This window comes from Schistocerca americana, chromosome X (genome assembly GCF_021461395.2).
Source record: "Schistocerca americana isolate TAMUIC-IGC-003095 chromosome X, iqSchAmer2.1, whole genome shotgun sequence".
NCBI classification, from domain to species: Eukaryota; Metazoa; Arthropoda; class Insecta; order Orthoptera; family Acrididae; genus Schistocerca; species Schistocerca americana.
In genome coordinates this window covers 110,305,410-110,449,588 of record NC_060130.1, presented here as the reverse complement: position 1 = coordinate 110,449,588, position 144,179 = coordinate 110,305,410, and the positions used below count along the sequence as shown (strand labels likewise).

Here is a 144,179-nt window from a genome sequence, read left to right as displayed (position 1 = left end):
TTATCTCGAAATTTCACCTGGAATCGAACCCTGCAGCATGTGTAATTAAGGAACAGGACAAATTATTTCGTACTTACCACAACCGATATCACTATAGTTGGGATTTGTTCTTACAAGAAATTCAAGATATGGTTAATGAGATGCCATATGGAGCTACTGGTATGAGCCTTATAGCACTGCTGAAGAATCGAGCACCACCTGATAGAATGAGAGAACTAGTAGACTTTCCACCAAATGGTGAACAGCGACATTCAGAAGTAGTCAGCATGGCAATAAAACAAATTAAAAAAGAAGCATTAATTAAGCAGAGAACATACAAGGGACGGGTATGTCATCTGACGTTACAGGAAGAAAACGAGATTTTGATCAAGGGCTGTAGGCCATGAAAGAAACATCAATTTTTGGCCAGTAAATTCTTTAACGTATATGTATAACTTTTCCGTGTACAAAGAGTGGCTCTCAGTAGATGTTGAAATTCTCAGAGGTAAGAAATCGCTTGGATCGCATCACATCTCGAATGTGAAACCACGCAGTGAACAAAGGTAATTAGAAGAAGGGTGAGACGTTCTGTTTGTTCTCAATGTTTTGGAAATATGAAATGTGCAATTCCGGTAAAATTGTGTTCAGTTTGGTGTCAATGAATACAGATGTGTGTATTGGATGGATTTTAAGAAATACTTATATACTGGTGTACATGAGAATATTTGGCATGTGGTTTAAAAAGTAGTCTGTTAAAGGGAACAATGATTTAGTAAAGCCAAGGGAGTGTAGGGATTTTATGTGCTTTTTAGCACATACAGACATGCCCATGGAGGAATGGTGCCCATGGAGGTCGTTTTGTAGCACCAAAGCAGTGCTGGAGTCGGCTCAAGGAACCCTGAGAAGAGAGACGGAATAGATGGAGAATAGAGAGATGAAAGTGATTCAGGTCAAGGGAACCCTGTGGATACAGGATGCTATAGATGTTTTGTTTTAAAGAAGGTAGAGTGCATTGCAACCATTATACGAGGTGCATTCAAGTTCTAAGGCCTCCGATTTTTTTTCTAATTAACTACTCACCCGAAATCGATGAAACTGGCGTTACTTCTCGACGTAATCGCCTGCAGACGTACACATTTTTCACAACGCTGACGCCATGATTCCATGGCAGCGGTGAAGGCTTCTTTAGGAGTCTGTTTTGACCACTGGAAAATCGCTGAGGCAATAGCAGCACGGCTGGTGAATGTGCGGCCATGGAGAGTGTCTTTCATTGTTGGAAAAAGCCAAAAGTCACTAGGAGCCAGGTAAGGTGAGTAGGGTGCATGAGGAATCACTTCAAAGTTGTTATCACGAGGAAACTGTTGCGTAACGTTAGCTCGATGTGCGGGTGCGTTGTCTTGGTGAAACAGCACACGCGCAGCTCTTCCCGGACGTTTTTGTTGCAGTGCAGGAAGGAATTTGTTCTTCAAAACATTTTCGTAGGATGCACCTGTTACCGTAGTGCCCTTTGGAACGCAATGGGTAAGGATTACGCCCTCGCTGTCCCAGAACATGGACACCATCATTTTTTCAGCACTGGCGGTTACCCGAAATTTTTTTGGTGGCGGTGAATCTGTGTGCTTCCATTGAGCTGACTGGTGCTTTGTTTCTGAATTGAAAAATGGCATCCACGTCTCATCCATTGTCACAACCGACGAAAAGAAAGTCCCATTCATGCTGTCGTTGGGCGCCAACATTGCTTGGCAACATGCCACACGGGCAGCCATGTGGTCATCCGTCAGCATTCATGGCACCCACCTGGATGACACTTTTCGCATTTTCAGGTCGTCATGCAGGATTGTGTCTACAGAACCCACAGAAATGTCAACTCTGGAGGCGATCTGTTCAACAGTCATTCGGCGATCCCCCAAAACAATTCTCTCCACTTTCTCGATCATGTCGTCAGACCGGCTTGTGCGAGCCTGAGGTTGTTTCAGTTTGTTGGCACACGATGTTCTGCCTTCATTAAACTGTCGCACACACGAACGCACTTTCGACACATCCATAACTCCATCACCACATGTCTCCTTCAACTGTCGATGAATTTCAATTGATTTCACACCACGCAAATTCAGAAAACGAATGATTGCATGTTGTTCAAGTAAGTAAAAAGTCGCCATTTTAAGTATTTAAAACAGTTCTCATTCTCGCCGCTGGCGGTAAAATTCCATCTGCCGTACGGTGCTGCCATCTCTGGGACGTATCGACAATGAACGCGGCCTTATTTTAAAACAATGCGCATGTTTCTATCTCTTTCCAGTCCGGAGAAAAAAAATCGGAGGCCTTAGAACTTGAATGCACCTCGTAGATGCAAGGAATGGATGGTCAAAGGAAGGAGAGACGATGACTAAACAGCTGTTTACAGGAATAAGGCAGGTGTGGAGCGACCAAAACATCGAACAGTGGGTTTATAAACATGTGAAAGTAAATTAAGTGTAGGAATTAATAAGGAAACCCTGTAGCTATGATTTAATTTTAGAAGATCCGTAAAGTAGTGATCGTCTTATCTTGGTGTACTTTGGAATGGTGTGTTAAGATTAATAATGCGGTTTTTGTTGTTGTTGTTGTTGTTGTTGTTGTTGTGGTCTTCAGTCCTGAGACTGGTTTGATGCAGCTCTCCATGCTACTCTATCCTGTGCATGCTGCTTCATCTCCCAGTACCTACTGCAGCCTACATCCTTCTGAATCTGCTTAGTGTATTCATCTCTTGGTCTCCCTCTACGATTTTTACCCTCCACGCTGCCTTCTAGTACTAAATTGGTGATCCCTTGATGCCGCAGAACATGTCCTACCAACCGATTCCTTCTTCTAGTCAAGTTGTGCCACAAACTCCTCTTCTCCCCAATTCTGTTCAATACCTCATCATTAGTTATGTGATCTACCCATCTAATATTCAGCATTCTTCTGTAGCACCACATTTCGAAAGGCTTCTATTCTCTTCTTGTCTAAACTATTTATTACCCACGTTTCACTTCCATACATGGCTACACTCTACGTAAATACTTTCAGAAACGACTCCCTGACATTTAAATCCATATTCGATGATAACACATTTCTCGTCTTCGGAAACGCTTTCCTTGCCATTGCCAGTCTACATTTTATATCCTCTCTACTTCGACCATCATCAGTTATTTTTCTCCCCAAATAGCAAAACTCGTTTACTACTTTAAGTGTCTCATTTCCTAATCTAATTCCCTCAGCATCACTCGACTTAATTCGACTACATTCCATTATCCTCGTTTTGCTTTTGTTGATGTTCATCTTATACCCTCCTTTCAAGACACTGTCCATTCTGTTCAACTGCTCTTCCAAGTCCTTTGCTGTCTCTGACAGAATTACAATGTCATCGGCGAACCTCAAAGTTTTTATTTCTTCTCCATGGATTTTAATACCTACTCCGAACTATTCTTTTGTTTCCTTTACTCCTTGCTCAATATACAGATTGAATAGCATCGGGGAGAGGCTACAACCCTGTCTTACTCCCTTCCCAACCACTGCTTCCCTTTCGTGTCCCTTGACTCTTATAACTGCCATCTGATTTCTGTACAAATTGTAAATAGCCTTTCGCTCCCTGTATTTTACCCCTGCCAACTTCAGAATTTGAAAGAGAGTATTCCAGTGTACATTGTCAAAAGCTTTCTCTAAGTCTACAAATGATAGAAACGTAGGTTTGCCTTTACTTAATCTTTCTTCTAAGATAAGTCGTAGTGTCAGTATTGCCTCACATGTTCCAATATTTCTACGGAATCCAAACTGATCTTCCCCGAGGTCGGCTTCTACCAGTTTTTCCATTCGTCTGTAAAGAATTCGCGTTAGTATTTTGCAGCTGTGACTTATTAAACTGATAGTTCGGTAATTTTCACATCTGTCAACACCTGCTTTCTTTGGGATTGGAATTATTATATTCTTCTTGAAGTCTGAGGGAATTTCGCCTGTCTTATCATCTTGCTCACCAGATGGTAGAGTTTTGTCAGGACTGGCTCTCCCAAGGCTGTCAGTAGTTCTAATGGAATGTTGTCTACTCCCGGGGCCTTGTTTCGACTTAGGTCTTTCAGTGCTCTGTCAAACTCTTCACGCAGTATCATATCTCCCATTTCATCTTCAGCTCCCTCCTCTTCCATTTCCATAATATTGACCTCAAGAACATCGCCCCTGCATAGACCTTCTATATACTCCTTCCACATTTCTGCTTTCCCTTCTTTGCTTAGAACTGGATTTCCATCTGAGCTCTTGATATTTATGCAAGTGGCTCTATTTTCTCCAAAGGTCTCTTTAATTTTCCTGTAGGCAGTATCTATCTTACCCCTAGTGAGATAAGCCTTTACATCCTTACATTTGTCCTCTAGCCATCCCTGCTTAGCTATTTTGCACTTCCTGTCGATCTCATTTTTGAGACGTTTGTATTCCTTTTCGCCTGCTTCAATTACTGCATTTTTGTATTTCTTCCTCTCATCAGTTAAATTCAGTATATCTTCTGTTACCCAAGGATTTCTACTAGCCCTCGTCTTTTTACCTACTTGATCCTCTGCTGCCTTCACTATTTCATTCCTCAAAGCTACCCATTCTTCTTCTACTGTATTTCTTTCCCCCATTCCTGTCAATTGTTCCCTTATGCTGTCCCTGAAACTCTGTACAACCTCTGGTTTAGACAGTTTATCCAGGGCCCACCTCCTTAAATTCCCACCTTTTTGCAGTTTCTTCAGTTTTAATCTACAGTTCATAACCAATAGATTGTGGTCAGAGCCCACATCTGCCCTGGGAAATGTCTTACAATTTAAAATCTGGTTCCTAAATCTCTGTCTTACCATTATATAATCTATCTGAAACCTTTTAGTATCTCCAGGGTACTTCCATGTATACAACCATCTTTCATGATTCTTGAACCTAGTGTTAGGTATGATTAAGTTGTGCTCTGTGCAAAATTCTACCAGGCGGCTTCCTCTTTCATTTCTTAGCTCCAATCCATATTCAGCTACTACGTTTCCTTCTCTTCCTTTTCCTACTGTCGAATTCCAGTCACCCATGACTATTAAATTTTCGTCTCCCTTCACTACCTGAATAATTTCTTTTATCTCATCATACATTTCATCAATTTCTTCGTCATCTGCAAAGCTATTTGGCATATAAACTTGTACTACTGTAGTAGGTTTGGGCTTCGTGTCTATCTTGGCCACAATAATGCGTTCACTATGCTGTTTGTGGTAGCTTACCCGCACTACTATTTTTTATTCATTATTAAACCTACTCCTGCATTACCCCTATTTGATTTTGTATTTATAACCCTATGTTCACCTGGCCAAAAGTCTTGTTCCTCCTCCCACCGAACTTCACTAATTCCTACTATATCTAACATTAACCTATCCATTTCCCTTTTTAAGTTTTCTAACCTACCTGCCCGATTAATGGATCTGACATTCCACGCTCCGACCCGTAGAACGCGTTTTCTTTCTCCCGATAACGACAGGCTCTTGAGTAGTCCCCGCCCGGAGATGCGAATGGGGGACTATTTTACCTCCGGAATATTTTACCCAAGAGGACGCCATCATCATTTAATCATACAGTAAATCTGCATGTCCTCGGGAAAAAATTACGGCTGCAGTTTCCCCTTGCTTTCAGCCGTTCGCAGTACCACAACAGCAAGGCCGCTTTGGTTAGTGTTACAGGGCCAGATCAGTCAATCATCCAGACTGTTGCTCCTGCAACTACTGAAAAGGCTGCTGCCCCTCTTTACGAACCACACGTTTGTCTAGTCTCTCAACAGATACCCCTCCGTTGTGGTTGCACCTACGGTACGGCTATCTGTATCGTTGAGGCACGCAAGCCTCCCCACCAACGGCAAGGTCCATGGTTCATGGTTTTTTTTTTGTTATCAGTAGGTAATCCTAAGTCAAACGGCATGTGTAACATGTGGTGTATGCATAGATGTGGAAGTGTGACGTGGGACCCAGTAGCACAGTGAAAATTGAGGGATGTATGAATTCTGGGCGCCGGTGCTTGCTCTTAGCAACTGTATTCCATAGAAGATGAATTCAGAATGGATATGAGGGTACTAAACGATGAGGTGAAGTATTTTTAATGTACTGTTGCCAAAGGTTGGTTGGTTGGTTTATAATAAAGTGAGTACAGGGGAACAAATACGAGGTGTTTTGTCTTACTGATGTGTTGTATGATGCTCACGCGGGATTCTGAGTGGATATGACCATATGGGGCAGTCGAACGGGTTCGTCCACGTTTCTGGACTATTTCTTTATGTTTTGAAGTAGCCTTCATGGCCCCAGTGGTAATGCTTTGATAACTTGTGTTCTATTTAGGAGTTTAGCCATATATTCTTGCTTTTTATTGTGATACATAAGAACAAATAATCTCTAATGTTTCAATCGAGCTAACTTAAAATTACTTTACGCAATTGAAAGACAAAATTATTTCAATAACATGAGTAGATTTTGTTGTGCATAACCTCTTAGACAGTGATGTGCTGTTAGTAATCTTTGTCCATTCTATATCCAACATCAACAAAAAACAATTAGAGACAGACAGACAGAGAGAGAGAGAGGGAGGGAGGGAGGGAGGGAGGGAGAGAGAGATCACAAAATCTTTCCCTTTCTGGGATGGGGATATTAATGAGACTGTATTTCTAAATAAGTAATAGTAAATAAGTAAGATGTGAACTTTCCTGCACTTGCTGTGGTAGAACTTAAGTAGTTTATAAGTAATTAAAATGGACCACCTTTTGTGAAAGTTTTGATTTCGGAGAATAGTCATGCCAGTGTGGTACATTTAGGTTATACTGTCATATTTATTGTATGTGATTAAGGAGACCTCCGCTTTATAAAGTAACCAAGGGAATCACTTTGTATGTGCACTCCACTTACTGTAATGTAGTTTTCTCAAGTACAATGATTAATATGAATTGTAAATACATATGTTAGCGTTGTTGGGTGGCGACAGTAATTTATTATTTGCACGTGTTGTATATGTTAAGGAGCTTGTCGGTCATGATCTAGTTTTGTCAGATTAATGTAAAGTAATGCAGTGACTATCAAACAAGTAATTTCGAAGTGTTTTCTACTACGCAGAGCGCAGCAAACTGAAGGGAGAGGAGGAGGTAACTGTGTGAGAGGGGAGTTACTGATATGATGCTAATCCCCAGGGATATCAATGTTGCAAGTGATGCACTCTCATCGGAGGTAAACGCAGAGGGACGAATCCTGCAACCTTCAACAGCTCCGTTCACACTCGCAGACCTGCTCGGGGACTCGCCGACAGATTTCCCGGTACCCCTTCCCTTGGGAGCAGTGTACACGCAGCTGATCGCCGGCCGGGGCTATCTTTCAAGTCGCCCGGCTGATGTGAGGTACGCAGCCGTCAATCCACAGACGGCATTCTGCAGGCCCACACCTCCAAACGGAAGGCGAGCGAGAACTCATGTCCAGGACGGCATGCGATCACACTTATTCTACAAAAACTCTGTACCCCCGTGATTTGTGCCATGAGATGAACATGGAACACTCGCAGCAAGTAGGAGCAGCAAAATATAGAGGCGATAACTCTCCTGATAAATGTGTTTGAGACGGGGCTGGAACAGAGACAGTACTGTAGGTTATCATTTTCAGTGATGAATCAATTCATAGTTGTCAGAACTAATGAAATTTTGAGTAGGTGCACAACGTTATTTTTGAATAGAAATGTATTGAGTCTTGTGTTGTGTTGACTTCCACGAAGTATGAGAATGCGGAACTGTAGAACATGGGGCGTCTGTGGCTTTGGTGAGTATTGTTACTTTGTCGGTATAGTATGATGAGGGAGCAGGAAATGTGAGGACAACTTCGATTCGAAGGCGGCAGGATCTAAGAGAGGAAATCGAGACTGAATTGTGTTTAACCCCTTTCCATTGTATTGCGAACATACCATCAAGTGGTCCCTGCTAGCCAGTCCTCGAAGTAAGTTTGAAGCAAGTCCTTATCTATGATAACCCTGGTTACCCCTATGTTTGTGTGAGGTGCTTAATACGTCTTATTCGCAAACGAAAAGTTATGCTATGTTTTTAAATTCTTTGAAGTGAAATATTAAAGTGATGATTAGGTAATGTTCTGTACTCTGGCCAAACAGTTATTCAGTTGTATAAATCACTTGTATTTTTTGTGTTAACATAAACTGAGCGACAGCCTTATTGTTCTTCTGATGTAAGCTCTTGTCTCTGTCCATGTTAAGTAAATGTTTTAAGAGTTTCGTTTGAGTTATGCTTATAGTCATGACATTGTTTACTTGTTATGGGTCTAGAGCTTTGTGTGTTCGTGAATTTCATCTCTTTATCAGACGCAGTACTATCTACGTGGAACACCACGGGTTATTCTTGTTATGTAATTATTACCGACGAAACAGAGTTGTGTGTGTATGTGTGAAATCTTATGGGACTTAACTGCTAAGGTCATTAGTCCCTAAGCTTACACACTACTTAACCTAAACTATCCTAAGGACAAACACACACACCCATGCCGGAGGGAGGACTCGAACCTCCGCCGGGACCAGCCGCACAGTCCACGACTGCAGCGCCTGAGACCGCTCGGCCAATCCCGCGCGGCGAAACAGAGTTCTTCTGGACTTAGTTTTCATTCATTGGATGATATGAATATATTTTAATGGATATGACTGCCGCAGAGGTGGTTATCGTGTGTTTCAGACAGATGTGTACAGATCAGATGCTATTACGCTTATTATGATGTGCTATGGAACTACTGCCTTCAGCAATTAGACACATTCCGTTTGCAATTTCTTCACATTCTGTGTTGCTCACATATGATCATAAACTTCATTATATTTTACCTTGTGATAGTATTTTAATCTTAGGAAACTGCACTGATGTGAATGCAGCTTAGCTTGTAAGGTAGTCGTGATATTTTGAGATGTTGATACAGTGCCTGGCTTTGATAGAGTGAGCGAATTGGTCTTATGGTGTACTAGTGTAATGAATTGTTGACTACGTGAGCGGTGATTAGGAAAATATCACACTTCTAATTTTGTGGTCGAAGACCTCATGGGAGTGCCATATGGTTAGTTGCTCTCTTGTAATTTGAATAAATGATCATGAATAGGTTTTCGGTGCAGCTGAGGTGAGGTACATGCCACGAGCATTTAATAAAAATAAGTATTAGAAAACAATTCCTTTTCATATTATGTAATATTAATAAGTTTTAGTGATTTGTTAAGTAGCTATGTTTCATGATGTTTTTTGGAACAATAATTGACCAGACTGGGTCATAATTCATGTGTAATAACTCTTCGTTTCATTTACTTGAATTTCTTAAGATGTTATTGATTTGATATTGCCATGAACTGACTTGAATCTAAGGTCTACACCTTGTCGTGGTATCAAAGAAAAATATCATCCGACTTTGCCCTTCTATTTTAAGGACAGACTCAATCCAGTTTCTTGCGTAGAGGAAGATGTGATGAGACGGAACTGGTTGTTCCGCCCCATTACTTCGCCTCAACGTATCCAGTGTTCTTTACCATTACCACATTGGTCACCTTCACATTTTTATTCGAGTACCGAGAGTCTCTGGTGAGGGGATCGACATCACTGTGCTTAACTTATTTCATATTGCACATCCTTTCCCACCCCTACTATGCTGCTCTGAGTTACGATATGACGGAGTATTTTGAATGTTGTTTCGTGAGTTGAGCAGCTATGGTGCAAAGACAGATGTTTTACTTAAATTTTGGTGCCAAACTAATACTTGGGTTAAACAGTCAAAAATGCACCTGTGGTGGTGGAATCATTAAAGTTGGTAGGACCCTTGTTCTCTCCACATCAGAGACGAGTAGAGTGACCGTTAGTTGGCACTCCTCAATTTTTGGACATTCAGTTCTAGGTGGCATAGAGGATGGACCAACTCTGCAGAACCTACTGAGGGGCTGTTTCGTAGAGCTCGTAATATGAAGTATATCCCAATCTTTAAAAAATTCCTGTTTCTTAGCACCATCTTAGTCAGGGTTATGTAGCGAACACCTTTTATAATTATATTCCAAGTAAATTCAGTGGTTAGGACTAAGATTTCTAACGAACACATGGCGCTAGCTTCAAATCCAGTCGTATGAAATTAACCATGTGGTGCCTTCAGCACACCTAATGTTTGTTGCATTCATTTTTCGCTCCACGTACATTAATTTACTATCATTAACATTTTTGTTGAATATTTAACGTTTTTTCTTAGTGATACTTGTCTCATCTAATGTGCATTAGTCAACCATGTTGTCGCAATAGTTATAACAAAGAGTAGGCAGTCTCGACAATTGTTTTCACGTTAGGATCATAATCGAGTGAATAGTGTTAAGTATTTAAGTATTCGAGCGTGTGAAATTATTTGATTTGTTTTTCTCTGTTGGTCATTGTCCCCAAGCTCCCACGTAAGTAGAACTGCAAGGAGAAAGGACCTTTCGCTTCCTGAGTTAGTTAAGGACTGGATTCACGTGTGATGTACGTGAATTTTTGCTATTAATCCCAGGACATTCAACATGGCGAGTACATATTTGTGCCTTTAATTTCCTAGTACCCCTATGATGTTGGCTGAACAGTCAATGAGCGACGGACATCATTGTGTAGCTTTGGTAATATGTTTAGCGTATACTGCATGTGAAATTTTGTTATTAATCAAAGATCGATCCAACATGGTGAGTACGTATTTCTGGCATTGATTTCCAGTCACCCATGTGGTATTGGCTCAACTGCCAGTGCAGATTGAACCATCTTGTAAAGTTTCATGTTAGGCTAAACGTGTTATCGTGTTAAGGATTTGTTAGAATGTAGTTTCGAGTTATATGTATTTTATCACGTTTATTTTGTACGCTTGACCACTAATTGCCTGTTGTTTAAAAATGGTTCAAATGGCTCTGAGCACTATGGGACTTAACATCTATGGTCATTAGTCCCCTAGAACTTAAAACTACTTAAACCTAACTAACCTAAGGACGTCACACAACACCCAGTCATCACGAGGCAGAGAAAATCCCTGAGCTCGCCGGGAATCGAACCCGGGAACCCGGGCGCGGGAAGTGAGAACGCTACCGCACGAACACGAGCTGCGGACCCAGTTGTTTAAGATATCCTGTAGTTACACATTGATAGTTCTCACTACATCTGTTAACGACGGAGCTGCAACCTCATCTCCGCTTGCACCACATCATCGGATGAAAATCGAGTGAGGCCTTGTCGGGACTGTATGGAGGATGATTGATGACAGCGAATTCAAGGCGTCGTGTTGTCGCGAATGTCGCGCCGCTCGTGCTGTTGTCTGGCATTGTCATGCTCCATGTGTGGACGAACTCTACTGCAGTTAGAAACAGGACTACACCACACTGTTTCTCACGTACTGACATAGTTACATCACTCACCGGTATGTTACATACTGCAATTCGAATCCCTATAGCGGCAGAGGGATGCAACTTGCATAAGCGAAGCGGGAAAGTCCACGGAGTAATATGCATGATATGTAATACCTCAACCGATATTAAGAACAAAATACAAATTTCGTTGTCATTAGTTTTCAGCATGCCCTCCTGTTTCCCTGTGTCATGACATCCATTACCATGTTTTGTCCTTTATGGGATATGAAACATCCCAGAATTTCGTTCTCGGAACTAGTATGGAAGACTTAAACGGTTTCGTCGTCATGTGACGTCTTGTGCTATTTATATCCAGCACCAATCGACTAAACCGGCTAGGGTACACCCTAGTACTGGTTCACTTGTTGCTGTTTTCCTTGTCGCATAGACTGCTAGAGGTACTTCCCTCGTACGTGTTTAGTGTGTGTAGTTCGCTTATGACTTCGAGACATTCTTCTGTACGTGTTTGTTTACTGCTCTGCATAGATTTGTAGGGATACTCCCCTATGCATCTCACAAGTACTTGTTCGTGTGTGTAGCTTAATTGCGTCATCGAGACTCCTACTCTGTGTGTGCTTGTGTGTTTAACGTCACTGCACCCATCTCCGGCTCTCCGCAGGTGCTGCCACGCCGCCGCTGTCGTCTACGTCGACGTCACCAATACATCACCCATTAATCGCACTTACGCCGCTGCCGTCGACACCGCAGCTGCCGCCGCCACCACCTCCAACTGTTTGTCGTCACCACCACATAAACGCGGACATCGCTGCTGCCATCCCTGTCAAAGCAGAGACATTATCATAGTTTCACAGCTCCATCGCAGCTCGTCACCGTCGTCCTAGCGCTGATTTGGCGGCTACTCACCCCAGTCAACGTGACTCACCACTGTCCGCCATCATGGATCATCTCACAACATCTATCATTTATACCTCTTCCTCTTCTGCTCCCCCTGTTACCAAATTGAGAACGTCCTCTAACCAATCGCCTTACATCTATCCACTTTTATCTACAGTACCCATCCGAATTTCAGGCAGTAACACATACACCTCTGTCCCCGGCTACCCCCTCCTCACCTGTTGCAGCCACCACTTACCCGCCACCACATCCACCACTTCCTCACACGTAACAGCCCGCTGAGCAACAGTTGCCACAAGCATCACACCCTCAAGCCTCGTCAGCAAGCAATACAAGCTGTGCTGAAGGGCCTGCACAACTTCCAACAACGTCACATCGTGCCACCCCTTATCCCACAACAGTCCTCCCCTTCAACAGCCGTTAAAAACCAACCGAACGTCAAAAACCCACATCTGAACACAGTACGCTCTCCTCCAACATCTTCCCCTACCATACACACACTTTCATCCTCTCCTACCCAGACCTAAAATTCCTCAAACCCAAATTTCTCACCTTCGAGATAAAAAAATACCTACCAAGGCTCTATATCCAACAAATGATCCCAAGAAAGATTCCCTATTACTAAAGTCCATGAACTGACTCTGAAATCCTCCCCAAAATTTCTCTCGATACTTTTCTTCCTCCTTAACACTTCTCACCACAATATTCCATGCCAAGCATTCCCAACCTCCTCACCATCATACTACCCTCACCGCCTAAGTCTGTATTGAAATCATAAACGACTAAATGGAACCTGAAATGAACAACAATCCAAATTTACAAGTTCGAATAGCCCTTCAGATCAATAATGACATTGGTCCCAGTCACCTTGTCGAAGACTTTACTGAATTTGCCTCCATCGCAGATCTTCCCCTTAAAAAGGGAGCCTGATATACCACCACAGCCACTTCGCCAAACCTCCCAAATCCCATACTCAGTCCTACCATTATCTAAAATGTCTCTGCTATAATGATAACTCAACTGTAAAAGCCCACTCATCTGTGCACACTGCAAGGCCTCCAGTTTTTCTTAAGCAGTGTCCTAGCCTTGCTTCCTCTCCAACCTGCAACACGTGCTATGACTCCTACTCCACCTATTACACGAAATGCAAAGCAAAGAATCAACCAACCACACCTACACTCACTGTCCCAGTTCATCCCATTGATATCCTTGTTCACCCCAACAATTTCCTCCACCCAACCTCCACTGCTGCAGACTACATAAAATTCACGACACTCGACCTCCAAAACATTCAACTGTTCCAACGTCCACACACCCTCCAACAGACCACACTTTCTGCACTCTCCACCTTCCATCCCAACGCGCAAGCCACGAATTTCCACAAACAAGTTTACTTTGTCTTCATCCATCTCAACACACTAGTCTAAACCCACTCTAGTCCTCACCCACTCACACCACTCTTATCCCTCAAATGGCGCAACAGCACTCCAATATCCTGTACCACAACATCCCTACTCAACAACAAGCATCTTTTAATGCATACCCTGTCCCAACAAAACGTCGACATCTTCACCCCTGATGAAAATTCCAGCAAGCCTATAGCCCAATCCAAAGTTCTACCTGTATTTTCCCCATCTCCTGGCCAGGAGTGGAAGTGCTACCTGTTAATGCAAATAGGGCATAACCCTTTCACACTATTCCCACAAAATACCTTATCTTTTTCTAGTCTTCAAAGCCATATCTATTACCTGTGTCACTATCTAGATCTGAGCTTAATCACCCCATCCCCTACGATTTCCTCACCCATACTGACTATACGTTTTCCACCCATATTATTTCCACTGACCTAAACATCCATAGTAGATCCCTTGCACATCTCCAGCAGTGGAGTAAGTTTACAGATTCTCTGCAGTGTGACATGGCCCCCAAACCACACCACTCCTGCCTTGAAAGCAACACCATCCCAGCCATCATCTAGCATTTCCCAATCACCTTGCATGGCTTACTACAGAAGTCCTCGATCCAATCGCAAGTGATCACCTACCAGTTCTTCTCACTATCTCTTACACATTACCTCATCACCATTACCCCATCCTGATCTCTATCAAGAGTTCTCCAACACTGCTCCTGCACCAGCTGGAATGCCTACTGGGAATCCATAGACACCCAGACTGAAAGCCACCCCCTGACTTACAGCAATGTGACGATATCCCTCACCCCATGTCCTTCCTGCAACAGACCATGTCAGACACTGTGTCCACCGACATTACTCCCAAGAACATATATATCCTCGTCATGCAACCCTCACTCCCCTCACCCCCCCACAATCCGCTCTACTTCTCTGTGAATCATGTCTGTTCTACCGCTCCCTCTTGTGGAGTCGTGGTCCTGACTAGGATACACTCACATGCCACTGGTAAATACAGAGACAGATAAGGAATTTATTAAATGCAAAAATAATATTTTGACTGGCATCAGACATGCACCAGACTCAGAGCTACACTCCCCATTAACTCTTCCAGGTATTGGAAAGCGTTCCACTGGCTCTCTCTCAATAAGTCTGTCTTTCACTACCTGCTCCTCCAAAATAACCATCGTTTACCTGACAACGAGGGCAAAGTTGACCACTTTGGATCTTATCTGTCTGAAATATTCTGCATCCATGACGACCTCCATTTGGACTACTCTCTGTTCCCTACCGTCCATGAAAGCACAAACAACGCTGTATCACCCATGGCTCCTAACTTCCAGTGCTTGGACAACACACCACATACAGAATTAAATGGAGCTTTCACAGAGTATGACATAAATCAACTACTCCACGGAAAACGAAACTCACCTCAATGTTAATCAAGTTCTTCAAATCCATCCTCTCCCACCACATCCATCAACACATGAACCAAACCGCATCCTTCCCATTAACAAGTGTGGCTTCCATCCCAGTTTCTCCACTGATGACCAGCTCCTATGCCTCACTGTTCTCCTATCCCACCAGCTCAGTTCCCATAAATCCGCTATTTTTCTGTCCCTCGACCTAGAGAAGGCCTACGACTGTATGTGGCATTCTGGCCTCCTTTCCAAACTCCACACATATACACTTCCATTTAAATATGTCTGATTTATCGTATCCTTTCTCTCTAATAAACTATCCTTCCTCACTGTTGCAATACCAATCCCCATATCTTCCATCTCAAGTCAGGAGTGCCTCAAGGCTCTACTCTGTGACCTCTCCTTTACCTCTACTACACTGCTGATTTGCTCAAACCACAACCACCACATCATGTCCTTCAGTATACTTATGACGCCGCTTTTCTTACCCTCTTCCCTACACTCCAAAAAACCCAAACATCTCTCCAAATCCACATCATTCAGTTTACCTCATGATGTAACTAATGGCTCCTCAAGATCAACCCCTCCAAGACCTAGGCAACAATTATGGGATGAACCACCTACACCTTCCATATCCACTACTTTTACTTTTGCATTAACGACTACCCTATTCAGTTAACTTCGCTCACTACTCATCGAACAAAGAGCCCAGAATAGACAAAAACCGCCAACAGGCCGAACTTGAGGATTACACTCCACACCTACAAGCTCCTGATATGACCCATCCTCTGCTGTGCAGATGTTGCATGATCTCCATCCCTTCAAATTTCTTAAGTGCCTCGAAATCCTCGAACGTCATGAACTCCGTCTCGCTTTCCGCACCTGTTTTCTTACTCCCACATGTATCCTCTACCATCTCATCAAAGTCCCACACCTGCTCACCTATATCGAAACTTTTCGCAATTCCTATGCCATCCGCAAACTAGATTCCAATAACCGCAGTGCCTCCCCTCTGCCCCACCAATCCTGGTATGCTGCTATGTCTTCTCAAACAAGTCCCATCATCCCACACTCCATATTCCATCTCAATCCAAATTCAAAGAATTTACTCTCAAAGACCATGAGATCCACATCAATGTTTATCCCTCCTATCAACTTCCCCACGTATCCCACTCCATATCAGAGCTCGTTTTCCTTTCCTTACCCATCCATACCTATCCTCTTGTTACCACTACCCTACCCACACACTAAACTCCATATCACCCTCTGTCTTTCCCATCCCAAACACTTACCTTAATCTCCATAGTTTTTTTCATCTAATAGGCCCCTATCTTTTCTACTCACACTCGTCAACACAATGGAAAATATTCTCTCTTCCCGAAAATACTTCTCTCCCAGTGGAGGTCCTTTACATTTTCAGTGCAAGTGTCAGTACCCTTCTACTGGGGTGGAGGTGATAACATGAAGATGAAAGAAGGGAGAAGTACATGAACAACACGGAGAGGAAGGAGGAGATGGATACATGAAGGACGAGAAGGAAATGGACAGATGTGGAGGAGGAAATGGACAGAGAAAGGAAAGATGAGCAGATGAGTAGAAATTCACGTTTCAGCGATGTGTTTTTAAAGGGTATATATTTTCTGTTATATACGACAATCACATTCGCATATATGAATGTTGTTAAACTTCGGCTCCACTATGCATTGGTGACAATGAAATATTGTGCACAGGCCGTGACTCAAACCTGGATCTTCCAATTAACGCGAGTAGTAGCCTTGACCGCTTCGGAACTCTCCCGAGACTGATGCAAACTTGCATATGTCACCGACATCTTCTAAATCCTAAACTCGCACAGGTACTGTGAGTTCCATACAGGAAGAGACGTATGATTAAGATCGAAGCCCAGATATTTGGTGCGATATACTGTATTTCAGTGCCTGTCTTGGTTCTAATGTACTTTACAATGTCTCTCACACATGCAAGCAGTTTACCACATTTTTTTCCAGCGAATCTCAACTGTTTGCACTATGTCGGCGATTGCAGCGCAAACACTGTCTCCACGTACGTGTACACCATAATCATTAGCAAATGCCACAATTCCTAACAATTCCTGATTGTTTTGTAATCTACCCAGAAGTGGTTCTAGGCTAACGTCCTAGAATTTTGGACCACTAAAAGAGCTCTGAGGGCCATCCTATCATAACAGCAATCTTCGACAGCCCACTTCCCTTAGAATTCTAAAGAATGGATGGTACCACAAGTTATCACACGCCCCAGATATGTCTATCATTGTACCTATTACATTTATACATGATGTCACCCCCCTCCCCCACTCCCATCCGGCCTCTTTGTCCAACTTCTCCTGCCCCTCTCTCCGTTCATCTGTTCCCATCTCCTGCTCCTTTCTTTCATCTTCACGTTATCACGTCCACCCCAATAGAAGGTTGCTGCTTCTTGCCCTTACAGTACTTTTATCCAAATGGTAAGTAATGTTTGTACCAAGTTTGGCTGAAATCCATTCATGACTTTAGTAGGAGCTTTTTACACGCAGCTTTGCCCACCTTTGCACATTCACAGATTCTGAACATATATCACGCATATTGATACACATATTTCACTTGTATATCTAGCAAATTTTCCCCTGCAGTTTCGTTATCACGCAGTTGAATGGCAGTTCAATGTTTATGACGTCATATATCCTGAATAATGTGCCGTAAAATGATATAATTTTGCAGATAAATTCAGTGTTGTATGTAGATACTGTCTTCGAAAAGTGTTACGAATAGAACTGGTAGTAAAAAAATGTCTGTGAGCACTATGCGACTTAACTGCTGAGGTCATCAGTCGCCTAGAACTTAGAACTAATTAAACCTAACTAACCTAAGGACATCACACACATCCATGCCCAAGGCAGGATTCGAACCTGCGACCGTAGCGGTCACGCGGTTCCAGACTGAAGCGCCTTTAACCGCACGGCCACACCGGCCGGCTGGTAGTAAAGAAGTGATGAATTAAGGAGTCATGCATGATGTGTTAGTTTTTCTGGCAACTGTTTATGACGTAATATCTCCTGAAATGTGTATCGCACAATGATATGTTTTTGCACGAACGTTTAGTGGTATATGTGAATACTGTCAGCAAAATATGTTGCGAATAGATTTCGTAGTAAAGAATTAATAAATTTTAAGGTCATACCGCATGCACCACTTTTGGTACATTAACAGCGACAATTTAGTACGCGATAAACCTTTTTTTGGGAGTGTCAGCAAGGAAAAAACTCATAAACGTTTGAAATTATGTGTTAAGTTGGTTGCAAGTCACTGTGTGCTCTCAGTCTCTAATAATGGCTGAATATAATCTGTACAGTAAGGTGCTCCACTTTGAGAGCTAAATAATCCTTACCCACACCGCAGTTCTTTCCAGACAGTAAGTGATACGCGCACTAAGTTTAGTTGGAATCGATTCTGAGGTTTAAGAGGGGATGAGAAACATACGTATACACTTACACTTATACAGCGTGTTCAAAAAGGTGACGAAATCTTTACTCATCGAAACATGAAAAATAAGTCCAACAAACATGGATCCGGAAACGCATACTTCCCGAGATAACTACATGTTTACAGGAAGGGCCGTTCGACGCTTGGTTGCGGATGTTAGCACAGCCGTTGCAATAGCACTCTGCCAAATGTGTCGGCACGGTGTTATGATGTCTTACGCACAGTACTCGATCTACCATTAGGCGGTCTGCAGTCAGCTATCTGTTTCGAGTCGTGTTGTAGGCTATGTTAGTATTCGTCGTGTTTGTGGGCCTTGTTGTACATTAATGTCAACTCTGGGCACGTATCGTGGTGTTCAGAATGGTTCAAATGGCTCTGAGCACTATGGGACTCAACTGCTCAGGTCATTAGTCCCCTAGAACTTAGAACTAGTTAAACCTAACTAACCTAAGGACATCACAAACATCCATGCCCGAGGCAGGATTCGAACCTGCGACCGTAGTGGTCTTGCGGTTCCAGACTGCAGCACCTTTAACCGCACGGCCTCGTGGTGTTCTACCTTCTTCCAAACGCAGATGCACTTATGTGTTTACTGTTACTGGGGCCCGCCCGGCTAGCCGCGCGGTCTAACGCATTGCTTCCAGAGCGAGAAGGTGTGCCGGTCCGCGGCACGAATCCACCCGGTCGTTTAGTGTCGAGGTCTGGTGTGCCGGTCAGAATGTGGATGGTTTTTAAGGCGGTTTTCCATCTGCCTCGGCGAATGAAACCTGGTTTCCCTTATTCCGCCTCAGTTGCACTATGTCGGCAACTGCAGCGCAAACACTGTCTCCACGTACGTGTACACCATAATTACTCAACCACGCAAACATTGGGGTTACACTCGTCTGGTATGAGAAGTTCCCGGGAGCCACAATAATCCTGGGTTCGGTGTGGGGTGGCGGTGGGGTGGGTGGACTGCTGTGGTCTGTTGTGGGATTGTGAACCACTGAGGGCTACGGCGGGACGAAGCCTCTAGGTTCCGAGGTCAGTACACAATACACATACACACACTGTCATTGCGCTGTTTGTAAGTACAAAGAGTGTAATCATTTACATTTTCTCTCTTCCACCACTTGTTAGCAATGGAAGCCTACTACTCCACAAGTGAAATGGCGGATATGATATTCTGTTTTGGTCTAGCAAATGGACATAGCCTGTAAGCCCCTAGAACTTAGAACTACTTAAACCTAACTAACCTAAGGACATCACACACATCCATGCCTGAGGCAGGATTCGAACCTGCGACCGTAGCGATCGCGCGGTTCCAGACTGTAGCGCCTAGAACCGCTCGGCCACCCCGGCCGCCTACAGTTTCACGCGGACGTCAAACCAACGTGAAGTGTTCCACATTAACAAATGCACACAGAGGTGGAGAAAGTCATAAGTTACAGATGAGAATCCTAGGACTGACTCGGAATCGAACCCGTGACATTTGGAGCTTCAGAATGAGAGTTTACCACTTTTTTGTCTTGTTTACTAGCTTATTTTATTTATTGTTTTTAAATTATAAAAGAAATGCTGAAGAGTCGAGTGGTCAGTTTTAAGCCGGTGGAGACAGGGTGGGCAGGGGTCGAAACCCAAGACCTGGCCACGATGCCTCCCCCTCCCCTCCCCTGAACCGCTCCTCTCTAGTTTTTTTCTTTTTTTGTCGTAAACAGGGTAAGTAAAAGTATCTATATTTGTAAAACCATAAATACAACAGTAAGGTCATCCTTCCGGCGGAATCAACACGAGAGATTACATTTAAACAAAAAAGTGGTAAACTCTCATACTGAAGCTCCAAATGTCACGGGTTCGATTCCGACTCACTCCTAGGATTCTCATCTGTAACTTATGACTTTCTCCACCTCTGTGCGCGTGTGTTAATGTGGAACACTTCACGTTGGTTTAGCGTCCGCGTGAAACTGTAGGCGGCCGGGGTGGCCGAGCGCTTCTAGGCGCTACAGTCTGGAACCGCGCGACCGCTACGGTCACAGGTTCGAATCCTGCCTCAGGCATGGATGTGTGTGATGTCCTTAGGTTAGTTAGGTTTAAGTAGTTCTAAGTTCTAGGGGCTTGCAGGCTATGTCCATTTGCTAGATCAAAACAGAATATCATATCCTCCATTTCACTTGTGGAGTAGTAGGCTTCCATTGATAACAAGTGGTGGAAGAGAGAAAATGTAAATGATTACACTGTGTGTACTTACAAACAGCGCAATGACAGTGTGTGTATGTGTATTGTGTACTGACCTCGGAACCTAGAGGCTTCGTCCCGCCGTAGCCCTCAGGCTACCTTCATTAACAAGGTGTGGGAAAAAAATAATAACAATAATACTGAAGCAAGCTGAGAGGTGTGAGGCCGCAGACAAAAAGGGATGAAGGTGCGGGGGTTTGATAAGACTTGCAGGCATCTGCTCGGCAGATGGAGCGTGGAAGCAGAGTGGGCAGGGGTCAGCACGCGAGGCCCGGCCATGGTATCCCCGGCTCCACCGCCGGGAAGAAGCACCCGAAAGGAGAACAGAAGCCAAGGAGGGGGCAGTAGAGTTGGGAGAGTGACCAGCGTGCTCTGGTATAGTGCATAAAGGACAGGGGGCGCGTGTCCATGGGGCTACTCCACTGTGGGCTACGATATAGAAAACAGCGCGGAGAGTCTCAGATGTCAGCAGGGGGGCGGGAGTGTCGTCCGCGTGTGGCGCCACCCAGCTGAGCGGGGGTGACGTAAGGATGGCGTGTAGGTAATTGGCGAAGAAGGCGCGGTAGCGCGGTCGGTGCTCGACTTCACTGTGGGCGGTTTGTAAGTACTGCCAGAAGTCAAGGCGTGGTTTGTCGCCATCATTATACATGTAAGTGACCTTTGACCCATAAGATCGCACGATTTTTGGTGACGGGGAAATAAGCATCCTCAGGATGGATAAAAGTCCACGGGACAGTCGATTCCGGCGGAACGCGGAGGTAGCAGGCAACGAACTGTCGACCAAGTTTCCCGACGTCACTGGTGGCAGCACAAGTCAGTTGGTGGGCATTGTCATCCATGAGGTGGCAAATTGAACAAAGCGGAGTATCCTTTAGTCCGATGGCGTGATGATGTTGATTTGTGGCCAGTTTTCCACATGCGACGTTCTACCATGTTGCCCTGACGTTGGAGGGAAGGAACCGCTGGTGGATATGACGCCAAACCGTGGATCACCGCGTCGGTGGATGTTGAGTTCGATGTTGTTGCTGGATGTGTAACGAGGCAGTGGGGTGTAAAAATGTTCAGTTCGAGGAAGACGCGTGCTCGGTAAGTGAGTGTGAGCATAAATGATGTCGATGATGAAATCCGAAATGTGCGTCAGATGGCGCTTAATGTGTCCGAATGGTACTGGTGGCGTTATGGTCGCGGGCATAAGAATTTCTACCAAGCTGCGCGTAAGGATACGTTGATATCAAATCAAGAACCATTTGTGTTTCATTCCGTGAGCGGACCAAGAGGAGGAGGTTGTCCGCATACGCACGACACCGAAAAGTGTGCTGTCGCAAAATGAGACCAGAGAGGTGGCTCATCAGACTCCCGATGAGTGGCTCCAGGTTTATGGCATAGAGAAATGTAGAAAGCGGGCAGCCTTCCTTTATGGAACGCCGAACCGTTACTGCCTCCCCCACCCCCACTCCCCACCCCACATGGCCATTGATCTGAATCAGCGATTCGGAGCTGCCGTATAGGCGCCGGATGACATCGATAAACGCGAGTGTAAAACCATCTGGCTCATTACTGAGAACAGTAAACGATGCCGCTCCTTCTCGGATACGCTGTCTAAAACAGTGCCAACCACTGTGGCGTGGAGTCTGCACGCTGCTGCAAGTGAAATTAAATCACGACATTCTCCTGTGGCCGTTTGTATAACTGAGCCACCCGGAGTTGTTTGTTCTGGAGATACAGTAGAATGCTAGGCAGGATCTTACGGCATCGCGTCACCAGGTGTCGTGCAAAAATGCTATATTCTGTGTTAAGGACAGTCAGGGGAGGGTAATGGGCTGTCGTCAGTCCCGGTGTCGGTTTGTGGATGGGTATGATAATTCCCGTCAAAAAGGACGGCGGTAGGGCGTCCCCCATCGTCAACAGTTCATGAAACAATGTCGTCTACCGTGACGCCATTAGCGCAAGGAAAATGCGATAAAATTTTGTCGGCAGTCCGTCGACGCAAGGTGACTTATTCAGAGCACATTTGTTGAATGCGTAGTGGATTTCGCACGTAACCGGCTCCATCAGCTCGTCTGCCTCGTCACCGGCGAGGGTGCGAGTTACGTGTGATAACACGAACTCCTAAGCGGGGTTGTTGGTAGTCTCCTCCTGGTACGTTGTGCGGTAGTGGCCTACAAAGGCGTTGACGATTTCGGTCTGGCAAGTGACTTGCTGGGCGCGGCAGGTGTAGATCTCGATGACGAGTCGTTGTCGGCGGTGTTGCCTATCGCAGGTGATGTGATGCGTGGTGGGATGTTCCTGTTCCGCCGAATCTTGACGTTGGGTCCGTACTATCGTCCCCTGCAGTCCATGGCGTATAAACGTTACAATTTGTGTCTTAACGCTGCTGCGTTCGCTTTTGGTTTCAGGGGTGGGCGGCTGGGCGTCCAGGCCGTGGAGAACGGCGTGGAAATAGTCTATAGTGTGCGGCGCAACGCAGCTACCTGCTTGCCATACTGAGACAAGGTACGTCGAATGGCAGATCTGGCACATTCCAGCCACAAACTCAGGGCTGTGCAGTACTTGGGAGAACCGCGAGACTGCTACGGTCGCAGGTTCGAATCCTGCCTCGGGCATGGATGTGTGTGATGTCCTTAGGTTAGTTAGGTTTAAGTAGTTCTAAGTTCTAGGGGACTGATGACCACAGCTGTTAAGTCCCATAGTGCTCAGAGCCATTTGAACCATTTTGAGTACTTAGGAAAGCGACGTTCACAGGTGTCCCATTTATCGGCAACCTGTTGAAGGGATGAGGGATCGTGAAGACGGGAGGTGTTTAGCTTCCACGGTGCACGACTGCACCAGACGACTTGTTGCGGGAGGAGAATGTTGCAGACGTAGGCACAGTGGTCGAAAAGGCCAAGGGTGAAAGCTCTATACCTTGGACTGCAGGTGTGAGTTCCAGAGAGACATAAATCCTATCAAGGCTGCTCGTAAGTATGTCCAGGTGAGTCGCCGTGCCGAACTTCCCAAGTGTCGCGGAGCAACAGATCACGGACGACAAGGCGCAGTTCTTGACAGGTGTTGTAGTGGGGCATTTGGTCTTTAGGGTGCAAGACACAATTAAGATCACCCCCAAGCAAGTAATGGTGACAGCGTCTAAGAAACAAAGGGACGATTTTTTCTGAATAGAAGTGTGGCCTGTCGCGTCTGCAGGTGGAGCCTGACGGAGCGTAAAAGTTGGCAATACTCATCCCCATGGCGGTGACGGCCATGCCTCTGGCGGATGGAAGGCATGTGATATTAGCCACCGCCATGCCTCCTCGGGTGTAGATAGCTACGTCACGTCCCAGGTGTTCACCAGGAGAAGGATAAGTATTATATCCTGCGACGTCTGGAAGTGTGGACAAGTGAGCTTTCTGTAGTAGTGCGATGTCGACGTCCGATGCCCATATCATCTCTCGCAGCAGTTGAATTTTCACACGGAAGGTAATGGTGTTAGTGTTGATCGTCGCTACTCGGTAGGTTTGGAGTCGCGCCCCTCCGTGGACGGGAATTCCATCAATGGAGGGTGAAGAGGGTCGAAGCAACGGCGAGTCGTGCCGTACGCCACCTGACGGCGTTATTGGCGGCATAACTAGGTGTCCGTCTAAGGTAATTCCGTCCCTAGCGTTAGGCTCGGCCCATCGTCGACGTCGTCGCTCCACGCCAACGAGGGCACTGTCGTTGTGGTGATCTTATGCTCCACCTCGTCCGTAGGGGCAGTCGCAACGGTGGAGTCCATTGGTTTACGTGCACGTGGGCGAGCCAGCAGAGTAGGCACCGGCACAGCCAGAGTCGTTATTCGTGTCGTCGTGTAGGTTGTCCGAGGCCTCTGGAACCTCAGGTGGAGGTGATTTGCCTCGTTCCGAGACCGTACGGCGCCTTCTCTTGCGCCTTTTGGGTGAACGTTGTTTGCGTGTTCGTGCCACCGTGTCGGAAAACGGCAGGGAGTTGCGGCGGTCAGGGAGAAAGGCCGTTGCGGAGACGATAAGTTAAGGGGCGTCCATATCATCGGCCGGGAGGATATCGAAAGTCGTTGCTGTCGGTAGTGGCCCCAGAGTAGCGGTATCCATAGCAGAGGGAAGGGTCACCGTTACATGTCCGACGGACGGCGGCCAGGGGGAGGAGAAGAGAGCGCCGATGCGTAGGTGAGCGCTAAAACCGTCGTCGGAGTTGGGGGGGGGGGGGGGGCACGGTAGCGGCTGGCAGTTGAGTGATTCGTTGCTGAAGACACTCAGACTTGACGTGGCCTTCTTTGCCGCACCCGGAACAGGCCTTGGGCTAGCCGTCGTATATGAGCACCGCGCGGCGCCCGCTGATGTGAAAGTAAGACGGCACGTGGCGATGGAGGTCGAAGGTGAGCTGCCGTACACCGTTAAGAACGGGGAACGTTTGGAACTGCGCCCAGCGTTCGGCAGTGTGGCCATGTACAGTACCATAGGGGCGGAAAGCCGCGATAACGTCTTCTGCAGGTAGCACGAAAGGGAGCTCGAAAACTCATAGGTGCGCATTCTCAGGCCTGCGTGGTCGACGGTGAGCGCACCGACATTTCCGTAGGGGTGGCAACAGCGTAGTCCACGTCTGGTGTCACGAAGTATTCTTTCGTACGCCACGTCATTGACGACTTTGACGAACACCGTACTGCTTAATGGACAAATGGATGCCGAAGATCTCGGAAGTTGGGATCTTAGCAACGTCGCGAAAGAAATGTTCCACTTCCAAGGCCTTTGGTTGGGTGTAGTCGTTGCAGAAGCGTCGCGGTCTTCAACAATGAAAGCAGATTCTTCGTGCACGCAGGTGACTGTCGTTCGTGTGTAAGGCGTGGACTTGGTGAGCGCTGTCTCACAGAGTGCATTCATCCAAGACGCACGGCCCAGTCCCAGGCCTTATGATCTGGGGTGCGATAAGTTCACCTCTGGTGTTTCTGGAGGGAACACTAAGCAGCTCTCGGTACGTGCAAAATGTTGTTAGACCTGTTCTTTTGTCGTTCTTCCAACAGGAAAGTGATGTGTGGTTCCAATAGGCTAATGCTCACCCACACATTGCCTGTGAAACTCAATGTGCTCTGCAGGACTTGCACAATTTCCTGAAGCACGATCTCCGGACTCGTCTCCATTCCTCTCTGTGGACGTCAAGTGACTTGTGTGACTCGTCAACCAACAACTTTTACAGATATGCGTTAACAGGTCGAGTATGCAGAGCATGACGTATCCCACGATAGTATTCGCCATATGTACTACGATCGACTGGATGCTAGAGTGAGCTCCTGCATTGCCACCCATGTAGGCTACACAGGGGTTTCAGCATAGGTCGATAGCTGATACCTCAGAAACTGATCTGTTGATGTAATCATTTAATGTACTCCATATGGACTGTTGCTGCAACGATATATCTTGAGTGAATCGGAAACCACTAAGACAGTGTACCAGTTTTTTTTCCCAGCAGTGTATGTAATGGTCTGTCGCACCTGTGAACCAAGCCAAGGCTTTCTTCCTATGGTGCGTAAAATAAGTTTCCTCTGGAAAATACCCCATGTTGTAAGAGATTCCTGTATGTATACTGTGCCACATGAGGGTTTGATCTTCCAAGCCTGAGTACAAACCTCCAATGTCACCCCAAATACCAACCAGTGGTCGTCCATGTCAAGCATGGCGCGTTGTTGATATGTCGGTCAGTCCACCAAATGAATAATCTACTTTTTCTCGTTTTTCCTGCACTTCCGGTTCACGATTGCGTACCGCGTCGACCTCATCCATGTAGGTAAGTGAGGTTGGTGAACTCTGGGCCACACGACTTTCCAGTTAGTTGGAGGATGTTCCCGTTCCATCTTGTTTCGGGTGATCTTTCGATGAAGTAGGCTGGTGGGACGTTGGTGAACTCGCTCGAACGTAACTGTGTTCAACGATGAGTGTCCGAACATATGTTACATGTGGTATATATGTTTGACATTGTCAGGTAGAAGATGCAATGTCAATACTAGTTCTTCGATGATCGCCACTGTAAGGGAGTGATTCCTGTTGAGCCACCGTTTGTGCATGATAATAATATAAGCGTCCCTCGCCTTCTCGTGGACGTTGACTAAATCAACACCCCATTCTCGCGCTGGGAAGATAAATGTGTTGTGCTGTACCTTAAAGAGCTGTCCCAAGCTTACATAGTACCCAAAAGCCGCCTGCATCCTTATAGTAATCGTATGCGCGATAGGGAAAGATGTGTCAGCTTGCACATCTTTGGAGTGAGATAAAGGTTAACGAGTGACACTAGCTGCAGCATATTTATCGACGGCGGGGCGTTTAATCGTATCGGCGTGTGTGCTATGCTCAACAACGGTCAACAGTTGCCTGCAGCAATTCCCGTCGCAGCCGCATCACTGCAGTGGCTCGTAAAGAAGGATGCACATCCTGTTCATCACCGTCGTGAGGTATGCATGATCCACATGAACAAAGACATGCCCCCCAGAGTTGACATGCCACCACAAGGGCAACGACGACACGATAGTCTCCCAAGGCTGTGTGGATATTAATTGTTCCGTCAAAGACATGTCTGTTCTGCATGTATACAATCTGCCAACAACGTTTTGATGTGTCTGTCTAGTATGTGACTGAAGGTCTTACAGTAACTATTAAGGAAGGTCAAGGGGCGATAATCACATGGCAGTTTGCTGCCACATGGCTCGGGCATCGGGAGCACGAGTTAGTCCTCTGCCATCGAGAAGCCTCCTTCACATAACCTATTAACGTCCTCTTAAAGATGGCTTCACGCACTCGATCCACCACTGTAGGACGGAGTCATAAGCATTTCTATGGCGGACGCAACATGTCTTTGTATTCTCCACCACGTGGCGGCAATCCATAGCACACAGATCGGGAACATTCATCATCCAATTATCCTTCTGTCTCAATTCCTGATATCTGGCAAGCGTAACCATAAAGATACATCCCTCATGGTCTGTAAGCGCCGTCGGCCAAATTTCTGCATCCACCGTCGATTCCCTTGAAACACAAACCTGAGCCAAGTGGCTCGCGGAGTGGCTGATACAAAATACGTATCTTTGTTGGTTGTGATGCTTCAAATCCCATGTACAGATTAATTCCATCCTGAGGACCAGCTCCGGAAGTTCTTGGTTGGGGGTGTAGTTAGAATGTTGGTTCTTCCAGTCGATCACACGATTAAAAACTCCGGCAATTATACAAGCATCGTATCGTCCCCGGAACAACGATGTAACCTCGCGAGTGTAAAACTGTGCACGTACCCGTCTCTTATCAGAGCCAGATCGCGGGTAAATATCGATCAAACGCACGCAGCCTAAGGCGCAGCCGAAGGCAAATACATACATCGTTTGCACGTATCCCTTTCTTCACTAGCACAGCTGTGTCAAAGCCTCTTCCGTCACACAGGGAACAATAAATATCATAACCGTAAAAATCCGAGGGCAAAAGTACCCGAACTTAACGTAACAAAGCTATTTCTATATCTGAGCCCTTAACATATACTATGCGATCAAAAGTATCCGGACACCTGGCTGAAAATGACTTACAAGTTCGTGGCGCCCCCCATCAGTAATGCTGGAATTCAGTATGGTGTTGGCTCATCCTTAGTCTTGATGGCAGCTTTCACTCTCGCAGGCATACGTTCAACCAGGTGCTCGATGGTTTATTGGGGAATGATAGCCCATTATTCACAGAGTGCTGCAATGAGGAGAGGTATCGATGTCGATTGGTGAGGCCAGGCAAGAAGTCGACGTTCCAAAACATCCCAAAGGTGTAACCACTCCGTCACAGGCCGTGCATTATAAACAGGTGCTCGATCGTGTTGAAAGATGCAATCGCTATCCCCGAATTGCTCTTCAACAGTGGGAAGCAAGAAGGTGCTTAAAACATCAATGTAGGCCTCTTCTGTGATAGCGCCACGCAAAACTACAAGGGGTGCGAGACCCCTCCACGAAAAACAGGACCACCCGGTAAAACCACCGCCTCCGAATTTTACTGTTGGCACTGCATACACTGGCAGATGACATTCACCGGGCAATCGGCATACCCACACCCTGCCATCGGATCGCCACATTCCTTACCGTGATTCGTCACTCCACAAAACGTCTTTCCACTGTTCAATCATCCAATGTTTACGCTCCTTATACCAAGCTAGGCGTCGTTTGGCATTTACTGGCGTGATGTGTAGCTAATGAGCAGCCTCTCGACAATGAAATCTACATTTTCTCATCTCCCGCCTAACTGTCATAGTACTTGCAGTGGATCCTGATGCAGGCCGGCCGGTGTGGCCGTGCGGTTAAAGGCGCTTCAGTCTGGAACCGCGTGACCGCGACGGTCGCAGGTTCGAATCCTGCCTCGGGCATGGATGTGTGTGATGTCCTTAGGTTAGTTAGGTTTAAGTAGTTCTAAGTTCTAGGCGACTGATGACCTCAGAAGTTAAGTCGCATAGTGCTCAGAGCCATTTGATCCTGATGCAGTTTCGAGTTCCTGTGTGATGGTCTGCAGAGGTGTCTGCCTATTACACATTACGACCCTCTTCAACAGTCGGCGATCTCTGTCAGTCAACAGTCAGGGTCGGCCTGTACGCTTTTTTGCTGTACGTGTCCCTTCACGTTTCCACTTTACTATCACATCGGAAACAGAGGACCTAGGGATGTTTAGGAGTGTGGAGATCTCGCGTACAGACGTATGACACAAGTGACACCCAATCATCTGACCACGTTCGAAGTGCGTGAGTTTCGCGGAGAGCACCATTCAGCTCTCTCACGACGTCTAATTACTACTGAGGTCGCTGATATGGAGTACCTGGCAGTAGATGGAAGCACAATGCATTTAATATGAAAAACGTATGTTTTTCGGGGTGTCCGTATACTTTTGATCACATAGTGTACCAGTTAGCATCTTTATCTTCAGAGACATCGCAATGATATTGATGTTAGTGGACACTATGAGGTATGCTTGTCAACATAGACAGGCATCTTCTGGTAGCTAATACATGCATACACAGGCTGGGCTCTTTCTACCGCCCCCTGCCATCAGCTCATGTGGTCTGCCTTTACTCCATGCACTCTTCCCGTCTTATAGTGGGAGAGTGTGTGGGCACAGCTCCTCTAGCTTCATCTGGGCCGGTCTCGTGATCAGTCTGCCAACCTCCCATCATTGTCGTGAGTAACAGGCACCATAGCCTCCCCAGTATCTTGGTGCCATCCATACTCCTCCGCTGCCTCTTGGGCGTAGGAAATTCTTCTGTAGCCATGGGTAGCTAATATGTACACGGAAATGTTTCAGCATATCCGTCTGGATCTTGTTGATTGTCTCCAACGTGGGGTGGCACTTCATCTGCCGATTCGGTGATCGCTTTGTCAGTTGCCAAGCCTCTGAATCAGTGGTCATTATGGCTTTTTCATGGGGGACTTCAGAATCATGCTCTGTCGAATAGTCAACATCCATAACTGTCGCATCCTAATTGGCCACGATTGGAACCACTGTTAGCGTTTTGGCGCAATGTCATCCTTATATGGTTCGCGTGCTCTGTCATTTTCTGTATGTTCCAGTATGTTTCTGTCACGTGTCCAGCTTCATCACGTAATGAAACGACATAGGTCGTGAGGAGCACAGTCGAATGCTGAGTGACTGGGGGGTCACTGCCTGGCACCTGTAACAAGCTTTTCTGACTACACTCGGAAAGTACATGTCCCTCCTTTCCACACCCATAGCACGTTCGTGGTTGTCCGTCATAGACAATATTCCTACAACCAGCGATGTACAGGTAAGACGTAACATATTTTAGTAGCTCGGTCCATATCTGTCTGATGCTATTGAGGACAGGATATTTATCGAAACTCACCCATTTTTCAGCCACATGGGTTAGAATTTTTCTGGGACTTCGAACAGGAGCTCAGAGACTCGGATCGCCGATCGTTCGAAGCCCCATGCCGATGTATTCACCTGTAACTGTTACAACATTCCCATTCAAATGACAGAAACTAAGTACTTGTCGGTGCTGGAGTAGTATTTCGTCACATGCTGCCTCATCACTGAGCTTGACATAGATCACGCTACTGACTATGGGTAGGTGTATTCTCACTAAGACGTCAGGATCAATTTTTACCTCATCCCATATAAATGGTTGTGTTTCTTTAGCCTTTAGACGAGCATATTCGTTAGAAAAACTAAATTTCAGAGTCGATTTATGATACTACTACGCACTAGTGCAGTCCACCACTACACACTAAGTGTAAATACCTCCGTGCAACACGTACATCAGTGGCGTAAGCACCATCCAAACCGCTGCTCTGCCAAAGGTAGACTTCGTCGGCCGCCCGAGCACGTCTGCTGGCTAGCCTAAATTCTCACATGCGGCACAATACATGTTTAGTGTCCTCCACCCATCATCTCCTACTTTCTCACAGCTATTCAGCTGAACCTGAGTCCGTCAAGTGAGTGCAGCTGCACAGAAGATAACATTTCACCGCCACAACACGTATAAGTCGATTTTTACATGTGTGGTGTCAGTTCTGTCGGATCTACCTGAAAGAGTCTGGAAGAACAGATACCATGCATATAAAAATATATTTACTATAAAGTATCTGCCAAGTATGCTTTAATTTTTCAATGTGTACAGATGTTTCATCGCTGTACCGGAAGTGCAATTTCTGATCAAAATTTGCCAGACACCCCCATGCAATGCATAATTGACCACTAGATGTCAGGAGGAGTACCCGGCAGTATTAAAGAAGGCGGCGAGTATTCTGTTATGAGTAGAGAAACAATAACAACAAATGGGTTTATCAGCAGAGTTCATCGACTTCGAACGCGGACTACTCATTTGATGCCACCTGAGTAATAAAGCCATCAAAGACACTTCAACCTTTCTAAGGCTTCCCAGTTCGAATGTTACTGACTTAATTGTGAAGTAGAAATACGAAGGAACAGCTACAACTAAACCAAGATCCGACAGACCTCACGTACTGACAGACGGGAATGAACAGCCATTGCAGAAGGTGTTGTACTGTGTATTGTGTATTAAACCGGGGACTTAGAAACGACGGAGAGTCATCAACCCGCCATAGCCCTCAGTGGTTCTCAACCCCACAGCAGGCCACAGCAGTCCCCCCACCCCACCGCCGCCCCACACCACACCGAACAATTCTAATATTCTAGTATCAGCGATCCATATCAGCTTGGTGTGCCAGAAGGGGCTGAAGGAATTCAGAGGCATAAAAGGTTGGAGTGTTGTTCGTGTAGTGGTCTTCAGTCCGAATTCGGATTCGATATAGATCACCAACTCGAGACTGTTTCGTGGACTCCTCTTCCTTTCTTCATCATTAACGGAACGTATCTGTTGTAGCTCGGTTTCCTTCTATGGTTTCTACTTCATACGAAAATATAACAGACATCGTGTGGACGTGTTCTGATTCTCTGACAGGAGAGATATGTTATTTGATAAGTGTTTAAAAACAACAGTCGAGGAAAATTATGCAATGATCCCAGTGCGTTCATAATACATTTTGTTTGGAGGTCACGATGACAAGGTAAGAGCTGATGAAATCAGAGCTGGACGCTCGAGAGATTTTATCGTTATAGAGGCTGATTTTTCCCACCGTGTGAAAATTCTAAGGACTGATCGATGAGAGGATACAGAGGAAAAAGGCTAACGAAATTATGTCCGAAAATGCAAGGTTTCCATGCTAGGGACCATTTATTCAGTCATTCACTGTTACAGAGACTGCGGCCTAATATGCGCTGCACCATGTGGCCATAGTTACAGTATGTATTTGAAATGGATTCCATGTGCCTCAACACATGTGTGTATGCCCGTAACATGTTCTGTCTCACACGTTCACATCGACCAGGCTGCATCCGAACAGAGTCAAAAGCATCATGAATTTGCTACTCCAACGTTCCACAACTGGAAAGGGCTACACATTCACGATACTTTTGAGATAGCTACATAGACATAAATCGCCTAACTGTCTTTGTTGTTTGTTTAATGTGAAAAAATAGGACATTTCTTTGATGATATAGTATTAAGTGAAATATTCTCTATATGGTATAGCAAAATAGATAAATGAATGTATCAGCTAAAGTGTGTTATAACGTGTAAATAATTTCCCTCTTCCGAATACATGAATGTAAAGAGTTGAATTCAGAGACTTCAGTTTTACAAGTTATATCCAATATTACCATCAATCGTTGTCAGTCTAATATGAGATTTTTTCTTTCAATTGTGATGGAAGTAACTACTGTCTCATTAAGTAATTCTTAAACTTACTGAAATATTTATAGTTGTATACAGAACATAATAAAACTGCCACATCTGGTCCCCAACAAATTTGTTCATTGGTCATTTCCATTGTAATGTGCAATTACAAGTGAAGAGCATCTTGGTTAACCTGGAACACATAACTTTCTCAATAAAATATTAAAAATCATTAATCGTTATAATTATATCAAATGCTGAACTACTTTTATTTTTGTATTTCTAACTTATTACCTGACTACGGGGATAAGCAGGAAGCAAATTCCATAGGCGAAGTAATGGTGCTAAACTGTTCGCTTTGACCCTGTGCCTATAGTCATGTAGTACAAATGGAGATGTCTTAATTATTGACGACGCCTTTGGAACAATTGTTTTATTAATCTCCATTGCATGATGCAATTTTAGATTTTTTACTTCTGATGAAGGTATATTTATATGTACCAAAACCTTGGTCAACAATTTTAATAAATTTTTATCCTGCAACTGTTTTTGGCTGTCATCCTTTATTGTGAAGAATTTCAACAGTTGCTGTTGCAGCCATGTTTAAAATCTTGAAATTCCAGTGAACTACACCGTGCACTTAACTCCACAAAGTCACATTCTCAAAGACAATAATTTCAATTATTTTTACCATTAAATTTGTATCTGATTTTCTACTTTCCTCCTCCAATCAAGAAATCAGCCTTCAGTAGAATACTTGAAGATTATTTTCTACATGTTCAGATTTTTACATGTTAAATACAAACATACGAAATCAATGAGCTTTTCATGATAACAGTCTTCTTGACACTTTTGTTTTCTTCTCTTTGGGTATTTGTAATTTATTTAATTTTTTGGTATCAGGAAAGGCTGCCAATCTCAAACGTTCAACCTCTGTCGCTGGTCCCAGCAGTGGACAGTGCAAGTTTGAGAACATCATTCGTTTATGAAGCCACAATGTCTGAAAAACAATCATTAGCTAGCCATCTTCATTAATCAATGGTAAATGCCAGTAAGTGCTATTATTTTAACTTTATTTTTAAGTAATAGTGTCATATCATCTTTGTTTCCTTACTGTTTTCCATTCTGAATATTTCTTCGTTATTAGGTGGGATGCTGCCACAAAAATTTATTTCCTTTTTGTCTTTAAAGACCAACCATCTTGTAGTCCCTTTCAACTGCTAATAACATTGGGGCCAATGTTGAGTGAACTGCAAGCAGTGTTACAAAGTATATTTGTATGTAGTTTTGCATGGACTGTATCGAGACTATATAGCCTTAGGTTGGATTAAGTTTGGAATCTACATGTAGATCTATATGATTACTCTTCAGTTCACAATTAGGCGCTCAGCAGAAGGTTCAGTGGCCTACCTTCAAACTATTTCTCAACCATTCCGCTCTCAAAAGGTGCAAGGGGAAAACGAGCACTAAGTCTTTCTGTGCTAGTTCTGATTTCTCTTATTTCACTATGATGGTCATTTCTCCCTGGGTAGGTAGCACCAAGAAAATATATACACAACAAGAGGACAAAGCTGGTGCAGAAATCTCATGAGAAAATGCGCCACAGTGAAAAACTCCTTTGTGTTAATGATTGCCACTCCTATTCGTGTATCGTGTCTGTGGCACTCTCTCCCCTATTTCGCGATAATACAAAAGAAGCTGTCCTTCTTTGAACCTGTTCGATGTCCTTTGTCAATTCGATCTGATGTGGATCCCACACTACACAGTAGTACTCCAGGAAAGGGCAGACAAGTATAGTGAGCCTAATGGAACTAAATGTAATCAGTAGCTTTTGAAGAATGTCATGGCACTCAAAAAAAGTTTTCTCAAGAAAATAATGAAATGAGAAACTAGAAAATCTTATGGGAAAACTTCAGTTACTATTGACATTAAAGACTTTCCGATGTAGGAAGAGAACTACATAAAAACTACAGTATAATCAACAAACTGGAAATGGTTCAAAATGATGAACAGAATGGCAAAATACTACGAAATTTGTTTAAAAATTCCAAGATAGTGTACCCCTTGCTGGAAACTGATATCTCAGGCACTAAAATAAAACTCAATAAGAATATTGTTAAAACAGAGATAGATAAAGCAGCTGTAGATAATTCTATGATAATGAGCCAAATTTTCAACTGATCAGAAATGACTGAAATATTTTCAGAAGTATTCTTCTGATGGTTTTAAGAATATTGTTCAAGACCTTTACAGAAAAAAATCAAAGAAGTATAGAGAATATAGTGAAATAGTTTCTCAGGACTTCTTGTCAAATACCAGAAACAATGCAATATGCCAATTTAAAGAGAAGTATAGAAATGTGTATGTTTTGATATTATTTTCAGAACACATTAACAGCTTATAGCCCATTAACACATAATTTTACTATCACAAGTAATTCTATGGAATCTTTGCTAGCCAGATTGAATTATGTTGTTGCTAGCCCTTAATATGAGAAGTGTGATTCTAGTGTTATCACTAACTATGATACCAAGCACTCCACTTACACTATTTTCCCGTCAGCTAATTTACGGAAATTTGTCACACACAACTTATCATTTACCTTTCTGGGGAAGGGATTTACTGATATATTTGTTTATAGAGTACTGTTCACGTAATAAAAGTGTTAAATGCTGAAACTTACTCAGCTGATATTGCAGGTCACTTTATTGTGTTATCAAATATAGAAACCTGTCTAAGAGATCTTATAGAGAATTCAACACTTGAGTGTGTTAGTTCTTATTTAAGAAAATGAATGGCAAAATTGCGTGGTAAAAACTTCAAGTAATTCAAATTGTGTCATAATATGACCACTGTGGGAAAAATGACAAAAAGCCTCCTGCATGTCTTAAGCATATAATCCTTTTGCACTTCTTATTATATGCACTTAATATCAAACATTGTTTTCGAATAAAAAAAAGTACATAAAAAAGAAAACAACACACATAGTTTCTCTCATACACTTAGATCTGTCGAAATGTGTATGCTCTAAATTTATAAACTAAGTGATTCTTCCACATATGTTTTTTAAATGTTTAATGTTTTCAGAAGGACAGTAATGAACACAACAAAGTAAACAGGATAGAATGTTGTGAGTTTTAGTGTACATACTGAAAATAAATTAGACTAAGTTATTCGAAATTTGGATATTCTAATGTTATTTTTGTTTGAGGCTTTTACTGTGAGAATTATTGGCTCTTAAGACATAAGATTAGATGTATTAATGTATTTCTCCTTATATTGTAAAAAAGTATCCTGCAATCAACAGAAAATTAGGAGCATTTCTTGGAGGTGCACACTCATATTCCTGTAGAGATGTATATAATTATATTGATACCTACAACAGTGTCATTGAATATTTCTCCAGTGATGAATTTGCTGTGAACTATCCAAGTTGGGAATAATATCATACAGCCCAAATATTACACCAAAAGGAATAATCATCCATGCTATTCTCTAATGAAACTAGTTTTGAAGTAGGATAAATGAAGTACAACCTACAGAATTATACTTAAATTTGTTCTTCATTGAAAGTTTGTAAGACAGAGGTAATAAACTGTCCATTTTTTTACTGCTGACACCTAAGCAATAACATGATTACCCCGTACAAGTATCAAAATAGTGTTCACCTTTATGACACTAAAATTTTCAAATGATTAAAGTGAAATACATCTTATTAATGTCATTTATGTTCTGGTCTTTGCAATATGACAGTGATTTTTATGAGTATGAAGTGATTACGGATGGAAGTGGTAACAGTTTTTATTTAGTTCTTTAATAACTTTTATGGTATTTGGTATAAAACATTCTTAACATACGTACAAGAAAACAATACATTTATGTACCAAGCCACTTCACTAAAGCTGTGAATAATGCCAGATACGTTTATTAGGTACACTAAAGAGCATATTAATGATAGTCACAAACAATGGTCATATACATATTACACAAATAGTATGGAATATCAATGCCTAATTTAAGTATTGCTTACCTGTGAACACTATTTGCTTTCCCTCTTGCAGAAATTATATTACATTGCCTAATGCAGAGAGAAATGTAAAATACAATGATTGTTTGACATTGCATGAAAAAAACTTTTACACATTGTATCTCTGAAAGCATGATACAGATAAAAGAAACAGATATTTAAGCATAGTTATGTATGAGTGTAAGGCTTCTTGTGTTGTTTATTTCAGATATGTAATGTATGACTTTTACTTTGTTACTGCAGTAGAAATGATGACAGTAGATTACCGTGCCTGTTACACAAAATGAAAAAATAACTAAATAAGTGCCATGAATTTATTTACCTTGCACAGCAAATATCAGCTTCTGATAACTTAACTGTCTAATATTTTCTCCATCACTTTGCTACTTTAATTATTGTTGACCCAGAGAGAAATATTAGTACTAAATTCCTGAGTACATGAGCTGTACACAGTCACCCTGGGGAAAAGAAGAACCTCTAGACTGAGATTGCTTTCGACAATTATTTTAAATAAAAACAATATCCGTTTTTTAAATCAAATATAACAAATACCATACTACTTTTTATGGCCTGTTAGACAATCTGTGGGATTGCAGTTTGTTATTAGCAGTCTATACATTGTCTTTCATGTATTACATTTAATGAATACATGTTATGGGTATGCATAAAACTGGAAAGAGAGTAACATATTTTCAGTTACTACCTTTGTGAATACTGTTACTGGAATAGTAACTGTCCAGAGAAAATAGCTTCGTAATTATTACTTCAGTACCTAAAAATAAAAACCTACTTTAAAAATAGAAGGTTGGATTATTCTCATGGTATCTCCAATGATACAATGCACGAAACTTTGGTAGTGGATCAGAAAGTGGTTTCACATAAAATCGAAGAAAACTGAGATTTCTTTTTTAATTTCTATATTTAATTTAGTAGTTATACTTCTCATTGTTAGTGTGGCTGTATTATAATATGGTTTGTGTTCTTGTTGTCTTTAGCAAAGTATAAATGTTGAATTATTTCATATGTTGTCTGAGAGAATTTTTATCTTGTTAAAAAATGTTGTCATTAACCCATTTTGCATGGAAGGTTCATAAGTCATCTGTATTTGATACCCGTAAGGTTATATTATACATACAAATATTATAAGAATGTCCTTTTTATTTATTTTAGCTTCTTTGATTTTTTAAGAAACAAAGTTTTATTAACATCATTTTACAAATTTATTATTCTTTTTTTGTTTTCCTTTAATATAATAATATGGAGTAAATATTACAAAAAGTTGTACCTAATGTGCGTCGTTCATGTATTTTTTATTCTATTTCTTTGAATACACACTGAACTATCATATAAATGGTTCCCAAGTTTTGCTTCAAAACCCAGGACTTGTAAAACAGTACAGCAAACTCTAAATACCACAGTGAAATTGATTTTACACGTTTTCCAGGAAGAACATTCACACACTATTCACTTTTTTTCTTATTTTGTCTCCCTATCACTCTCTCATACAAACATAATCTGCATTCAGGCGATTTCACAAACACACCTTATTCAACATCCTTTTGAAAAGTAATATAGCTTATATTGTTAAAACAGGTAACAGCCACACAAGTTACACCTGCTGAGGAACTGATATTTGGTTGAATAGTCATGACTTCATATAGAAAAGGGAACTGTGAACAAAATGTAAATGGCAAACAACAAAATGTAATTAGTACCTTAGCCATCTTTGACTTACAGAATGGGTGTTAATAGTGATAGCACACCATCGTTTCCCTGTGTGCATGCAAACGTTTTTACATACTTCACAATTCAAAGATGGCTATTCAGTGTTACAATGTATTTGACAGTGAATCAAAATGCAAATGTCTTACTTGCTAATAACACAAAAAGTCAACTTGCAGAATTTTAGTATATTCACATATGCAAAATAATTAATGTAGAATAATTTTGTCAAAGTGCTTTCCATATGCTTTATAGTAGTGGAAGAACATCGGTTTTAAAACTAAAATGAAATAAGTTTATCTCTCAGACAACAGGGGAAACATAATTATTTAATTTTTGAACAACAGGCACTCCAGGTTGGAATATCAACAATATTAGGAAAGCAAAAGATCACTAAACACTGTGTTGCAGATAGGCATCAAAAACACAGTTACACATTTAGTTATCAGCTAAACCTTTCCTCAGAAAAAAACACACATACTCATACAAGCAAGAACTCTTCACACATGACCGCCATCTCCAGCAGCTCAGACTGGTCCTAAATGCCAGAGGTGGGGCAATGTGTGTGTGAGGTGTGCTTGCTTGTGTGAATGTCTGTGCATTCTCTTTTCTGAAGAAGGCTTTGACCAAAAACTAAATGTATAACAGTCTTTTGACCCTGAATATCTGTAACTCACCATGCCATCATTACTATAAGAAGTGGTCTATCCCTTCCCTAATATCGTTTATTTAATTTTTATACTGATAATGAAATGAAAAACACTTTTTTCACATTTTTGATGTAAGGAAAAACTGAGCACAAATGGAAATTGAGAAAAACATTTCTCACAAACATGCCTTCGATAAAAATTACAGTGTACACAATGAATACACAGTTACCTTTTTCAATAAAGGCATGCCTGATTAACCATTGATTTGCATATAACATTAAATCAACACCTACAGTATAGTTAATTTACTTAATCAAGACAGACTACAATACAATGTATAAGATAAACTTTTGCAATTTTAAGGGATCCCAAATAGTCTGGCTAGACTTATCTGTAACTCTTTCATGTTCTGTATATCACTCGGACACCCGAATTTTTTTCTCAAATGAGTAAAAGAAATCTATGAATAATGCATGAGAATATGTGGATACTGACTGCTGGGTAAATGTGGTTTACAATAGTTATAAGTACATGAATGAAATACAGAAAACGTCTGCCAGTGAAACACAATATAAATTTGGCAGATTCATCCATAAAACAGAATTCACCCAACTGTATATCTGTTCATACTGACTGACTACCTACTATAAAGAAAATAGGAATTTTATCTGCTTTTAGGAAGTGTGCTATAAATAAAATCAAAGAAATGTTTTAACCTGTATGTTTCACTAGTGCTTAAAATCATGTATGAGTTTTCTCAGGTGCTTGAAGTTTTAATTGTTAGACAGTTTCTTTTCCTTTACTGCTGCAGTCAAGAGTGTTTAGTAATTTATGAAACATGATAGTCTGCAGCATGTAAGATTTCGTGCATGAAACACAAAATGCTGAGGTCACCTGCAAGATAATGTTTTTGTGTAAGTAGAAGGATTTATTACGATAAAGAGTACTTAGTCCAACTGGACAACTGAAGTTGCGTACTAAAACTGAAGTCACTAACAACAAAAATAACCATTCTAGATTAGAGGAATGAATAGCATTATGTGATGAAGAGAAATGTCGTCCATACATTTTACTACTTATTTATGTTGTTGGAGACTTAGAAACATATTTCAAATTTCTGAGTCGTAGCCTAAATCTACAAATGTGGCTAAAACTGAGCGTAGGATTTGAGTCTGTTGATATAAACAGATAATAAATATGTGTCTTTTTTTGAAGACAAACAGAAGATATTCAGACATCACAGAAATAAGGTATGTTACGTTACTTTTTCTGTATGACTAGCAGAATTCATGTTGGTATTGTTACAAATAATTATGAAAGCCATGTTGTGAGCCAGTTTGTGATCCATTTGGAATGATGGGGACTGGAGTTCTGTTTCGAATTTTTTATATTCAACCATAATAAATGTAATCTTTTCCAAGGAAAGGCAGGTTAATAACTATTTAAAATGTCATGTGAATGAGGTAGAATATGCAGCTTGTCAAAAAATATAAAAATTGTATCTTATCTTGTAAATGCCTAGTAAAAAATGTCATTTATGTACCCAATAAATAATTACATGAGGTATACTAAAAGTTGAAATTGCAATCCTTCAAAATATCCCAAATACATTGGCATGATTTTAAAGAAATCTGACTATACACATGCTGCTATCATTACAATCATTATGATCTGAATAAAATATTCTGACATATTCTCAAATTAGAGAAAACAAATTCATTACAGTAATTTTATTTATCATACAGGGGGGGGGGGGAAGTTTGGTTATATTTTATGTAATTGTCAAAACCAGTACTCCTTACACATGAAAAACAGTGAAATATTGTGTCTCCAAGAATTTGTTCGTGTTTTCACATTTTTCGGGCAGAATTTCGAGAGAGAATTTCGAGCAGCATTAACAATTTTCCCTAATTTTAGGTGACATTAATTGTAAGTAGATTCCTGCAAATCTGATAAACATTACACAATATTTTTAGTATAAGAAAATTAATTAGTAACAGAAAAATAATAAGCAGATGTCTATGAATGGAATTTTAGTAAATATTGAAACTGATAAGCTTTATGGAGGAATATGAGATCTGTCAATGAGGAATTTGTGAACATGTGTGATGGACCACTTGAAACAATATAGTCTTCTACTTTCATCATATAGAAAAGGACATTTTGCAGTAAAAAAGTATTGTTAAGTGATTTTATGAGCTGTGGAACACTTCTCTACAGGTGTATGCATCCCAGGTTTGAGTAATAAAAAACACTTTCCGTAAATTCACAGCTGCACAGCTGTTAGAGATGGTCATAATTCACGGAAATATGAAATGTTACAAGTTGACGATTGTATTGTACTCTTGAATGCAAAGTACTCGGTCTTGTTAGTTATGGAGGCCACAGAGAAACTTACATAGTGTAGCACTATTAACTTGCCAATTTCGGCTTCAGTGATTATGAGGACATAACAGAATAATACAAAAACTTCATAATGAAAATGATTAATATGTAATGTTAGTCTTAATATAAACTTCTAGTCCAGCCAAAAAGGAACAAATGCACAAGTCTTGGTATGATAAGCTTTACTATATTTCATTTTCTTTTCTCCACTCTAATAATGGCCACTTCTGCACTAAATGAATCCAGCAGTAGTACAGGTTTCAGGCAACTTAAAAATTCTTGAGGTAGTATTTAAATAATGTTAATGATGTTGCATGGAGACAGAGAGAGAGAGAGAGAGAGAGAGACAGACAGACAGATAGACAGAGAGACTGAGAGAACGAGATAACATATGGATTTCAGCCTACATGTTGGAGCGCATTTTCTCATTCCAAATGATGGAAATTATTTTATGTTAATGGGCAATGAGTAAGGAAAAAAGAGAATACAAATTAACAGAGACAAATTTATATAAGTATGAAAATCTGCTTTATGCTGAGAACAGCCTACAGAAATACAGATAAATTGATAAAATTATATAGATATTTGTTGAATCTCATGAAATGAAACTAAATATTGGTTAATACTTTGAATGGAGTTTAATAATAATAGGTCAACATCAGAAGTGTGTTCATATTTCAAAGATTGTATCACAGCTTGTGGACAGTCATGTTCAGTTCTCTCTCCCTCTCCCCCTCTCTCTCTCCTCTCTCTCTCTCTCTCTCTCTCTCTCTCTCTCTCTCTCTCTCTCTGCCCCCCTCCACATCCACACACAAATGTGTTCACACACACACAATCATTCTCACATTACATTTTATGCAGACACAGTGGTTCAGTAAAATGGAGAAGTATGCGCATATAAAACAACAGATGTTTAAAACTCTACCGCTTGTAGTTTCTTCTTTAAACTGAACACTAATACCTCATTCTTATATTTCAATATAACATGTTCTGAGTTGGTGAATCACTAGAGCAAACAAGTTTCTTATGAAAACACCATCTTAATGACACTGAGAACACTGAAAAAATATTTCAAAGTACTGATGACTGATAATTGCTGTTTTCCCTTAGAACTGTTCTTTAATGAGTCTTAGCCCAGTCACAGTAAAAAAGTAAGAGGGTTATATGATCCTAGGTCACATTAACTATACACTTTTAATATGTTTTTACCGAAATGCATTATGAAACATTATACATCCCTGATAACCTTCACCTCAAATTTAAAAAAATCGTTGAAATTAATGGGAAATAATTATTATCTTTGCAGTTGATACATGCAGAAGTGGAATGAACACATCAGAGTGTTTCAAACAGATATAAAGTGAGCAATAATCACTTTCTACTCTTTTATGGATGAATACATTGCCATAAATTACGATATAAAATATGATGTTTGTATGGAAACTGACAAACGGGGGTGTCAAATGAATTGAGATCGTAAAAGAAAAAAAAATCATAATCTAATGGCTAGACAGTGTAATACCCAATACAAATATGACAAAATCTACAGCTTCAATAACCTCAGAAAAGTGACTTACATGTTTCTTAGATCAAACTTATCTTCACCCAGAAAATGGTATTTATTGTTTCCCTATGAGCATCAAAAACCCAGTCTCATAGGGTGTTTGGTTATTTGTTTTACTTAGGAATTTTCCAGAATATAATTATGAAAACTAAGTATATTAATTGAGGCATTGACATAGGAAAGGTAGTAACTGCCACTAGTTGTTTTTTTATTCGTGCATATGGTACCAACAGCGAAGGCCAATTGGAATTAGAGCAGCTTGGAAAGGTTCCAGCTAAATAGCTCCTGTACCACGCTGTGGAAAAGGTTGGAAGTCCACTTCACCCAAAACAAGTTGCCACGTGTGTTGCTTGGATATGGTAGTGAACTACACCTTCACAGTGCCTAAAAGGCTACAAGCAATCTGAACAGTGGCAACACCAAATCATGTATGCCCTCAAGTGCATCATCCACTTTGAATATCGACATGCAACAAGTTATTTTCATTCGTACACTAACACACTCCAACATATTTCACTTTCAGAAACTTTCAAATTAAAACTTTTGATCTCAAAGTCTTCACACAGGGTGCAGTATGATGTGCTTGAGGCTCAAGGGGAATGGTGGAGATGGTGGAACCAGGTCGCTTCTTGTGTGCTGAAGGTTCTTTCCTCCTGTACCACAACGAAACGAAAATTGCAAATATGGTTAGATAAATGTGGAGAGCAGAACAAAAATCGGATTATGTTACTGGTTAAGACTGGTGCAGTTGCAAAAATATATGTCGATACTGCAGAATTAAAATTCTTGGTTTCTGGTTTCAGAATAAGTAGCTGAAACGATTTGCAGTGTTGAAGTCTTCCGCCCTGTGAAGTACTTATCATGAAACGTAAAGACTTTTTTCACTTAACTGCAAAAACTGATAAATTTTTGTATGTGATTTCTCTTAAAATAAGCACCCTCAGCTGGATTCGAACTTCAAGAGATTTCCCTATGATAAAAACCAGTTGTTCAGTCAGTCTGGAAGCAATATAATACATTCAAAAGACATCAGCCACTCAAAGCCATCATCAATCTTCACAGTTTGTAGCCCCAGAAGGAAGACTGAGTGTCAATGAGGCAAAAAAGTGCATCAATGATGGACTTTTGTGGATGAAAAGTTTCATACATTTTACAGGGAAACTTCAGTTTAGCAAAAAAGAGTTTTATGTAGGAGTACTGACTGTGTTGAGCTTTCTATTTTGGAACTGTACAAACTAGTACTTTACCAACCACACTATGACTAATGCTTAAAAATTCAGGTTACGGTATATTAAGTAATTGGACTTCTTGAGTTGGGAAATAATAAACTGAGTGTCAAAGTCACTACAAATAGTTTTTGTTCTTCCCGAAAAATTTCATTTTTGGTACATACTACCTTTCCCAAGTAAGTGCCTCAGCCAGCAAAGAGAAATTTATTGATTAAATGTTACTTGTGTGGCAAAACTAACAAGAGAGACAACAATGACATCGGTTTCAAATGGATAATACAAATACAATATATTATATGATGATAAGGGATCATAGAATTTTAAATGACATTTAATAAATATATATTACAAATGTCTGAAAACATCATGAATTTATTGGTTATGACATATGAAAGACAATGTAAAATACAATGACATTATTATGATACTGAAAGTAATATTACAAAAATCCTTCAGGTCTGCATATCAATGACGTGTGGTCCTTATATTATGCAGGGCATTGGATCATAATATGTATATATTCAGATTTTCTTTACAGTACTTCAACATATGTTTACAACCTGTACTTACTGACACTCAGGCATGCACCCCTTCATGACATGGGCATTATGTTAATGTTTTATGATTATGAGGAACACCTATGTTATAAGACACATCCAATTTAATCCTAGCCAAAATATAAACATGCTCAAAAGTAAGGAAATTGTTCATGGGATGTTACAAATGCAACCACTGAATACATGTGTGCACATGTTTAGCCAAAGTTTATCGAACTGTTATAGGTGAGTATTAATTCACACTTCTCAATCTAAGACTGTTTCTTCAATGTTCCAGTAGAAGAGTTTAGATAGTTTTTAATACCACAACATCTAGAAATTCCCATTTGGCTGATGGTGAAATATACTGGATAAGAATACTTGTTAACTTTTTCATATAAGGTTTTGTGTGGTTATGGTTCTGTGGCTGTTTAATTTCGTGTCTAATTTGGTGATGTGCATATGCTCTAATGGACATGTTGGTACATTGATTCAAGGATCTTTGTAAATATAAGAATGAAATTTTATGGGGTAATTCGTATGTTATTTGATATATGCACATAGCTTTCTATTTTTTAAATATGTTTTCATATAATTACAGGAATTTTGATCATGGTCACATTAGTTCTGTACAATTTCCTTATTTTCACATGATTTATTAGACATATACCAGTTTACATCTATATATGTCACTTTATATTGTATCATAAATGCTATATATTATTAATATGACCCGTCATGCTTTTGAAGACTTAATTTGTTGCTTATAGCACTTGTACACAGCAAAATGGCTCACACACTGGTCTGAATTACTTTAGAACAATTATAAAGTAAATTATAATACATCAATTGTTAACAGCTTGTAACTTTTGAGTTACCCTATTACATATCAATTGCCTTTTTTTTCTAAAATTTGATTAATAAATGAATTTTAAAATAGCTGGGAACATTTACTGTGTATTTCATATTCAGACCACCAAGAAAGCATGCCTACTTTTGACATCAACAGGCTCTCCTACATAATAAGAGGCACATGTATACACATTCAAAATTCTTTGTTTTTAATCGATCTTTATCTTCCAGGTTTTAGTATATTAAAGTTTGTAAATAAAAGACAATGTTCACATCTAAAGCTTTGTTAATAAATAAGACACACCAAAACTGAGTGGATGCTCATATGGGACATTTCTCTGTAATGACTGAATTGTTGAAAAAGAAACCAGAATTTCAATAAAAAAAAAAGGTTTCAGTGAATCCCTTAGTGATGGATACACAGAATCTGTTGAGATATCTCAGTCTGATAATTGTTTATTAAAGCTGTGTTTCGTTTGTGTTTATGGGAGGGAAAAATCTCCTAACGTCTTGTCAAAAACAAGGACAAGGAAACTGTCTCACACACCAGTGTCTTTACTCGTAATTCACTTCACAAACACTCTGTTCAACTCGGTTTATTAATGCACAGATTTTCTCTTCACTTTGGTAAACGTAACTGAGTCCACATTATTGCATCCACAATGTTAGACTACGTTAATAATAACAACATACCAATATTCAAATTGTGTGCTGCAATATTGAATTATGGGTTATCAATACACAATACACATCGTTCAGGAGAAAATCTCCGGTCACAGTACAGTCATCGATTTTATATTAGAAAATAATAGCGCATTTTTAATTTAAAAAATTACTCGATGTATTTAGCACAAATTCAGTAAACTGGTTTAGAGGTAAGCACTAAACTACAGGGCTAAAATCTGTTGAAAATGAAATTACAACAATGAACTGCACTTTTCGAAAATTATAACTTCGTGGCGAGAAGATCTGACTGGATAGACTGGTGTTTTAATTTCGCAGTAGAAGTATGGTATTCTATTGTCTCGAATATGATTTTTTTTTCATTTGCAGTCTAAAACATGTATATGCACGATGCATCACTTGCTGCTCTGAAATAATATTCGTATCTACTTGAAACATGTATTGTAAAACGATTTCACAAGGATCAGATTTTCAACGTTCGTAAGCTGAGCTTACTGATCTCGCAGAGTGTGCTAAAAGAGCTCTATCTTTATGTTCAATACATAGTTTTGCCATCGTTAGTTTTGTTACAAAAATTCGACGTACTACGTTGAGTCTAAATCTAAAAGTATTGTCTTAACCACGACAAGGCAGATGACGAGCGGTAATATCTAAAGTTGATCGGATCGAAATTCAAACAACACAGAACGTACAAAGGATTTTTTTTACGTAGGGTCTGTAGGTATGTGGAGCGCTCCTTTTACTATTCTGCGAATGTCCGGATAAAATACCACACTTCTAATATGCAACTACTGCAGAAAGCTTTTCTGATGACCAGCTCCCTTCGGACATGTACCACGACCGTGCTTCCGCGTCACGGGAGTTTGTCCGTATGCGCATTTGTGTGACACGGTGTAACTTCCGCAGCGTACAATTTGGTCGTACTAAGATAACTGGTGTCACTTTCGGTAACTGCTCAATGAAAACCATTCGCAGATAATACGAGCGAGTGGGTAAGTCGGAGGCGTTCTCCACTCTTATTATCCGTCTCGGTGGGAACAGATCACACGGCCGACGCCTTCACGGAAAATGTCTGTTGGTAACGGGAGTGCGCATCTGGAGCGCCTCCCTGTTCGGCTCCTATCAGTTGTAGAATCCGCGATTCATTGCGCACCGGTTGCGGTTGTGCCATTTACACGTCAGAATACGGACGTAGGTGCGCCGGAAGGACGCGTTGCAGAGAGCGTAGCACACGGGGTTGATGGTGCTGTTGATGTAACACAAGTAGTAGAAAAAATCCCACAATTCTTCCGGTATGCACCCGGTGCAAGCGGTCAGAGGCTTGAGCAGGACTAGAATGTTGTACGGCGTCCACGTGATGATGAAGGTGAGCAGGATGGCGGAGAGCGTCTTGGCCGCCTTCTTGTCGGCCTTCTTCTCCTGCGTCTTCTTCTTCTTCTTGGGGTGCTGCTGCAGCTTTGGGCCCGCGTTGGTGAGCAGCGCCTTGGAGCCGGGCGCCAGCTGCTTGGGGATGATCTTGGCGTTGAGCGGAATGCGGATGTCGGGCATGTGCGAGGGGCGGCGCGCCGCGGCGGGCGACGGGAAGGCCGTGGGCGCGCCCGCGGGGTGCAGGCTCAGCGAGTAGTCGCCGCTGTCGGCGCGCGCCGCCGCCGCCCGCCCCCGCAGCGGCGTCAGCGTCGCCGCCGCCGCCGCCGCTCCGCCCGCCCCCGCCACCCCCGGCGCGCCGGCCGCCCCCGCGCCGCCCAAGCCGCTCGCCGCCGCCGCCGCCGCCGCGCCGCTGCCGTCGTCCGCGATCATCTTGATGGACGGCTGGTCCGCCGTCGAGTCGCAGCTCGCCGAGTCCGGCGGCAGCCGTATCAAGATCGTGTAAACCTGCAACATATGTCCCGCCTCTTAAGTAATACCCTCTTTGACAACAGGTACATCAGCAACAGCTTTCGACAGCTATTTATTTTATATTTATTCGGCTGGGAAGCTTCGACCTATAGAATCCGTCGAAAGGAGAAAAACAGGAAAAACACGAATCTATGAAATGTATGGGATGAAAATAATACTGCAAAAATAGTAACGGTAAAAATAAAGAAATAACGGAACAAGAATTTATTTAATTTTAGAAACTTCAGCAACAGGTAAGAAAAGGCGAATAAATTGATGTTGGGCTGTTAGTAGAAAACGTTCACGAGCAATGATTTATTTATTGAACCAGGTATTAGCACACAATCATATTAACTGAGGAGACACAAGTTACGGGATAGCGATATGGACATATACAGATGTCGTTGGTTACCACATGCACATGGTATAAAAGGGCAGTGTATTGGCGAAGGTGTCATTTGTGCTCAGGTGATAAATGAGGTAAGGTTTCCGACGTGATTATAGAAACACGACGGGGAATTAACAAGGCCATTCTGTTTCGGAAATCGTTAAGAAATTCAATATTCCACCATCCACAGTGTCAATACTGTGTCGAGAGTATCACATTTTAGGCATTACCACTCACCACGGACAACGCAGTGGCGGAAGGCCTTCACTTGGCGTCCAAGAGCAGCTACGTTTACCTAGAGATGTCAGAGATAACACATGCAACACTGCGTGAAATAACTACAGAAATGAATGTGGGACATATGACGAACGTATCCGTTAGGGCAGTGCTGATAAATTTAGCGTTAATGGGCTATGGTAGCAGACCGACGAGAGTGGTCTTGCTAACAGCACGACGACTGCAGAGCCTCTCCTGCGCTCGTAACCATATCGGTTGAACCCTAGACGACTAGAAAACCTTGGCCTGGTCACACGAGTCCCGATTTCAGTTGGTTAGAGGTGGCGCAGAACCCACGAAGCCATGGAGCTAAGTTGTCAGCAAGGCACTGTGCAAGCTGGTGGTGGCTGTGTTTGCATGTAATGGACTGTGTCCTCTGGATGTTCGGCCACTTGGAGACCATTTGGAACCATTCGCGGACGTCATGTTCCCAAACAACAATGGATTTCTTATGGATGACAATGCGGCTTCCCACTGGGCTACAACTGTTCGCGATTGGTTTGAACAAATCTGTGATGGTCCACTGGACATTACAAGTGGCGGGTCACTGTTATGTGTTTATCACAGACGGCAATGCGTGCTCTGCAACGTGCTCCCATACTGTCCATAATCTAGTAGGGAGTTGTTGTGGTACGGCGTTCCATTCCTTCAGCAGTGCGATTGACAACTACTGGATGATTGTTGGTACAATGGACGTGCTGAAATACGCCTACCCAAAACATCGAGTGCGTGCTCTATGAGATTTAAGTCGGAGGAAGGGGCAGGCAAGTCCTTTCGCCGAATATCCTTCCATTCTCTCATGTGGCGAGAGTTGGGGACACGTAAGGCACCTAGGAACATTGTCGAATTTGATCATTTTGATGGTACAGGCATTGTGGTGGTGGTGGGGGGGGGGGGGGGCATAATGTCGAATGGCCTTCTGAGCTTCACATTTTTGCCGGCCTGAGTGGCCGAGCGGTTCTAGGCGCTACAATCTGGAACCGCGCGATCGCTACCGTCGCAGGTTCGAATCCTGCCTCTGGCATGCCTGTGTGTGATATCCTTAGATTAGTTAGGTTTAAGTAGTTCTAAGTTCTGGGGGACTGATGACCTCAGAAGTTAAGTCCCATAGTGCTCAGAGCCGTTTGAACCATTTTAACTCCACATTCCTTAATACGGTACACTCGCAGGTCGACGTTATTTTGACACTGTGCTCCACATGCGTCTTTCCACGTGAGTATTCGTCCGTGACTTCGTATGAATGACGATGCGCGGCGGCATCGACCCGCTCAGGTGGAGTAACTCTTGGAAAGAGAGTATATTCGGTCGGCAAATGGACTTGCTTGCAAGTTCCTCCGAGTTAAATCGCATCGAACAAGTATGGCCTGTATTGGGGAGATGTACTACGGCACACCCACATGCACCAGTGACCATCCAGCAGTTCTCAGTAGTGCTGATAAAGGAATGGAACCCTCTACCTCAAGAACTCGTTATCAGCCTGCCGCCAGCGTGGGAGCACGTTGTAGAGTATCCACTGCCGTCCGTGGTGATCACACACTATATCGAGAACCGTTTCGCGCATTTTTTAATGTCCGGGCGACCATTATAAATCGGCGTGACTTCGGTGTGATTATTGTCTTTGAAGAAAAATGTCATTTCTGTTCATCTTGTTGCACGTTTCTGTCAGACGCCTTCTGTGCTTTACTGTAGCAGCTCTTTTTATGTATGGTCCAAGTTTCATCGAACTATGCTGCTTGGCAGTGACATTATCCCAAATCTACTTTCGTCTTTAAGTTTTGCTCATCATTGTACCCGGGTACGGTTTTACGAGGACAGGACAGGTGGTTGGCCGTGGCCTTGCTGACGGAATCGTCCTGGCATTGTACGATACGATTTCGCAAAACCACGGAAAATATGAACAAGGATCGCTGTACAGAACAAACTCCATTCTTCTGAATACGAGGTCGGTGTCTTAACAGCTGCACACTTCATCTTTTTATTGTTCCCCCCGGTCATAAAGTTTTTGTCATTTTGCACTATTTGCACACGATAATTACTATTTATCCCCGCACACAGACGCTGGTGAACCCAGGACTATTTCTTGACTTCCGGAAGGCGTTCGATACAGTTCCGCACTGTCGCCTGATAAACAAAGTAATAGCCTACGGAATATCACACCAACTGTGTGGCTGGATTGAAGAGTTTTTAGCAAACAGAACACAGCATGTTGTTATCAATGGAGAGACGTCTACAGACGTTAAAGTAACCTCTGGCGTGCCACAGGGGAGTGTTATGGGACCATTGCTTTTCACAATATATATAAATGACCTAGTAGATAGTGTCGGAAGTTCCATGCGGCTTTTCGCGGATGATGCTGTAGTATACAGAGAAGTTGCAGCATTAGAAAATTGTAGCGAAATGCAGGAAGATCTGCAGCGGATAGGCACTTGGTGCAAGGTGGTGGTGGATAGTGTTTAACGTCCCGTCGACAACGAGGTAATTAGAGACGGAGCGCAAGCTCGGGTTAGGGAAGGATTGGGAAGGAAATCGGCCGTGCCCTTTCAAAGGAACCATCCCGGCATTTGCCTGAAACGATTTAGGGAAATCACGGAAAACCTAAATCAGGATGGCCGGAGACGGGATTGAACCGTCGTCCTCCCGAATGCGAGTCCAGTGTGCTAACCACTGCGCCACCTCGCTCGGTACTTGGTGCAAGGAGTGGCAACTGTCCCTTAACATAGACAAATGTAATGTATTCCGAATACATAGAAAGAAGGATCTTTCATTGTATGATTATATGATAGCGGAACAAACACTGGTAGCAGTTACTTCTGTAAAATATCTGGGAGTATGCGTGCGGAACGATTTGAAGTGGAATGATCATATAAAATTAATTGTTGGTAAGGCGGGTACCAGGCTGAGTTTCATTGGGAGAGTGCTTAGAAAATGTAGTCCATCAACAAAGGAGGTGGCTTACAAAACACTCGTTCGACCTATACTTGAGTATTGCTCATCAGTGTGGGATCCGTACCAGATCGGTTTGACGGATGAGATAGAGAAGATCCAAAGAAGAGCGGCGCGTTTCGTCACAGGGTTATTTGGTAACCGTGATAGCGTTACGGAGATGTTTAATAAACTCAAGTGGCAGACTCTGCAAGAGAGGCGCTCTGCATCGCGGTGTAGCTTGCTCGCCAGGTTTCGAGAGGGTGCGTTTCTGGATGAGGTATCGAATATATTGCTTCCCCCTACGTATACCTCCCGAGGAGATCACGAATGTAAAATTAGAGAGATTAGAGCGTGCACGGAGGCTTTCAGACAGTCGTTCTTCCCGCGAACCATACGCGACTGGAACAGGAAAGGGAGGTAATGACAGTGGCACGTAAAGTGCCCTCCTCCACACACCGTTGGGTGGCTTGCGGAGTATAAATGTAGATGTAGTAGATGTAGATGTAGTAGGATCACGAACATCCTGCTTTGCCTCTTGCACTCCCTTCAGTCTCTAAAGGAAAAAATCTCTAGGCCCGTAAACATGCTGCCATGCCCCATACACGTCTTCGTGTCCTCCCTGCGGTCTATCTGAAAAAACTGAGTCAACATCCTCCTTTTACTAGTGAGAAGTTGAGCACAGGAGAACGACGTGACGTGACTGTCACGCATTATAGGTCTTAGCACATAATTTTCTTATAAAAGCAATTCGTCGTGATAATGAATTGTAATGCGACATGGTGTTGCAGCTATCACCTTTCGTTGCTAATCATTATTCTGAGTCTAAGTAATATTTAGTCATGAAGTATGCATTACTTATGAAGTACATTTTACCTGTCTCTTTAAAAAGACGTATTTTAGTAACCTTTTTCCTTTACTTGGGGAACCTGGGCAGCAGACGACCGAAATGAGTGTCTTTCTAATAGCACGACATTGCCTGCAGCGCCTCTCCTGGGCAAGTGAGCGTATCGGTTGGAACCTGAATGACTGGAAAACCGTGGTCTGGTCAGATGAGTTCCGATATCAGTTGGTAAGAGCTGATGGTAGGGTACAGTGTGGTACAGATCCCACGAAACCATGGACCAAAGCTGTCAGCAAGGTACTGGTGGTGTCTCCATTATGGTGTGTACTGTAGTTGCATGGAATGGACTGGGTCCTCTGGCCTAACTAAGTCGATCGCTTACTGGAAATGGTCATGTTCGGCTACTCGAAGACCATTTGCAGCCATGTTCCCAAACAGCTATTTCATATCACTGGGCCACAATTGCTCACGATCGGTTTGAAGAATGTTCTGAACAATCCGAGCGAAAGATTTGACCAACCAAATCGCTCGTCATGAATCCCATTGAACAGTTATGGGACATAATCGATAGATCAGTTCGTGCACAAAATCCTGCAACACTTTCGCAGTTATGAACGGCTATAGGGGCAGCATGGATCAGTGTTTCTGCAGGGGGATTCCAACGACTGATTGAGTCAATGCAACACTGAGCTGCTGCACCATACTGGGAAAAAGGAGGTCCGACACGATATTAGGAGGTATACAATGAATTTTGCCACCTCAGTGTAAATTCAAACTGGCTGTTGTTCCATGATTATGTATAACACTATTAGCGAGATATTAATTTTTTCCCTGATGTGCAGCCGGCCGAAGTGGCCGTGCGGTTAAAGGCGCTGCAGTCTGGAACCGCAAGACCACTACGGTCGCAGGTTCGAATCCTGCCTCGGGCATGGATGTTTGTGATGTCCTTAGGTTAGTTAGGTTTAACTAGTTCTAAGTTCTAGGGGACTAATGACCTCAGCAGTTGAGTCCCATAGTGCTCAGAGCCATTTGAACCTGATGTGCACAACAGATTGATAGGCATACTCGCTTGGTGCAACAAGGATAACCAGTTTTTAAATAGTTTTAGTACTAGCTCGACTACTGCATTTACTTGTACTATTACGGCTCTTTTTTGTAGCTGGACCCCCAAAAAGGAACAGGAAAGGTAAGTCCGAAAGACTGCAAGCTTGTATGTTCTCTGTATGCACAGCTTTCATTCTTTAAAATGCTTTTTAGTCATGTGATATTTCAGTTTTTCCCGACGTGCTTCATTAATAGTGCGCATACGCATTTCAGGCGAACTGTTCGTTTCGTATTTCTTACTCGTGTGCTGCCTGGGCGGCAACCAGGCTGTCAAGTTTTATCTAAAATGATGAGCCTCGCCTAAGAACTATTCACCTGTGAATAGGAATGGGTAATCGGGTCGACAAACTGAGGCGGCGCTGCAGTCAAAACCAACAATTTCGGACGAAGAGGTTGAAACTGAGAAAGAAACAGAAAACCATGGATCGATTATCTGCCCTACTGCGGCAAAATTTCCAGAACGATCGGTAGACTTCTATGTAGTTAAGAAAGATAAATGTCTTCTTTGCAGTGTGGTGCTGGTGGTTAGTGTTTAACGTCCCGTCGACAACGAGGTCATTAGAGACGGAGCGCAAGCTCGGGTTAGGGAAGGATTGGGAAGGAAATCGGCCGTGCCCTTTCAAAAGAACCATCCTGGCATTTGCCTGAAACGATTTAGGGAAATCACGGAAAACCTAAAGCAGGATGGCCGGAGACGGGATTGAACCGTCGTCCTCCCGAATGCGACTTTGCAGTGTCTCCAGAAGTCAGGTGAGTACCTCACTCAGCCGTTAAGGGGGTGAAACATCCCCTCGAAAATACCTGAGTTAAATATTTCTGAACGAGTACCGTTGAAAGGGTAACAGATGAAAAAAAATTCAAATAGTTCTGTCGTTTCTAATGTACGTTACAACGGTGCACCCAGATCTGCCAAAATAGTCTTTTTTTTTTAATTTCCCTGTTCTCGTTGGTTCTCGCAGGTTCGAATCCTGCCTCGGGCATGGATGTGTGTGATGTCCGTAGGTTAGTTAGGTTTAATTAGTTCTAAGTTCTAGGGGACTGATGACCTCGGATGTTAAGTCCCATAGTGCACAGAGCCATTTGAACCTGTGCTCGTTGCGCAAAATCGAAGTGCATTCAGGTCTTTTTGGCCCAAGCAATTCTACACTATTTCAAAGTTGCTACAATAACGTAAAAAGAATTTCAAATATAAAATAATTAAATATGAAAATGTTACAACTGGAAAAAATATGGGAAATGTAAAAAGGAAACACAAATAAAACACAAGATTAAAAGACAAACAAAATTAAAAGAAAAAATATGTATAGAAAAATATGAGAAACAAAATAGTGGGCGGGGGGGGGGGGGGGCGGTGAACTATCAAAAAATGGCTATTTCGACAAATATTGGTGCACCGTTTTAACATACATTAAAAGCAATAGAACTTCTATTTGAAATTTTTTGAAGTGGGTGTTTCAGCCCGTTAACGGCCGTATGGGAAGGTATAAAAAATATTTTGTCTTTTATTTTGCTCTACACTACAACAAATTCGAAACCGACCAAAATCAAAGTGTATCCTTTGGGTAGGTTTGCCTGTCAGAATGCCAAGGGGAGCATGCCTGCTCCTCATAACCGATTTCATTAGAATGTGTGGTGTATGAAGGGCTTGGCCAGAAATGAAAATGACGGAAGTGGGAGCTCCAGGTTGCCGAGAGTTTAGAGAAAACAGCATTTCTGACGCGGGTCGGGCCGTGTATCAATTGTTTATATTAGCGTAGATTCCGGACAGCGGTTGGCGCAGTGTGAAGCGTACAGAACGGTATGTGGAAATAGCTGGGGTCGAGTCCCTATATGGTACTGTTTTTTCATTTTCAATTTGTTACCTGCACTGCAAATAAACTAAACTAATGTTCAGTCTATTGCACTTATTAATATTTTCACTAAAGACATGATAAGGAAAGGCAAAGGAAAATCTGAGTCGGAAGTAAGTTACCAGGGAGGGATCATAACGCCTGTACGAGCACTTCGTATACAGGGTGTTCGGAAATTCCACTACAAACTTGTACGACTTGTATAAGGCAGTGAGTACGTAATATTTTGAATAGGAACCCGTGACCGGATTGATTACGCGTTTGCAGAGTACACCAACATGATCCTCCTGAATGGCGAGGCTCACGGTGATCGAAGACCTGCTCGTCGCCTTTATCAAGATCGTTCTCCACAACGTCCGACTCCATTGCATACCCGTTTCACCACAATTACGCAACGGCTTCCAGAAAGGGTACCTTCGCCGTCAGCAGACGTGACTGTGGTGCTCCAAGGAGATGCCGTGCTCCCGTACTGCATCACGTTGAAGAGAACCCGGCAGCAGGTACAGGAGCAATTCCTTTGGCTGTTGATGAGTGGAACTGTAAAACATGTGATGTGCTGGATCACGCCGAATCAACTACTTCTAAAAATGTTCGCGTTACCAACATGTTATCAAATGGTTGTAGTACGGAAATGGTACGTTTCCGGACGTGGGATCGAATTCAAAATATTAGCTACTCACTCCTCTTTCCGAATTCTAGGAGTTTTCGGGAATTTCCGAAAATCCTGTATAAAACTGGATAATTTTGTTACTTTGAAGTTGATGATTTACACGTGCTAGGGTGATATTCATCGTCTAGACAGGGAAAGCGCTTTCGAGGCAACGGTTGAAGCAGCGGAAAGAGTACAGAACGGTTGTCGGAGGGTCTTGGGATCCGGTCCCCATATCGAAACTTTTTTTATTTTCAGTTTTTTACATTACATTGCAAATGAGCCGATATATGAACAAAGTAATCATATCTTACACAGTGCAATATGTTGTAAGTCTTCTTGGGAAATTATTGCCAACACTCAGCGTATGTCTATGTCTACATGATATTACCGGTCCTTTGGACCCGAGGATTCAGAAAACGGTCGATGACTTCGCGGCAAAATATAGAAATACTTGCATTACTTCGTCAGAATCGGAAAACTTGAAACAGCTTTACACAAAAAAATTGAGTTATGTGATGAATCACTACGTGTAGGAGAACAAGTTCCTTCTGCTACTTGACTGGTGGGCGAAGACAAACAATACCCAACAATACGACTTACATCTTTGTGGCATCGCTATTAGGACATATCAAAACACATATCTTTCGTTCATGATGAAAAGTCATCCATGATAAATTTTAGAACATGTTGCCACCAATATCCAGAAATGGTATACTTGTCTTGATGCATGAATACACTGAAACGGTAAAACGCATCTAGCCATCAAAAAAAAAAAAAAAAAAAAAGTGTTATAATGGTTACTACATTTGAGGTAATTAGTAGCGGAGATTTTTTTTTCAGAAGAAGAAGAAAACAGCTGTATGCGAGCAGACCTCGAAAAGTGAGTAACACACGTCGTCACACGGAAAGACCATTCCGTAATGACAGCGCTGCTTTGCCGGATGAGAGTACATATTCTCGATCTCCCGCAGAGACGATTCTGCTGCGGTACGTGTAAGAAGTGCATTACAATGTGGTAGGCAAATGGCGCGGCAAATTGAGACATACCCCAAACATGAGTACGTGGAACAATGTGATCCTTGCGGACGAAAAATCTAAATTGCACGAAGATTCACGGTGATGCACTAAATGCAGAGTCCAATCGTAGTGAAATGTTGCCAACAATTTGACCAAGGCCGCACACATGTAGGTGATGCTGATCGGGAAGGAAGGCCACCGACATCAATCAAAGGCGATGATACCCAGGCGATTGACGAAATGATTCACAGCAATTGCAGGTCTTCCGACGATGAGGACGTTCACACAGCGGTTCCCGAATAGCTCCGTGACAAAGGAACGGATGTGTCTCGTCGAAGAACTGAACCATCCATAGAACTTTCCGACCGTTGTTTAGACTTGTGTTCGACTCACTTTGAAGTGTAGTGCAGGATTCAGTAAAAGTTACATGGCCTGCCGAAGCAATGTATAACTTAATTTTTGAAATGCCAATGGCCTTGCCGCAGTGGTAACACCGATTCCCGTAAAATCACCGAAGTGAAGCGCTGTCGGGCTTGGATGGATGGCCGTCCGGTCTGCCGAGCGCAGCGGGGTGCACTGAGCCTTTGTGAAGCCAATTGAGGAGCTACCTGACTAAGAAGTGGCGGTCCCTGTCACGAAAACTGACAACGGCCAGGAAACCGATGTGCTGACCACGTGCCCCTCCATATCTGCAGCCAATGAGGCCTGAGGGCTGAGGACGACGCGGCCGCAGGTCGGTACTGTTCGGCCTATTTGGACGTTTGTCTAGTTTTTGAAGTCCCCTCGTAAGTGGCAGTTCTGAGTGACGTTAAGACTGTGATTATTCACACAGCCGTTGATACAATATATGGCACTTCACAGAAAATAATATTAACCTATTCGAGTTACGCAACAGGTCCTCTGGACTGTTTTACCTTACTCATTTTGATAATATCGTTCTTTAGCACTTGTAAGGAAGAATTATGTGATAGGTGAAATTCAGAAAACACAACAATGGAATACTTATTACATTTGTTACGTAATGAATTTAGTATTCAGTATTCAATTTTTGTTTGAATGTCTCCGATATTTCTCATTGTGTCTGGCTGACAAACTCAGTGTTCTGCTATTAACAAATAATGCTTTGTAGAACGTCGACAGGTTTACTAAAGCCTCCTGTGTAATAACTTGGTTTCGCAGTTCATGATGTAGCACGCTCTTGCGTGAGTCAGTTACATGCAAATTGTCTCTTGTCATGCTTCTGTTATCCACAGTTTCTGGGTCAATAAAATCTGTTAAAATGTAAAACCATCTGCCTTATACATTACTATGAGCATTCGTCTTTACTACCCGCCCCGTTTTATACTTTTTACAGGAAGTTGGTTTACTAAAGTACACCTGTAATTCTGAAAAAAAATGTAATCAAAGTTTCGGGATCTATCGTTCTCCGCATAATGTCTGTTTAAAGAGAAAACTCTCCAGAGATTTGATTATTTATTACGATTTTGAGTAGTTACAAGTTAACTAACCCGGCTGAAGTAGAAGCTATAGATGTAAGTCGTACAACACAATTTGATTCAGAAAAGTGTCTGCTTACTGACAGGGTTCCGATACTTGTACCCTGCTCGGGAGAGGTTCGGTTGCCATGCTGGTCCCATCATCTTACGTCGGTTTCTCCATGGCCCTGCTCCTGTGTCCTTCCTATTCCAGCTGAATTATTTGCGAGGTCTGCCATAGACTGTACATGTAACTTTCAATGAGTTAATGGGATGCATGGGTGTAGATCTCTCGCGTGTTCACAATCTGTTAAAACCACCAACGTGATTCCTGAAACTCCGAAAATTTGTATGTGAGCAAGCTACCAGTCGTCTTTGAGTTGCGTTCAAACTTCCTAATGAATGTTTAAGAAATGGGAACTTGGTGGTCAACGTAACCACATGCTTAAGTAATAAGCTTCAAGCCACGTCCCTCGATTTACCAAACGTCGGCGAAACTGAACTCACTTCAACAGTTTCCGGGTCGAACATACAGTATCCAGTGCTACAGTGCAGTGTTGAAGTTAAGATAGAATATGTAACTGTGACGAATTTCATACAGTTTTTTATACAGGGTGATTCAAAAAGAATACCACAACTTTAGGAATTTAAAACTCTGCAACGACAAAAGGCAGAGCTAAGCACTATCTGTCGGCGAATTAAGGGAGCTATAAAGTTTCATTTAGTTGTACATTTGTTCGCTTGAGGCGCTGTTGACTAGGCGTCAGCGTCAGTTGATGCTAAGATGGCGACCGCTCAACAGAAAGCTTTTTGTGTTATTGAGTACGGCAGAAGTGAATCGACGACAGTTGTACAGCGTGCATTTCGAACGAAGTGTGGTGTTAAACCTCCTGATAGGTGGTGTATTAAACGTTGGTATAAACAGTTTACAGAGAATGGATGTTTGTGCAAAGGGAAAAGTTCTGGACGGCCGAGAACGAGTGATGAAAATGTAGCACGCATCCAGCAAGCATTTGTTCGCAGCCCAGGAAAATCGACCCGCAGAGCTAGCAGAGAGCTGCAAATTCCACAATCAACTGTATGGAGAGTCCTACGAAAAAGGTTAGTTATGAAACCTTATCGTCTGAAATTGGTTCAAGCACTGTCTGCAGCTGATAAGATTAAAAGAATCGATTTCTGTGATTTTATCCTTGCTCAAATGGAAACAGATGAATCTTTCGTTTCAAAGATTGTGTTTAGTGATGGAGCTACTTTCCACACTAACGGCAAAGTCAACTGTCACAATGTCTGTATATGGGGCACTGAGAATCCGCGGGAAACAACTCAGTATGAACGTGACTCGTCTAAGGTGAACGTTTTCTGTGTCATTTCAGCCAATAAAGTTTTTGGTCCCTTTTTCTTCGAAGGTGCTACTGTAACTGGAATACAGTATCTGGAGATGTTAGAGAATTGGCTGTTCCCTCAGCTCGAACAAGAAGCACAACAATTCATATTTCAGCAGGATGGAGCGCCACCACATTGGCACTACCCGAGGCGATGGCCGCCAGGCAGCCCGTGACAGAGCACTTCATCACTGGCCTCCAAGAAGCCCTGATCTTACCCCCTGCGATTTTTTCTTATGGGGGTATGTTAAGGATATGGTGTTTCGGCCACCTCTCCCAGCCACCATTGATGATTTGAAACGAGAAATAACAGCAGCTATCCCAACTGTTACGCCTGATATGCTACAGAGAGTGTGGAACGAGTTGGAGTATCGGGTTGATATTGCTCGAGTGTCTGGAGGGGGCCATATTGAACATCTCTGAACTGGTTTTGAGTGAAAAAAAACCTTTTTAAATACTCTTTGTAATGATGTATAACAGAAGGTTATATTATGTTTCTTTCTTAAATACACATTTTTAAAGTTGTGGTATTCTTTTTGAATCACCCTGTATTGTTTTAAGAGCTGAGATATAGCCGTGGATAACGAACGTGATCAAGGAAGCATAAAATTTCATTCTTTAAATAATGAGAATCCCTGGAGGTTGTCTTCCTACGGTCAGCACTTGCCTATGCCGCATTCCGAAGCTACTCCTACAGAGGTTGCTGATTAAATTCCTCAAGCCTTAACTTTTGTTCGATCGACCCTTTTTATTATTTGTTATATTACTTTATGCAGTTTGAATACCTCATTAAACTTGATACGTGGGTGTATTATTAGTGTTACCTAGAGTTACCACCGCAGTTTTTCGGCACCACATATTCTCACTCACCGATTTCCTATTTACTAACTAAAAAAAATAATTACACTTAAGGTTTTTCATGTATTTCATTGTATTACTGAAACAATTTTCATGTATTTTATTTCTAGAATAATTTTAACCTGTTTTAACCTAACTAAATTTTACATACATATTTGTGAAATACATTTATAGCAGCGACAACGGATGAGCTTACGTCACAAATAGGTTTCTGTGTCGCAGCTCAACACCCGTTTGCTGTAAACAGAAGCACCGTTCACTGGGAGAGTCCACTTCTCTCGACACTGCGATATGTTTGCACTATTATATCTGTTCGACGATGCCAAACTAAATTTTTTACGTATTCTGCCGATACCACTTTGATTTAATCATATTAGGATAATATTTGTTTTAGTGTCAGCTATGTTTCATCGAATTATTAAGTTCGTCTTTTCTACATGTATGAAATCAGCGTATGCCCACCCGGCTAGCCGCGCGGTCTTATACGCTACTTCCCGAGCTCCCGGCGGATCGGAGTCGAAGTCCGGTGTGCCGGACAGCCTGTGGATGGTTTTTAAGGCAGTTTTCCATTTACCTCGGTGAATGCTGGCTGGTTCCCCTTGTTCCGCCTCAGTTACACTGTGTCGGATTTTGCTGTGGAACACCGTTTCCACACACGCATACACCATAATTATTCCACCACGCAAACATTTGGGGTTACACTCGTCTGGTATGAGACGTTCCTGGGAGAGTCCACTAGGGGCCGAACCTCACAGTAATCCTGGGTTGGGCGTGGGACGGCGGGGGGATGGGTGGACTGCAGTGGCCTGTTGCGGGCTTGTGAACCACTGAGGGCTATGGCGGGACGAAACCTCTCTGTCGTTTCTAGGTCCCCGGTTTAAGACATACATACAAATCAGCGTATTTTCGATTGGTTTTCCTACCTTTTACAGACCTGAAGATGGTCATTACGGACCGAAAATGATAGTCTGGTTTTTGAGCAGCGGCCTCCATCTGGGCTGGCAATATTTCATCAGATAGAAAAAAAAATGCCAGACACTGAATTTAGTTCATAAACCTTGATATGTAGTCCCTAGATTCATTAAACTGTATGGTTTTCCTTTATTGCCATGAGGAAATTACCCCTAAGAAAAATGCACGTGCCGGCCGGTGTGGCCGAGCGGTTCTGGGCGCTTCAGTCTGGAACCACGCGACCGCTGCGGTCGCAGGTTCGAATCCTGCCTCGGGCATGGATGTGTGTGATGTCCCTCGGTTAGTTAGGTTTAAGTAGTTCTACGTTCTAGGGGACTGATGACCTCAGATGTTAAGTCCCATAGTGCTCAGAGCCATTTGAACCATTTTTTGAAAAATGCACGAACCAGAACTACACTGACGGAAAAAAATTGGAACACGGAGGAAGAGTTGAGTGACATAAATGAAAGTTGGTAGACGTGTTTCTACATCTGAAAGATGACGTCTATTCAGATTTCTCGCCAGTCGCACAACAATGGCGCTAGTAGCGCCATTATCAGGATGCAGATCAGGTTCGCTTTAAATATACGCTGCAACGGTCGTGAGCGTTAGTTATCTTTGAGACTGGACGTGCTGAGTTGATGTTAGTCAAGAATGCCTTTAAAGCGACCAAGACGCCATTATCAACACTTCACTGAGTTTGAACGAGGTCGTTCAAATGTCTCTGAGCACTATGGGACTCAACTTCTGAGGTCATGAGTCCCCTGGAACTTAGAACTACTTAAACCTAACTAACCTAAGGACATCACGCACATCCATGCCCGATGCTGGATTCGAACCTGCGACCGTAGTGGTCTCGCAGTTCCAGACTGTAGCGCCCAGAACCGCTCGGCCACTCCGGCCGGCCAAAGAGGTAGTGTAATGGAGCTACGATAAGGTGAATGTTCCTTCTGGGGTAGTGCGGAAAGACTTGACAGGAATGTCGGCATTGTGCGTGGTCTCGTGACCACCGCTACTGGCAGCGGTGTCATGAGCGTACGGTTCGCAATAATACCAGGTTTCGGACTGCCACGTGTCACTATCGAGAGGGAAGACCATCTTGTTCGGCGTATGGCTATGGCGCAGCGTACTGCATCTGCAGCAGCTATCTGAGCTGCAGTTGGCACCACAGGTGCACAAAGAACCGTTAAGAAAAAATGATTACTTCAAGGACAGCTCCGAGCTCCGAAACAGGCATCCTGTAGCGCGCATTACACTGGATCCAAACCACTGCCATTTACGACTTCAGTGGTGTCAAGCGAGAGCTCATTAGAGGACAGGATGGAGGTCTATCGTGTTTCCTGATGAAACTTGGTTCTGCCTTGGTACCAGTGACGGGCGTGTGTTAGAACGAGGCCAGTTCATGGCCTACAGCCAACCTTTCTACGTGCTTGACACACTGGACCTACACCTGGAGTTATGGTCTAGGATGTGATTTCGTGTGACAGCAGGACCACTCGTGGTTATCCCAAGCACTCTTACTACAAATCTGTACATCAATCTGGTGATTCGATCCGTCCTGCTGTCATTCATAGACAGAATTCCAGGAGTGTTTTCCAACAGGGTGACACTCGCCCACACACGGCTGATGTAACCCAACATGCTATACACAGTGTCGTTATGTTACCTTGGTCTGCTCGATCACCAGATCTGTCTCCAATGGAGCACACATAGGACATCATCGGACGAAAACTCAAGCGTCTCCCACAAACAGAATTAACCGTCCCTGTTCTGAACGACCAAGTGCAACACCCATTGAACTCAATCCCACAAACTGAGATACAGCACCTGTACAACACAATTCATGCACGCTTGCATGTTTGCATTCAACATTCTGACGGTTAAGCCGGTGATTGAAGTACGACCTTTCACATTTGTAATGGCTAATCTCGTGCTTACATTAACCTTTGATCTTGCAATGTTTAATGACTTAAACATGTTACCTAGACAAATGTACTCCCGAAATTTCATTAACCTACACTAATTATTTTTTGGTGTTGCGATTTTTTCCATTATTGTGTATTTGCATTCAGTTGAACGTCAGAGGGTGACCAACGGCAATGACTGTGAATGCTAAGGACCTACAATTGCATATATAACAGGTCAGTATGTATAATATTTTAGTTAAGCACTCGCACATGTTACTCATTTTAGTCTACAGTCATCTTCAGAACAAGTGCAAGGTGTCAGGCCATACTGGTACTTACCAAGATAGGGCATTAATGGCAACCAGTATTTACAGAGCATTCTTGTATTAGAAAGTAAGTCTATTTTGATAACTTCCCTTTAATACTACACTCCTGGAAATTGAAATAAGAACACCGTGAATTCATTGTCCCAGGAAGGGGAAACTTTATTGACACATTCCTGGGGTCAGATACATCACATGATCACACTGACAGAACCACAGGCACATAGACACAGGCAACAGAGCATGCACAATGTCGGCACTAGTACAGTGTATATCCACCTTTCGCAGCAATGCAGGCTGCTATTCTCCCATGGAGACGATCGTAGAGATGCTGGATGTAGTCCTGTGGAACGGCTTGCCATGCCATTTCCACCTGGCGCCTCAGTTGGACTAGCGTTCGTGCTGGACGTGCAGACCGCGTGAGACGACGCTTCATCCAGTCCCAAACATGCTCAGTGGGGGACAGATCCGGAGATCTTGCTGGCCAGGGTAGTTGACTTACACCTTCTAGAGCACGTTGGGTGGCACGGGATACATGCGGACGTGCATTGTCCTGTTGGAACAGCAAGTTCCCTTGCCGGTCTAGGAATGGTAGAACGATGGGTTCGATGACGGTTTGGATGTACCGTGCACTATTCAGTGTCCCCTCGGCGATCACCAGTGGTGTACGGCCAGTGTAGGAGATCGCTCCCCACACCATGATGCCGGGTGTTGGCCCTGTGTGCCTCGGTCGTATGCAGTCCTGATTGTGGCGCTCACCTGCACGGCGCCAAACACGCATACGACCATCATTGGCACCAAGGCAGAAGCGACTCTCATCGCTGAAGACGACACGTCTCCATTCGTCCCTCCATTCACGCCTGTCGCGACACGACTGGAGGTGGGCTGCACGATGTTGGGGCGTGAGCGGAAGACGGCCTAACGGTGTGCGGGACCGTAGCCCAGCTTCATGGAGACGGTTGCGAATGGTCCTCGCCGATACTCCAGGAGCAACAGTGTCCCTAATTTGCTGGGAAGTGGCGGTGCGGTCCCCTACGGCACTGCGTAGGATCCTACGGTCTTGGCGTGCATCCGTGTGTCGCTGCGGTCCGGTCCCAGGTCGACGGGCACGTGCACCTTCCGCCGACCACCGGCGACAACATCGATGTACTGTGGAGACCTCACGCCCCACGTGTTGAGCAATTCGGCGGTACGTCCACCCGGCCTCCCGCATGCCCACTATACGCCCTCGCTCAAAGTCCGTCAACTGCACATACGGTTCACGTCCATGCTGTCGCGGCATGCTACCAGTGTTAAAGACTGCAATGGAGCTCCGTATGCCACGGCAAATTGGGTGACAGTGACGGCGGCAGTGCACAAATGCTGCGCAGCTAGCGCCATTCGACGGCCAACACCGCGGTTCCTGGTGTGTCCGCTGTGCCGTGCGTGTGATCATTGCTTGTACAGCCCTCTCGCAGTGTCCGGAGCAAGTATGGTAGATCTGACACACCGGTGTCAATGTGTTCTTTTTTCCATTTCCAGGAGTGTAGCAACCTGCGGTGCCAGTATTTCTGGCATGATTGACCCATATACAATGCCCGAGATAAAAAGTGAAACATCCAGAACATATGGTTGGATGACACAGTAACTTCACATACATATCACACGATCGACGTATATATAAACTGAAAGAGTTGCAATTACGCTGAAGAGGCAAAGAAACTGGTACACCTGCCTAATATCGTGTACAGTCTCCGCGAGCACACAGAAGTGCCGCAACACGACGTGGCATGGACTCGACTAATGCCTGAAGTAGTGTTGGAGGGAATTGACGCCATGCATCCTGCGGGATTGTCCATAAATCCGTAAGAGTGGGTGGAGATTTCTTCTGGACAGCACGTTGCAAGGCATCCCAGATATGCTCAACAATGTTCATGGCTAGGGAGTTTGGTGGCCCGCGAAAGCCGCTCTGTAGCAATTCTGGATCTGTGGGGTGTCGTATTGTCCTGCTGGAATTGCGCAAGTCCCTCGGAATGCACAATGGACATGAATGGATGCAGCTGACCAGACAGGATGCTTACGCATGTGTCACCTGTCTGAGTCGTGTCTAGACATATCGGGGGTCCCATATCACTCCAACTGCACACGTCCCATACCATTACACAGCCTTCACAAGCTTGAACAGTCCCCTGCTGACATGCAGGGTGCATGGATTCATGAGGTTGTCTCCATACCCGTACACGCCCATCCGCTCCGTACAATTTGAAACGAGACTCGACCGACCAGGCTACATGTTTCCAGTCATCAACAGTCCAATGTCAGTGTTGACGGGGCCAGGCGAAGCCTAAAACTTTGTGTCGTTCAATCATCAATGGTACACGAGTGGGTCTTCTGCTCTGAAAGACTACACCGATGAGCTTCGTTGAATGGTTCTCACGCTGACACTCGTTGATGGCCCAGCATTGAAATCTGCAGCAATTTGCGGAAGGGTTGCACTTCTGTCACGTTGAACGATTCTCTTCAGTCGTTCTTGGTCCCGTTCTTGCAGGATCTTTTTCCGGCCGCAGCGATGTCGGAGATTTGATGTTTTACCGAATTCCTGATATTCACGCTATACTCACAAAATGATCGCACAGGAAAATCCCCACTTCATCGCTACCTCGGAGATACTGTGTCTCATCGGTTGTGCACCGACTTTAACACCACGTTCAGACTCACTTAAATCTTCATAATCTGTTATTGTAGCCGGCCGGTGTGGCCGAGCTGTTCTAGGCGCTTCAGTCTGGAACCGCGCGACCGCTACGGTTGCAGGTTCGAATCCTGCCTTGGGCATGGATGTGTGTGATGTCCTTAGGTCAGTTAGGTTTAAGTAGGTCCAAGTTCTAGGGGACTGATGACCTCAGATGTTAAGTCTCATAATGCTCAGAGCCATTTTTTAACCCGTCATTGTAGCGTCAGCAACGGATCTTCAAATGGTTCAAATGGCTCTGACCACTATGGGACTTAACATCTGAGGTCATCAGTCCCCTAGAACTTAGAACTACTTAAACCTAACTGACCTAAGGACATCACACACATCCATGCCCGAGGCAGGATTCGAACCTGCGACCGTACCGGTTGCGCGGTTCCAGACTGTAGCGCCTAGAACCACTCGGCCACACTGGCCGGCGCAACGGATCTAACTACGGCGCCAGACACTTGTCTTATATAGGCGTTGTCGACCACTGCGCCGTATTCTGCCCGTTTACGTCTCCCTGTATTTGAATACGCATGTATATATCAGTTTGACGGAGCGAGGTGGCGCAGTGGCTAGCACACTGAACTCGCATTCGGGAGGATGACGGTTCAATCCCGCGTCCGGACATCCTGATTTAGGTTTTCCGTGATTTCCCTAAATCTCTCCAGGCAAATGCCGGGATAGTTCCTTTGAAAGGGGCCGGCCGACTTCCTTCCCCATCCTTCCCTAATCCGATGAGACCGATGACCTCGCTGTTTGGTCTCTTCCCCCAAACAACCCAACCCAGCCTGTTATTTATTTATTTACATGTCAAGTTCCGTAGGACCAAATTGAGGAGAAAATCTCCAAGGTCATGGAACGTGTCAGTACATGAACTTACAACATAAAAATAATAACAGATGAAAATAAATGTTCATGAACCTGAAAGAAAATCAGTCCATAAGTTTAAGCAAACGCAATCAGCATTACAATGAGAATCAGCTTAACTTTTCAAGGAACTCCTCGACAGAGTAGAAGGAAACTCTTTAATTTCGATTTGAAAGCGCGTGGATTACTGCTAAGATTTTTAAATTCGAGTGGCAGCTTATTGAAAATGGATGCAGCAGTATACTGCACACCTTCTTGCACAAGAGTTAAGGAAGTCCGATCCAAATGGAGGTTTGATTTCTGCCGAGTATTAACCGAGTGAAAGCTGCTTATTGTTGGAAATAAACTAATATTGGTAACAAGCAACGACAGTAAGGAATATACATATTGAGAGGCCAATGTCAAAATACCCAGACTCGTGAACAGAGGTAGACTAGAGGTTCGTGAACTCACACCACTTATTGCCCGAACCGCCCGTTTCTGAGCCAAAAATATCCTTCTAGAATGGGAAGAGTTACCCCAAAACATAATACCATACGACATAAGTGAATGAAAATATGCAAAGTAGACTAATTTACTTGTCGAAGTATCACTCACTTTCGATACCGTTCGAATAGTGAAAATGGCAGTATCAAGTCTTTGAACAAGATCCTGAACGTGGGCTTTCCACGACAGCTCACTATCTATCTGAACACCTAGGAAATTGAACTGTTCAGTTTCACTAATCATATGCCCGTTCTGTGAGATTAAAACGTCGGGTTTTGTTGAATTGTGTGTTAGAAACTATAAAAACTGAGTCTTACTGTGATTTAATGTTAGTTTATTTTCTACAAGCCATGAACTGAGGTAATGTACTTCACTACTTGAAACCGAGTCAATGTTGCACACAACATCCTTTACTACCAAGCTAGTGTCATCAGCAAACAGAAATATTTTAGAGTTACCCATAATACTAGAGGGCATATCATTTATATGGCGGCCCCAACACTGATCCCTGGGGCACCCCCACTTGACAGTACCCCACTCTGATCCCACATCACAGACGTTATCAACATTGTGAATAATGACCTTTTGCTGCCTGTTGCTAAAGTAAGAGGTGAACCAATTGCGAGTTACTCCCCTTATTCCGTGATGATCCAACTTCTGGAGCAATATTGTGAGATCAACACAGTCAAATGCCTTTGTTAAATCAAAAAATACGCCAAGCGTTCGAAACTTTTTATTTAGCCCATCCAGTACCTCACAGAGAAAAGAGAATATGGCATTTTTAGTTGTCAAACGACTTCTAAAGGCGAACTGTACATTTGATAGCAAATCGTGTGGTATAAAATGATCAATTAACCTTACATACACAGCCTTTTCGATTACTTTTGCAAACACTGACCGCATAGAAATAAGTCTAAAATTATCTACATTATCCCTTTCTTCCTTTTTATAAAGCGGCTTTACTACTGAGTACTTTAATCGCTTAGGAAACTGAACATTCCTAAAGGAAAAATTACAAATATGGCCAAATACAGGGCTAACATGTGCAGCACAGTACTTTAATATTCTACTAGACAGTCCATCATAACCATGAGAGTCCTTAGTCTTCAGTGATTTAATTATTGACTCAATCTCCCTCTTGTCTGTATCACAGAGGAGTATTTCAGACGTCAATCTCGGAAAGGCATTTGCTAAGAAATTGATATGATTTCCTGTAGAAACTAAATTTTTATTTAATTCACGAGCAATGCTCAGAAAATGGTTGTTAAATACTGTACATATATCTGATTTACCACTAACAGAAATATTATTACTGCGAACTGACTTTAAATCATCAGCCTTGTGCTGCTGACCAGACACTTCCTTCACAACTGACCATATGGCTTTAATTTTATCCTGTGAATTAGCTATTCTATTTGCATACCACATACTTTTTGCCTTGCTAATAACATTTTTAAGCACCTTAAAATACTGTTTGTAATGGGCCACCGTAGCTTGATTGTGACTACGTCTTACCTTTTGATATAATTTCCGCTTTGTTCTACATGATATCCTTATCCCACTAGTCAGCCAACCGGGCTGTCCATTACTGCTAGTACCCCGTTTAGAATGTTCTAATGGAAAGCAACTCTCAAAGAGCATGAGAAATGTGTTATGGAAAGAATTGTATTTATCATCTATATTATCGGCACTATAAACATCTTGCCACTCTTGTTCCTTGACAAGTTTTGAAAAACTCTCTATTGCTGTTGGATTAACTTTCCTACGTAGTTTGTAATTAAATACGACGTTGGTTTGAGTACAAAAACCTTTTAATGTTAAAATTTGGGCATCATGGTCTGAAAGGCCATTGACCCTTTTACTAACAGAATGCCCATCTAGTAATGAAGAATGAATAGAAATATTGTCTATGACCACATATAACTACTTTCTGGTACTTCCTACAAAGTGAATCAAGAACCCTCTCTAGCTTAAGCAAAAATGCTCTGAAGTCGGAGTTAGGGGACCTATAAACAACAGCAATTACAAGTTTAGTTTCACTAAATTCAACTAATGCTGCACAACTTTCAAATATCTGTTCAGTGCAGTGTCGTGATACGTCTATGCACTCATATGAAATACTGCTTTTTACGTACAGAGCCACTCCCCCACCCCGCAAGGAACTCCTTGAGAAACAGCCAGCTAATCTGTAGCCTGGTAAAGGAAGCCTCTGAATTATCAAATTATTTAAGTGGTGCTCTGATATACCAATAATTTCACAGTTAACATCTATTAGCAGTTCACTAACTTTATCTCTAATACCTCTTATATTTTGATGAAATATGCTAATTCCTTCTCTACTTGGATACATTACATCCTCTGGAGGTGAGCCCTTAGTTAGAGGCACTTCCTTTAAGCAGGTATACCTATCAGCTGACTTCACTCTAAAAAAGGTGCTGCTCTAACACCAACTACTACAGGAATTTTTCCATGATTGATACCACTACCACCACCAACACCACCCACTACACTGTCACCTATAAGCTTAGCCAGCCTCCCCTTCCCATACCTATTGAGGTGCAGGCCATGCCTAGTGAAACACCATCTACTGATAGACCCAGCTGGCACCACTGAGTTGTGATCCATGCCCTCCGCCATCAGTACGCTCCCCAGCCCCACATTAACGCGCCTAACAGCCGCATTAGGGTGAGGCCGATCATGACGCTGAAACAGTTGCACGAAATGCACATTAGTGCCACCAGTTTGAGTAGCTATCTTAACCAAGTCACCACTGACATCATATTCCCCGTCCCTATCGAGACTGTTCCCTGCTCCACCCACTATCACTACCTGATCCTCTTTCGTAAAATTCTTACATAACTCCCCTATGCTTTCAGTCACCTGAGCCAATCCTGCACTAGGCTTCACAATGCTGGTAACCTAGTACTCACTCCCCAACACTTCCTGCAACTGCTGGCCCACACCTCTACCGTGGGAACTACCTAGCAGCAGAACCTTCTTTCTGCTAGACTTTGCAACTAACCAAGGCCTCCTAATTGCTGAGGACTGCTGCACGTTACCTACATCTACGGCCACACGAGGCTCCACTCAACTCTGACAGTTGGTCATATCTATTGCATGTATGCAAAGTAAAAGTGTCTGAATACCTCCTCTTCCTAGCTACCTTCTTGCCAACGGCCAGTTCCCATTCCCCACCACCCTTCACCCTCCTCAACCTATCTAGTTCCTCCTCTGCGCATTGTAACTGCACCTGAAGGGCACAGATCTTGCGCTCCTGCTCCTCTATTAACTTGTTTCTACTACAGATTCTACATTCCCAGGAGAGGGTCTCCCTAAAATGACCACTGGCTTCCCCACTGCATTCCCCCCAATGAAAATACTTTGAACAGGTCCTACACCGTAATCCACTACTCACAAACCTACGACAGAGCCCACACTTTTCACTCATGGTAAAAATTTTACAGTTACTCAAAAAAACTATACGTCTACGTTACCGAAGTTAGTTACACCAGTAGAACTATTTAAGAATTAACAATAATGGTCTCGAAATTCTCTGGCTACGAAGAAAGCAGCTACTTGTATTAATACTACTACAACACAGCCGATACCAATACCAGCAAAACTTCACAAAATTATTAGCTAAAACCAAAAAATTAAAACGACCACTGTAACACTAAGCGAAGTTAAAACACTAAATGAAAATTTTACTGAAATATTTCACTAGAAAGAATAATAAACGTCAGTTGAAAACTAAAGCACGAAATTTACTAACGACTTCAATACACTGAAAACTAAAAAACACAGCGAGCGAACGATTACAAAAGTTTATTAAGTCGTTATTTCGCCCCAAACGGCACGCAACACCGCTGAAATCTATTAAATTTATTAACCAATTTCTTTGGCGCTTCAGTGTATCTGAAACAGGAAGAATGGCTGCCACATTGTATTAGTGTTCTTAGTGTTTAGTGCTGTTAGCAGGTCTGGTAGGATACAATGAGGCGTGAACAGCGACAGAAGTTGAGTGATCACTGTAAATGGCACGGAAATGCCGCGTACTCGTCGGAGACATCTACATCTACATCCATACTCCGCAAGCCACCTGACGGTGTGTGACGGAGGGTACCTTGAGTACCACTATCGGTTCTCCCTTCTATTCCAGTCTCGTATTGTTCGTGGAAAGAAGGATGGTCGGTATGCCTTTGTGTGGGCTCTAATCTCTCTGATTTTATTCTCATGGTCTCTTCGCGAGATATACGTAGGAGGGAGCAATATACTGCTTGACTCCTCGGTGAAGGTATGTTCTCGAAACTTCAACAAAAGCCCGTACCGAGCTACTGAGCGTCTCTCCTGCAGAGTCTTCCACTGGAGTTTATCTATCATCTCCGTAACGCTTTCGCAATTACTAAATGATCCTGTAACGAATCTCCATTGGATCTTCTCTATCTCTTCCATCAACCCTATCTGCTACGGATCTCACACTGCTGAGCAGTATTCAAGCAGTGGGCGAAAAAGCGTTCTGTAATCTACTTTTCGGATTGCATTTCCTTAGGATTCTTCCAATGAATCTCAGTCTGGCATCTGCTTTACCGACGATCAACTTTATATGATCATTCCATTTTAAATCACTCCTAATGCGTACTCCCAGATGATTTATGGAATTAACTGCTTTCAGTTGCTGACCTGCTATATTGTAGCTAAATGATAAGGGATCTTTCTATGTATTCGCAGCACATTACACTTGTCTACATTGAGATTCAATTGCCATTCCCTGCACCATGCGTCAATTCGCTGCAGATTCTCCTGCATTTCAGTAGAATTTTCCATTGTTGCAACCTCTCGATATACCACAGAATCATTCGCAAGAAGCCTCAGTGAGCTTCCGATGTCATCCACAAGGTCATTTATGTATATTGTGAATAGCAACGGTCCTACGACACTCCCCTGCGGCACACCTGAAATCACTCTTATTTCGGAAGACTTCTCTCCATTGAGAATGACATGCTGCGTTCTGTTATCTTGGAACTCTTCAATCCTATCACACAACTGGGCTTACTTTGTTCATTAAACGACTGTGGGGAACTGTATCGAACGCCTTGCGGAAGTCAAGAAACATTGCATCTACCTGCGAACCCGTGTCTGTGGCCCTCTGAGCGGGTTTCACACGATCGGCCTTATCGAAACCCATGCTGATTCCTACAGCGTTATTATCACCTGTTATGAGAGTTTGAAAGGCACCTCACTGTGGGTCTCCATTTGGCCCGCAGCTACATCTGTGGGATCCCCAGATGCGACTGTAGTTTGATAGTGAACTGCAGGGGATCGTAGGGACAGGAATATTCGTCACCAAGTTTCGAGTCTACAATGTCCGACGACCACAAGGGGCATCGTCATATTGTACACCAAACACATCGTAACCTTTTCACATCTGTGCCTGTCTTTCGATAAATAGTAATAGAATCCCAGCAATATTTTTTGCCATCCTGGATTAATAGTTGGGGACTAGCAGCAGTTGGACTAGCGAATTGCAGTTATGGTCGAACACCACAAAGGGCACACACAACACGGACTGTATTACGCTACCACATTATGCCAGTTATAAACTGTATTTGTCAAAACATGTGAAGTACCCCAAAGACATTTTCGGAGGTCATTGTAACATCACTCCATCGGCAGATATGAAATGACTGAAGTTACAGTTCTCTGAGACAGGCGGAATGGCCACCATGGTGCGTTAGTGTAGTTCGTGTGTAGTGTCATTCCCAATCTTAGTAGGGTACATAAGGGGCGTGGACAGCGTCAGATGGAGAGTGACCACTGTGAGGGACTCACAGATGTAGTGCGTTCGTGTGAGACAGCGTTATCAGCGCCTCATTGTGTGTCTCCATATGGACTACTGGACGGTTCGCGTAGTGTTCCGATTTGTTGGGTATTTGCGTGCGACAGCAGCCCAGGCGTGGACTGCATGGGAACGTGAGGGCAGGCATACTTGTCGTTGAAGATCCAGGCGAGCACCCCTAACCACCACAAAGAAAGATCGCCTTATTATGAACCAAGTACATCATAACCCCTTCACATCCGCGCTTGCCATCCGAGATAAGTAATGGACTCCCTGCCTCCTGTGTTATTATTACTGATGGTCAGAGATTAACAGCAGCTGGACTGATGAATTACCATCCCTTGTGTAGGGTGCCATTAACACCATAACACAAATGCATTTGGGGTGGTGCCATGGTTAGATCTAACATTAACTATTTCTATTTAGAAGATTGTATGTGTGCGTGTGCGTCTGCGAGTGTGTGTGTGTGTGTGTGTGTGTGTGTGTGTGTGTGTGTGTGTGTGTGTGTGTGTCGTCTGATTGAGGGCAAAAGTAGAAGGCCACCCCATAAACACTCCCAAAACCTCTTTTCCACAAACACTAAAACACACACACACACACACACACACACACACACACACACACACACACACAAAACCCTCGACCTTCTACATAGAATTAGTTAGGCCTAACCACAGCATTTCCAACAGTGCAGTTTTGGAGTAAATAACTGTTTTTTGTTAAGTTCTGTATGGCTGCTGAGGACAAACTCTGAAAGAAACCAACTGCAATAAAAAACATACAAACCGAGGAAACCGCAGCATGTGGCAAATACTGTCTTAAAAACTCAAATTATATGTTTATAAGTAGTAAAGAGCATTTGTCGTTTTTAATATACAGGAAATAAAAGCCCACTGACGATGCTGAAACTTAATGTGGGAAATAGAAGAAAAGATAAATTTGTGGTTTGCCCAAGTGCGGACCCTCTCCAAAAATAAATCTGTTTGTAAGCAAAAACGGAGCTTCAACCTGGAAATGAAGTTTCATTTAGTTTTCTCTTAGCTCTCTGGGTGCTTCACTTTTTTATAATGCAGTGTAGGGCCATGCTTAGCTCGGGGAATGAGTGAAGTTGCAAGTAAGCTGTTATGCGATTCAAATGTCGTGGCCGGTGGCTTCTATCGTAGACTTCAGTTTATCTCATCCACAACCTTCGTGCACAAATGCCGTTAAGCAGCACATAAAATAGCTGCTGACAATGATTATTATGCTGCGGTCACAAAATTCCGTCGGCTGCGAGGAAATAGATACAGCGTTTATGCGGCAAATGCCATGCTGTGTCTTAGGAGGAGGAGGCGTATCAGCAGAGACCGGCAGCGGAGAATTGAGTGGGCCCACAGCGGGTGGTCACGCCTTTGATGTCGCCGCGACGTTATCTCCGCTGTGCAGAGCCACGACGTCCTTCCTCCTTCCGGGCCGCCTGGCCAGGGCAGCGGACCTTATAATGTCCCATTACCTGTCAGAGACCACAATCCGGGCTTAGGAACTCATATAATATCACAACGTCGACCTTCTGCCAGAGGACATGATAGCTTCCTATGGATCTATCCTTCTACAGCTTCAGTAGCTGTACATTCCTTGGAACACCTATTTAAAATAATTTCCTTATAAATAGATATTTTCTCTCCCTGTGTTAGGACTCACCGTCTCTAATTAAATTCAAGACGAAAAATAAACTGATGAAAAAGAGTTGCAACACCAAAAGGTAATTAATGTAGAGTAACGAAATTTCTGGAGTACGTTTGTCTAGGTAACACATTTAAGTGATTAACATGGCAGGATCACAACTTAATGCAAGCGCGAGATAAGCCATTGCAAATGTAAAAGGCTGGTACATTAACCGCCAGAATGTTGAATGCAAGCATGCAAACGTGTTCGCATTGTGTAGCACAGCTGCCGGATTTCGGTTTGTGGGATGGAGTTCAATGCCTGTTGCACCTGGTCGGCCAATATCAGGCCGGTTAATGTTGTTTGTGGATGACTGCTGGAGTTGTTGACAGATGATGTCTCATATGTGCTCGATTGGAGACATATCTGGTGATCGCGCAGGCCAAGACAACATGTCAACACTCTGCAGAGCATGTTCGGTTACAACAGTGGTACGTGGGCGAGTGTCGTCCTGGTGGAAAACACCCCCAAGAATGCTGTTCACGAATGACAGCACAACAGACGGAATCACCAGATTGACCTACAAATTTGCAGTCAGGGTGCGTGGGATAACCATGAGTGCTCCTGCTGTCATACAAAATCGCACCACAGACCATAACTCCAGGTGATGGTCCAGTGTGCCTAGCATGCAGACAGGTTTGCTGCAGGCCCACAAATGGCCTCCTTGTAGCGAACACATTATCAACACTGGCACGGAGGCAGAATCAGCTTTCATCAGAAAACACAACAGACCTCCACCCTACCATTCAATGAACTCTCGCTTCACATCACTGAAGTCGCAAATGGCGGTGGTTTGGGGTCAGTGGAATGTACGTAGCACGGCGCCTGTCTTTGGAGTAATCAATTCGTAACGGTTCCTTGTGCCACTGTGGTGCCGACTGCTCCTCGTATTGCTACTGTAGGTGCAGTACGATGTAAAAACTCATATGCCGAACACGATGCACTTCGCTCCGGTTTTCTTGCGACCGTACATTCTCGAGACTACCGCTGCCAACAATCATGTACGGCTGTTACATTCTAGCCAAGTCTTTCTGCATGGTCGCAGAAGTAACATCCAGCTTCTAGTACACCCATTATACGACCTCTTTCAAACTCAATAAGGTGTTAATAATGGCGTCTTCATCACCTTAAAGGCATTCTTGAGTAACATCAATGCACCAGATTCAATCTCAAAGGCCGGCCGTTGTGGCCGAGCGGTTCTAGGCGCAACAGTCTGGAACCGCGCGACCGCTACGGTCGCAGGTTCGAATCCTGCCTCGGGCATGGATGTATGCGACGTCCTTAGGTTAGTTAGGTTTATGTAGTTCTAAGTTCTAGGGGACTGATGACGTCAGATGTTAAGTCCCATAGTGCTCAGAGCCATTTGAACCAAGCCAATCTCAAAGGTAACTAACGCTTACGGCCGTTACAGCGTGTATGTAAAGCAAACCTGATTTGCATTCCCACAGTGGCACTACTAGCGCCACTCTTGTGCGACTGGCGCGAAAGTGGAACAGACGACCTCTTTTGGAGGTAGAATCACTCCTACCAACTTTCGTTCATATCGCACAACTCCTTCTTGGTGTTGCCACTTTTTTCCGTCGGTATATTTGGTGTGGCAGCGGAAGATTGTTTTCCATGTAAAAAATGAACTTATTTTTTTATGTAGTTCCATTTAAGGTTTATGAATTATGTCCAGAATTCTAACAGCGCGAAGGTTCCGCCAACCTACAGCGATTCTGGAATGTCTGCTAAACACACAAATACGGTTGTTGTGACATATCCATCATTGGTGCAAAGCACTGACACAGATTACTTACGAAAGATCGGAAAGACAGCTAGAAGCGGATTTCGGGGAAGATTAATTTAGATTTCAGAGAAAAGTAGTTACGTGTACAGCAATAGTGATCTTATGACTTATCTTAGATAACAACTGAAGGAAGGTGAACTTACGTATGTAACATTTGTCGATTTAGTGCAACCTTTTGTGAATGCTGAGTGGGAAACTCTCTTTGAAATTCCGAAGGTAATGGGGATAAAATACAAGGAACGAAAGGTTTTCTAATCCTGTAGAGAATCCAGGCTGCAGTTATAATTGTCGAAGGACACGAAAGGTTCAAAAAATGGTTCAAATGGCTCTGAGCACTATGGGACTTAACTACTGAGGTCATCAGTCCCCTAGAACTTAGATCTACTTAAACCCAACTAACCTAAGGACATCACACACATCCATGCCCGAGGCAGGATTCGAACCTGCGACCGTAGCGGTCATGCGGTTCCAAACTGACGCGCTTAGAACCGCACGGCCACACCGGCCGGCGACACGAAAGGGACATAACAGTTAAGAAGGGAGTGGAACGGGATGTACCTTATCCCCAACGTTATTGTATCTGTACATTGAGCAAGCAGTAACAAAAACCAAGTAGAAATTTGGAAAGGGAATTAAAGTTCAAACGGAAGACGTAAAAACTTTCTGGTTTCTTGATGACATTGTAACGCTGTCAGAGGGGGCATGTGATTTGTAAGAGCAGTTGAATGGAATAGAATGGATAGTGCCTTGAAAAGAGATTATGATACGAATACCAACAAAAAAAAGTAAAAGAGAGGTCTTGGAATGTAGTCAAATTAAATCAGGCGATACTGAGGGGATTAGATTAAAAAATGAGACTGTAAAAGTCGCAGATTACTTTGGTATTTGGGCAACAGAATAAGAGACAATAGACGAAGTAGAGAATATACTCGTAGTAAACGAACACTGAAATAGCAAAAACAATGTTACTGAAAAAGAGAAATGTGTTAACATAAAAAAATGTATTAGGTAGTGTTTTCTGAAGCTATTTATCACGAGTATAGTCTTGATACAGTATTACCAACAACAGCCCACTGATTAGTTTTCGGCTTCTTTTCTAGCGTTCCTAACTAAAATCAGATGCAACGCGTTGACGCATGCTATTGCACTATCGAATTTCAAAAGAGTACAGATGACTAGGGGTAGCAGCATTAGTCGCTGCAGTTACCCACTCGCATTCTGTTTCTATTTGAGATACCTTGCAAGCTCTTGTTCAGTGGCGGAGATATACACTCCTGGAAATTGAAATAAGAACACCGTGAATTCATTGTCCCAGGAAGGGGAAACTTTATTGACACATTCCTGGGGTCAGATACATCACATGATCACACTGACAGAACCACAGGCACATAGACACAGGCAACAGAGCATGCACAATGTCGGCACTAGTACAGTGTATATCCACCTTTCGCAGCAATGCAGGCTGCTATTCTCCCATGGAGACGATCATAGAGATGTTGGATGTAGTCCTGTGGAACGGCTTGCCATGCCATTTCCACCTGGCGCCTCAGTTGGACCAGCGTTCGTGCTGGACGTGCAGACCGCGTGAGACGACGCTTCATCCAGTCCCAAACATGCTCAATGGGGGACAGATCCGGAGATCTTGCTGGCCAGGGTAGTTGACTTACACCTTCTAGAGCACGTTGGGTGGCACGGGATACATGCGGACGTGCATTGTCCTGTTGGAACAGCAAGTTCCCTTGCCGGTCTAGGAATGGTAGAACGATGGGTTCGATGACGGTTTGGATGTACCGTGCACTATTCAGTGTCCCCTCGACGATCACCAGTGGTGTACGGCCAGTGTAGGAGATCGCTCCCCACACCATGATGCCGGGTGTTGGCCCTGTGTGCCTCGGTCGTATGCAGTCCTGATTGTGGCGCTCACCTGCACGGCGCCAAACACGCATACGATCATCATTGGCACCAAGGCAGAAGCGACTCTCATCGCTGAAGACGACACGTCTCCATTCGTCCCTCCATTCACGCCTGTCGCGACACCACTGGAGGCGGGCTGCACGATGTTGGGGCGTGAGCGGAAGACGGCCTAACGGTGTGCGGGACCGTAGCCCAGCTTCATGGAGACGGTTGCGAATGGTCATCGCCGATACCCCAGGAGCAACAGTGTCCCTAATTTGCTGGGAAGTGGCGGTGCGGTCCCCTACGGCACTGCGTAGGATCCTACGGTCTTGGCGTGCATCCGTGCGTCGCTGCGGTCCGGTCCCAGGTCGACGGGGACGTGCACCTTCCGCCGACCACTGGCGACAACATCGATGTACTGTGGAGACCTCACGCCCCACGTTTTGAGCAATTCCGCGGTACGTCCACCCGGCCTCCCGCATGCCCACTATACGCCCTCGCTCAAAGTCCGTCAACTGCACATACGGTTCACGTCCACGCTGTCGCGGCATGCTACCAGTGTTAAAGACTGCGATGGAGCTCCGTATGCCACGGCAAACTGGCTGACACTGACGGCGGCGGTGCACAAATGCTGCGCAGCTAGCGCCATTCGACGGCCAACACCGCGGTTCCTGGTGTGTCCGCTGTGCCGTGCGTTTGATCATTGCTTGTACAGCCCTCTCGCAGTGTCAGGAGCAAGTATGGTGGGTCTGACACACCGGTGTCAATGTGTTCTTTTTTCCATTTCCAGGAGTGTAGTATTCAAATAAAATCGGAAAAACCACTAAATGTGGGATAATTCGAGAAGTATACAAAGTTACCTGCATGAAATTAAAACAAATTGTTATACTACGAAAGGTATTCAATAAACAGAGGAACACGCTTTTTCCTCCGCCAGTAGTAATTGAAAAGATGCGGGATGTGCTGTGGAGCTTCGCGGAATATTACTGCTTAAGCCCCTGAAGTCTCATAAAGGTCCGATAGGTGGCTGCGCTATACGTAGACCTCAAAATAGCTTCTGTAACGGAGGTGCGTTCCAAGCAGACAGCTGCCATTGAGTTTCTTTTGGCGGATAACCAGAGCATCGCAGATATTCACACGCACTTGCAGAATGTCTACGGAGACCCGGCAGTGAACAAAAGCAGGATGAGTCGTTGGGCGAGACGTCTGTCACCACCACTATTAGACCGCGTAAACCTGTCCGATCTCCCGCGCGCCGACCGGCCACACACAGCTGTGACTCGAGCAGCGTTGGAACGTGCAGACACTCTCATTCGAGGTGATCGACAGGTCACTAGCAAACACCTTGCTGCTCAAATGGACGTATCTGTTGGTAGTGCTGACTACAGAGACGTCCACTGGGTGGGGTACTCAAAGGTGTTTTCCCGCTGGGTTCCTCACCGCCTAATAGAAAACCATTAACGGAAATGGAGGGTTGTCTCCGAAGAATGGCCTGAGCGTTACGTGGATGACTAATAAATTTTTGTCGAATATCGTAATAGGCACCGTAACGTGGATTCATCACTTCGAACCTGAAAGGAAACGGCAATCCATGGAGCGCCGCTGCACCATCTCTCCCCAGAAGAAAAGTTGAAAGCCGAACCCTGAGCCGGTAAAGTCGTAGCGACGGTCTTCCAGGAAACTGAAGGGTTATTCTGTTTGATGCCTCCCTCATGGCGTAACGATAAACTCTGAAGTGTATTGTGCTACCCTCAGGCAACTGAAGAAACGACTTCATCGTATTGGTCGCCGCTAAAATGCAAAAGAACGAAACATGCGCACCCGGGAGGAGTCCACAAAACTTCATTGGACTGTTCTTCCTCATTTACCCTACATTCCGGGCCTCGCACCTCCCGATCTCCATCTGTTTGGCCCAGTGGAGGATGCACTCAACGAGAAGCAGGGGTACATGGTTGATGGGGAGGTTATTTATCAGCAGAGTGGTATCATGCGGGCATACAGGCTCTCCCAGAAAGGTGGCGTATGGCAGTCGCACTGAAAGGAGATTATGTTGAAAAAGAGGGTTTTGTAGCAAAGAGAGTGAGCAATTTTGGTATTGCAAATAAAACCAACCTGCTCTCAGAAAAACGTATGTTACATTACTTACTGAACACCCCTCGTAACACAAGATTAAGAAAAATCGATTGAATCCTCTCAAGGATTTGAACAGTACGCAGTGTTTCCTCATTGTAACGGAACTCGCAATGGTAAATATACCAGAACACAAAATCCAGAATATACGAGTTCCTTATACTTACAAAATTTTTTCCACTAGTATTGAGGACACAGCGACTCAGTAATTTTCAGAGATTCCATCCCACATTAAAATTCACTGAAAAATATTTGGATATACCGAACAGAATGCTTTTACAGGGAACCACGACACGGCACTTCCTTCCGTGAGTGTAGATAATGAAACATTTGGACTGATAGAAGTTTTAATGAGACCCTACGATTGTAAGCAGTTGACTAATGAAAACAACGATATTTAACAATCGGATAACTCTAGCAAGTAGCTGTATTGAGTGTACTTTTGGTGAAGCATGTAAGAAAGTAGGGAATAAAACATCGCCCGTAAGAGGTCCGTGTGGATTTTGCCGAAGACATTTTAGAAGATAAGAGATGAATCTTTTTTTCGTGAGTTATTTAACTCACAGAAAATCAAAACCAATTATTCTCAAGCTCTCCGTCTGCTAATTCTATTTTTAATTAATTCTGACGCTATATTCCAAAATGCAGCCTTTTTTCTACTACATCAGTTAGTAGCTCGATCTCAATACTCCAATATTCTCACCTTTGGTTTCACTCATTAAAGGCAACATGCAAAAGAGTACGTCTAGTCAGGACGGAAAGGCGTGGTTAACGGAACAGCATACTGGCGCTATCCATCTTTACAACTGACCTTCAACCTGCGTTCGTCTGCGTCTAGAGATTTTTTTCTCGAATGCTGCGTTAACGCTCATATCATCGGTTGTGAGTTGACTGTTAGATTTTCCAACGCGTGTCTGATTTCCGTCAGCTGAACTTAGCAGGATATGTCCTTGTAAAAAAGCTTTCAAGTTTTTTTAACACGAACCCAGCATTGTATTTGTTTTTAGACAATATTCAACAATTGCGACAGTTGATTGCAACTTATGGTTACTGTCAGAAGTAATGTACAAATAATAAAGGGTGTTTCACAATGTTTTGACGATTTCAGATTTTAATAACACGTAAACTAATAGCGGAATAAAGTTCTATACTTATCCAAGGTACAACATTTATTCACGTTTACTTATAAAATACTGCAGTGGAAAAATGACGACTATTCGCAGCTACAGAACAAGCGAGGCGTTTCACCCAGTTTTTGAACACATCTTTCCTAACTGCAGGAGAAATTCTTGAAATTTCATCATGAACTCGATATTTTAACTCTTGCAAGCTTCTCTGCCGGTGGGAGTCCACTTTCACTTTCAAATAACGCCATAGGTAAAATTCTGGCACGGTTAAAACAGGCGAGCGATGCGACCACTCGACACAAGCCCGTTTGACTTACCAAACGCTTCACCGAGAACTTGCAAGGTCATGCTGGATGTGTGGCATATCGCGCCGACTTGCTGGAACCAAGTGTTCGTAACGAACCACGAGGGCTTGCCTGTAAATCACTATGCAGACGTTCGATGCACTCGGGAGTTTGGACGGTTGACTTTCGATTCGATGCACTGACAGTTGCACGGAAGTTTCTTACCCAGTTCAATATTGTTTGACGAGCAGAAATTGGATATCGCAGCTGAATCTTGAAATATTTACAAAACGCACGTTGCACGCGCCTGACAGATTCGTCGTAGCGAAAATAGCCCTCCACCGCAAACGCGCGATGTTGCCTCCATCAATACGGTTTAAATGGCTCTGAGCACGATGGGACTTAACTTCTGAGGTCATCAGCCCCCTAGAACTACTTAAACCTAACTAACCTAAAGACATCACACGCATCCATGCCCGAGGCAGGATGGGAACCTGCGACCGTAGGGGTCGCGCGGTTCCAGACTGTAGCGCCCAGAACCGCTCGGCCACCGCGGCCGGCCCGGTCTCGATTCATCATTTTCCTGAGCCTTTGAAAGACATCTTTGTAAAATACTTGGTTGACAGCGTGTTCTGGGGGTACAAGTTCTTTATGCACGATACCTTTAATGTCAAAAATGCAAATCAGCGTTGTTTTGATATTTGATTTGTTCATTGAGCATTTTTCGGTCGAGGAGATGTCTCAGTGTGCCACTCTCACTTTGCCGCATTGTATCAGGACGGTAGTCAAAAATTCAGGATTCATCACCTGTGATCACACGACTGAACCATTTTTGGTCATTGGCAATCCTCTCAAGAATATAAACGCAAACGTTTCTTCGATGGTCCTACTGCTTAGTTGTGAGGTTTTTCGACACCATTTTGGCACAAATCTTTCGGATGTGCAAATGTTCGGTCAAAAGAAGAAGTAGGGTGAAAGTGATTAACAGGTCACCCATCATCCTTATTGCTAAACGTCGGTCTGATTTCACAAGAGCACGCACACTTTCAAGTTTTCTGTCGGTTTTTGAAGTTGAATGTCTCCCTTGACCGAGTTTCACCTGCAAAGTGTTCCCGGCCTTCCACAGATGACTTGTATCAGCGGAAACTTGTACACTTGATAGAGAATGTTCTCCATAGGCTTGTTTCAAATTTCAAAAGCTACATTCGAAGATAGCCTCGTTTAGTACAAAACTTGACGGCATAACTTTGTTCTAAATTCCGCTGTTCCATTTCCATAACGCACAACAAAAACACAACTTCACTTACGGGACTCTAAAAAAGAATATGTTCACTGAAGATGCAACAAAAACACAGCTTCACCGACGGTACTTTAAAAATTCACATGATGGCTGTACGGTGCTGAAACTCGGGCTCAGCATCTGGAAGGGATGGACGCAAGTAGTGTTGCCAGATCGCTCATAGTGTTCTCAGCCTCATTATTTTTCTCGCACACCTCGTACACGGAACGAAACTTTGCACTCCGCAGTATTAAAAGACGGCGTCTCGTCGTTGTATCCTGTTTTTACCACGCAGTATTGAAATTTGAAATCGTCAAAACAATGTGAAACACCCTGTATATTATATTTTACTTGGATTTTACGTCGACATGCTGGATGTCTAGCGCGCGTACAGGTCAAGCAATTCCCGTAAATTGCGGGACGGTGGTTCGTAGGCCTGGATCTGGTGCCCGATAGCATTACAGACGGGTTCCATCGGTTTCATATCAAACGACGTCAAAGTGAGTTGACTATCACGCTCCTCAAAGAACTGTGGCACGATTCTGCATTTGTAACACAGACAGTAATTCTCCTAGAAGATGCCATCGCCGTAGGCACTTCAGCATGAAGTACTGGAGGTAGTTCACAATAATAATCAACTAGTCCACAGATGTCACGATTAGTACCACAGGTCCCATGAAATCTCATGTGCACGTCCCTCATAGTGTAACACCAACCCGACCGGTCTGCGTTCGTGAAGTGCAGCAAGTTTTGAGCAGCCGCTCTCCTGGATGATGGCGTATCTGGGCTCGCGTATTGATCTGGTGTAACAAGAAACGTGATTCAGCTGACTCGGCGATATGTTTCGATTCTCGATGATCTTACTCCACTCCAGTCGTAAATGAAGATGTTGTTGGATCAACATGGGAACATGTAGGGGCTCTTCTAGTGCCGTAGCCCCATGTCCAACGTACGTTAACGGTAAGGGTACGTACTAATTCTTAAATGATGGTTTGTACGACAACAGTGTTTAGGATTGTGTTTGAAGTTAATCTTTTGTCTTCTTGTTCTTTTACTTGGCGATTATCCAATTTCTGCTACTCCGGTTTTAACAGATATAATTCACTTAACGTTGTCGCCGGATGCCCTTCCTGTCGACTCAGTCGTCAGTTACCAGAAGGAGGGATGTCGTGTGCACCACCTGTCTGTGAATTGTGTAAACTGTGTTCTGGTCGTGATCGTACTTTAACTGCTTGTGTATCGCATTTTCTGAGACGAAAAATGCATAAAGGAGCATGGAAAAACCAGCTTAAACCACACTCAGGCTTACCGGTGTACCGGCTATACTCGTTAATCCGATGCACGATTTCTATGCTGGTGTGGCCCACATTCTCGTTTGGCAAGCCAGCGTGCTGCGCATTACGATATCCGAACAAGCAGATTAGTCCTCTGTAAATTTCGTTATTTGTATACTTCTTACATTCAATTTTCCAGTATAATTTAACATGTTGTCGTTATGTGCGAGGGCGTGCTGAGAAGTAATGGTTCAAATGGCTCTGAGCACTATGGGACTCAACTGCTGTGGTCATAAGTCCCCTAGAACTTAGAACTACTTAAACCTAACTAACCTAAGGACATCACACACATCCATGCCCGAGGCAGGATTCGAACCTGCGACCGTAGCGGTCGTGCGGTTCCAGACTGTAGCGCCTTTAACCGCTCGGCGAGAAGTAATGCTTCAAAATCTTTTATGTGGAAACTCTTAAAGACTTTTAAATACAACAAACGTTATTAACATTCTAAGGCATTATTCTTCATGTCTACGTATTTATATCCCAGCATAGTCATCCTCGTGACGAACACGTTTCACCCAACGACAGACCAGTTTGTTGATATCGACATCCTTGAACGTTTTATCTTGATGACGGAGCCACAACCTCACCTCTGCTAGCACCGCTTCACCAGTATGACAGCGAAGTCCACGAAGATTTCCTTTAATTTTTGTAAACAGGTGGAAATCGGATATGGCCAAGTCGGGACTATATTTTCCAACTAGGGTAGAGGGGAACAGTGGCACAGCCATAAACAATATTTTTATTCATTCTTCATTACTAGATGGGAATTCTTTTAGTAAAAGGGTGAATGGCCTTTCAAACCATGATGCACAAATTTTAACACTAAAAGGCTTTTGTACTCAAACAAATATCACATGTAATTACAAACTATGTTGGTAAATTATTCCGAGAGCAACAGAGAGTTTTTTTAAACCTTGTCAAGGAGCAAGAGTGGCAGGATGCTTCGCCGGCCGCGGTGGTCTCGCGGTTCTAGGCGCTCAGTCCGGAACCGCGCGACTGCTACGGTCGCAGGTTCGAATCCTGCCTCGGGCATGGATGTTTGTGATGTCCTTAGGTTTAAGTAGTTCTAAGCTCTAGGGGACTGATGACCACAGATGTTAAGTCCCATAGTGCTCAGAGCCATTTGAACCATTTTTTGGCAGGATGTTTATAGTCCTGATAACATAGATAACAAATATAATGCTTTCCTTAACACATTTCTTGTGCTCTTCGAGAGTTGCTTTCCATTAGAACGCTCTAAACGGGGTACTATAATTAATAGGTAGCCCGGGTGACTGACTAGCGGGATAAGTATATCATATGGAACAAAGTGGGAATTACATCAGAATGTTAGAAGTAGTCACAATCAAGCTACAGTAGCCCATTACAAACAGTATTGCAAGGTGCTTAAAAATGTTACCAGGAAGGCAAAGACTATGTGTTATGCAAATAGAATAGCTGATTCACAAGATAAAAGTAAAACCATTTGGGAAGTTGTGAAGGAAGTGTCTAGTCAGCAGCACAAGCTTGACAATATAAAGTCAGTTCGCAGTAAAAATATTTCTGCTACTGATCAATCAGATATACGTACAGTATTTAACAATCAGTTTCTGAGCACTTCTGGTGAATTTAAAAAAAAACTTTAGATTCTACAGGTAATCATATAACTTTCTTGGCAAATGCCTTTCCGAGATTGATGTCTGAAATACCACTCTGTGATACAGACAAGGTGGAGATTGAGTCAATAATCAAGCCACTGAAGACTAAGGACTCTCATGGTAATGATGGAGTGACTAGCAAAATATTAAAATACTATGCTGCAAATGTTAGCCCTGTGTTTTGCCATATTTGTAATTTTTCCTTTAGGCATGGTCAGTTTCCTGGACGATTAAAGTACTCAGTAGTGAAGCCGCTTTATAGCAAGGGGCAAAGGGATAATGCAGACAATTTTAGACCTGTTTCTATGTCATCAGTGTTAGCTGAAGTTATTGAGAAGGCTGTGTATGTTAGGATAACTGATTATTTTATATCACACGATTTGTTGTCAAATGTACAGTTCGGCTTTAGAAGTCGTTTAACAATTGAAAATGCTATATTCTCTTTTCTCTGTGAGGTACTGGATAGATTAAACAAAAGGTTTCGAACGCTAGGCGTATTTTTTGATTTAAGTAAGACGTTTGATTGTGTTGATCACAAGATATTGCTCCAGAAGTTGGACCATTACGGAATGCGGGGAGTATCTCACAATTGGTTCACCTCTTACTTTAGCAACAGATGACAAAATGTCATTACTCATAATATTGAGACTGGTTGTGATGTGGGGTCTGAATGGGGTACAATCTAGTGTGTGGTGCCCCAGGGATCAGTGTTCGGGCCACTCCTGTTCCTTATTTATATGAATGGTATGCCTTCTAGTATTACAGGTAACTTTAAAGTATTTCTGTTTGCTGATGAGACTAGCTTGGTAGTAAATGATATTGTGTGCAACATTGGCTCGGTTTCAAATAGAGCAGTACATGACCTAAGTTCATGGCTTGTAGAAAATAAACTAACGCTAAATCACAGTAAGACTCAGTTTTTACAGTTTCTAACACACAGTTCAACTAAACCTGATCTTTTAATTTCACAGAATGTAGATATGATTAGTGAAACTGAACAGTTCAAATTTCTATGTGTTCAGATAGATAGTAAACTGTCGTGGAAAGCCCACGTTCAGGATCTTGTTCAAAGACTTAACGCTGCCATTTTTACTATTCGAACGGTATCTGAAGTAAGTGATCGTTCGACATGAAAATTAGTCTACTTTGCTTATTTTCATTCGCTTATGTCGTATGGTATTTTATTTTGGGGTAACTCTTTCCATTGTAAAAGGATATTTTGCTCAGAAACGGGCAATAAGTGGTGTAAGTTCACAAACCTCTTGTCGACCCCCTGCTCATGAGTCTGGGTATTTTGACATTGGCCTCTCAATATATATATATTCCTTACTGCCATTTCTTGTTAAAAGTATTAGCTTATTTCCAAGAATAAGTAGCTTTCACTCAGTCAACACTTGGCAGAAATGAATCCTGCATTTGGATCGGACTTCCTTACCTCTTGTGCAGAAAGGTATGCAGTATACTGCTACATCCATTTTCAATAAGCTACCACTCGAATTCAAAAATCTTAGCACTAATCCACGCGCTTTAGAATCCAAACTGAAGAGTTTCCTCATGAGCCACTCCTTCTATTCTTTCGAGGAGTTCCTTGAAAAGTTAAGCTCATTCTTGGTGTACTGTCGATTGCGTTTACTTAAACTTATGGACTGACTTTTTTCCGGTTCATAAACATTTTATTTTTATTTGTCATTATTTTGGTATTTTAATTTCATGTAATGACACGTTCCATGACCTTGTAGATTTGCTCCTCAATTTGGTCCTACGGAACTTGACGTGTAAATAAATAAATAAATGGCATATTCCTATAGGCACGATACGATACAAATTACTCTTCAACTGGACCACACCCGACAACATGCTTTTAAAGTTGAGCATTTCCATCGAGACGACTCAGAATGGATCCATTGCCTATTGTGGGCATACATTTGTCCATCACGGCCAGTATTGGTTATGCAAAGATGACATCTGGGCCGTGTTCACTCACGTAGTCAATGAGTACGCTGATGCTCGTAAGTTCAAACTCTCAGACGGTTATATTGGGGCTGTCACAGTAGACCAGGCGAGACTTGGCTCACGTGTTCGTCGAGTATTTGAGCTTCCTTTTGAAGTGCTGGAAGATGTTGTCAAGCCAGCTTTTCGTCCATATTGCAATGCCATCAGTCATACGGCGGAAAAGTGGCCAACTTTCGAAACGTACGAAGTCGACAGCTGAGTACGTCAGTCGAAAATCGACTTTTCGAAACATGTCCCATCATACCTGAACGTAGGTGGATGTGGTGCCATCATCATCTACGATGGCCAACCACAAACGTGTTTCGACAGTGGACAAGTACTCCATGTTAGGTCTGTGTGCCTTCAACGTCGTCTTACGAGCTTCTCAGCACAGGATGTTGTCATATCCACGGACATGTGTCAAGTCCACCACACTGCTCTTGGTGGACGGTGAAAGGATTCATGTGCCGGTGGAAACTCTAGCCACAGGAGCGCACGACGCCACGTCACATCTTCCGACGACTCTCACGACACCTACTGCAAGTACAGAGCATCAGCCAGCCATCTGTGGTTGTATCTTTGGCGGAGATGGACATGGGTGCCAGGATTGTGGCTTCGTTGGCCTTTCTTATAGATAATGAAGTATCAACGGAACGTCCGCTGTATGCCAATACGAACGTTTGTCCGTAAACATGATCATGTCAGTAACACAAGAAATGGCGGTGGGCTCCTTTTGGCAAACGTCTCCTTCGCGCGTCTTGTCCGGAAGAAACGCCGAATGACGATACTAGATGACTGGTTCCCAACCTTTGTCATGATACTGGTATCACATTGCTCGCCAGCGAGGCTTCGGCGTTGGACGACCAGGACGGTGATCGTACAGCACCGACCATTGACTTAGCAGCCCACGATGAAGGGAATTGCGAGTCACCCCTCATAAAAACACCGGCTATTGTCCCATGGGCTGAAGACGACGAGATTGCCTGTGACGTGGCGATGGGGGAGGCAGAGAGCCATGGTATTTCGTCTGCCACCTCTGACCACCAGCCCCGTTAACTGGGGTTGTAGGGTGTGAAGCTCAGGGATTTTGCTCCCACTTGTCTACTATGACGATATGTCCAGCTAGCAGCCAGACAACAGACCTTCCGTCTAGCCACTGTCAACATCAATACATATGGACATAATCTGACCTTGCTCCAATAAATTCTCACGGTATCAGATGTTGATCTTGCCTTCTTACAAGATGTCCGTATAGCAATCTTCTCAGACCTCTGTGGATATACGGATTGTGTCTCACACGCATCTCTCATTGACAGCGGGGTTGCCACCCTTTTATAGGAGGGTTTGACAGCCACCAATATGTGAAACCTCTTGAATATCATGGGCATGGCCGTTATAGTCAATGCCGTGCATTTCGTTGACTTCTACTCTTCTTCTGGTTCAGGACAAGGGAGAGAACGCTCAAGTTTTTTTTTCACAGAGGATATAGCGCAACTCTGCCAGGGTCGGCTGGATGACATAGTAATAGCTAGCGACTTCAGTTGTACGCAGGCACCTACCGACCAACTGCTATGCCGTTCACCTTGCCTGGAACTCGAGGCCCTTATACGGGATCTTTGTCTGGTCGATATGTGGTGACACACATCTGGTGACACCCCTGGATTCATCCACCTTACCAGCGGGATGGATCGGTTTTACATCACACATAATGTAACGCCGGCAATAAGTGGTGCGGAAGTATGGCCTACGGCCTTCGTCGAACACATGACATATAGATGTTCAATAGCCCTCTGTCGCTTCGCGGCGCGGGATTAGCCGAGCGATCTGAGGCGCTGTAGTCATGGACTGTGCGGCCGGTCCCGGCGGAGGTTCGAGTCCTCCATCGGGCATGGGTGTGTGTGTTTGTCCTTAGGAGAATTTAGGTTTAAGTAGTATGTAAACTTAGGGACTGATGACCTTAGCAGTTAAGTCCCATAAGATTTCACACACATTTGAACATTTTTTCTGTCCCTTCGATCTGTGGAGGACTCGACTCCCCTGGAAGATGTACAGGGACCAAATCGCTTCACAGGTATGTAGTGGAGACTACGTGGACCAAGCCGTCATCGGTCGTGCTCACTTGTGATCGGCATTAACTTAGTGGATAAAATGTGCCAAGCCTGCTCTCTGGTGGGCACTAATGGCATATCGCAGGGATGCAACAACATGGAGATGGCACAATGACGACTTTTTTTATAATATCCTGCGACAATGTTCCAACATGTTACCCTTGCGAGATTACCCATTGCTGATCACTTGCGCCTAAGCTAAGATCATCGTCCTGGTGAGCCTTCACCTACATGGTATCAGTGAACGGGTGCGAGGTAATGACGGTGTACCTCAGGAATGACCATCGATGCATCATGTTAACTTGGAGAGTAAAAAGCGAACAAGAGTGCTGTTGCATAACTCCATTATTGACGACGGCCAAGTTGTACAGGTGCAACGGGACACTGTATGAAACTCCTGCCACATGCATTTTTCGCTCATCTACGGGGCAGAGTGTCCAGATCATACGACGGTAACCAAGGTTTCTGTATTACTCCATGATACGGTTCCATCGGACATGGCAGCAGACTTACTGCAGGATGTGACGAAAGAAGAAGTTCACGACACTATCTGTAAAGGGGCTGCAAACAAATTGCGAGAACCCGACGGCCTACCCTTGGAGTTTTACAGGACTTTCCAGCAGCTTTTGATTCCATGTTGGACTGAGATTTGTAGAGAATTACTGTCCCCAACATGTACCCATCTGAGGCTATCCTAAGAGGTCTTGTAGTGTCAATACACAAACCTAAAGGTGAGAACTGAAGACAAGACTACCGACCTTTGACGATGCTTAATAGTGACTTATAAATTTTCACACAGCTACCAGCAATCTGTATATTGAGCAAGCAGTAAAGGAAACAAAAGAAAAATTCGGAGTAGGTATTAAAATTCATGGATAAGAAGTAAAAACTTTGAGGTTCGCCGATGACATTGTAATTCTGTCAGAGACAGCAAAGGACTTGGAAGAGCAGTTGAACGGAATGGACAGTGTCTTGAAAGGAGGATATAAGATGAACATCAACAAAAGCAAAACGAGGATAATGGAATGTAGTCAAATTAAATCGGGTGATGCTGAGGGGATTAGATTAGGAAATGAGACACTTAAAGTAGTAAAGGAGTTTTGCTATTTAGGGAGTAAAATAACTGATGATGGTCAAAGTAGAGAGGATATAAAATGTAGACTGGCAATGGCAAGAAAATCGTTTCTGAAGAAGAGAAATTTGTTAACATCGAGTATAGATTTAAGTGTCAGGAAGTCGTTTCTGAAAGTATTTGTATGGAGTGTAGCCATGTACGGAAGTGAAACATGGACGATAACCAGTTTGGACAAGAAGAGAGTAGAAGCTTTCGAAATGTGGTGCTACAGAAGAATGCTGAAGATAAGGTGGGTAGATCACGTAACTAATGAGGAGGTATTGAAAAGGATTGGGGAGAAGAGAAGTTTGTGGCACAACTTGACTAGAAGAAGGGATCGGTTGGTAGGACATGTTTTGAGGCATCAAGGGATCACAAATTTAGCATTGGAGGGCAGCGTGGAGGGTAAAAATCGTAGAGGGAGACCAAGAGATCAATACACTAAGCAGATTCAGAAGGATGTAGGTTGCAGTAGGTACTGGGAGATGAAGAAGCTTGCACAGGATAGAGTAGCATGGAGAGCTGCATCAAACCAGTCTCTGGACTGAAGACCACAACAACAACAACCAGCAAACCATGTACGATGTTCAATTTGCCACGTCATCTCTACAGACTAAACTTCCCTATGAGGTTTATACAATATCAGGTCTGCTCTGTGAAAATATAGGGACTTAATCTCCCGAGCATGGATCGAGCGCTTCGCATGCGGGCTGGCCTCACTGAATTCTAGTCAGGCGTGTGATCGTGTCGACCAAACCTCTCACACCGCAGCGCTGTCCAATATGCAGTAGCCAGATATCTTTATTGATGCGATCAAATGCCTCCTACATCGGGCGCCGCCACGGGTACTCGTCAATGGCCCCCTGATGGGTATCCTCCATATCAAACGTTCAGTGGACCAGGGCTGTCCATTATTTACAGTGCTTTATGATTTTGGCTTTGGAACCTTTGCCATGTGGCCTGCAGCAGCAATTAACAGGACTCCAATATACCGGTTGAGCTTATAAATTCACGGTGTATGCTGACGATGTAATGCTTGTCGTCCGTGGAGCCGATGACATGACAGATGTCATGCCCTGGATTGCAATATACGGAGCCGCAATGGAAAGTAAACTAACATTGATAAGTTGCTCGCACTGCCTATAGGGTCGGGTTTGTCACGAGAGTGTGTTGCCCCCCTTCAGCTTATCGACGCACTACAATGCATGAGGGGACATCCGGTGCACGATAACACTGAGCTATAGACGCCTATTGAACCTGACATAATGGATCGAAGCTTATGGTCACTCAACGTCGTACAGCAAGCACAGTATGCCAATGTGTACTTAGCATCGCAGCTTCCACGTGTCGCACAAACTCTCTCATCATGCACCCACTGGTTTATAGCATCTTTGTAAGCAAAGAGATGTTTAAAATTAGATACGATTCCCTCACTCTACCCAAGGACAGAGAAGGCCTCGGGCTCGTCAGTGTCTGTTACAGGATGGTGGCCTTCTAATCAGTACCCACGTAAAGCTGCGTCGTAAATGCCCGTTGAGGTTTACGAACACGTTACTGACAGCGATGGAACCGTCCTCTCTGGACCCACCGATTATGTTAGGAGACCTCTGGGCTCCCTTCAGTCAACTTAGGCGATTTTATTTGGGCCACAGCTATCTACACCAAGTGACCGCGACCCTGCTTTTGGTGACGACGAAACGACTCTACATTGCACTACAGTGGTACCGCCGGCTCGAATCTAAATACCCACATACGCAGTGGACAGTGGTGTTGAGAACGGTGCACCATCCCTTACTTAACTCTGACGCACAAGCTGCGGAGTAAGTAGCTATCAACAGGAAGTAAGTGACACACGAACGCCTTTATAAGATCCACATGAGGATTTACCCACTTGCCTGACATGCCGCGAGGTAGATTTTAGGGTATATAATACGTACAACACTGCTCCATATCGGTGCATACATGATTCTTCTACTGGATGTAGCGCTCTACCCCAGAGCTCTGGAAAATGCACTCTTGAGGATCCGCGGCCAGGTCATGAAATATCTCTACTGTGACGACCCCAAACGCGTTCTCGATTTCTGGTGTTACCGCCATGAGCGGTACCACACCGTTGTTCACCGACCACAATACGATCAACCTTTTTTAAATTACCTACGGAGTGTCTTGCACCATTCACAGAGTAGTTGGAACGTCCCCAGCGAGGGAAGGTGATATGACTGATAATAAACTTTAACGAACGAACCTGGGACAACACAGACTAAAACGAGAAGACACGGTGGGTGACCGGGCGTCACGCACGATGGTGCGCCACTTACGTCTTTTCTATTACTATTTTGCTTTTATTTTTCTCCTCAATGTGTAACACGCGATATAAGCGTCATTTAGTTCTCCACCGCCGACTTAGCACGGCTTACTATAAGTCTCCTCCTTTAGTTTTTCATATATACATAAAAATAAAAGTAAATAAATGAATAAAAAATTAATAAATGGATAAAAAAACACAATTGTTGCTCTATGACTATAAACAAGTATATTTTTCTTTTTGCCTTTGCTTTTGGTTTGTCTCAAACAAATGGTGGCACAATGGCTAATGTCATTGGCTCTCACTTTCGCGCCCTGTGTTCTAAACCTAATTAATGTTTATTTATTTATTTTTTTAATTTACCCAACTATGTCCGTAGAAGGTTACGACAAGAATGATTTTTATCAAGTTAGGGGATACAAAAGCGTCATACTAATTGTAGAACTACAACTGGATTTTACAGTAAGTGTCATATCTATTGTATAATATATGTGTGTGGTATATTTCCAGCGATCACAGGCTCTTTCAAGTCTCATATTCTTATGTTTCATTCTTATATCAATTCTTGTAGTAATTATTTTATTCTTTTGTTTCAGGAAGATTTGGTGCATTTCCGTCGATGATAGCGATCGCAGAAACATTCGAAACATAGAAATACCGAATACTACGAACATCACGCGAAGGCAGGTTCATCACAGCGACATTTCTTCGTATGGATCTCATCCGGGAAAGAAATATCATTAACACTGCTGAAGATTTTACGTGTTGGCCATAATTTCGTGGCAAACCAAGTACAACGGATCAGTTTTCCGAAAACGGCAGCTTGCAATTGATTATGAATCAAGCACACTAGAGGAATTTCACCGAAAACAATTTCAAATAATTTTGTCATTTGTTAATTTTTATTATTCCTTCACCAGACATACAATTATTATACAAATAAGGACAACTTAACTTCAATATACATTGGAAACATTCGTGTAGTAATCTTCTTCGGTCATGGGCAGAGAAATGAAAAGCAAAAATAAAAATAATAATCGGCTTTCGAACACGGGGTGCAAAACTCTGCAGCCACGACGCTAACAACCGTGCCACCGCTTTGGTTGAACTATTTATTCGCTAACAGGCACTTAAAGTACCTCGAAAACTTTGACCATCGTTTTCTCGGAAACGGTCGAGTATCTACGGATAAGCTGGGCACGTATTCGTCTATTTTGAATGGTCTTCCACTGAGCGAAGTTTCTGGAAAACCTCGTTACGGCACTTGCCACGTTCTCGTCGTTAGTCACTGCAGTACATGATTACTGAAGCGTCACTACGAGTCTGCGATAATGGGCACGGGAGGACAAGTGTAGTAATACTGTCGTCGGGTAATACTCGTTTTTGTGGTTTTTTGTTTGGTGACGGATTCGTCCGCTATTTTCGTGTCAGTGGTGTCCAGGATGATTCAGCATAAAGGTACGGTCAGATTTGCGTTTGAAAAGTCTACCCGTAATCAACAGCTACGTCCCCCCGAAATTTATGCTTGGTTAGTTGAAACATTTGTATTACTTCACATCAGATTCACACCGCGTATTTTGACAATGAGCTTTGTCTTTTTCGTAAAATTAACGAGCACCCTCCTAGTACACAGGTTTCTATCCACCGTAAGGATTCTGCGCCGTGTGCTCCCCCGTGTCGATGCTCCGGTGTTGCAACATAAGAGACCCAGCTCTGTCCGATGTGGAATCCCCTGTGTCAACCCCTGTTGCATCAAGTGTCTTTCTTGGTGATACAAGTTGCGTAATAGTCTCTTGTCCTCCTGTGGAGGCTGTTGGGGCGGCGAATTCGAGCGTTTGTTTGGTCTTTGGCGTGCGTGTATCTTAAGCAGTCGCATCAGGGATCGAGTGTGTCTGATCTGTCTCCCCCTCCCCCTCCTACTGCTCCCAAGGATATCGGGATATCGCAGTCTGACGGACAGCAAATCGTCTCTGTTCCGTGTCGCCCTCTGTTGACGGCCCTTCAGTTCCACAACGCTCGGAGCATCCGCCGTTGAACCCCGTAGTGCAGGCGTCGCCCCAGGTTCTTTTCCATCTTGTCGTCTGCTGAGCCTGTTGTTCTGTCCCTGTCTGCGATGCAAGATAATCCCCCAGCGGAGCAGGCTACTTTTCCTGGTCCAGCGCCGGTGGATTCAGATCTTGCGTTTGATCTCTCTAACCTTCCGGCTGCCGAGGCGATTTAGTCTCACGGCCGCGTCCAACCGGATCGCCCTGTCTCGCGCAAGAAATCACGGCGTAAGAGTTCTGCAGATCGTGGGACTGATTCCCCTCCCTCAGAGTCGTCTGCTTACTCGGCAATGGATTGATGGTCGTAATGTGGCACACATGGACTTTACTTTCGTCCCACTTTGGTAGATCAGTCAGTCACACACCCCTGTTGCTTTGAATGTCGATCGCATTGAATTTGAGTTACGTCTCGCTGCTATTCGTACATTTATTTATGATTCTAGTGTAGATATTATATTCTTGGAGGAAATATTCTTTTCCATCCATTCTTTTCCGGAATATCAGACCTTTTTTTAAAGTAGCGCCAGAAGATTCAATGGATATTGCTCTATTTTTCGTGAAGTTATTCCTGTCACTGACATTGAAGCTCTTGATTCTGGCCACGGAATTGGTTGTCGTCTTTTTGTCCTTACTCTGGTTGTGTCTTATGCAGCATCTGGCACGAGTCAAACGATGGCACCCTCGAAATTTTACAGAGAGGAGCTCCGTTATCTTTTGCGTGACTTCAACTGTGTATTGCATCCCGCTGAGCAGTCCCTTCATCTTAATTTTAACCGTGATGTCGGTGAATTGGTTCGTACGATGCGTTTGACAGATGTTTTGGAAAGAAAATTTCCGACGTTGGTAAAAATAATTTTTTTATTGCGACGTCTAGTAGCAGACTTGACAGGTTTTACTTGGCCGACGTTTCGTGTCACCAGATTCTTGCAGATGACGTAATTCCTACACCTTTCGCTAATCACTGCACTGTTACTGCGACTGTCAACCTCGCCCGACAACCCATGAAATAATGTCGTGTTCAGTGGATGCTCAACGTTTCCCATCTTGCTGATGCGTCCGTTGATGCCGTGACTGGTGCTGAGTGTGAGTTTGTCTCTGCTTGGTAGAGCTTTACCCATCCTTATTGGGATACAGGTCTGAGAATGAAAACCCGCGAATCCGTAAAACGCTGATACGTTATTGTGCTGCAAGGGCGAGATCCTTACGAATACGAATGAGTTTTATTATACCGTTCTTCGTGAATAATATGTAAAAGCAGGTGAAGCACCTCTGAGGATAACAGACGTTCGGCTGATCAGGGCTAAGTTGCTGCAGATAAAGAAGCAACAGATGAAAATGTTGAGGATAAAGTACAAGCCACGGTCTCTCATTAACAAAGAACTGACATCCTTGTGCCACCTGCTTCGCCATCAGCCACGTCGTTGTCGCTCTCTTATTACCTCCTTAACCCCGTACATGATGACCGTCACTTGACTGCTTAAGGTGAGGTGACTCAAGCGTTACATCGATACTATGCGCAGATGCATGTACCGGAAGATACGGCGCCCCCCCTCCCCCCCCCCCTTCTGAAGCTCATAGGTTTGCGACCATCGGTGAGGTGATTATGCCTGAACAGAATGTTGGGTTTATAGCGGATTTTTAGGATGATGGAGTATGTGATTTTATTGCTAATTCCACCTGCCATAAATCCCCTGGTCCGTATGACCTCCCTCCCCCTCCACCCAGGGGCCCACAGTCTCTCTTGTGGGTACATGTGTGGTACACACGAGGCCCCGAGCTATTGCAGTCTCCTTCCTTTTTCCAGACGGCATTAGCGTCTCTGTTCCTCTCCTTCCCTGTCCTTGCTCCTTTCTCCCTGCCCCCTCCTTTCCTTCTTGGTGGAATTCTTTATATCGGCCTGGCTATCTTCCTGGCTTTGTTTTGGCGTGTGCTATTGTTTAATTTGCTGTTTCCATCTACTTTTCGGCGTTTTTGGTCCCCTTGGGGTAGACCTCCATTTCCAACGTTTCCCGTTCATGCATCCTGTCCCCCTTCTTGCTAGGTCACCAGCACGGTAGCCAGTCCGTGTGGTGGGGCTGTTAAGTACCCACTTGGCTGAGCCCCCTGACAACACTGGGATCACACTGCCATTACCTGAGCTGTTAACGCCTCGTGTGTGCCAAGGAGTCGATGCTCATCACTTTGGGGCATCAGAACTCCCGGCAATGGCCGCTGTGCCAGATGGCCCTTGCTGTGGTTCGTTTGTGCCCACGGGGCGAGCCTCTGGTTGGAGTGAGTGGTACTAGGGCAGACGCTTTGCACATGAAGCGACAAAAGCTTCAACATCCTGACCATTATGTGGCGGTCTCTAAGAGCGATACAGGACATGACACTACTTCTTCTGATCCTTTGACATTCCCCTCCCTGTCCAACCCCTGGGAAGAGGGTCAAGCTCACTGGCTTGGGTTGAAACCTTTCCCTCAGTACCTGGTTTGTACCAGGACGAATGGTGAAAGTTTTGCCATCACCAAGCCTTTGTTTTTCGAGGAGATGATTGAAGATAAGTATGGCGATGTGGAATCCATGAGTATAATGCGGTCCGGTTCTTTGCTCATAAAGGCATCCTCTGCTGCCCAATCTGAAGCCCTGTGTGCTTGTGACCATCTCAGTGACATCTCAGTCTCCGTCGCACCCCACCAATCTTTGAACTCGGTACAGAGCATCATTTTCAACTGGGATGTTCTCCAAACTGACGTGGAGCTCCGTGAAAACCTCGTGCAGCGAGGAGTCCGATTTATCCGCCACGTACAGCGAGGCCCTAAAAACAAAATCATGGATACAAGCGCCTTTATCCTGGCCTTCGAGGGGGATATCCTCCCAGAGACGGTAAAAGTGATGGTGTATCGGTGTGATGTAAAACCTTACATTCCACCACCGATGAGATGCTTTAAATGCTTATGGTTTGGACGCACCTTTCCACTGCACCAATGATCCCCTCTGCAGTGACTGTGGGCGCCCCCTCCATGAGGGGAGTACCTGTGCTCCCCCGCCAATGTGTGTAAATTGTAATGCACAGCATCCTCCCCACGCTCGCCAGCATGACCAGTGTATATGAAAGAACGACGGATTCAAGAGTACAAGACCTTACATCGGCTTACCTACACTGTAGCTTGTCGGAAGTATGACCTGCTCCATCCCGTGCCTACAACTTCTACTTTTGCTTCAGTTACATCCATTCCCCCTCCTACCCCTCCTCTTCCCATCCCCACCCCATTCGCCCCACACCTTCTGTCACACCTTCACTCTCCCACTCCTCCTTCCCCTCCCTATCAGTACCCATACCCACCCGTTTGGATGCTGCTCCCCCTCCTCTGCCGGAGAAGCACTCCCCTTCTTCGGCAGCCGCCGGTACTGGAGCTCCCTCCTGGGACTCCTCTTCCTGGCACCCCCCTGAAAGGCGATCTGCAGCTCCACATTGGCTGCGCGATCCATGGCCGGTGGGCATCAAGATTGCCAGATGTAATTCCGTGTCCAATCTCGCTGCAGTCTGCCCTTCTCTTCCTTCACAAGAGAAGAAGCAAAAACACAAGAACAAGGGCAAGGCCCCTCCGGTACCCCCTGATGTGCCGCCTTACCCTCCTCCAGCCAATGAACGTACAGAGTCTGACCCCACCTATAAGGACATAACCCCATTTTTATCGGTGACGGATGGCGACTCGGTGGCGTGACCGGCTCCAGTCCGTTCACTTCCCATTTGGACTCCAGTTTGAGAATCTTCCAGTGGAATTGTAATGGCTATTTGCGTCACCTCCCGGAGTTGCAGCCCTTTCTTTCCTCCTACTCTGCGGCTTGCATTGCTCTCCAGGAGACCCATTTTGTCAATTCTTACTCATCCACCGTTCGTGGGTTCCACACTTTCTTTCGAAATCGAATTGGCCCCTTGTGGGCCTCTGGTGCTGTTCGCACCTTGGTCCTCAAGCACATTGTTAGTAAATGCGTTCCCCTCCATACCACTCGGGTAGCAATTGCTGTCAGGGTCCATATGGCCACTTCAATCACAATCTGTAATCTCTACCTCCCACCTTACAGGCCGCCCACACCCCTTCCCCTAACCACCCCTCTTCAACAACTCCTTTCTCCCTTCCTGCTTCTAGGGGACTTTAATGAGTGCATTTACAGGATGGCACGCGAAATGTGTCACCGTTTGTTTCGTACATAATATATGAGTCATCATAGATATCCTGTGGGGCAGGGGCAACCAAGATTTCGGTTCGAGGGCCGTGCCAGGGCCTGAGTGCCAAAGCGTTCAGCCTCGCCCCACACTTCCCCCACCGCCACGCCACACTGTCTGGGCGCGTGGAGGGTGGAGAGGGGAAAACTGCGAACGCGTCGCATTTAAATGGCAACGCAGACGCACTGCATATGGCTTGGCTTTATATTTAACACTTGTCAACAACATAGATCACAAACAAAACAAATTTTCAGTATCAGGCTTTTTATTTTTGGCGCTAAAGATATAATATACTTCTTATCTGGTACAGACTGTCAGCATAAAGACAATTTCAGAGAGTTTTGTACTCAAGTTGCGATGTAATCGTGACTTATTTTAGTTTCGTAATGGAAAAAAGGTCTTGCACAGAAATATGTCGATCGAAAAATTACAGCACTTTTGCGACCCTATTATGGAGACTTGAAAACTCTACCTGAGGAAAGCAATGTAGATGTTCTGGACAGTTTAACACAAAAAGGTTTGTCATTATAACTGGAACTGCCTTGTACATTAGTAGGTTACACCCGCACCTGCACAGGGGACCTTTCAACTGAAACTGCAAAAGGTCTCCAAAACAGCTCGATAACAGGTGTAAGATTGACTGTGTCTTCAAGATCTTTACAAAACTATCCTTTTAATTCGTTCAAGACGACAATGAATTCTTCAGACCTAGCATTTCCTTCAATGCCAGTCAGCTTAGGCAGACTTTCTTTGTCAGAATTTGTCCCTTCTGCAACGTGATTTTCTTTTTAAGTTCATCCCTATCAGAAAGAAATTATGCAATGTCTTACCGTGGGCACTGTCTAGTCAAGTCTACTTAAAATGCGATGTCGGCAATCCATTCTGGATATTCGAATTTCGTTCCCACACTTCTTTTTCCTTCGTAAATTCAACAACAGCGAGTTTTAAATGGAAAAATCGTCCCAGACATGCCCCTTCTCTTAAACAACGTACTTTGTACTAATATATGAAGTCTCTATACTCTTCGTTCAGCTCCACTGAAAACTGTTGCAACTGAGAATAGAATAATACGTGCGACCTCAGAAATTTTACTGTTCATACCACCAATTTCTTCACGTGCTCTAAGCCTGCAAATTTAGCACAAAGTGTTTCTTGAGGTACAGTACAATAAGTCCCATCTGTCGATCGTTGTCAATTTCTGTTCTTTCATTGTCAATTAAATCTTTAAATTCTTTCTGTACGGTACTGTAGTGTCGTATCATAGCAAGTATGGAGTATCCGTCGCTTATGCGTAACGAAAATTCTCATACCTCTCTTCTTCTGTCATTCCCATTCATTTTAAAGGATTCGATAGATCGCTAGATAGCTTCTTTTTGTGCAAACAGCCACAGGTCCTGCTCATATCACGAACAAATAGCGAAGAGTAAACAGCGCTGACACCGCGATTCTACCGAGCTCAGGGAGCTGTGCCGAGCGAACAATGCCGCAATGCTAAATGAAATGTTGCGCCATTCCGGGTACTTTCGAGAAGGACTGAACAAAGCCGAGTGCCTGGCCGGGCCCACACGCGCAGCGCGAATGAAGTCTGGCACACCGTGGCCACCCTGCTGCGGAGCATCTCAACAGCAGTAGCAGTAGAGTTTGGAGAAGCAAATGAGTTACGAAATAACGTGTAATTCGTGATAACGTTGCTAGGAGAGTGGTGTTTACAACATGGCTGACAATGGACAACTAACAATGCAGTAGGTACCGGGAGTTGTGTGAATTTTTCACGAAACAAAAAATCCTGTTGCGCCTTAGAGGCGGTTTCGACGACAGTTTAATTTGCGGCGGCCCCCTGGCAAGAGAACCATTCACAGGCTGTATTAGCAGTTTGTATGAGGAGGATCAATGTTGGAAGCGAAGCGACCTCAGCCGAAGCCTGTTTGCTCGCCAGAGGATGCTGAAGTGGTACGAGTTGCTCTACAAAGAAGCCTTGGCAAATCGTGCAGAAAGGCAACAGTGCAGCAGGGCATACTTAGACGTTCCGTGAGCTCCAGAAGTGCCCGCACAAGATGACCTCAATTCAGAAGCTCACTGCAGAAACCAAACGGCAGAGACCACTGTTCGCCCGCTGGCCGGAGGACAGCCAACAAACTCTCAACAAAGTATGGTTTTCAGACGAGACGCGTTTTCATTTGGATGGTGTGGTTAACACGCAAAATGTATGCTTTTGGGCTACGGAAAATCTGAACAACATCATGCTCCAAGGATTATAGTGTGGGTTGCACTTTCCAGTTACGAACATATCGGACCTTTTTCGTTAAAGAAACAGTCAACAGTGCGCGTTATTTGAGCATGCTCCGCAACAACTTCGTTCACGAGGTACATGCGGTTTCTGGGTCGTTTCAATGGTGAACAATTTATCCCCCTCCCCCTAATAATAGTCCACACCTCATCCTATATGACTTCTTTGTTTGGGTGTACCTAAAGGAACAATTTCCCTGAAACGTCCACATTATTTAATGGAAATCAGACGCCTTATTCTTCAAACTTGCAGTGACATCACAGAAGACATGTACCGCAGGATTATCGCTAACATCAGTGTTCGTGTGAAGGAAGTTTGTAATCAGATTGATTGACGTATTGAAAATGTGCTGAGTTACAACAGTTCTCCACAGAATGTCTTCCATGGTAGTATAGGTTCCTTTGCGTTCGTCTTAACAGTAATATGTTTATTCCAAAACAAAATGGTGACACATCTCGTGCGCCACCCTCTACCTACAAAGGTAATATGGCAATCAAGAAACGGATTTTGTAACGCTTGACAAAGCTCATTAGTATAAAAGGGGGATGAGTGGAAAAGTAAGAGTAATTGTGACCTATTGTCGTCTGGCAGAAAACGTTTCAGCTTGTGTTTCTAGCTACTGTGCCTCCTTAGCGCTCAGTGGATTCCATTCTTTTCCTCCCAACAAGGAAAGACTCTGACAGACTGAAAGACAAGTTCGGTTTTTTTTTATTTTTTTTTTATTTCCAAGAATGTCTACGAGATCCCGGCAACGGCAAGGGCAAATAAGAAAATAAGTATGAAACTGTCAAAGAATAAGCTTGACAGTTCATGTATCCAAATTACTAATGAGTACAAAAACAAAACAATAGAAGAGAGAATTGAGTATTAGTTACAGCACGATTAGTTGGGCTTTAGCAAATAAAACGAATCAGAAAAACAAAACAGACTTAAGAAATCCAAGACACATTCATAGGACTTCTCCAACTAGAAAAAGCGTCCGACACTGTAAAATTGAAGATGTTTGAAGCCCTCAGGATTATAGGAAAGCAATCGACAACGTGTACAAGAGCCAAGACCGCACAACATGAATAGTAAACCAAGAAAGAAGCGCTCGGATTGAAAGGAGCTGTAGGCAGCCATTCAGTCTTTCTTCTCTATCCTCAACTGTTCAACCTATGTATCTAAAAAGCAAAGAAGGAAATATACGAAAAGTTCAGAACTACGATTAAATTTCAGAACGACAGTAAGTCAGTGGTAAGATTCGCTGATTAAATTGCTATTCTCAGTGAAGGTGAGGAAGAATTAATGAACCTGTTGAATGGAATGAATGATCTATTGAGAACGGAATATGTATTAGGATTAAACCAAAGAAAACCAAATGTACTGAGGAGCAGAATAAATGAAATTAGTAACAAACATAATATCAATACTAGAGTCCAAGTACTCAAGAAATTCTGCTACCTGTAAACGAAGAGGACGTTATAAACAGACTAGCACAGACAAAGAAAGAATTCGAAGGCAAAATAAATGCACTAGGGACTAAGCATTCGCGTTTACTTGTTACAGAAGTACGCTGGAAATTAAGCCGTTTCATAAGAAGTGACGATCTGTGAAAGGAGAGTATAGAAAACACTAACCAAAAGAACACAATGCGTTGCAGAAGGGAGTAGCAGTAGTAGCAGCAGCAGCATTTGTAATCGTTCTTAAGGTGTTCATTTCGAAGACAGGTCTGATGCAGCTTTCCACTCTGCTGTGTCCTATTGAAGTCTATTCATCTCTGAATGATTATTTCGACCTACATCCATCTGAACCTGCTTACTGTAGTCTCTGTCTATAATAAATTGCATCACCTGACAATGTTACTTTACAATTATCATTTCCTACTTCATACCAAATGAAAATATATTCCTCCCCATTTATTTTCATCCTTCTCCTAGTATTAATCGAAAGTAGCTTGTATGAATAAATAATTCCATAACGTATCTTCTACAGTAATCCAGTAAACTTTAATACACGAAATGTCATCGATGCTATTATGTTCCTATGGCTTTAAGACCTCCCTCAATAATGTTTACTCCCTCACACCTTCCTCCAATACCAAACTGACAATTGCGTTATGTAGCAGGGTATGTTTTATCAACCAAAGTTTAGTCATAAATTTCTATTGCTCGAAATTTGATTCAGTGTACTTTCATTAATCACCCAACCTATCGATCTGATCTTCAGCATTCTCCTGAAGCACTACATTTCAGAATCCTCTAGTCTCTTCTTGTCTGAACTATTTATCATCCATGTTCCACGTCCGTACAAGGCTACACATCAGACCTCCACAAAATACTTTCCAACATTTAAATTTATACTTGATGTTAGTAAATTTCTCTTTTCCGACAAAGCTTGTCTTGTAATTACAGGTCTGCATTTAACATCCACTGCACTTCCACAATCGCCGGTAATTTTGCTGCCCTAATAGTGAAACACCTGTTACCTTTAGTGTCTCGCTTCCTAATATAATTACGTTTATATTGGCTGATTTAATTAGACTACATTCAATTATCCTTGCTTTAGTTCCATTCAAACGATCTTCCATTTCCTTTGCCGTCTCTGACTGAATTACAGCACCATTGGCAAACCTCGAAGATTTATTTCTTTGCCTGATAACGACATGATTATTAGAATAGATGCACGAAAATAGCTGCTTATAATAACTTATCTTCACTCATGATAGACTGTTTTGGCATTTACCGCCATTGTCAAATACCTACGATTCCAATTTTGGTGAAAACGTGTATAAATGTGAATGTCATTTATATTAAAGTGACTATATTCTAGTCACGTGTAAACTAATGTAACTTCCATATTACGTCGTTAGTAAACTGTCTTTGTTTTAGTAAGATGATAAAAGATGAAATATAATATACTGAACATAGAACGTTAATTACGGCGTGACAGATGTTTGACATTTCCAGTGTTACGATGCTATATGTTTACAAAGATTTTGCAGATGAAGAGGAATATTATTTTATTTTTACGATTGTCTTTGGTTGTTGCATATGTTACTTCCGATTTATCCATTGTTGTGCTCTAAAATTTCAATAAAGTTTTTCAGGTAGTACGTGTGTCTAAATTTCTTGAGAGTATTTTCTCGTGTGTTCTCCAGTTTTCTAAGGATGTTCATTGCAAGACGTTTTAGTATTGTGTGCAGAACATCACCTACGCAGAAAATTAGATACGTAGCAGCAGTCTACCTGGGTCGACTCTCCAACAGAGTTAATGCACTTTTTAAAGGCACAAATATTCAAGCAGCCTTTCGAACCAATAACAACCTTTCAACAAAATTACGTTCTGACACCACAAGAACATCGAAATATGATAACCCAGGCAAATATAAAATCACATGTGGCAACTGTATTAGCTTTTACATTAGCCAAACAGGAATAAATTTTAATGTGAGATATAACGAACACATTAGAGAGAGCGAAAATAATCAGCCGAGCTTGATTCTACACTTGAAGAATCAGAACCACACTGGTGATACGATTTAAAATACAGTCTAAATCCTGTAGAGAATAACAAAAGGTTTTGAAATGAAGACTCTTGAAGAACTGGAAACCAATATACACACGAGAAAATACCCACAAGAAATACTAAACAAACATACAGAATATAGACACAAGTAATACCTCAAAAACTTCACTGAACTTTTATAACACGAAAATGGATAAAACGAAGTAAGATATGCTACAACCAAAGACAATAGTAACGAATTTTGGTTAATAAAATAATATAACTGATCATCTGTATAATCTTTGTATATGTATCACGCCGTAAGAGTGGAACTGCCAAACCACTGTCAAACAATAATTAACATTTTATTTTCAATATATTTACATCATTTACCATCTTACTTAGACAGTGGCAGATATATGACAGTTCACTAACGACGTGATATGGATGTCACATCAGTCTAGAAATAAGTAAAACATAGTCACCTTAATATAAATGACATTCACGTTTATACACGTTTTCACCAAAATATACTGTAATCGCAGGTGCTTGTAATGGCAATAAATGCCGCAACAGTCTGTTGTGAATAAAGATTAGTTATTATAATTAACTATTTTGGTGCACCTATTCTAACAATAACGTCATTATCAGACATATATTATGCTAGTGGCCCTAAAAAAGGAAAAAAAAATTCATTTCTTCTCCCTGAACTTCCATTATTACCAAAATTTTTCATGTGTTCCTTTGACTGATTGTTCAGTATACAGAGCAGCAAACATCGGGGACAAGCTACAACCCGTCTCACTCCCAGCTTTTTTGTCATGTTCAATGACTCATAAATGCAGTCTGGTTTCTGTCAATACGACAGCTGGCAGTAGAGGGCACAAATAGCAGAAAAGGACGGAGATTAGATTATGTACAAGTAATTCACTACGTTGGGTGCAAGGGCTAATTTGAAACGGAGATACTGGCTCAGGCGACGAAAGAGCGGTTGGCCGCAGCGAGTCATTCAGAAGAGGAAAGATAAGACTGCACGGAAGGCGATACTCACCGAGTCGCTGGAGACGGAGCGCGCGGCGAGGCGGCCGGCGTGGGCGTGGCCGTGGCGCGTGGGCGTGTGCACCGCGCTGAAGGGGTCTCGGATGACGTTGAGCGAGGTGCAGCGCGACACGCTGGACTGCAGCGGCGTCTCGACGCTGACGGGCGTGGCGTAGCCCATGTCGCTGGGCGTGTCCTCCAGGTCGGGCGCGCACTCCTCCTCGCGGCTGGAGCTCCACCACGCCGCGCACCAGGCGCGCACCCACCGCCACGTGAACGGCGCGCCCTGCAACAAGTGTCCCCTGCTATAGGGCGGCGTCGCCAGTCCACTGCCTGGGGAGATGTTGCAGCGCATGTCAAAATAATTTATACGCAACGAAGAGATTAAATAATTTATCCCTTGTACAAGCTATTCAGATTTCTTTGCCTACTTATAAGAAATGTTTGCGTTCAGTAATTTTGCTGAAAGAAGATTTCTTATTTACCGTGTCTTGCAAGGGTTAAGGGATATCCATCCCACCGCCATTACTCGAGACAATGAATCCACTAGTGAGAAAAAATACAAGAAGTTCATTAAGGAGTTTAGCAATGAATATATCGTTGGCGTACCAGAAACGTGGTTAATAATAAAAATAAGAAAAACGCACCACGAAGGAATTATGTCAGTGGAAGTCGGTTTTTGTGTGCTGTACCTGCACAGGTAAGCAAATGACTACGATTTCAGAAAAATTAGATGATTTCTCGAAGAGAATGAGCTTCACAAATAGAGAAAGTCAATAACGCTTTGGTCCATCTCTTGCCCTTATGTGAGCAGTTATTTGGCTTAACACTGATTGATAGAATTGTTGGATGTTCTCCTGAGAGATATCGTGCCAAATTCTGTCTAACTGACGCGTTAGATGGTAAAACTCCCTCGCTGTTTCGACTGACCTGCCCATAATGCTCCAAAGATTCTCAATTGGAAAGACATGCGGCGACCTCGCTGGCCAAGGCAGGGTTTGGTAAGCACAAAGCCAAGCATTAGAAACTCTCGCCGTGTGAGGACAGGCATTATCTTGTTGAAATGTAAGCCCATTTTGTCGCCATTCACGGTAAGCCATTCTGGGCTTACATTTCAGCGAGATAACGGTCATTCGCACAAGTCGAGAATGTCAACTCTTTCTGTTGGTGTTTATCAAATCCTACTTTTGCCAGAAAAGTTGCCGAATACTTCCCCAAATGAGAACATTTGGAGCATTCAGGGCAAGGTCCTCCAACCATGTCGTGATTTTGACAATCTAACGCGCCATCTGGATAGAATTTGGCACGGTATCCCACAGTAGCACATCCAACAAGTCAATCGATGCCATGCAGACTGACTGTTTGCATAAGTACCACAGGTGGACCGACGCGTTATTGACTTGCTCAATTTGTGAAGGTTTTCTCTCAAATATAAAATCAGATTTTTCCTTAAATTGTAATCAGTTCTTTGTCTGTACATCTAAATCACTTCTACATATTTCCGTCTCAGATAATGTCTTCGTGAAGCGTCGTTTATTTTATTTTTTTCCGTATAATGTATTTACCACCGAGCTATGGATAAAGGATTCATTCAAATAAAATGATACAATACACTGGAGCTGAAACACACACACACACACACACACACACACACACACACACGTCAAGCACAAAACCTAGATACCGAAACGTGAGGGGTTGCCAGGAAAATAAAAAAAATAATTTTAATATGAATATTAACTGTAAGGTTTGCAATTTACTTAGAGACGAACAGTGCACGCCGCTTTCGGCTGTCCATTACGAGATCTAATGTATTAGAAAAGCGCTGATTTCACGCTCACTGATCGCGAATTGGACGTAAAAAGTAACGCAAGCACGTATCACATGATAGCAAACAGTCTCAAACGCCGTATGTAGAGACCCTCAAACGTCAAGCAAGGCACAGTCCAGCGATCAGGAGAGTTCCAACATCAGATGACCGCCGGCGTACAGCGGATTCCATGTGAGTGTGCATTGCCATCAGTTAATTCTCATACACTAAGAAGGACGTGCAGAGCTTGCCTGCACGTACTTCTGGATTAGGATTATTTTTTTACATCGTACATTTCCCTACACGTAACTATGTCAGTATGCCACTTGCACTGTGACGAGTACTTGAACCTAAGGGTTCGACAACAGCAGAAGACTCTGGCACTTCCACAGTTTTACATCTACATCTACATCCGTACTCCGCAAGCCACCTGACGGTGTATGACGGAGGGTATTTTGAGTACCTCTATCGGTTCTCCCTTCTATTCCAGTCTCGTATTGTTCGTGGAAAGAAATATTGTCGGTATGCCTCTATGTGGGCTCTAATCTCTCTGATTTTATCCTCATGGTCTCTTCGCGAGATATTCGTAGGAGGGAGAAATATACTGCTTGACTCCTCGGTGAAGGTATGTTCTCGAAACTTCAACAAAAGCCCATACCGAGCTACTGAGCGTCTCTCTCGCAGAGTCTTCCACTGGAGTTTATCTATCATCTCCGTAACGCTTTCGCGATTACTAAATGATCCTGTCACGAAGCGCGCTGCTCTCCGTTGGATCTTCTCTCTCTCTTCTATCAACCCTGTCTGCTACGGATCCCGCACCGGTGAGCGGTATTCAAGCAGTGGGCGAACAAGTGTACTGTAACCTACTTCCTTTGTTTTGGGGTTGTATTTCCTTAAGATTCTTCCAATGAATCTCAGTCCGGCATCTGCTTTACCGACGATTAATTTTATGTGGTCATTCGATTTTGAATCACTCCTAATTCCCACTCCTAGATAATTTATGGAATTAACTGCTTCCGGTTGCTGTCCTGCTATATTGTTGCTGAAGAATAAAGGAGCTTTCTTTATATGTATTCGCAGCACATTACACTTGTCTACATTGAGATTCAATTGCCATTCCCTGCACCATGCGTCAATTAGTTGCAGATCCTCCTGCATTTCAGTACAATTTTCCATTGTTACAACATCTCGATATACTACAGCATCATCCGCAAAAAGCCTCAGTGAACTTCCGATGTTACCCACAAAGTCATTTATATTCACTGTGAATAGCAACGGTCCTACGACACTCCCCTGCGGCACACCTGAAATCACTCTTACTTCGGAAGACTTCTCTCCATTGAGAATGATATGCTGTGTTCTGTGTTATCTAGGAACTCTTCAATCCAGTCACACAATTGGTCTGATAGTCCATATGCTCTTACTTTTTTCATTAAACGACTGTGGGGATGTTTCCAGAATGATATTTTCACTCTGCAGCGGAGTGTGCGCTGATATGAAACTTCCTGGCAGATTCCCGTGTGCCGGACCGAGACTCGTACTCGGGACCTTTGCCTTTCGCGGGCAAGTGCTCTACCAACTGAGCTACCCAAGCACGACTCACGCCCCGTCCTCACAGCTGTGGGGAACTGTATCAAACGCCTTGCTGAAGTCAAGAAACACGGCATCTACCTGGGAACCTGTGTCTATGGCCCTATGAGTCTCGTGGACGAATAGCGCGAGCTGGGTTTCACACGACCGTCTTTTTCGAAACCCATGCTGATTCTTACAGTGTAGATTTCTAGTCTCCAGAAAATTCATTATACTCGAACATAATACGTGTTCTAAAACTCTACAACTGATCGACGTTAGAGATGTAGGTCTATAGTTCTTCACATCTGTTCGACGTCCCTTCTTGAAAACGGGGATGACCTGTCCCCTTTTCCCATGTTTTGGAACGCTACGCTCATCTAGACCTACGGTACACCGCTGCAAGAAGGGGGGAAAGTTCCTTCGCGTACTCTGTGTAAAATAAAACTGGTATCTCATCATGTCCAGCCGCCTTTCCTCTTCTGAATGATTTTAATTTGTTTTTCTGTCACTCTGTCATCTATTTCGATATCTTGCATTTTGTCATCCGTGCGACAATCTAGAGAAGGAAATACAGTGCAGTCTTCCTCTGTGAAACAGCTCTGGAAAAAGACATTTAGTATTTCGGCCTTTAGTCTGTCATCCTCTGTTTCAGTGCCATTTTGGTCACAGAGTGTCTGGATATTTTGTTTCGATCCACCTACCACTTTGACATAAGACCAAAATTTCTTAAGACTTTCTGCCAAGTCAGTACATAGAACTTTGCTTTCGAATTCATTGAAGGCCTCTCGCATAGCACTCCTCACACTACAGTTCGCTTCGCGTAATTTTCGTTTGTCTACAAGGCTTTGGCTATGTTTATTTTTGCTGTGGAGTTCCCTTTGCTTCCGTAGCAGTTTACTAACACGGTTGTTGTACCACGGCGGCTGTTTCCCATCTCTTACGATCTTGCTTGGCACACCCTCCGCCTCGTTCGACGCGAACGCCGTTGAACCTGCCACTCCCTTTGGGGAGAGGGTGGCCCAACTGCAGCCGGTAGCCGCGAAGATGTTTCGACGGCAGGGATCGTGGGTGAAGCATTCAACACCTGGGGTGTGCCATGCGACGCACCAGACTCCTCACTGCCGCTACACTCCGAGGCAGCAGCCTGAAGACGGATGACCGTGGCCATCAACACGTTCAGCTGTTCGCGAACAGTGGCCAGCTCCTCCTGCAGTCACACATCCTATCCATCCTAAGAAATCAACAGTTTACTGTAGAGAGTTAATCAACTTTTAACTAGACTGCTAATTCACTAAAGGCGGCTGATACCTGACTGACTAAACTGTGGTTACTAGACACTTCTTGTTGGAAACAATGAAAATAAACACTACCTGTCTCTGTACTGTATTCAAAACAAACACGAAATCTATGGAACACTATTACTAGTACTGTAAAATTAAAGCCTCCTAAAAGCAAAAACACACGGAAAAAGAAGTGACAAATAAGAAAAACACAGTTAATACTTAAATTTACGTAGCTCGCTGCACAGCAGATGTGAAGTAGACGGCAGTTACGACGATTCGTGATTTGTAGTACTAGACATTACTGTGTGTACCCGAAACATACTAAATTTATAGTCCGGGACGGCCTTTTATTCCGGTAATTTATTGGAGAATCTAGAAAGCCTCATTTGTGTTCTAATAAACCAATGTATGTGTTCTTCTGCGTGTTCATTGCTGACAAGTGACGAAACAATAAAAACCAGACCAGTTAGCCAACCCAGAGTTTCATTTCCCTGTCATCACCGTATCTACATCTTCAGCCTAATACCCAAGATTTTAAAAGAAGAAACCGCCATTTGACTGTGTATTGCTATATTTATTTCTTGTACTGTCCATATTTCAGCTTTTATGGCATTATCGAGTACAACGCTAAAAGTTGTTTGACCATCATTAAGTCATGTCTGTTAAGGCAGTCCAAGACCTGAAGACAAACACCTGCTTTTGACTGCCTTAACAGATATGACTTAATAATGGTCTAACAACTTTTAGCGTTGTACTCGATAATGGCATAAAAGCCTAAATCTGGATAGTGTAATAGATAAATATGGTAATACACCCTCAAATGGCGGTTTACTCTGTAAAAAATTATCCTTCTGTACCAGCCACAGAGACCTGAAAAATCTCAGCTTGACCACTTCACCGATTCACTCCTGCACACAGCCGCTCGTGTACCAAGAAACGAATGACCTTAAATCTCGCTTCACCTCTGATCAGAGCGTGCGCTTATAAGTAAGGATTTCGCTCCTCACGTCGCCTTACGACAGAACGTTGTCCCACAGCAGCTGCTCATACTGGAATCGCTTTATGAAGGGCCTAACCGTGGTAGAAATGACGGAGTATGCAGTAAGGGAGAGTAATGAGGAGACGGGCTCACCTCGTAGAAAGCTGTTCTCATAATGGCTCGGCGGCAGCGATGGAGACGGCCGTATAACTCGACTGAGGGCGGAGCTCTAGGTATTGAGCGCTAAGGGTATAACAAAGCGACGATGGTGGCCTTATAACATTGCCGTTCAAATTTTTCCACTGAACAGGTCTCACACAGTCTGCCTGCTGATACCAACCATTTATTTTATTTTGCCGGACCGAGACTCGAACACGGGACATTTGCCTCTCGTGGGCAAGCGCTCTACGACATTTTGTTGGTTTTTTTATTTTTTCCTTTTTTCGCTTGCATTAACGACTTTTTATTTCTTATTTGTTTATTTATTATATATTCTGTACCTCCAAAATTTGCGGAGACAACTGCACTACAAATAGTTTTTGTTAGTAAGAAGGCATTGTAAACAAGTTAAAGGACATAAACAAGGGCGTACGCAGGATCTGAACTAGGCGGGGCAGGTCATACTAGTCTCAGGAAACAAGGACTCGAGACAACATACATCACTTCTTATTAAATAAAACAGTAAACCAATCAAAAACTGCTTTTAATAAACATTTTAAATACAAGAATGCACTTGTACAATCCGAGAAAACATGCAGCATTTCTTATTAAATAAAACAGTAAACTAGTGAAAAACTGCGAATATCTTCTAGGGGGGGGGGGGGGGGAGGCAGCTACCCGCCCCCCCCCCCCTGCCCCTCGCTGGGTACGCCAATGGACATAGATCTTCTCAACATGAAATATTTTTGCTAACCATGTTTACTTCGTATGTCCTCATTCCAACACACGGGTGAAATCAACTTAAGCGGGGGTGATTTGGAAACAACAACCCCTGACTTTTCCCTTACTCATGACAAGGGCGAGGATCTCTCACAGTTGACTAGACGTGGACATATAGTGTCGAAAGCAGCAGAGAGATTTTGTCTGATACCTTTGGCGCCTGGCTGTTGGGACTCTACAGAGCAGTGGTCGTCGAACTGTTTTGCTCAAGAGCCAATACTGACATTGTCGGATGCACCACTGACCGCTTATGTACCGATCTTATTATTAATTGGTAACGTATATAAATTAGTATTTTATGAGCACTCAGTAGACAAGAGCACGGTAGGTTTGCCGCTGACCTCCAAGTCCGAATAGTTGAAAAGACGACAGCATTCTGGAATCTTCGTGTTGACTGTCGTCTGTTTCCGATTACTGCCTCCCTTACCGACTTCAATTTTTTTTCCGAGTGATTTCGTGATGCCTTCATCTGGCATTCTCTTCATTTCATGTACGATAGCACAATTAGGCCTTAGGCCTTAGGCCTGGCGAAGTGTTCTTGGGTTGTCCTTTGCGAGCAGATGATTAATTGATTAATAACAGTCATTGTACTAATATTTAAATGCATTATGCATCATGAGACACAATCATAAATGTTTCCTAAATGTTTTTAACGTCATTTCCTTATATTCATGGCATATTACTAGAACAACCTTTGTTAATTATCCTACATATGCCTTTGTTCTCAGTTATATTTAATTATCGTTCATCTCTGCTGTAAATGTAATTTGTGACATTGTAATTGCCTGACGAAGTGTTCTTCGGTTGTCCTTTGCGAGCAGATGATTAATTGATTAATAACAGTCATTGTACTAATATTTAAATGCATTACGCATCATGAGACACAATCATAAATGTTTCCTAAATGTTTTTAACGTCATTTCCTTATATTCATGGCATATCACTAGAACAACCTTAATTTTAATTCGTACTCCTTGCTACAAATAGGTACAGCAATTGAAGCTGACCGTCTCCATAACGCGCATTCACGAATCCATGCTAAATCCGTGTCAAAATTTATACCACAGCAGCTGATCGCTACCAATCGCGCACGCCAGTGAACTGTCAGCACTGGAGGACGGACAATAAACATTCCCCCGTCTCACATCCACTAACCCTTCAATAGCAGCACTACTTACCCCTCTGCCCTTCAGGTAGGCGCCGACTTTACTTAACTCATGGTCCATATCACCAACGTCAGTTACACTTAAGCACACCATAAAACATTACTACCTCTGTAAGTATTTTTGTTTGTTACTGAGCAGGTAGCTCTTAGCCTTAGTTAGCTTCTGTCTGTATGTACGGGCTAATCTCAGAAGCTACTGTCGGAATATTGATCCTATTTTGATAGAAGGACTGAGCCACGAGAAACGTCCGCACATATAATTAATAAATATTTCGTGGAGAATGAACTACGATAAATTAAATTCTACTGCCGTTGTGGAAATGATGACTTTGCCATCTAGAGGTACAGCCGCCCCAACAGAAGATAACAGCGAAGCTTGAACAGAATCCAAGTCGGGCGTAGTGGTCAAGCACGGCCTTAGAAGCGAAACGTCGCGAGATCGAATCCTGGTCGCTCAACCGACTCCTATCTCTGTTTCCTAACCTAGCAAACACCTCTCAATGATGGTGGATGTTCGTCAGAAACGAAACGTGTTTCTGATTCTACGTCCAGCTGTAGGTCGTTTTTCTCGGCTGGATAACTGGCTAGGGAGAAGCAAGTTGTCGAAGTAATGCCCCGTTGAAAGACTTGCACCAGAATATGGAGCCACACGAAATTATTTTTACTACCAAAATCTACACTGATCAGCCAGAATATTATCACCACCTACTTAATAGCCGGCATGTCCACCTTCCGCACGAATAACAGCGGCGACGCGTTGTAGCATGGAAGGAATGAGCCCTTTCTAGGTCGCTGAAGGGGACTGGCATTTCATCTGAACACAAAACTCACCTAAGTCCCGTAAATTCCCAGGTGTGTTCGATCAGGTTCAGATCTGGCGAGTTGGGGGCCAGCACATCAATTGGAACTCACCACTGTGTCCATCGAACCACTCCATCGCACTTCTGGTCCTGCGGTATGGCGCATTATCTTATCGAAAAATACCACTGCCGTCCGGAAACATGATCTTCATCATGGGGTGTAGGTGATCTGCAACCAGTGTAAGATACTCTGTGGCCATCATGATGCCTTGCACGATCTCCATTGGATCCATGGATTCTCACGTAAATGTTCCTCAAAGCGTAATGGAGGCCACGTCAGCGTGGCTCAGTCCCGCAGTACAGGTGTCAAGGAACTCTTCCACTGGAAGACTATGGATTCGTGCCCTCCCATCGGCACGATGAAGAAGGTATCGGTATTCACCAGATCATGCTACCATCATGCCGATGGTCCCGTGGCCATTTCAGTCGTAGTTGTCGATGTCGTGGTGTTTAGCATGTGTCGTCGGCTGCGGAGGCCCATCGTTAGGAGTGCTCGGTGCACTGTGTGTTCAGACATGCTTGTACTGTGTCCAACATTAAAGTCTGATGTTAGCTGCGCCACTGTTCGCCGTCTTTCCTGTTTTACCAGCCTGCCCAACCATACGACATCTGTAATGAGGGGTGGCCGCCCAACCCCACGACGTCTGGACGTGGTTTCACCTTAGTGTCGCCACGTGTTGAAGACACTCACTATAGCACTGCACCAACACCCGACAAGTCATGCAGTTTCTGAAATGCTCGTGCCGAGCCTCCGGGCCATCACAATCTGCCATCGGTCAAACTCAAACAGATCGTGTGCATTTCCCATTCTACACACGGACAACACGCTCACTAATACTACACGCACTGTGCGTGTGGTTGACTAGCAGTCATTCCTCGCCGCGTGACGCTGCTGTCGCTTGGATGGGTTTGCATCAATAGTAGGTCAGTGGTCATAATGTTTAATGTACCCACACGTGAATAATTTCTCCCTCTGTAAATGATATTAATTAGAGACTCCAGTCGCGCTTTTCCATCTGTATGTCCTTGTATTCGGCTGGGAGTTGTTGTATGCATCTCTTTTCTTCATGTATAGACTGAAGTTCCCCGCTAGCTTCTGTCTCTGTATACGAGCTACTCTCAGAAACTACTACAGGGATGTTGATGCTCGCGGCGGGCTAGTGCGAGGGTCCCGTAGACAAGGGAGCGGCGTCTTTGATGCACGGCTGACATCGCGGATTGTGTTGGGGCAGTCCGCTCACGATTTAAAGCGCTGAAGTGCACCGGCAAGTGGCGTTTGCTACTTAAATCGTTGAATTTGTATGAAAGCGGTAACATTCAATTACCTAATTTCTTCTCAGACTCTTAATCATGACTGTACGGAGTGCCCTGCAAACAGAATGACCGCTACGCAGACGAGTCGCCTGTCATTAGATACTTAGTTCTACCCGTGCAGTAGCCGGGCCGGGTCGCTAGTGTTATTATAAAATAAGGCTGAGAATCGTAGGGACGCAGTTTGACGACCACTGCTATAGAGTATCTCTCAGTACAACCGCTAAAATTGGCGTCCTTTTCAACTTCCTAAGACTTTCGAGGCAGCTTTCGCACCATTCATTTAAAAGTGCTATTGATGTCGCACTTCATGGGACGAAAGTAGAAGTGACGTAGAGTTTAGGGCCGTGAGTAGCTGTTCCGGCACTCTACATTTATTATGTGTAACTGGCCTTTTAAAGATCAGTATTACAATGATAAGCAATTTTTAATTAATTAGTTTCCATTATATACCACCGATTAACCCCTTTAATTGGCAATCATCTCTTAATTATTATATTCAAGCTATGTGAGCATTGCGCAACAAGAATGACGTATCGTCAGAAGAGATGACATATTCCGGTTTTCTTGCAGACACCGTTCTGTTGTACGAGTAACAGGTTCATCACAGTCTGTGAGTGGAAAGGTGCGGGAACGAACTCCACTGATAATGTACGCGGAAGTATTACTCGTAGGGTCAAAAAGGCTAAACAGCACACAGATTCACTGGGAAATTCGGGTGGTATATGGATCAATTGCAATGCGCGTCCAGCCATAATGAAATAATGCTAACAATTTGACCACGGCCGCACAGATGGGTGATGTCGATCGAGAAGAAAGGTCATCGACGTCGACCACAGACAAGAATATCCAGGCTCTCGAGGAACAGAATCCGAAGGGGATGCGCTAGGTTAAGACAGGCTCCGCATCAGCAGTACATAGTAAACCACACATCTACAAACACAGACAACGAATCGCATGCTACATCACATGCAGCGAGTGAAGACGAGATAAACATACAAACAGAGCAAAAGTAAGCTAAGGTTCTCCAACACTAAATCGAATCAAACTGAAAACGTAACTCTCTAGGCAGTTGATTGTTATACCATTTCATAGCATGTTACACTATACGAAAATGTGACATTTTTTCTTCTTTCGCTACATCATGTGTGACTAGCTCGAAGACTTACCTAGCCCTCGCACCTAATGCATTTGACTATGACGTTTTAAATCGACTCCCAGTCTCCACTGTTACCGTGATAGTTGTCATCGTGCCAAGAAAGAACAAACTACATGTAGGGGTGGACATGTCCTAAGGGTAGATGCATATTTGTGTTGATCCAGTGTGCTTTCCACAATTGCCGGCCGCGGTGGCCGTGCGGTTCTGGCGCTGCAGTCCGAAACCGCGGGACTGTTACGGTCGCAGGTTCGAATCCTGCCTCGGGCGTGGGTGTGCGTGATGTCCTTAGGTTAGTTAGGTTTAAGTAGTTCTAAGTTCTAGGGGACTTACGACCTCAGATGTTGAGTCCCATAGTGCCCAAGGAATGCCACGAAAACATTCCCCCGACCTCAACACTTCCTCATCCGTCCTGACCCTTCCGACAATTATTGCAGGATCTTTGCTTTCAGATATTTCACGCCGTACGCTACTACAACCATCTGTCCGATGAAGCATGAAAAGGCCACCGGTCGCCACTCAGTTGCGCTGCTGGCGTGCAAATTCCAGCCATCCCCGCCAATTATTAGCTCTCAAAATGGGTGCATGAACCAGGCACCTGCTGCTGAAGCCCATACACAGCACGTTCGCTGCTGGTAACCCCTCGGTTCATCTGGGCTGTCAGTTTCCCCTCAGTTGTACGTCTGTTCGCCCGTACACATCGCAGCAGCCGTCGTTCATCCCTGTCGTATATGGCGTGTAGTGCATCACTGTCGCCATGGCACCGGTTGTGGATAGCGTCATTTCGCCATGCACCGTATACTCTAACCACGGCGGCACGAGAACGGTTTACAAACTTTGCCATTTCGGAAATGCATGCACCCCTGTCTAGAAAGCCCATGATGATGCCCTCCTGAACGGCACGCATTATATACCTTCCACTGCTTTTGCTGCCACCTGCAGTCTGTCAGCTATTATTGTGTTATTGAACGTTGACATAGGCGGTGCTTACATTAATGTGACTGAACCGTGCCTATGGCTACTGTCAGCCCCCTATCGAGACGACTAATCGTTTCCATCTCTATATTGCTGCCCGCTCGTGGAATACCCTACTTGGCGTGGACACGTTAAGGTGATGGTACAGAAGTCACTAAAATATTACAACTTCCGCAGTTGGTTGGCTTATGGAGAAAATGGTTCAGTCCGGGAGCCAAGACACTCCACACAATTTTCAAACACGTAGCACACTCTTTCATCGTCAGCCCTAAATGAGGTTATGTCGCTATTTCAATAACAACCTACCCAACAGTCAGAATATACACTTCTGGCTATCAAAATTCAACACCATTAAAGACAGCTTGCAGCAAAATTTCACTTGTTCTGCCTACACGGTATATTGGGAAAATACATAATTAAATTTGAAGTTGTTTTAGAATGTACAGGTTTCAAAATTTAGTATACACAGCTGCTACCTCTTGAAGTAACAACGCCTCTAAGCGGCTTGAAATCAAGTCGAATTTAACATGGATGACAGATATGTGTACATCGTTCCATGCTGATTCTACTCTTCGTCAGAATATATCAATCGCACTGACAGCCCATGGCCAGACAAATGGTTCAAATGGCGCTGAGCACTATGGGACTTAACTGCTGAGGTCATCAGTACCCTAGAACTTAGAACTACTTAAACCTAACTAACCTAAGGAAGTCACACACATCCATGCCCGAGGCAGGATTCGAACCTGCGACCGTAGCGGTCGTGCGGTTCCAGACTGTAGCACCTAGAACCGCACGGCCACCCCGGCCGGCCAGGGTCAGACATTTTCAGTGGTTCAGTCATCTGGATAACTTGACGCTTCGGAAATAGTCGAACACTCTGACAGAGGTCAGGACGGCACCGGCAAAATGTAAGTGAAATGTGCACTACTGGCTGTGAGGCCCCATCTTCGATGATTGTTCGGCTGGTGTAAGTGTTTTTACTTGAAGCCACTTCGGTGACTTACGCATCAGTGATGATGAAATGATGATGAGGACAAAACACACACACACAGTCCAGAGCGGAGGAAATCCCCGACCCGGCCGGGAATCGAGTCCCGGACTCCGCAATCGAGTTAACAGACACGAGCGACAATATCTTGTTCAAAGGAAGCACCGTGGCTATCACGAAAGTAGTGCACAGCCACCAGCCTTAAAACGTCATAAATGTAACATCTGCTGTCGATACACTAAGGTCGCAAAAGTCATAGGATAGCGATATGCACAAATAGAAATGGCGGTAGTATCGCGTACGCATTGGCGGAGCTGTCATTTGTACTCAGGTGATTCGCGTGAAACGGTGTCCGACGTGATTATGGCCGACGACGGGAATTAATAGAATTTGAAAGCGGAATGGTAGATGGAACGAGACGCACGGGCATTCCATTCCGGAAATCGTTAGCGAATTCAATATTCCGAGGTCTACAATGTCAAGAGTGTGACGAGAAATTCAAATTACAGGCATTACCTTTCACCGCGGACAATGCAGTGGCCGCTGGTCTTCACTTAACCACCGTGAGCAGGTGCGTTTGCGTGCGGTTGTCAATGCTAACGACAAGTAAAACTGCTTAAAATAACCGCAGAAATCAGTATGGGACGTACAACAAACGTATCTGTCAGGACAGTGCGGCGAAATCTGACGCTAATGGACTATGGCAGCAGACGACTGACGCGAGTGCCCTTGCTAACAGCACGACGTTGCCTGCAGCTCCTCTCCTGAACTCGTGAGCGTATCGGTTGGCCTGGTAAGATGCGTCCCTGGTGATGGCTGATCGCAGGGTTCGAGTGTGGCGCAGAGCCCACGGAACCATGGCAAGCTGGCAGACACTCCGTAACTGTGTAGGCTATGTTCACATGAATTGGACTGTGTCCTCTGGTCCAACTGCACGCATCATTGACTATATATGGTTATGTTCGGCTACTTGGAGATGGTTTTAAGCCGTTCATGGACTTCTTATTCATAAATAACGATGGAATTTGTGAGGGTAACAATGCGCCATGCCACCGGGCCACAGCTGTTCGCGATTGGTTTCAAGAACATTCCGGACGATTCGAGGGAATGATTTGCCCAGACCGACCAACATGAATGCCATCGAACATTTATGGAACATAATCGAGAGGTAAGTAGTGGGAACACATACAAATGGCACTCATAAACAGTTTTCTAACCATAACTAAGATTTAGAATGAAAATTCCGAGAGGAAGCCGCAGAAGCATTATGGATAAAGAACAAAATGAAGTACTGGGTGCGACGGAATACACATTACAAACTAAAAATATTTAAAAGGAACCCATTTATATAACGCACCAATAGGCTGCGCGCATAGTAGTACGCGATAGCAAGCGATGCGGGTCACAAAAACGAAAAAGTGGAGAAAAATATGCGAGCATTATCGCATAAACATTAATTACAACGACAAAACCTATTTGCCACTTAAAAGTGTAAAATTAAAAGGGTAAAAGATTATAGAAAACTGAAAATATGACGTAAGTGGGTCTACAGGATGAAAAGCAGGCATAAAAGAATTGACATCATTTAGAAAAATGGGGATGGGTACCCAAGGGAAGAAACTAAATAAATGCACAAAAACAAGTGCCCATAATTAAATGGGTAACATAAGCAAAGGGACCTTCGGCATAAAAAGTGGCAGGAAGTGTATCATCTAAAAGTACAGATTACAGTGACAAGGTATAAATGATTTAAATGTAGACTAACCAAAGCTAATAAATCGGTTAAGTAAATATTTTAAAAATTGACATCACGGCGTCAAGGTAGTTCTGGATTTTACTATTCAGCTGATCGTTAAACAGTTATTCACTAACCTCGCACATACGCTGGAAAATTTCCAGTTCTTCCACAATCTAAAGTTTCTTACCGTTTTGGGCATAATGCAAAATATGATCATTGAGCGTGGGTGGTTGGTGCCCCGCTGACTTCAAATGCTCAGCAACGGCTGAATGCCGCTTTATATGGCCTTTTTTGTTTAACAGGTGTTCGTTAAATTCAATCTTAAACTTACTACCGATCGAGCCTGTGTAAAATTTTTGGCTATTATGACACTCCTTTTTTCTAAATGTCAGTTCTTTTATGGCTGCTTTTTCTCATGTAGCTAAACTTCTGTCATATTTTTAATCTTATAAAACTTTTGCACTTCTGATTTTTACGTTTTAAATGGCAAACAGGCTTATATCGTTGGATTAATGTTTATGTTGTGATAGGCCTACTCACATATTTTATCTGCCTCACCACTACTCCATTATTTCTTTTTAGTCCACGTCCCTTACTATAGCCTACTGCTATGCACGCGATCTGTTGGTGTGTTATACAAATTTTTCTTTTAAATCTTTTTAATATTTGTGTGTCTTGTCGCATTCATTTTTTCATTAATGTTCTTTATCTCTAATATTTCCGCGGATTAATTTTGGAGTTTTTATTATAAACCGTAGTTATGGAGTGAAATCTGTTTCAGCGCCATCTGCATGTTTTCCGCTTTTTTACTGTACCCCCCTCAGTCTAACGCACGACTGTGTTCATGATCAGATGGCTTAACATCTCAGGTCATCAGTCCCCTAGACTAGGAACTACTTAAACCTAACTATCCTAAGGACATCACACACATCTCTGTCCGAAGCAGGATTCGAACCTGCGACCGTGGCAGTAGCGCGGTTCCGGACTGAAGCACCTAGAACCGCTCGGCCACAACGGCAGATCACGTCTTCGACTGGGATAACTGGTTTTCAGTACATTATGTTTAGTGAAGCAAGATGTGTGTCATTCTTTAAGTGTGGTCCTGTCGCTGCACAACTGCACCTGCCGTCATGACTGTATCAGAAATATTGTTTTGCATATCTGCCTCACCACTACGCCATTATTTCTTTAATTTCTGGCTGGATTATAAATTCGTGTTCATTGTCTACGCACATGCCCCGGTTAGTTCCATATGAACGTATGCTCATTCCACAGCGTAATAGGTCCTCGAATGTCTGTTAATCCATGGTTCTTAAAAGTTTCATTAGATTTTTATTACACCTTTGTATAAGAGGAGAATACTTAACCACCATTGCTGATTTACAGTTCTTTTGACAATTCTAAAAGTTAATTGTGTTCTTGCGTAGATATATGTGTGTCAAATTCTAATAGAAAGAAAAGGTTCTGCTGCTAGGTAGTTCGCATGGCAGAGGAGTGGGCCAGCAGTTGCAGGAAGTGTTGGGGAGTTAGTACCAGGTCACCAGCACTCTGAAGCCTATTGCCCGGTTGGCTTAGGCGACAGTTAACATAGAGGAGTTAAGTGAGAATTTTACGAAAGAGGATCAGGTGGTGATTCTAGATGGAGCCGGGAATAGTATTGAAAGGGACGGTGAGTATGATGTAGCTGGTGACCTGGCAAATATAGCTATTCAGACTGGTGGCACCGACGTGCACTTCGTGCAACTGTTTCAGCGCCATGATCGGTCTCATATTAATGCTGCTGTTAGGCGTGTTACCATGAGGCTGAAAAAGGCTCGGATTGTGGACGGCATGGCTCACTTTGCAGCCGTGTCATTTGAGTCTATCAATAGATCGGGTTTCATTGGGCATGGGCTGCACCTCAATATGTATGAAAAGTGGAGGCTGGCAAAGCTTATCGGTGACAGTGTAATGGGTGGTGGTGGGATCATGCATGGGAAAATTCCTGAAGTAGATGGTGTTTCAGCTACACCTTTCTTAGATTGAAGTCAGCTGATAGCTATACCTTCTTGAGGGAAGCCCCTCTAACAAGGGAATCACCTTCAGAGAAGGTCAGGCGTCAGAGTAGAGAAGTAATTAGCATATTCCACGAAAATATAAGAGGTACTAAAGATAAAGTTAGTGAAGGGTTTATAGATGTTGACTCTGACATTGTTGGTATATTAAAGCACCACTTAAATAATTTGATTACTCAGAGGCTTCGTTTACCAGGATACAGATTAACTGGCTGTTTTTCAAGGAGATCTTTGCGGAGTGGGTCAGTATCCATGCACGAGAAAAATAGTATTCCATTTGAGTCCGTAGATTATCACGGCACTGCGCTGAAGAGGTATTTGAATGCTGTGAAGGGGGCAGTTAAATTAAGTGAAACCAAACTTCTAGTTGTTGTTATTTATAGGTCCCATAATTCTGACTTCAGAGCGTTTCTGCTAAACCTACAGAGAGTTCTTAGTTTACTTTATAGAAAGTACCAAAAATTAGTTATATGTAGCGACTTCAATATTAGCTTTGTATATGATTTTGCAAGAAAAAGGATGTTGCCAGATCTCCTAAACCCATATGATCGGATGCAGACTGTGTTTTTTCAATCAGGGTGCAGGGGAACAGTAGCACAGCCATGGATAATATTTTTATTCGTTCTTCATTACTAGATGGGCATTCTATTAGTAAAAGGGTGAATGGCCTTTCAGACCATGATGCACAAATTTTTACACTAAAAGGTTTTTGTACTGAAACAAAGGTTACACATAGTTACAAACTACGGAGAAAAGCTAATCCAACGACAATAGTGAATTTTTAAACGTCGTTAAGAAACAAGAGTTGCAGGATGTTTATAGTGCCGATAAGATAGATGACAAATACAAAGCTTTCCTCAACACATTTCTCATGTTCTTTCAAAGTTGCTTTCTATTAGAACGTTCTAAACGGGGTACTACGAGTAAAAGTCAGTCTCGGTGGCTGTGACTAGTGGGATAAGGATATCATGTAGAACAGAGTGAGAAATATATCAAAATGTTAGATGTAGTCACAATCAAATTACAGTATACCCACTACAAACACTGTTGTGAGGTGCTTGAAAATGTGATTAGGAAGGCAAAGAGCATCCGGTGCGGAAATAGAATACCTATTTCATAGGATAAAATTAAAACCATATGGTCAGTCGGGAAGGAAGTGTCTGGTCAGCAGCACAAGGTCGACGATATAAAGTCAGTTCGCAGTAAAAATATTTCTGTTACTGGTAAGTGAGATATATGTAGAGTATTTAACAATAATTTTCTGGGCATTGCTTGTAAATTATATAAAAATTTAGTTTCTACTGGCAATCACGTAACTCTCTTGGAAAATGCCTTTCCGAGACTGATCCTGAAATACTCGTCTGTGATACAGACAAGGGGGAGATTCATTCAGTAACTAAATCGCTGAAGCATAAGGACTCTCATGGATGTGATGCAGCACCTAGAAAATTATTGAAGTATTGTGATGCACATGTTAACCGTGTATTTAGCCATATTTGTAATTTTTCCTTTAAGAATAGTCAGTTTCCCGAAAGATTTAGGCACTCAGTAGTAAAGCCGCTGCATAAAAAGGGAGAAAGGGATAATATAGACTGTTTTAGACCTATTTCAATGCCATCAGTGTTTGCTAAAGTTATTTAAAAGATTTTTTGGGAGTATGATTAGCCATTTTATTTCACATAATTTGCTTTCAAATGTACAGTTCGGGTTTAGAAGTAGTTTAACAACTAAAAATGCTATATTCTCTTTTCTCTATGAGGTACTGGATGCATTAAACAAAAGGTTTCGAACGCTATGCATCTTTTTTGATTTAAATAAGGCGTTTGATAGTGTTCATAACGAAATATTGCTCCAGAATTTGGACCATTACGGAATACAGGGAGTAGCTCACAACTGGTTCACCTCTTACTTGACACACGGAAACTAATCTACTTTGGTTATTTGCATTGACTTTTGATGTATGGTATTATTTTTTCAGCTTCCATCATTATAGTATGGTATTATACACTACTGGCCATTAAAATTGCTACACCGAGAAGAAATGCAGATGATAAAGGGGTATTCATTGGACAAATATATTATACTAAAATTGACATGTGATTACATTTTCACGCAATTTGGGTGCATAGATCCTGAGAAATCAATACCAAGAAGAACCACGTCTGGCCGTAATAACGGCCTTGATACGCCTGGGCATTGAGTCAAACTGACCTTGAATGGCGTGTACAGGTACAGCTGTCCATGCAGCTTCAACACGATACAACAGTTCATCAAGGGTAGTGACTGGCGTATTGTGACGAGCCAGTTGCTCGGCCACCATTGACCAGACATTTTCAATTGCGAGAGATCTGGAGAATGTGCTGGCCAGGGCAGCAGTCGAACATTTTCTGTATCCAGAAAGGCACGACATGAGGTCGTGCATTATCCTGGTGAAATGTAGGGCTTCGCAGGGATCGAATGAAGGGTAGAGCCACGGGTCGTAACACATCTGAAATTTAACGTCCACTGTTCAAAGTGCCGTCAATGCGAACAAGAGGTGACCGAGACGTGTAACCAATGCCACCCCATACCATCACGCTGGGTGATACGCCAGTGTGGCGATGGCGAATACAAGCTTACAATGTGCGCTCACCGCGATGTCGCCAAACATGGATGCGACCATCATGATGCTGTAAACAGAACCTGGATTCATCCGAAAAAATTACGTTTTGTTTTTCGTGCACCCAGGTTCGTCGTTGAGTACACCATCGCAGGCGCTCCTCTCTGTAATGCAGCGTCAAGGGTAACCGCAGCCATGGTCTCCGAGCTGATAGTCCATGCTGCTGAAAACTTCGTCAAACTGTTCGTGCAGATGGTTGTTGTCATGCAAACGTCCCCATCTGTTGACTCGGGGATCGAGACGTGGCTGCACGATCCGTTACAGCCATGCGGATAACATGCCTGTTATCCCGACTGCTAGTGATACGAGGCCGTTGGAATCCAGCACGGGGTTCCGTATTACCCTCCTGAACCCACGGATTCCATATTCTGATAACAGTCATTGGATCTCGACCAACGCGAGCAGCAATGTCGCGATACGATAAACCGGAATCGCGATAGGCTACAATCCGTCCTTTATCAAAGTCGGAAACGTGTTGGTACGCATTTCTCCTCCTTACACGAGGCATCACAACAACGTTTCACCAGGCAACGCCGGTCAACTGCTGTTTGTGTATGAGAAATCGGTTGGAAACTTTCCACAGGTCAGCACGTTGTAGGTGTCGCCACTGGCGCCAACGTTGTGTGAATGCTCTGAAAAGCTAATCATTTGCATATCACAGCATCTTCTTCCTGTCGGTTAAATTTCACGTCTTTAGCACGTCATCTTCGTGGTGTAGCAATTTTAATGGCCAATAGTGTATTTTGGGGTAACTCTTTCCATTCTCAAAGGACATTTTTGGCTCAGAAACGGGCGGTTCGAGCAATACGTGGTGCAGTTTGCGAACCTCTTGTCGACCCGTATTCATTAGTTTGGGTATTCTGACACTCGCCTCTTAATATATATATATATATATATATATATATATATATATATATATATATATTCTTTGCTGTTGTTTATTGTTGACAATATCAGCTCATTCCCAAGAATTTGCAGTTTTCACTCAGTTAATATTAGGTAGGAATCTAATCTGTGTTTGGATCGCACATACTTGACTCCTGTGCAGAAAAGTGTTCAGTATACTGCTAGAAAGTATAAACTACTAGAAGAATTCGAAACCGTTAGCAGTAATCCAAGCACTTTCAAATCAAAACTGAGGAGCTTTTTCTTGGGTACTCCTTCTATTCTGTCAGGAAATTCCTTGAAAAATTAAGGTGATTCCTGTCTTATATTGCTGATTGCGATTACATAAACTTATGGTTTCTCTTTTTTTGGTTCATAAACATTTTATTTTATTTGTTATTACTTGTACGCTGACACGTTTCATGATCTTGGAGATTTGTTCCTCAATTTGGTCCTACGGAAGTAGACGTGTAAAATTGAAAAAAAAAATTAATTAAAAGTTACAGACCTTCATACAGTGCTTTGGGACTCGATTTAATTTTATATTTCTTAGCATGGGTTGGGTGGGATTCCGTAGTGACGTCTAGCCGTATGGATCCTACGTTCGAGGGCAGTACCCTCACATGGACAGTTCAGAAAACTTACAGCAATCCGAGTGCGGATATTTCATGGCCGTGGGACGTTTGATTAAATTTTGATGGATTCTTGTGAAATACTGCGTAAATGTTCCTTCTCATATGTAAGTCATTTCAAAATAAACGTTCACGGTACACATCTCATGGACCGGTTCAGTTTCTTTCACTTGCTTCTTCCATTCCATTTACGGCGCTAAAGATTATAAAAATGTCATTTTCTGTCGACATTAAACGATATGAACTTCATATATCTTCCAGAGATTACTATGAAAAGTCTTCGAACACCTACTCAACAATTTCGTGATAACTGCACCAGGTAATTTCGTATCTACGTCTACGGCACTGAAATTCATTAAACTTTTCGTTTAACCATACCTGTGGACGATCCCTAATATTCAGTAAATGCTGTTGATCGTGTAAGAAGTATCTTGGTAATGTTCCATCAAGAGCTCTCTTCTCTAGGTTTTTGCTGAGCTGGAGTCGTTCAATTCACTCTGTCCTTAAAAATTTTTGGATAGTAAGTTGAATACTAATATTATTTCCTCCGTTTTATTCACTTTTTATGATGATCCAACTCCATACCGATTAGCAACGTTACTCCTATACAAGGCGTTTCAAAAATATTTCTACAAACGATGGGGACAGGTTCCTCACACCAAAACAAGAATAAAATGACTAGTATACATGGTGTCTAAAATGTATACGGTACTTTAAGATCTATGAGCACTCTTTCCATATAAGAGATGTCTCCGTGCAGCGGTGATGAACAAGTGATCATAGCTGTTAAGGTACCGTATGCATTTTAAGGTTCATGTATACGTGTCAGTTTCTCTTGTTTTGGTGTAAGGAACCTGTACTCAAAGAGCATGTAATATCAGTGACCGGGCTGTGCGCGAAATGGAAGGTGCGCCATCTGTCTGAGATTGACCGAGGGCAGATTATGATGGCCCGGAGGATCGGCACGAGAATTTCGGAAATTGTACTACTTGTCGGGTGATCGGGGAGTGTTGTGGTGAGTGTCTTCAGCACGCGGCGAAAGCAAGGTTAAACCACGTCCAGACATCGTGGGTTGGGCTGCCATTTCTCATTACTGATATCGGGCGTTCATAGGCTTGACAGTCTGGTAAAACAGGACAGGCAGCGAACTGTGGCGGAACCAACATCATACTGTAATGTTGGGCAGAGTAAAAGTGTGTCTGAACGCCCAGTGCACCGAACACTCCTAACGATGGGCCTCTGCAGTCGACGACTCACGCAAGTGCCAACGTTAAAACCACGATATCGGCAACTACGACTGAAATAGGTACGTGACCATCGGCACGGGATGTTGGCACAATGGCAGAGCGTTGCATGGTCTGATGAATGCCGACACCTTCTTCACCACGTCGATGGGAAGGCGAGAGTGAGTCGTCTTCCAGAGGAACAGCTCCTTGACAACTGTACTGCGGGACGGAGACAAGCTGTTAGCGGCTCCATTATACTCTGGGGAACATTGAAGTGGGCATACATGGGACCAGTGGAGCTCGTGCAAGGCATCATAACGGCCAAGGAGTATCGTACATTGGTTGTAGACCACGTACACCCATTCATGACGATCGTGTTTCTCGACGACATTGGCATTTTTTAAGAAAGTGCGTAATGGAGTTGTTCGAAGAACGTAGTGGCCAGCTACAACTGATGTGCTGCCCCGTCCCAGTAACTTGCCATATCTGAACCCGATCGAACACGTCTGGGGGTAAGTGAACGCGTCAGGGATCATCGCGCCCCTCCTCGTAGTTCACGGGAATCATTTGAATTGTGTGTGCTTATGTGGTGCCAACTCCGTCCAGCGACCTACCAGGGCCTCATTGCTTCCATGCCACGACGCGTCGCCGCTATTAACCGTGCCAAAAGTGGACATACCGCTTGTTAGGTAGGTGGTCATAATGTTCTGGCTGATCAGTGCGTAGTGTAGCAAAATAAGAAATAAATGTTAAGAAAATATAGATGCACACATGGCCCATGTATGTACTTTATTGACAGACGCAATAAACAGTTGAAAAACTGACACCACTTTAACGCGATGTCAGATGTTGCGTGATCATTGTGAAGGACGCGTTGATTCGGCGTACTCGTGCGGGACAGCGTTCTCAGCGCCTGACAGAGTTGGAATGGCTCCTCATTGTTGGCTTCCCTTTGGTCGGATGGTCGAATCGTGAAATATTCAGATTTTTGGGGCATTTGGATGTGGCAGTGGCCCGATGTGGAACTGCATGCTGACGATAGGGCAGGCATTCGCGTCGTCTAATTTCCGATCGGCCACGTCCGACCATCAATAAGAAGGATCGCCGTATTGTACAACAAGTACATCGTAACATCTTTATTTCTGCGCCCATCATCCGAGAAAGCGTAATGGACTCTCTGAAATGGTCTGGTCGGAGACTGGCACAAATAGCCTGTCATTAGCGACAGAGCAGAGACGGCTTCGTTTGGAGTGGTGCCGTGACAGGGAACTGCTGATGAATGGTGTCACAGTGCATTCAGTTACGAGTCACGGTTCTGCTCTACCTCGGATGATCATCGAGTCGAATATGGCGCAGTCGTGGGAGGAGGTCCCACTCTTGCAATATTTTGAAGAGGCACAACGGTGTTAGTCGTGGCGACACTGTGTGGGAAATCCTCGGGTATGACCTCAGGTCAGGCTTGTAGTGAGTGAGGAAGTCTGACGGCATACTGATACGTCTTCAAGTGTTGCCCTTCATTTAGCATTATCGTGGTGCTATTTCTCAACAGAACAGTGCGCGTCCACAAATGGCCTGCGTCCTTACGAATTGTGTGCGTGATGTTGAGATACTCCCGGGGCCAGCAAGATCCCCGTCTGACCATGTGTGAAACCAGCTCTCACGTCAACCCCTTCCCAGTGACAGTATCCAAGAGAGCAAGGATCAGTTACAACAGTTCTTGGCCAGATTGAGTATACAATGGCTTTATGACGCCCTTCCCAACAGAATTAGTGCGCGTATTCAGGCCGGAGGTGGTGTCTGGCTCATAATGCCAAGTTCTTCATAAATTTGACTGGGCACTGTAATCACTGCCCTCTCAATTCGTGATCCGTTTCGTTTCCTCCTTCCCTTCTGGGTGCCTCACTTGTCAGGCAGTGTATATTTTAGTAAGCACAATGTAATAGCTGATTTTATCACTTACAATTCATACACTATAAATTTAACATTGTCATATATTTCTTTTCGTAGTATGAAATAAATTACGCAATAAAAGTTACTACTTCTGTAGATAATACATTAACTTTTCACGTTAAGCACTCATCAGCACTTCTTGCTGTGTTATTTTATGTTTTACATACAAAATCTGTTTGATATAATTACTAATTTGTATAAACTGTTTCGCAATTAAAGAATAATGACGTAAAAGTGAGATAGTACTGAAAACCCTAGGAACCTGTAGATGCAGACACAGGTTTCTCTACGAAAGTGTGACCAGGAAAATATTTATTTCTTTATAGTTTCATTGATTGCAGTCACACGTGGTCGACAAAAATAGAACTATAATAGATTTATGTTTTCATGGACACGATAAGTTATCCTTTCAATCTCTTCGTCAAGGCTAATACAACAAAGACCCAATGTCTGCGAGGGAAAAGCTCATTAATCTTTCTGCCACGGGTTTGACGTTGAAGGGTTAGCCGACATAGTCGACGAAGTCTTACTGTTAGCACAATCGAGAAATTGTTTATACGTATTGCACCATTTGAAACACAAGAATGCAGATTATGATGAAACGCGATTATTTTTCCCTGGTGTATAGCTACAGATCTCCACAATAACAAATTATTCAGAAACGCATTTATTTCAGCATTCGTTTATACCTAGAGCTCCCCTCAATAAATTATTTTCAGTTTTTAGCTGCTGTGGAAGTGTGGCAGGTCCGCAGCTGAGCGTCGTAATGTTTGGTTATCGTGGTTGCATTAGCACTTTTTAGGGCTGGATTCTTTTTCTGGAGCGACAATGTCACTTTATTGTGAGGGGACGGATGTCGTGTAAATTGTCTCAGTTACAACTGTATACCAAACTAGTTGGACGTGTGTTCGGAAGGACTGATCTTCAACACGACTCCCATCCATTCATGTTTTCATTTACGTTAGTTTCCTCAATTTGCTTAAGGCGAGTGACGGGACGATTTCTTAAAATGGTCCAATGCATCTTCGGAAAATCAACACTTTACAGCATAGATAGACACTAATCATCACATTCTCCATAGAGCCGAACAACGAAGCTACTTGAGCATCTTGGATGAAACAGAAATCTACACACGATAAGAAGAAAAGAAAAAGAAAAAACAACAAAACATCAGACACAAAAAATATATCCAAAACTTAGACAAAATTCTTATCGATGACAAATAATTCAGAAAAAAGAGTAACCAAAATGTTACGTACGATATAAATAGATTTTCATCAAAGAAAAAAATTTAAAAGCAAACCTTTTTTCTGGCAGATAGACCGATAGTGTAAAATCCATAAACAAATATAACACAAGAAAAATACGTCATATTTGAAAAAAAGTATTTGCGATATTAATGTGTAGATAAAAAATTATAATATAACCAAATATTACACATTTAGATGTTTTAACACTGAAATTTCTGGAATACGTTGGCTACGCAATATATTTAAGTGATTACCGCTGCAAGGTTAATGTAAGGGCGAAAAAGCCACTGCAAATCCGAAATGCTGGTAGATCAATAACCGGTGTAACCACCAGAATGTTGAATGTAGACATGCGAATATGCATGCATTGTCTCGTAGAGATGTTGGACGTCAGTTGCTGGGCTAGAGTTCCATGCGTGTTGCATTGTTCGGTCAATACAGAGATTGTTAATGCTGGGTATGGATGACGCTGGAGTTGTCGTTCGAAGATGTTCCATATGTGCTCGTTGGAAACGGATCTAGTGATCGAGCAGAACAAGACAGCATGTCGATACTCAGTGGAGCACGTTGTGTTACAACAGCGGTATGTGGGGCGACCGCTATCCTGTTGGAAAACACCCCCTGGAATGCTTTTCATGAATGGCAGTACAACGACTCGAATCACCAGACTGACGTACAGATTTGCAGTCAGGGTGCGGGAGATAATCACGAGAGTGCTCCTACTGTCATACGAAATCGCATCCCAGACCCTAACTCCCGGTGTAGGTCGAGTGTGTCTAGGCCGAAGACAGGTTTGTTAATGGCGCTCATCTACATCTACATCTACATCTTCATGATTACGCTGCAGTTCACATTTAAGTGCTAACCAATACACGGCTATCACTGGCATCGAAGCGGAACCGACTTTCATCGGAATACACAACAGATCTACACTCCTAGCTTCAATGAGCTCTCACATGACACCACTGAAGTCGCAAACGGCGGTGATTTGGGGTTAGAGGAATACATGCTACAGGGCGTCTGGATCGGTGCTCTCCCAAGCAATCGATCTGTAACGGTTCGTTGTATCACTGTGGAGCCAACTGCTGCTCGAATTGCTGCTGCAGACGCAGTACGATGCGTCACATCCATACGCCGAAGACGACGGTGTTCCCTCTCAGTAGTGCCACGTAGTCGTCTGGAGCCCGGTTCTCTTGCGTCCGTACGTGACCATCGCTGCCAGCAATCATGTACAGTCGCTAAATTTCTGCTAAGTCTTCTGCAATATCAGGGAAAGGAACATTCAGCTTCTTGTAGCTTACACGACCTCACTCAAACTCACCGAGCTGTTGGTAACGGCCTCTTTGTCGTCTTGAAGACGTTCTTAACTTATATAAACTCGTTTTGTCCGATCTCAAGGGTAATTATCTCTTACGACGGTTATAGCCCATATTTAAAGATTACTTGATTTGTTTGTAGCGCCACTCTTCTGCTACTGGCACGAATTCTGAGTAGACATCATCTTTCCGTTGTAGAAACACGCCTACCAACTTCCTTTATCTCGCACAACTCCTTCTTGGTTTTGGGATTTTTCTGTCAGTCTACAGAGATATATGTGTTTAAAACACATTGATTATATTCAGGTTCCACTAGAAAGTGAGCCATGTTTGGAACAGATGACAATAAATAAAGAAATATGTAAAAAGGTGCTCTGATGGTCTATCATTGCAGCGCATTTCTTATGATCTGAAAATTATATTGTTAATATTTGCAGCCATTTATTCTCAGCTGATACATCGATCCGTCTCTAATGATCTAGATGTCGACGGGACGTTAAACCCAATTTTCCTTCCTTTTGATACATCGATTATGTTCGCCACGTACACCTGAATAAACAGAGTGTTCGATTTTTTTTTACAGAAACATGACTCGCCTGTTCATATTAGGCATCATTATAAAGAGCGATAACTGTTTACAGATACACTGTATATCGGCATAGTAAGATATAATCTAAATTTGCTACCAGGAAACACTATTTATGGTGTGATAAATGTACGGCACAAATTGCAGGCAACATTTCTCACACGAAGACCAAGAAATTGGGTCTGGAATCGCTTTGTTTCCATGTTACAACTCATTTTTTCCAGCTCATTAAACATGGGAAAACAAACGAACATAACGCAACAGCATACCACAGTCATCTCTTTCTCACAGATGTTCAAAATGCACTTCTTGGGCGTTGGTACATGCATCAAACGGCCATCGTAGTGAATCTCGAATGAGCCGATGTATCCCTGGAGAAATGCGTGTGGTTTCACAGCCTTCCATAATACGGGCACGGAGACTCTGAACATCTCGTACTGGGGTTTCCCACACGAGAGCTTTCAACTGCCCCCACAAATAAATGTCCTGTGGATTTAGGTCCAGAGAGCAATGAGGCCAAGCAATTAGTGCATCTCTACCTATCCAGCCGTCACCGAGCCTATTGTTTAGAAGCAGACGGACATTATCACTAAAATTAGGTTGTGCTTCATCGTGCGTGAAGTATATGTGTTTTCGAACAGCTAAAGGCACATCTGCAGACAGATCAGGTAGAACATTCTCTACGAAAATATGGTAACTTTCCGTTGAGGTTGAGTGCAAGAAACTGAGGCGCTACCAGTCACCAACTATGCCAGCCCAAACATTGACACAAAATCTTTGTTGATGACTTGCTTCAATAGTTGCGAGAGAACTAACGTCTGGCCATATACGCCGTTTGTGAAAATGTACTATCTGATGTCGTTGAAATGCTGCCTCATCTGTGAATGTAAATGTAAATGTCATGTGACTAGGGCCTCCCTTCGGGTAGACCGTTCGCCGGGTGCAAGTCTTTCGACTTGACGCCAATTCGGCGACTTGTGCGCCGATGGGGATGAAATAATGATGATTAGAACAACACAACACCCAGTCCCTGAGAGGAGAAAAATCACCAACTCAGCCGGGAATCAAACACGGACGTTTGGATTGACATTCTGTCGCGCTGACCACTCAGCTACCGGGGGCGGACATCTGTGAATAGCACCGTTGCACTAAAATTAGGAACGACACTTTGTTGAATAAACCAGTCGGACGAGAGTACCCGTGCAGGAAAATCACCTGCTGAGAGTACCTGCACAGGCTGTAAATTGTATGGGTACAGCTAGTTCTCGTGTAACACTCGCCCGAAAGACATGTGGTTAACATTCAGTGTTGCAGCTACATGTCTTGTACTGACACTAGGGTCGTTGTCAACTACATGAAGAACTGCCGCCTCCCACTGCGGTGTCCTCGTCCTTCTAGGCATCCGCCGGTCGTGATTATCAGGCTTAAGTGCTCCAAGTTTCCTAAGTCGAAGATCAGTAGCTCCAGACGTTTTCATGTCCGGGCACCTTAGTCCTGGAAATCCCGCCCGGTAAAAACGTTGAGCACGAGCGCCGCTGCCGCCAGCTAACCCATACATCAAATGGGCAGCTGCCATCTATGCATTTGTGTACACTGCCATTGCACGAGCCGAGTCTGTCATCAGATGTACGTAGTAACCCGTGTGCTTGCAGCGGTTGTTCTGATCGCTGGAACCTGTAAACAAGCAATGACGCACATCGCATGGGAACGGGGACATGTAGAACGAACACTGGTGGTGCACAACGTAAGGCTTCACCAAGAGTGCATGTTCCCCATGATTATAATTTTGTGTTCTTGTCTCTTTCCCATGATTAATGAGTTGGTGACAGTGAGCTGTGACATGGAAACAAGGAATTTCCGGACCCATATTCATATAACATAATTTCTTTGTCTACGTGTGAAGAATGTGTTCTGCAATTTGTACTGTACATTTTTGCTACATCTAGTATACATCACAACAAAATACTTACAGTTATACAATTATAACTTGCTTTATAGGCTACTGATGATGCCTAACAAGAATAAGTGAAACATGTTTCGTTAAAAATAATAATAAACATCAAACTGGAAAAGAATGAGAACATTTTTTTCTTATATACTCTCAAACCATAATTAACGTATTAATTTCAGTATATGTATGCCATTTACCATCTTATTCAAACAGTTACGGTTGTAAATCAGTTCACTAACGACGTAATATGGACCTCAGATCAGTCTAGACGTACTTGACAATGGCAATGAATGCCGAAACAGTTGGTCGTGAAGAAAGGTTAGTTATTATAAGCAGCTTTCTGGTGCATGTTTCTAATAATCATGTCATTATCTGACAGATATTATGTTGTTAGCCCTAAAGAAGAAAAATTCAGCAAATATTGTTTTCTGTATTTCTTCCTGTCTTCGACAGTGCACTTACTGTTACGAAGAAATGTCGGGTCTGAGAGGACGAGGGAGAGAGCTAAACACTGCCTAAACATGTGTCTGAAAAATCCTACGTGTTTTGTCATCCTTGCGACAAAATGCATCATTATTCGCTTTGTTTAGCAGCCGTGGTGGAGTTGTCATTATCTTGAAGGAACAATGTAGCGCCTGAAGACTTCCTTCCGGCTGTCGAGACTCTTGGCGTGGAACTGCAATTTAACTTCACGATAGGCAGTTCTGGCTGCCTGCACAGACGTTAAGTGCCACGGTTTTCCTTTCCTGAGTCTACTGCTTGCAGTTTATGAGAAGTAGCTGAGAGATTTCACGTAATGTTACCATTTTCTGGAATTTTGCACTCAGTTCCCTTAAAAATTAATTAACAAGGGGGGTTAGGTCAGTAAAAGGAATTAATAATATTGTATCACATCAATACTTCCCCGTTTCCTCTAGCTATTCTACATGTTTTTCATCTTTCCAAGCAATATTACAAAATGCGAACAACATTAGGTGCGATTGCGCTTACATGACTCGATAATATATGCGAACTTGTCGTGAGGGGATTCCTTACAAGAAATAAATGTAGAAATATATTATAACGTAGCGCAGAGACTGTTTACAGAAAACAGTGGAATCCATTTTGAATTAGATTTTTTGTTGTTTCCGTACTTTGGCTCAAGGATCGTATTGTGTTGTATTGTATTGAACCGGGGACCTAGAAATGACGGAGAGGCTTCGTCTCCGCCGTAGCGCTCAGTGGTACACAACCCCACAACAGGCTACAGCAGTCAACTCACCCAATCGCCGCCCCACACCGAACCCAGGGTTATTGTGCGGTTCGGCTCCCAGTGGACCCCTCCGGGAACGTCTCACACCAGACGAGTGTAACCCCAGTGCTTGTGTGGTAGAGTAATAATGGTGTACGCGTACGTGGAGAAAGTGTTTACGCAGCAATCGCCGACATAGTGTAACTGAGGCGGAATAAGGGGAACCAGCTCGCATTCGCCGAGGCAGATGGAAAACCGCCGTAAAAACCATCCATAGACTGGCCGGCACACCGGACCTCGACACTAATCCGCCAGGCGGCTTCGTGCCTGGGACCGGCACACCTTCCCGCCCGGAAAGCAGTGCGTTAGATCGCACGGCTAACCGGGTGGACTTCACTCAAGGATAATGCCGTGGTCGTTTATTTCCAAACGTCATCCGCGATATCCTGCCCTAGCATTCTTCAATCTGAACTAGCACTTCACCTTTATTTACCTCGTTCTTGATGACGGGTTAACTCTACCGTCCTTTAGTGATAGTCATCCTGGAAAGTTGTGACCGAGAATGTGTTCTGAACCCATAGATCTGGAAATCACTTACTATTAAGCAACAAAAAATGTGAAACAGTCGACATTTCATTAAGGTTGGTTACCACACAAATTGGCTAAAAAGGAAGTCTATAATCTAAACCCTGATTGAAACTTCCTGTCAGATTAAAACTGTGTGCCGGACCGAGACTCGAACTCAGGACCTTTGCCTTTAGCGGGAAAGTGCTCTAACTAGAGCCTTCGAGTCTCGGTCCGACACACAGTTTTAACTCGGGACCTTTGCATTTCGCGGGCAAGTGCTCTAGGTAGAGCACTTGCTCGCGAAAGGCAAAGGTCCCGAGTTCGAGTTTCGGTCCGGCACACAGTTTTAATTTGCCAGGAAGTTTCATATCAGCGCACACTCCGCTGCAGAGTGAAAATCTCATTCTGGAGTCATCCCCCAGGCTGTGGCTAAGCCATGTTTCCGCAATAACCTTTCTTTCAGGAGTGCTAGTTCTGCAAGGTTCGCAGGAAAGCGTCTGTAAAGTTTGGAAGGTAGGAGACGAGATACTGGCAAAAGTAAAGCTGTGAGGACGGGGCGTGAGACGTGCTTGGGTAGGTCGGATGGTAGAGCACTTGCCCGCAAAAGACAAAGGTCCCGAGTTCGAGTCTCGGTCCGGCACACAATTTTAATCTGCCAGGAAATTTCATATCAGCGGACACTCCGCTGCAGAGTGAAAATCTCATTCTGGTAAATCCCGATTAACTACCACTGGTTCTGCAGGCCTCTGTATCATTTGAGGCACTGTCATAAGGCGTGTTGATAATCAGCATACTAAAAGCAACACCAATAGATCACCATGCTAGTATCCCTCAACCCCTGACGGTAATGCAGAACTGTCATACTCAGTGAGGAAGCAGCGAAGTGTTTGTCTGGAAGATAGGTGACTCACACCCCAAAATGAAGTGCAGTGCGCCCCAAACGACTGCTTCGTTTAAGAGTTTGTCTAAATGCAGTTAACGCCCAGTTAGTAAATCGTGATAATGTGGGAAATCGGAAAAAGACTCATACCAGTATAACGATTTACTGCGTTATTTGGAGTACAAAGATTTTACTTCGTTGCAGCATATGCTCTAAGTGTGAAACGCGTATCAACCTCACAGCGCGTCTCTTAGCCTTAGAAATAAGTTTGAATACCAAATCGTGAATTTATTTACTTAATTATTGGTCCTAAGAATACTGATCAAATCATGTTGACATACGCAGGGTTACGTGAAATGCATTCGCAGTTGTGAATAGGAACAACCATCAGCTGTATAAGGGAATGACGACAACGAACATTTGTGCCGGACCGGGCCTCGAACCCGGCTTTCGCGCTTCACACGAGCTGTCGCCGTACCATTGGCTCTCCATGCATGGCTCACGGCCACACCAAGACTTCCATATGTCGTCAACAATGCGTCTACAACCTGTAATCGTACATCCATTATGTAAATTCCCGTACATGGGAGACATTTTGCTTGAAAGTCGCTTGCCCGGTGTCGGCAGATAAAAACAATATTCCAGTGCCTGTGCTAATCCGAAGTACTATGTAAAGTTCCTTCGGACACACATGCATGTCCAGAGGAACTTTACATCGTATTTCGGATGCACTGCAATATCGCACAAACTTCCCTATGTCGTCATTCCTACGACGTCTCAACGTTTACTTCTCGTGTCTCATTTCCTAACCTAATTCCCTCTGCGTGGCCTGATTTAATTCGTCAACATTCCATTACACTCGTTTTACTTATGTTGATATTCATCTTATACCCTCTTTTCAAGATAATGTCAATGTTGTTCAACTGCTATTGCACGACATTTGCCGTCTTTGAGAGAATTACAATGTGTCAATAAGTAGTAACTATATCGGTATACAAGATGTAATAACTCATTCGCTTTTCATCCAGTGCCTGTACGACGAAACAAAACGACTTACGGGAGAAAAATGGTATAGGTTAAGGCCCTGCCGATATTCTGGTCATTAGAGACGGAGCACTAAGTGTGTCGGAGAAGGACGGGCAAATAAATTAGTCGTGGTTTTGTTTAGGGTATTAGCTGGACATTTGCCTCCAACAATTTATGAAAAACGCGATAAAATTAAATCAGTATGTTTACCCGGAATTTGAATCCTGTTTTAACCAACTACGATTTCATTCTTCTTACCACTATGACACCTCGTTTGAAGATTACGCAATCGCAACGACAACTGAATATTGTCTCAGTTTCGGTAGCGGACTTTGAAATCAGCTCTTAACCTTGGAAACATACATTTATAAAGTTCGTATTAGAGAACACTGTTAGTATTCTGAGTAAGTATTACATGTTTACTTACTCATTACTTATATGATATATGTTAAAAGTATATATGATGAACGCCACTCGTATGGAAGCGCTATTCGCAAAAAAATCAAAATAGTACATTGAGCCCAGAATTAATATAGCACTATTTTTCGCATATCTACGACTCAGCTCCCGTTTTTGCTTGCCAAAGTGAAAGATCCGCTAGAAGGTTATACTCTCTATTAAACCGTATGGCTTGAGTTATTTCCTGAAACTTTAAGGCCAGCATACCAGTTTTCTTGCAAGCAAGTTTTATTTTCGCTCAGTCGGTAACCATTTGTGTAAGACTCCATGCTTTTTCGTGAATTTTATTAATGCACTGTCCTAGCTATGTATAAGATCGCGATTGACAAAAATTAAAATCCAAAAAATATTGTAAGAGGCAACACAGTGTGCAGATTCAACTGAAAACTCTCTCTCAGATGTCATATCTGACATGAATATTACGAAGTACTGTCATTGAGATACGATAGTGAACTCTATGTGCGATGCAAGTCACATTACAATGATTTGAAAAATAACATATCCATAAAATACCGATACATAAACTGTAAGTAAAGTGCTATAATAAATATGAGTCTTTTGTGTAATAGAGATACCGCTGGTGATGGGAAACGCCCGAAACTAGTCCGGTAAAATAAAATACTACTAACAAGCAGATTGTGTCAAACAATTGATTAATAAACTGACAGACAGTATTTAAAATATCTTGCACTGATTGTCCTGTTATTAAGAGCACTAAACTCCCTCAATTTAAACCAAATAGAGTATTTGTGAGCACGTCGATCGGGCGTTCGCACAATGCCCCCTCAACCGAGAAACCCAGTGCAGCTGGGGCGTTATTTAAGTCGGCATGGCGCCACATCCTTGTCGGCAACCACCACAATCTCAATGACTTCTCGCAGCTGTCAGCTCTGCAGAAGATGGTTATTCAGCCTTCAAAGGTGGCCACATTAATGTTGCTGGACACTGAATGTGTGTGTTGTCCTTAGCGTAAGTTAGTTTAAGTTGGTAAGAAGTGTGTAGGCTTAGGGACCGATGACTTCAGCAGTTTGGTCCTTTAAGAATTCACACACATTTGAACATTTTTATTCTACCGATCGGCCGCAGAGTAAGATTTATCATTACGGTTGCAGTACTGGAGTTGGATGCGGTCAACACATCAATCATACAGCCGTCAATATCATATAAAGAAAGCGAAACAGCGAGCTATCCTTCAGGAAACTCCTTTGTACGAGGGTAGTTCAATAAGTAATGCCCCACATTTTTTAAAAAAAGTCATTAATATACATAAATAAATGTCCTTGTTGGTGCTTCACATTTGGTGTTTTTTCTTTGCACCGGTGAAGTTTCGAACCGTTCTGGGGGATGGCAGAGCCGTAGTACAGCGTCAAAATGGCGTCTACATACGGCTCACGTTACCAGCAGCGTGTTGTTATTGAATTCTGGTGTGCATAAAAAGAAACAGTGGTGAACATCCATAAACGTTTGTGTGCAGTGTATGGCGATGCAGCAGTTGATGGGAGTACAGTTGGGCGATGGGTAAAGAGAGTTACAGACACAGGAAATGCAGAAAGAGAGCTTCATGATCAGCCACGCTCGGGACGACTTTGCGCCGGAAACGAAAAGGCAGTCCATGGAGTAGCATCGTCCTCATTCACCACAAAAGAAGAAATTCAAGACAACCTCCCTGCCGGAAAAGTCATTATGGCAGTCTTCTGGGATTGTAATGGCGTCATTCTCGTGGACGTGATGCCAAAAGGGTCAACCACCAATTCAGAGGCATGCGTGAAGACCCTGAATAACCTCAAGAATAGTTTCAGACTTGTTCAATCTTACAAGAATACAGTAAAAGTCTTACTCCAACACGATAGCCGGCCGTGGTGGCCGAGCGGTTCTAGACGCTTCAGTCCGGAACCGCGCGACTGCTTCGGTCGCAGGTTCGAATCCTGCCTCGGCATGGATGTGTGTGATGTCCTTAAGTTAGTTAGGTTTGAGTAGTTCTAAGTTCTAGGGGACTGATGACCTCAGATGTTAAGTCCCATAGTGCTCAGAGCCATTTGAACCATTTGAACGAACACGATAATGCACGATCACACACAAGTCTGAGAACCCGGGAACACATCGCCAAATTGGGTTGGACATCATTGCCTCATCTACCATACAGTCCAGACTTGGCAATCTCGGACTCCCATCTTTTTTGCGCCGCTTAAAGATTCTCTACGGGGAACACACTTTGAAGATGACCAGACTGTCAGTCATGCGGTGAAGACATAGCTGTGCCTACAGGGCATGAGTTTTTACCAGCAGTGAATACATGCTCTTCCACAACGCAGGCGTACGTCCATAGAACGTGATGGAGACTACGTAGAAAAATAGGACATGGACAAGACATGTTGATGTATATTGTCACCAAATTCTGACTCTTAACAAAAAAATATGTGCTGAGAAAAAAAAAACGTGGGGCATTACACATTGAAGGACCCCAGTAATCGCGAAACTGATTACCTCCTCTATCACTCTCCCAGCCAAGATAAACGCTAAGTCTTCCACCAATATTGGGACCGAAGACTGATCTTTCCTGTCAAAAACGCTGACCACTCAGCGGCAATTCCA

At 43.5% G+C, this 144,179-nt stretch overlaps 1 protein-coding gene across 1 annotated transcript; it reads right to left on the bottom strand.

Annotated features, from left to right (window-relative positions):
* Positions 1-47,644: 47,644 nt before the first annotated feature.
* On the bottom strand, positions 47,645-108,491 carry LOC124555845 (muscarinic acetylcholine receptor DM1-like). The gene is made up of 3 exons (XM_047129910.1): positions 108,150-108,491; positions 48,424-48,514; positions 47,645-48,336 (listed from the first exon to the last, which is right to left on the bottom strand). Exons 1-3 carry the CDS (start codon positions 108,489-108,491, stop codon positions 47,765-47,767), a joined length of 1,005 nt encoding a protein of 334 aa, XP_046985866.1. The 3' UTR covers positions 47,645-47,764.
* Positions 108,492-144,179: the final 35,688 nt, after the last annotated feature.

Coding starts and splice junctions, on each gene's coding strand:
- LOC124555845 (XM_047129910.1), bottom strand. CDS start 108,491: ATGCGCTGCAACATCTCCCCAGGCAGTGGACTGGCGACGCCGCCCTAT. Junction 48,515..108,149: donor GCTCCGTCTCCAGCGACTCG/GTGAGTATCGCC, acceptor CATATGTTGCAG/GTTTACACGATCTTGATACG. Junction 48,337..48,423: donor CAAGATGATCGCGGACGACG/GCAGCGGCGCGG, acceptor GGGCGGGCGGAG/CGGCGGCGGCGGCGGCGACG.